Genomic DNA, 121378 nt, shown 5'->3' with positions numbered 1-121378 from the left:
ACAAGAACCTGGTTTGACGTTTGTTCCTTTTGGCCCTTTTGCTCCATTGCCGCTTTACGCATGCTCAAGTCCTATCGCTGGTCTCGCTGTAGCCTCGTCACCGTCCTAAGATAGCTTAGGCACTCTGCTTTGCAGAGGTCGATGCAAATTGGTGTTTTAAGGGGAGATGTGGCTTCCAGCAAAAATATTTTATTTTTTGATCTATTTACACAAAATTTTTTGAGTTAGAAATAAATTTATGACTACCCTTGCAAAATTTCTCTTTTATACCTGGAGATAATTGTTTCCTAATATGTATTTTCTTCTGCATCTTCTGAAAAGGCTGTAGAATAATAAAATGTGTGCAGAAGGCTGGTTCAACATTCACTGCGTTCCGTCTGGTGTGCTACAGGTCAAGACATTCTTAGAATTTCGGTTTTGAATTTTTGTGATGCAATGTTCATTTACAAATCCAGCATAAGGAAATTTTGCATGAGAAATTTGAAATTCACGAATTTGAAAGAATATTGTGACCTGCACTGTGGTCATAGGAGTGCATCGAAACAGAGTGAATGTAGTCAAAGCAGTAACGAAGAAGTCTGCTCTGCGAGGTGAGTACCTAGGCAGAAAACCATTACGGAGAAAAACGCCTATTGTTTGAGCGTTTCCCCGCAATGCACAGCCGCTGCTGTTCACCCAAGTCGATATCAGCAATGAAACTCAATTGGGATCACGTGATCCTGATGACGTCATCACGGAATTGACCAATCATTGAATTTCGTTACGGACAAGCCGGAAACATTTTTTTGTTACACGACACCCTAAATGCTTTCGCATTAAAAGTTTCCGCCCCGTATAACGGTATAACGGGCCCCATAATTTATGCCCAATGAAGACAGAGAGCAGTGTTGGTTGCATTTATTATATTTATTGACATTGCTTGTCGGAGGTGAACCATCCGCTTGGCGTACCACCGAAAAAAATAGCTTGGAGCGCACCACCCGCAAGCTGAGCCCGTGACTGGGGAGCCGGGAGTCGCGCAGCACTGCGTATGTTTCCTTTCCTTGAGCAGTCCTAAGCTGTCTACGGTCGAGGCTAGCGAGTCTGCGGTCCTCTACGAGGGAGGAAATAAACGAAAGACCACTGCGGCTACAGCTCTGCCCGGAGGCTGCTACGGCTGTCTACGAGCAAAGCGAGGGAGAAAACCATAAATGGCTCTGGGCCATTCTCAATTCTTTCTCAAAAATAGCAGCACCATGGAAGGATCTGCGAGTTCCTTCTTAGCCTTTCACGTCCCGTTTGCACTGCGGTCCTACACTCCCCGTTTCCTTCGTAGTCAGAAAAATACCGGAGACTGCAGCGTGTCAGTGGAGCTTGTGCTTGTTCTGGTCTATTGCGAAGCGCGGTGCTCTATACAAAAAGGAGTCTGCTTGCTGTGCGTTCTTCTCTCAGTCCCGAAGCAGCGGGTGGTCCTCTGTGGAACTTTGGCCTTTGCTCCATCGGTTTGTTCCTGGGGCGTCCCGTGGGATGTGGGGGATCCGCGCTACGGGGTGTCTGGGGATGTTGCTTGCAGGATTATACAGAGGATGTGGGTGGGTCCGCAGTGGTCGGCAGGAGTGTAAATGCGGTCAACCTTCATTTAATGCGTGTGAATTGTCGACTCTGAGGTTGTAACGAAAATTCGGTTGAGAATGGAGAGGGAAGAAACACGACACTGATGCTTGTGACCTTGGTATGCTGGCCTGTGCGCTGGGTTCCAGATTAACATATTACTTCGTTGCGTTAGACTGAGGGAATGTGAATGGATTCCCTTAATGCTTTACGCGAACCCTCAGGAAGATCTGTGCACCGGTTCACTGGTTTTATCGGCAACGTTTCTTGCGAAACGGGCAGTGTCCTGAGCGAGGAAACTGGTCACTGAGTCTACGGTTCCATTCTTTCATTCTAGGATCGGCCTTGAGGCAGCACAAACCTAGTCTGTCTGAGAAAAAAAGCTAGCACTGACCAGACATTAAACATGATGTGGTTGTCGGAAAAAAAAAATAAAACATACTCCGCAGGAAGCAGTCTTCTGCAGCGTCCGGATAGCAAAGATGATGTGATTCTGCCACCAGGTTTTCCAGGCTTTAAGAACAGCCTTAAATAAAAGGAGTTTAGCGGAGCGAAGGAACCACAAACACAGAGTCAACATATCACTTCGAAGAGTCCTCAGGGGTTCATCGTTGAACAGAAGCTTTGGTTTTACCCCAGTGACCAAGCTTCGAGCTTCGTTGTTAACTTGTGTCACTCATGAGCGGTGACTTTGAACTCGTGTTATACGGGACGTCCCGCTCTTCCGTTGAGGTATACGTGTATCCGGAAGTAAAAGCCAGTTTCGTAGCCTGCTCCGAAGTGTCCGCTCCCACCTGCGCGCACCTTCGTCAAAGGAACCTCGCCTCTGCAGCAGACTCTGGAACCTCGAATCGGTCAGCTCAAGCAGTCGCCGCTCTACTGCGAGCGGGCCTCATCGCTTGCGAGGAGTCGGGCGTCATCCGGCACAAATGAAGGCTGACTGCAATCCCCCCACCTCGCTGCTCTGCTCCCGCACGATTCGCGCCGCTGTTCCCGAGCGACCAGCGGCGCGGGCCGCAGGGTGGTGTAGGGGCTGTGAAGAGGAGGGGTTGGTGTTGGTAAGTGTAACAGTCTGTGGCGCCCTCTCTAGGCTGCCTCCTCGAGCTTGATGAGCTCCTGGATGCCGTCCTGCATCTCCCTGACGGCCTGGTACTCGGTGAGACCCATGCGCCGCTTGTTGGAGATGTCGTAGACGCCGCCCTCGCTCTCCGTGTGCTCGCCACGGGTGCCTAGACACAAAAGAGAGCGAGACGAAAATTAAGTCGAGGCCAGTACCGCGTGTCTTTCAGTGACAAGTTTGCCACTTGAGGAACAGTATAGCGAAGATAATTTGGAGCGCGGCGAAAAGCAGGGAGATGAGGCAAGACGCCGGTGCGGGTGTAAAAACTTGTACGATTTATTCAGGAAACCTGTGTTCCAAGAAAGAAAGCATAGACGCACGGTGAAAAGTTCGTAGCGCGACTCGTTTTCGAGCTGGACACGGCTTTGCTCACGGGTCATCCAGCCGTGGACTTTTTGGTAAACTTTATTGTAACCGCTGACGTACTCTTTCGATGTGTGTGTGCGAACGTCACGCTAATAACTATGCGCGTTTTAAAAGAATGGATGGCAGCACGTCACGTGCAGAACTGCCTTCCTTGATCCGTATGCTGTTGTTACAGATCTGATATGCATATCCTGCTGTACATCTATTCCTTAGCAGCCGAGCGAATAATCCGCGGAGAAGCAAACATCTGTGCACGCATCTTTTGTGGACAGGGGTTCTCTGGAACCAGCGTGTCCTGTTCGTATTGTTTCTCTGCTGTACGTTCACTTTGGCTTTCCTCCATGATGCAGAGGTATACCAGCTCGCCCAGTACGCAGTGCTATTGCCGTAATACAAGTTTTGATCGTGCACAAATAGGTGGTCAGTTTTCTGTGGTCTGGCATTACAATATGGCAGAGAACAAATTGACTCCAACCGTGCTTGAGTGACGTGAAGGAGCTTCGATAAACAAAACGTGATAGGCGATCTACTCTAAAGCATGCATTCCGAGCTGCTAGAGCGCGCTTCTATGACGGTATACACTCACTGCAACCACCAAGACAGGAAGAAGTCCAAGCCAGCCCAGGCTTACTAATCCCATTCCTCCGCACAGCCGCGTGCTTTATACACTGGCAGCGGTTGCCAGAAACGGAGGCCGAACGGCCGCTATGAATCTGAGATATCCATATATCCAATGAACATACAGATGAGGCGAACAGGCCGAGTACCAGCTGCCAACTATTCAGTTCTTGGCGCGTGGCTCCCAGATGTCGGAGCCAGCGCGCGTCGCGAGCAAGGCTGCGCAGCGAAAAATATGGCGATGGTGCACCGCTACACAGACGTTCTCCGCAGACACCCTCTCATAGAACTGAGAGGTATGCATCCCGTGCATCAAGGAGGTCTAGGTTTGCCACAAGAGTCGCTATCTACTCAAGGCCTCTCATTCGACTACTCACCTGCGTATTGACAGGGAGACAGACCTGGCCAAGACAACCGTCTCCATGACTTGAAAGCCCGTCCTCTAGCCGAAAAAACCGGCGCATCTGCGCCTTGGTCTCCTCTCCCTCCGTTTTGCCTAAAAATGCTGCCTTCCAAGTTTCACACACGTCATCATCATCATCAGCCCGGGTATGTCTACTGCGGGACAAGGGCCTCTACCACGGTGCTCCAATTAGCCCCGTCCTGCGCCAGATACGGCCTTCGTGCACTATTTCTGATGGCGTACTCCAAAGAAAGGAGCAGAGCCCTGAATCCGCGAAATAAGAGAAATTCCGTCTCGGCCAACAGGAGCTCAGCATTTAATTCCAAACCTGCCATTGAACCACACTTTTCGGTTCGCGGAGCAAGAACGGTTGGTCCGTATTAGAGTGTACTAGAAAGTTCCTTTCTAGTACACTCTAGTCTGTATCGCCGATTAAAATGCGCCATTTATCTCATCAACCTACCTGACTCTCAAACGCCCCGCACTACATTTGCCTTCTCTCAGAATCCCTTCCGTTCCCCTGAGCGGTAATCGGCTGTCTTCCATTCGCATTACATGCGCTGGTCATGCTCAAGAAGATTCTTCATTAAGTCCTGTTCACTTTCTGATCTGCGCTGCTCGCTCTGTGTCACTTAGCGTTACACTTATCGCTTTTTCCTCTCCATAGCTCGTTGTGCTGTCCTCAACCTGTTTTTCTACCCTTCTTGATATGGTTCATCTTTTTGCACCATATGTGACTACTGGCGAGATACAGCTATTTTATCCGGGGTTCGAACGACCAGCTTCAAAAATTCCTTAAAATAGGGCGGTCGAAATGAACAGAAAATATTTTGAGGAACGTTCAGTCGCGGCAGACGTCAGTAAATTTACAAATCACAACAATTATTTAGCCAATTAAATATCCCCGTTAATTAAATTTGAGCTCTCTGCGGTGGTTAGGGCCAATATGGTGAGTTAGCACCCGTGGAAAGTTCTAAAAACAAAGAAAAAGACGTTCTCTGAAACTTCGCACCGTGAGAATTGAGGTAACATTGCTTTTTGCAGCACTTATCCGAAACAACCGAAGAAAATGCCCCAACTAGCTGAGTAAGAAGTTTTACTTGAGAACCGAAACAACGCATGATGTGTGCTTGAATTTCTGCGCAAAAGCAATGTCGCCGGTGGCGGGCTGCAATGTCTGCAGCATCCACTTCGAATAGTCTGCGTTGTTGTGCCGTGACATATGCGCTTGATTTTGCTACTCACTTGGTACGAACAGAATAATAGGAATCGGGAACTACGTGGCTGTCGTTTTCGAAGTCGACGAAGCACATGAAGGTGCATGCCTCGGTACATAGCGCGTAAAGCTCAAAATGGGTGCCGTATGTATTTGTGTCGAAGCACCAGATGTTGATGATGATGATGATGTCCTCGGGCTTAATGGCACATATTTCCTCGCGCTGCGCGGTTTTAGAGAACTTCTTCATTTCAAAGACAGGTACGGCTTCGCCATATCCGTAGCTACAAACTCGGCGTAGGCTCGAATCATCGGTGTGCTAAAGATATAAAACAGTAATAAATTAGGATTAGTTAACTCTCATGGTTGTCAAAATTATCGACGTCCACAGCGGCTGACATTTTATTCCTGAAAATATTTTATTTTTCGACCGCACTATTTTTAAGAACTCAGTGCTTGATGAAACACCCGGTGTGGTACTTCCAGACGGACTCCCGTGTACTGTGAGATGCCAGGGCGCGTTATAGGGACCCAACACGGAATTAAGGATCGAAATTTTTCTTCGCCGCAACAGAAAGGTCAGTGACGATGGCTCGAACGAGTAATGCTACGCGCAATACGACGTGCGCCATGGACACAACTTGTGGCGCCATTCGCCGGCAGGGGATCTTCGGTACTGCCCATGCGCGGAAATACAAGAATACTCGCGAGTATAGATAAAAACACAATTAAAATCCACTTTTTCCTTTGTTGCTGTGGCTCAGTGGACCAGTACTGTGTTCTTGAACAATTTAAGACAGCGGTTCGCATCCGATTTTTACTGCTCTTTTTTCTTGCATCCTTTTAAGCACAAAAACACTGCGCACTTTATCGAGGTGTCACTAATGGCCTACTTTCACCGCGAGATGTCGCGTCAGTCCGTGTTATGCGATTTTCGATGCCTAATTAATATGTAAATCCTTCTCTATTCGATGTTACAGGGCTTGATTCTTACCATAAGAGACAGGATATTTTCCTTTCAACCTTAATCTCATGACAGGATCTGGTCAGTTGTCGATTCCCTTTAAAAATTTCAGGTGGTCGAAATTAATCTGAAGCTCCCGCTACGACGTTTCCCTAGCCAATGTGTATTTGGGGCGTTAAATATACCATACCATACCATACCATACCATACCATACCATACCATACCATACCATACCAAACCATACCAGCCGCCATGGTGGCTGAGTGGTTATGGCGCTCGGCTGCTGGCCCGAAAGACGCGGGTTCGATTTCATCACAAAACTTTTTATGCACCCCTCTTCTTGGCCGATCCCCGTGTGGGTATGCGCCATTCTACGAGGTGAACAACAACAACAACTGTCCTACGCGCTTCGCAAATGCTAGCACTAATCCACTGCGCCACGTGAGCAACTAGGTGTAACAGCGGTTTTTCATAGTTTTCTTACCCGTTCTGAAAAGTACTGCCACATATTCGCGCATGCTCTGAGCAACAGATCGCGTGCTTGCGACTGTCTGCTTCTCTCGCTTCGTGCAGCGCAGAATACGAAGCTGATATGCGTCGGAGACCTTGCAGTGCGCGCCGCCGCTGACGTAGCAAAGAGGATGCGGCGTGAAGGCCCTGGGACGCGCCCTGCCGGAGCGCGTGCCATACTACCATACTAGCAGAACGAAGTCAGAGACTTCTCGAAATATGCTTGGTACACAGGTATATTGCCTTTTCTTGTTCAAGCGGACATAGAAGCTTATACCGCACAACATATGGTCATCAAACATTGCAAAATCAGTTGCCGAGGTTATCGAATAAACTAAATAAAGAAAATGTACAATTACAAATATATCCATTTAAAGAAATCAGAAAATACTACATGTCCAAATGATCATGCCTGATTGCCCCTGACAATCCGCAATTACACTTCTTTTTCTGTTTCTTAATACTTGAGTTTGTTTCTACACCTATATCCTTTTCAACTGAATAATTTCTCCTTACACTGAGTGACCATGTTTACCTACCGGATTTTTATTTTTATTTTTATCGTATTGTATCCATGCTATTTGCTCCTGTCGAGTGAACTGTAATCTTGACTATCTTTTCTTGCCTACAACCGCCTGTGTATTTTGTTCTTATGAGTTCATAGAACTGATCTGTCATTGTTTCATGCCTTAAGCCACGGTAATTTTATGTTCTATCCATCATGTTGTATGTTCTATTCTATGTTCTTTCTATTAATTTATGCCGTATATCACAAAATTTTATGTTGTATTCTGTAAAGAAAATAGAATTTATTTATCAGGGTGTACAATGAGCTGTACTGTGTATAGCATCTTTTTTTTTTGCATATAAGCATTGCCACTGTACTGCTGCCAAGTGCATGGGGGCCTGCGGTTCTGTCAAGCTGTCGTTTCTGACAGCTTTTACTGCCGGCCTCCAGTGTCGACTGTGTACCCTACGACACAAATAAAGAGATTATTATTATTATTATTATTATAATAATCTGATCGGAATCTGATGTCACTGCAGATAGCACATCTGTAGCCCAAGAGCTAACAGCCCTGCGTCGGCAGCTGGAAAGCATTAACACTACCATAGTTGGCCTCTTGCCCTTGCAGGGAAAGGTGGATGCACTTCTGTCTCTCAAAGACAGGATCGATGAGGTCTTGAATTTGAAGCAGGTGGTTACTGACCTCCAAAATTCAGTGCAGTTCATGTCATCGGCTTATGACTCACTGGTCGCTCAGAACACAGCACAAGAGGCTGCAAAAAAAAGCCTCGAAGAGAAAGTTTCTACACTAACGGCCACGGTGACACACCAGTCGGAAAAGATTAGCCACCTTCGGGTTGAGCTGAATAATGCGGAGCAGTACAGCAGACTTTCAAATTTAGAATTGCATGGTCTTGCCGTCACCAGTGGCGAGAACTTGAAAGCTGTAATGGCCGACTTGGCCGCAAAAATGGAGCTCCAAGATTTTCACGAAGGTGACATAGTTGCGGCCCATCGTCTTGCTGCCAAAAAGGATAAGACACCACCTGTTCTCGTTCGCTTTGCGTCCCCATCCGTTCGTGATAAATGGCTTCTCGCTCGAGGGAAGCTTCGTTCACTGGCAGAAGAAAATGTCATCCCCTCCGTGATGTTATTGAACGAGAACTTGACACAGGCAAATAAGGAGCTGTTTTGGATGACTCGGATCAAGGCGAAACAAATGGAGTACAAATACGTGTGGACAAAGAATGGCAAAATCTTTGCCAGAAAGGAAGAGGGCAGCTCCTTAGTTAAGGTAGTAACCAAAGAGGATATCCAGAAACTGATCTAAGATGTCTGTGCGGTTTCATTCCATTCCCAATTGTACCGCTCTTAGCTCGGTATTTGAAAAAAACCTCGCGTCTTTTTCAGTTATACATGTAAACATATTATTATTATTATTATTATGTTTGCGGAATTTGTACAGCGTGATCGGCAATTATCAGTCTCTTTTTCAAGAACTTGAACTGTTCCGTGGTCACCGTTTCCTCCGAAGCATACATCCATTAGTTTTATTGCAAAGGCCAGGGCACTGGGAGGAATCCGAATACATAAGATATGTGGTTAATCAAGAAATGAATGCATGATGCCATAAATAATGCAAGCGTACTTACATGAGAAACTTATTTTAGGATTGCTAACTCTCGCAGTCATCATCATCAGCCTGACTACGCCCACTGCAGGGCAAAGGCTTCTCCCATGTCTCTCCAATTAACCCTGTCCTCTGCCAGCTGCGGCCACCGTATCCCCGCAAACTTCATTTCATCCGCCCACCTAACTTCCTGCCGCCCTCTGCCACGCCTTCTCTTGGAATCCACTCCGTTACCTTAATGACTAGCGGTTATCTTGCCTTCGCATTACATGCCCTGCCGAAGCCCATTTCTTCATTTCTCTAGGATGCCATAAACCGCGTTTATTCCCTCACCCACTCTGCCCGCTTCCGGTCTCTTAACGTTACACCTACTATTTTTTAATCCATAGCTCACTGCGTTGTCCTTAAACTGAACCCTCTTCGTTAGCCTTCTGCCCCATAGGTGGGTACCGGCCGGTAGGATACAGCTGTTGCATACTCGCACTCATCAAGCCTAAATGACATCTCCATAAGCGGCACAGGAGCAAGTAGGAAGGAACTAAGTGACCAGTGTAACTCCTGATGACGCACTCAACTGCACATCACCTTAACAGCTTGATTACGACCACTGCAGGGCAATGGAATCTGCCATATATCTCCGGTTAACGCTGTCGTGTGCCCGCAGCGGCTTCCTTATCCCGTAATTGTTTGGGGGCCTGCGGCTTTGTCAGGTTTTCATTAAGCTTGTTCTGCTGTGCTGCCTCATCCTATGTATGCATTTGGTGTAAATAAGCATTATTATTATTACCATTAATCTCATCCGCCTACCTAACTTCTGCCGCTCCCTGCTACGCTCGTTTTCTCTTGGAATTCACTCCGTTACCTTTCACGACGCCCAAGCCCAGTTTTTCTTCTGACTGCACCCGTCGAGTTCAATTCAGGGTGACTTGTAATGTTTAAGTTGCGGCTGACGTGCTCAAATAAAAAAAATAGAACCTTGAACATTTGTCGTGCAAACGTCAACTGGAATGTAATACGCCATTCTCTCCTGCATGCGTGGCTTTGAGCAACGAATCTAACTTGACCAACTCAACACGCAAAACCATTCGTCAAACATTTCGCCACTTGAACCGTTCCATACGCGGAGACCTTTTAATTACGTACTTTCGCGTAATTTCTCCAGCAGCCTCGTTAATTAATCTCGCGCCCACCGTCGTTTTCCCCGCAACCAGCTACAGGACTCAAGTCCGGCGTCGCCAAAACAATATTCAGGTGCGGCGCGATTCTTCGCGCTCCACAGTTGTGCTAGCTGTTTTCTAGCCGGGAGGGGCCCCTGGAGGCGCCGGCGGCGGTGGAGCTCCCTCCGCCGGAGGAGGCGGTGGAGCACCCTCAGGAGGCGGCGGCGGTGGCGCCCCCTCCGGAGGCGGCGCCGCCGGCGGCGGGGCTCCTTCGGGAGGAGGAGGTGGTGGAGCTGCGGCGGCGTCCGGCGGCGGCGGCGGTGGCGGTGCGGCAGCTTCGGGCGGCGGCGGTGAGGCTGCTTCGGGCGGCGGCGGTGGCGGTGCGGCAGCTTCAGGCGGCGGCGGCGGCGGCGGAGGAGGGGCAGCCGCTGCGGCAGCGGCTGCTTTCTCAGCCTCCTCCTTTTCGACGGCCGCCTTCTCGAGCTTAATGAGCTCTACCACGCCGTCTTGCATCTCCTTGACGGCCTTGAACTCGGTGAGGCCCAGGCGCCGTTTGTTGGATATGTCGTAGACGCCGCCTTCGCTGTCGGTGTGCTCTCCGCGGGTGCCTGGGGAGGCACGCGCGCGTACCGGTGTTCCGTTACTTTGTCCGTTACAACTCGTCGGCGCTGACGTTACACCGGAGGCGCCAAACTGTGCCTCTGTCGCGCGTGCCGCTGGCCTCAGCGCAGTCGGCGCTGGTGATAAGAGGCAACGCTATCGAGATCGGCTTATGAAGTATAGTGGTTGTGACGAGTGGTGTTGACAGAACGAGTTGGGCTGACGCGAAAATGCGACAAGCGTGCACACGTCGCCCAATGCGCGCAGTAAGACACGTGCGGTAAATGTAGAGCTTGCGCCTCGGCGGCGAGTTGGACTAGTGAAAAAAAAATGTTTGGAGGTTGGGGGTGGGGGGGGGGGGGGGGCTTTCTCTCCTTGACCTATTCATCACAATTCAGCACTGGAAGATTATGTAGCAGTTCATGCAACCGCTAAGTTTTTCGCTGCCTTTGCGTCATTTCAACGGCATGGTCTTTGACGCAATTCGCGCATAGGGCAACGCATTTCCTCACCAGAGCAGGATTTGGCCATCCTGGTGTAGTACTTGGCCGCAAACTTATATGAACAACCCAATTAACCCTCGGCCCTCAGTCCCCAGTGGCGGCGGAGCAGCTGGCCGGGGTGTCGGTCAGACCTGATGATGATGCGCATAGGGGGCGCATACTGGCCTGCGGGACTGATGCCCAGGAACGTGCTGTGCAGTTTCATAATTCATACAGCGGCAGCTGTTAGTGCCTCAATTCCCGATATGGGGGTCGTGTAGTTCGGTGTTGTGCTTTGCAGACAGGGATAGAAGGAAGTGGTGGAGGGATGATGCATATCAAGGCTCCTGGAGCGACGGGAGTGCGAAGACGAAAGCGAGTGCCGCTGCGGCCCCTGCGCGGCGGTCGGGTTAACCCGGTCGTACGAAAAATTCGGTTATGAGCCATGCATCTGGGAGTAGCGGAAGGGGGAAGGTTTGTCATCTGGCTGCAGTTCATATATTCTGGGAAAAAAGGTAGTGTACTGGACAAATCTTCAAGCCCCCCGCCCCTGCCGACGTTTATAAGGTGGTGTCCTACTCCTTCTCCACCAGCTTTGTTGACGCGAGGAGTCCACGTTGGGGTTCATTCTGCTCGAAGACCTGCCCCTCACTTTGAGCTTTTAGTTTCGACCCTCGCAGCAGCATGGCTCCTGCCAGGTTACAAGGTTGCCACGCTGCCGCCCGTCGAATCGGAGAGTGAATTGGGCCTAGAGATCTTCCCAATAAGGGCTCCGAGCGCGTCACCGTATTGCGTGCTGGCGGCTACTTGCGGCTCAGGCGTCGCGTGCCTGAATATGCACTAGGGATTCTGGGACTGGAAAAAATAACGAGAAAAAACGGCACCAAAAGAAATGACCCCGGAGAAAATGTCCCCGGCAAAATATGCCCTGGTGGAAAGTGCTGGTGGATCTGCCTATGAGGTATTGCCAAGCCCAATAAACCACGTAGGCCCTCTCCTCGGCATATGTCTCCAATTGAACTAAATCTGGTAAAAAATCGAAGGGAACGAATTATCCCCCTGAAAGTTGACAGTGTGGGCAGATAAGACGTCCTATCGCAGTGCAGAAACATCAACTTTGGTGTTTGGGCTCATGCCTTTACATAATAATCTGCACTAAGACGAACACAAGTGTTCCCCCTCCAGACTCTCTCCTGATGGGCGGCAGCTGTGTGCACCCACCTCGCACTTGCAGGTTATACTTGGCGGCGATTTCGTCCAGCTTGGCCTTGTCGGCGGCCAGCTTGGGCAGCTTGATGTGCACGCTGGCGCGGATGGTGGTGCCCAGGTTGGTGGGGCAGAAGGTGAGGAAGCCCAGCCTGTCGTCCCGCGAGAAAGGCAGCTTCTTCTCGATCTCCTTCACGCCGCTCACCATGCGGCTGAAAACCTGCGCCCGGAGAGAGCACCGTTAGGTCGTCTTCCGCTTTGCCATCGCATCTTACCATCGCAATGCCACTACAGTAGAACTGGGACAACAAGCGACGCTTCTAAATTCGCGCTTTGCTCGCGAATAATATCGCGGTAAGCCATGCGTAGTGGTTCTGGACAAGCAGTTAGGCCAGATTCCTTCCACTGCTTGCTGCTATTCTCCCTTAAATGTCCTTAAGATGGATGGTGTGCTCCTTTATGGCCCATTTGGCGTACTTTCTATCAATACGCAAACAAAATTAGACAGAGGAAGAAGTGCTTCCTCGCCATGCATCGGTACAGAAGGGCATTTTTGAAAGTATTGAGCAGTCAATGCCTTTTGTGGATTAGACAGGACCTACGTGCGACCATCGCCATAAACCAGGAATTTCTAAACACTCAGTGCAGCAAGAGTTGTGTAATTGCCACAAAAGGCGGGGCCGTTGAGTTGCACACAGGCCGCCACTGAGAAGTGCCGAGTGGAGAGGCTGTTCGGGATTTTGAAATGGCAATAAATGATCTTATGCAGAATATAAGGGGCGTGGGCCTAAGAAGACAACTGCTCGCGTGCATTACAAAGGGTCTGGCTGTGTCTTAAGGGCGGTCTTCGCCGGTGGCAGGGCGGACACCCACCTGCTTGAGGTCGCCTCCCTGCTGCATGGAGATGATGCGCAGGTGGTCCTCCTCGTTGCACCACACCAGGAAGGTCTTGTTGTCGTTGTGGTAGATGCCCCGACCGGTGGGCCAGTAGCGGCATGCGTTGGCAGCCTGCAGGAAGCGGTCGCCCTCCTTGAACAGGAAGTGGTCGTCGATGAGCTGCTGCTGCGTCTTCTTGTCCATGCCCGTGAGGGGGTAGTAGGTGCCCTTAAGCTCTCCGCTCATGGCCTTGAGCGCCGAGCTGACCTTCTCCTCCATCTCCTTGTACTGGGCCTCGGTCAAGCACGGGTTGAACGGGTAGCCCTGCAAAGGTCGGAAACAGGAGGCATATGTGTACGGGAAAGACGTCGCCGTGATTGCACGCAACTCATATTAAGGCGAAAGCCTTTAATGGCTCATTCTCCCGTCCGTCCGGCGTTACATCCACCGCCTGGGGTGACTCATCGACGAGCGCAGCTGCCACAAGGTGACGTCATCTTCGTCGACGTGGAGCTGTCGGCGCGGCGGCGTCGAGCGCTGCTCCGTCGTCAGTCGCTGCAGCTAGTGGAGGAGAATGGCTCCCAAGCGGTGCAGCCGTAACAAACATAGGCAGTCATTGGCAGTCGAAGTAGCGCGACAAAGGCTTTCGCCTAGCGAACTTTAGGCTGCCAAAGTGCCCCATAGTTTTTTTTTGAGCAATTGCGATGGTTCATGTTGAAGAACCTAATAGGAATACCATTAACTTTACCCAGCAGTACACAGAGCAGCGTCGTTGCAATGTCGTCGCGCCCAGGCAGGGCCGGAGCCAGAGAACTTTTTGCTCCCGGAGTGGTTGGTACTAAAGCAGAGTGTTAGGGTTGCTAATACAGTCTCTGAGAACTGAGGTCACATTGTCATATTAGTAGCATTATTTCTGCCATGTTTTTATTGAATAGAGCATCACATGGTGTCATGGTATCCTTGCAGCTTCCGGCTAAGCCTCGATGTGTCAGCATACGGCAGCAGTAATGCTCGCAAGCCAAACCGAAGCCCTGTAAGACGTATCTAAAAAGTTCACATTTCTGCGAACACGTGGATGATTTGAATAAAAAGCTTCACTCACTGTCGCGACGACATGACCGCTACGCCCTTCCTCCCTATTGCAAATTACACCACATTGCCGTCATTTCGGAGATAGCTTCCGATCTGCTGAAAAACTGAAACTGTCAACCAGAGACAACCGTTCAAAAGCACGAACGCGCTATGGAGTGATTTCCTTTGAAGGCAGCGGTTCTCGCAAAGCGACGAAATAATGTATCTTTTTTTCTTCTAGCAGATAACTCGTCTGTGCAAGCTGCTGCAGTTCGCACCAGCCAGACCTCCAGTTTGAACCTCCAGACCGCAGGAGGGATTGTGCACGCTGATTCTTCCGGTAAACGCACCGTTGCTGAACCTTCTGAACCTTTGTGCACTTGTAAGAAGAATTAGATATCCAGAGAAATACCTCCCGATAGGCTGGTGGCACTGTCTTGCTAAAAGACGGAGGCGATGAAATGCAGTGGATGATTGAGGATCGCTAGAGGCGAAATGCAATAGTTCGGATAGAGATGAGCATGAAGGAAACTAGCGTTTAGTAGTAACGAAAGATGCTTTACGGCATTTACTGGCGTACGAAAAGTAGTCAGCAAGTAGACCAAGTAGCCACGGAAGATCTAACCTGCGAGAGAGAAACTTGGCTGGTGGTGACGTGTTGCAGTACATTTAGGCGGTACTCTATCGTTATGAACACAAAATGGCCCATATCTTTAGTAGGAAGAACGTGGCCTGCTCTGTCGGCCTTTCAAGTTGTCGCTTTCTCCGCGAACGCAGTCATCGGTGCTCACCTGGAGAGAGCGTCCGCAGCGCACCCTGGTGGAGACGACGAACTTGTTCTGCGGGTCCAAGTCGACTAGGGTGTTCATGTCCCCGAAATCGGTGGGCGGGTGCTTGTCGGTGGACTTGAAGCCCCCGTGGTAGTCCTCGATCACAGGGTTGAACAGGTCGGCGAACAGGGTGTACGCCTCGGCATCCGGCGCATACAGGCCGACGCCGCTGTCGAGGTTCTCCACGCCTGCATCAATCAATCAATCAATCAATCAATCAATCAATCAATCAATCAATCAATCAATCAATCAATCAATCAATCAATCAATCAATCAATCAATCAATCAATCAATCAATCAATCAATCAATCAATCAATCAATCAATCAATCAATCAATCAATCAATCAATCAATCAATCTAATCGGTCCAAAGAATAAAAATAAATCATGTGAAGATTTATGCTTCAGCCAAGTCAAAGGTAAGCCAAGCCAGAGAAAGTATTTTACGTAGACATCAACGGTTGGCTTGGAGTCCGACATGAAGTAAACAAATGGATCGCAACGCACACAATGTCGACCCCTTCTCCCTTATACACATTATTGAACACCGGTGTGCTGATATTTAAGTGCATTGCATTCCAAGGTAAAGGCTTGTAACTATAATATACCTTTGACCAGTCCCTACTGCGCGTAAGCTGCGCCTTTAGTATTCCTAGTCTAAGCATTGGAATATTAGCCGTCTCGTATAGCTGCAATTTTGGTTCCATGCACTGGCGCCAGCTACGTCACTGTTGTAGGCCACTGTTGTGAAATTTCGCACAACGCCAGAGTGGCAAAGCCGTGTTATGGTGAGCACTGGCTTTCTCCTTGTCAAGAAGAGATACTTTCTATTGCGGGTGCACTTTAAATAGTACAGCCTCACTTCTGGTCCTTGGAAGTCGGCGCTATCAAGGCCTGGCTCTGGCTCCGTCAACACCTGACGTAATGGGGTGAGGGCGCCTTTGTTGTCGCAAAAAGTGCGCGAGTACAATAATGAAGTGACGTAAGGATCAATACCTTCATGCCCTTAAAAATCAAAGGGTGCATCAACCAGGATTATAAGAAAAATAAATCAAGGTTGTCAGGCGTGAATCCAAAGAGTGCAGCAAGTTCTTCCAACAGAGGCGTCTGGGCATCCGGATTTCAGAACGTGTGAAAACATTCGCGGTTTGATGGGGGATTTATATTTCAAAGGTGACAATTCAGGAGTTGTAACCAACCAGAACATGTTTCCTGGGAAAGTGAATTTTGGCATTATTAAATGAATTTTGGCCAATGCTCGCTATGAATTGGGGTATGCACGCTCACAACGACAGCCGTTACTGACAGCCTGCTTTCAGGGAGTCGTTTGCGGAAACAGAAGCGGTCGTGCTTATTTCGCCTTACTACTCACGAAAGGAGTTCATTCAAACAGATGTCAGTGTTCAGCGCATGTTACATACAATGCAATCATTTTACGCTTACCTTATTGCTTCTTTGAGTTTCGTTTTCCGTGCTCGTTGGATTGTTTGTGTTGTTAATTTTTATAGTCGCTTCTTGACTTCTTTTGCGCCATGCCAATTAGGTTACCTTTAAGCCTATTTCATTTGTCATGTACAGATTTATAATACAATCACTGTAATAACTGCTTCACGTTTGCAGGACACTAATCTTTCTCTGGCGTATGTTTGGGGTGCCGAGGGCCTTCAGTCAACTCAATCAACTTTCTGTGCATTAGCTCCACAGAAAGAAGCATGGGATTTGGTAGACGGAGGGCCCCCGTCGAAATTGATTTCTTGGCAGCTGATTGATCAATATAAGATAAAGTCACCAGAAATTGAAAAACATAACAGGATTTAATTCACGACGTTTCGGCTGGAGGACCAGCCTTTTTCGAGTGTATTACAGTATTCGAAACAAGCAGCTTTTATAGCATCCGCGAGGTACAGGAAAATGCGCAAAGTTCAAACAATAGTGATTGGGGGGGGGGGGGGGGGGATGAAAAAAAGGAATCGGTTACAACTTGAAAACTCGATCCCCTAATGTGGATGCAGGTGTTCCGAAGGAGAGAACGACAGAAAATAAAAGCGGGGGAAAGGAGGGGGAAAGGAAAATTTCTTTCCCCGCGACCTCATGGTTTTCTTCGAGGGGCAATTCCCTGTCTTTCTAAGAAAGCCATGGGGGAAAGAAATTTTCCTTTCCCCCGCTTTTATTTCCTGTCGTTATATTATATATATATATATATATATATATATATATATATATATATATATATACACTGGGCGAGCTCCGGCGGCCGCCTCGAGGTCATGTCTGCTTTTGTGAGAATTCGCATTCACAAAAAGCACGCTACTCCTAACGGTCCTTGAAACTCCGACGTCGAGCTGAGTGCACCGCGGGAAATCGGTAGCAGCGACTGCTTCTCTACGTACGAAACATTCGACACTTGCAAGCCGGTACGATCGAACTGGGCGCCAAGGCCAGGCCAAGTTTGCGCGGGGCTGGTCGTTTCGAAGCGCCCCATCGAGCGGAGGCTTCCGTGCAGAGAGCGGTCCACCAATGTGGGACAGAGATCGAAGCGGCCGCGGCGCCGAGTGCACCACGCGAGTCGCATGTCAAGGGCACCGTGCCAGGCTGGCGTGCGTGTGTGTGGACAGCGCGGTCTCAATTCGCGCGTCACGCACCATCATAGCCCTTTGCTGTCCCCGTGGCCGTACGGTGTCGGACCTATCATTGTGTCGACACTGAGCCGCACAGTCGCGACCACTACCGCATTATATTTTTCACGGGACGGAAAAGCTACAGCCGCGCACGCTGACGTTTACGATCTACCTTTCCTGAATGGCATCATCGTAAAGTGAAGGAATTCATGATGGCAGACTTTCGTTTACAGCGATAAATATATTGGTAAATTGGTTTTTGAGGAAAGGAAATGGCGCAGTATCTGTCTCACATATATCGGCGGACACCTGAACCGCGCCGTAAGGGAAGGGAGGAAGCTGGTAGTGAAAAAAGGTGGGTGAGAAAGAGGTGCCGTAGTGGAGGTCTCCGGAATAATTTCGACCACCTGGGGATCTTTAACGTGCGCTGACATCGCACAGCACACGGGCGCCTCTTGCGTTTCGCCTCCATCGAAACGCGGCCGCCGCGGTCGGGTTCGAACCCGGGCACTCCGGCTCGGTAGACGAGCGCCTTACCACTGAGCCACCGCGGCGGGTATATAGCACCGCGTTTTCCTTAGAGCACGGCTTTAAAGTTCGGACGTGGTCGTGACAGGGCATGTGTGTTCAAGTGGCGAACAGTATTGAATTCCGCGTGAGCATAAACTGGTAGCATGTTCTAGAATCATGAACATCACGACAACAGATGTTGAGTTTTTTGCTTTCTTTTTGCGAAAAACTGGCTTCAAGATTAACTAGCAGATCTGTCTTGTGCGAAACCGATAGTAGGGAGTATTGGTACGTCGACATGCTGAAGTTAAGCGCAACAAATCGGACGGGAAAGAGGAACTTCAGTAATGTCCTAACATCTCTGTATACAGCAGGGTACACACCAAACTTGAATACGCCTGTATGGCAGTAAAAAGGAGTAGAAGTCTTTTATTGCACTCTCTTTTATAAAAGATGAGTGTGCTAGAGGATATATTACTACCTTTTTTACGCCTGTCTGTTAAGAGTGTATGCACTGTGCGATGCTTCGTGGCGGAAAACTGACGGTTAATAAATGCCCACTAACGAAAGCGTACATTTTCTGCGCATCGTAGTTTACATTCAGGCCGCCTTCCTTCTCCGAACGTTTATGAAAGCTAAAAAAAAAAAGAAAAAATCCGGCGGTTTGCGAAGAGAGCTGACAGGTGGAAATTTACACGCGACATGCTATCTACGCCTCTGCCAAGTGAGAATAATTTACATATCGCGAACAAAACTCAAACCAAAACCCTAAACGCTTCCATTGAGTCCTAAACTAATGTCCACAAAAAAAACTCGCTACTTTTCAAGCACTGTTGTTTGAAGGACGTCTGCAGCTGCGATATAAACGACTGGCCCTCCAGCCCGTATAGGCACCATCAGGAGAGATTTTATACGCTTTCGAGATTACCCCGCGGGTTCAACGTTCTCATAAGACTTTTTATGAGCCCCGCTTCAGCCGCTGAATAGGCTGCGCGAGCGCATTAGAAAAAGGGCCTCTTTTCTTGGACAGCTAGGGGATAAGAAAGATGAGCGTATTTTGAAACCAGACGAGGTCACGGCCTCATTACAAGCAGATTCGTGGGACGCTGTCCAGCGTTGCGCAGTAACTGAGTTCGCTACGATTGGGAAATTCATAGCAGAGCTCTTATCTTGCGCAACATCTTGTGTGGGCAGAAAACGCACGCACGAAATTCGACTGAATCTTGTCGCTGAATGGATGGGGCGTCTGTGTGCTGGGTTGTTTCGTGTTACTTTCCAGAACTGGCGGGTGCAGACATGTTAGGGTGGGCCGTTGGCGCGGAGCGGAATACGGGGTGGAAAATATTACTACCCTGCTAAGCTTGTCGCTTTCATCGTGTTTAAGCCGGTGGATAGATTTTGGCTATGCGTGCTCCAGAGCACATAAATCGATGTAAATAGCAAGTGATATCAAGCCGGACAGAAGAGGAGTCCTTTCGAGATGCTGCGTTTCTACGCAATGCGTGTGTAAAAGCATTACCGAAGCGTTAAAAGGGGACCATTAAAGCAGCCTTACATTAGCCCTTCCCTTCAAATTTTCGCCATTGCAGCGCAGACCGGCGGAGAACGCTCATGTCCTGCCAAGCAATCACCCACTCATGCATGTCAGATTGCATGGCAGACTGGACGAAATTACGGAAATTCTAGACGCGGCCTCGGCAATCGGGCACTGCACGGAGAGCACAACTTTAGCGTACGCCTGGAACCCATGGTCGAGGATGCCCGGTACACGACAGCACACGAGTCCGCGAGATGCTGATTCATTTCGCAATTAGCTATCGCCAAGAAGCTACAGGTCAACCCGAGAGCACCCGAACAAAACCTACGGCTCAGCGGAGAAGCACGAACAGCGCTATCGCATTCATTCTCATTCAGCGGCAAAATGAGATATGTCCATCTTGGTTGCCGCTACCCTCAACCTTCTTCATCGTTAACTTTATTCCGCCCCACCGCGGTGGCTCAGTGGTTACGGCGCTCGGCTGCTGACCCGAAAGTCGTGGGTTCGATCCCGGCCACGGCGGCTGAATTTCTTGAAGGCGAAATTCTAGAGGCCCGTGTAGTGTGCGATGTCAGTGCACGTTAAAGAACCCCATGTGGCCGAAATTTCCGGAGCCCTTCACTACGGCGTCTCTCATAGCCTTAGTCGCTTTGGGACGTTAAACCCCAATAAACCAACCAAACCTTAACTTTATTCCCGTCTCGCTTATCGCAATGGAGAAAACAGGAACAGATTGCAGATATAGGCGTTTGAAATAGGAAAAATTTTTTATCTAAGGCTTTTCCGTTGTCCCCAGAAATTCCAGGTGGCCAGGAAGCTGCAGGTGGGCGCACCCGAAGCGGCGCTTGCAATGCTCGTAATGCACCCCTCATCCCTTTCCCCCAGTGCCGGGTAGCAAACTGGTTCCAGCTACAGGTTAACCACCCCGCCTTTCCTCCTCCCTCCTTTTACGGCGATACCATTAGAAGGCTCATCAAGGAAAAAATGTTGCGGATCACAAAAAATGCTGATTGGCTAGAGGGAAGGGACATCATGTCCGGTAAAGGCATAAACAGCTTCTTATGCTGTCGCGCCACCAACGCATAATGTAATTACCCCTCTCCGTGAAATTTTTAGAAGCTGCATATGCAAAAGGGTCCTGCTTTTCTCCCCCACCAGGAAGCCTTGTATGCTTACTTGCATTGATGCTACGAATGCATCGCTAATGTCATGAAAGATGGCGGTGATTGAAACACAGAGAAGAAAGACTGAGGGGTCCAAATTACTGTGAAAAGTAAAATTCTCTAACGCTGAAGGAACACGAATACACAGGAGACGATGGACAGGACGGGCGGTAAAAAAACGCTAAAAAGAATAGTCTTCCTGGAGAAACAAGGCTGTTCAGTATTTTTTCTGTGTTATTCATTCTGTAGTGTTGCTGGTAATAGCGAACGCTTATGGAAGGCCCTTACAAATAAAACCCATGCTAAGAACCTCCGATAATTTTGCACCAAAAATTTCCTCGTGAGTTTCGCTTCTTAGCTCTCCTGGCGCTGCAGCTGTTTCTGACGCTGCTGCTGCTCTCGTGTTCAAGGGGCAGCACAACAGGCAGAATCTCTGGCATTCGCGCAGTCTTTGCTGAATAACCGGCATTTGTTTTTTTTTTTACATCGCCCTAGTTTGCTTGTGTATGACAACGCTGACCTTCGACGGACCAGATTAGTTGAATGGAGCAGAGAGCGTAGTGCGGAGCATTGAGAACGAATGCGGGCGCTCTGATCCATCGGCTCGCTGAAAGCTCATCCCGTTCGGCCGCTGGCTCCGAAGTTGCCGTGCGTGTATTGTAAGTTTCGACACTGGCGGATATTTCAGGTTTAGTGCTGCTACCTTGCAGCATGCTACGAAAATAAAAGCAAAAATAAAGAAACTTCGTTTTCGCCGCACTGGCACAGAGAGAGAACTTCGAGAACGAGGCAGCGCATCTGGCGGTGACGGCTCCTCGGTTTAACTCTGAGCGCCGCGGGCGGAAGAGGGGGGGGGGGGGGGGGGTGCGGGAAGAAACAAATATGCAAGAAAAAGAACACGAAAGGGAAGGAGAGCACGACGAGGAGTAAAACAAATCGAATAAAGACGGAGCAAAGTTTGGACAGGAAATGCCCCTGCCACTGCGGATCTTCCGGGGTTCGGAGGAGTCGGTGCCGGGTGGTCGGAGCGGCGCTTATTTTGGTGAAGCCGCCGCCGGCAGAAGTCCTCGAAATAGCCGCGCGTGCTACTCCTGTGCCACTGCGGAGGGCTTGCCCGCTGGCGGGAGCGATATATAAAAGCGCCTGGCCGTTTTTGGCGTGCAACCGAATACCGCGAGTACGTGTGCGCGTGCCTTGGTGGCGAGCGGCGTCTTCTAGCTCCCGGAGAACGTCTTCGATCCCGCTCGTCGTGCACTCGCTCGGTCGTACCGTTTCGCGATGGGTTGTATAGCCAGTGTTTATTATCGATAGCGAAGTGAATTGGATATCAGCGAAAAAGAAATACTGGTGCACCGTACCTACGAAAGACGCTACGATACTTTATATAGCGTGCCACTATACGGCTGTGCCTTATTTCGACAGCCACCGGGGACGTTGAAATGCGAAAAAAAAACTTGATATGCGGGAGCATTTAAATATGAAGCCATCCAGCTACTCTCTAGTGGCATAGTGCTCATTTGAACAATAAAAAACCAAAAAGATATGCGCTGAGTACTCGCGCGCGAGTATGCTAGCATACTTATTTGGAAATACCTTTTCTTTTCTTGTCTGGTTTCACCACAGTGAATGCACGAGAGAGCTGAAGAATATTGCTGACCAGAGCTGCTTTCATAGACAGATAGCTTTCTTACGATGCCAAGCTGCTCACGTTTATTATTTTTTTCTCTCGCCATTTAGCGTTCAGCTGGCCCCAATATGTGCCCGGATGCGCGTACCTGAGCGCTTCCTAGTAACCTAGTTTTGGCATTAAGCAGAGCGTAGAAATATGAAGGAAAAAATTTGGTTTTATTACTTAAATATAGACTTTCTTCTCTTCTAAGTTTCACACTAAGTATTTAGGCATGTATATAGACCCATAAATTCTTGATTGTATCTACCATATTGATCTCTTAATCAGTATTACAAACAAAAGCTTCTCCTTAGGATGAAAGAACTAGAACTCTCTATTTCCCCAATTACATCTGCTTATGTAAAGATGTGTTGTTTGCAAACAGAATTTCTCTGAAATTATTTGTAGTCAGTCCAAAAACAATAGCTGGTCGTTGATCAGCAACTGAGTTGTCGTGTGCGGCTGGTTTAGCTTTATTAACGCAAAATAAAATGAAATTTTCCGCTCAGAATCTTATACGCACTAGCTGGAAGTAACTTTCATATTTATCGTAATCAGCTATTTTCTTTATCAAATACTAATGCTAGTAAACGTCACGATCTCAGTAATCTGTTTCTTTCGTGTAATTATTCGAGTTTCCTGGCAACAGCAGCTGAGCGGGGTTAAGCCTTCCATCAACAAAGTATTACAGTAGCTTTTCACATCATTGTCTGCAAACGTTAGTGCTCATTAAATGGCTACTGTTTTAATTAGTATTTTCTTTCCTGACGTCGTTCCCTTTTTTTTGGCCTTGTTCATGTACCTGACTGAACGCATTTTGAATTTTGGTTTGGCTTTCGCTTTTGATCAAGATAGTAGTAGTAAAAGACTTTTAATCGACCATAATTTACAGGCCGCGCATTTCGACCGCCTGGGCGACCAGAAGCCGCTGTTCTTCCCCTTCAGCGCCAAGCCAGTCGAGCCAGGTGGTGATGGATAGAGAGGGTGGCGGGAAGGAACCCGACTGCTGAGCAGCCGGGCAATAGAAGAGGCTATGGGCCAGGTCCGCATAGATACAGGGGCAGTTGGGACAGGAAGGATCCGATCGATGATCAAGATATAATATGTATTTGGACTCCTACTACTACATGCTTAGGCTGCAAAAATCATTTTTCATCAGTAAAAGGTAGTGCATGAAAAAAAAAGCAAATAACGAGAAAACAACGAGGCGAGGAAAAGTAACGAGCTGTTTCAAGCCTGGTCTTAGGCGCTATCTTTAGCTTCGTCACCGAGGCTAAGTATTCCAATTTGTCCAATTGTGTAAATTTGTCCAATTCCAATTGTGTTGAGATTACTTCTGCTAGGAAGAAACAACAGTCAACGGTTCTCTGAGTGATTTAACTTTGTACATTATTTGTTTAAGTCGCTTCTGCAGATGAAGGCAGCTCACTTTATATTTAAGTATCCACCACGCATGCCATGACGTCATTGTAGTAAGTGCTCAACCTCTGTAACATGATCCGCAGAAGCGGCCTGGATCGAATTCGAGACAACTGAATTGAAGTGATGAGTGTGTTCTTGCGGGTACTGCTAAGTTTTTTGCAGTCACAGTGAGATGAATTATAAAGACGTACAAACATGTTTCTTAATAAGTATACGGTAATTGTGTTTTAGGAACCACTTCGAAAATTTTTCGAACAACAAATAGTGACGTTCTAAAACTGAGCAAAATTCATCATTCATGAATCTAATAAATGGTCTGGCCGCCGCGGTGGCTCAGTGGTTACGGCACTCGGCTGCTGACCCGAAAGACGAGGGTTCGATCCCGACCGGGGCGGCCGAATTTCGATGAAGGCGAAATTCTAGAGGCCCGTGTACTGTGCGATGTCAGTGCACGTTAAAGAACGCCAAGTGGTCGAAATTTCCGGAGCCCTTCACTACGGCGTCTCTCATAGCCTGAGTTGCTTTGGGACGTTAAACCCCAATAAACCAATAAACCAAACTTAATAAATGGTCTGAGAAAACCTGACTGCTCAGCAACCAGCAAATATACGCGGGTGCGATGTCTCTTCAAGTGGATAATACGCTGGTTTCGCATACTGTTAACTTCCAGTTTTACCACTTTTTTCAACATCGATTTCTTTATATGCGATAATACTAACGCCTCGTCTCTCATTGGTCATTTGTAAAAAGCTAGAATGCAACCTGGGTAACAGAACAAATAAAGACGTCGCCGAATTAACCTTTTTTCTTTGCCAGAAGTCTGCGCATAAGAGCCGAAAAAAAAAAAACCAGCTAAAGTATCGCAAACACTGCGCGTGGTGGTCGTCTAGCTTGAGACATCCAGGCTTTTGAGTAGTTGTACAGCAAGTAGGAATCGGGTTTGTCATGAAAACAAACGGGAATCTGACTTGGGGTGCTGCCGTTTTCCATTTCTCTGTCGCACTTCGTGCCGTCTACTTTATTTTTTTTACTTTTTTGCATACAGCACAACCATTGTCCGTAACGAGTGGGTAGCGATAACAAAGCGCCGTATTCTGCCGACAAAGGCCATAGAAAAGGACTTGGAAGAAGGAAAGAGAGAAACAGGAGGAAGAATGCGAAGAATGCAAGCAGAGAAATGATACAATCTATAAGCGGAAAGAAGAAAGCGATGAAGGAACTGCGGAAGGGGCGAGGAGGAAAGAGACTGGAATGGATACTGACATCCAGGGGAATACCAGAGAGTGAAAAGAACATACGGTATGCAGATTGACGCTCGGGATCGGCAGGTTCCTTTACTCTGTCTGGGGTGAGCTTTCTTACAAAAACGGAGTGCTTGCAGCGAACCAAGCTTTACAGGAGGAAACATACTGGCCAGAATTTGCAGACTGACATTATTTGTCATGCCGTTTCTGACATCACGGAACTAAATAAACGAGTTTCTTTAGCCTAAAATATTATCACACGGGCTGTACGCTCTAGGTCCTGCATTTCGTACTGACCGCCATATAGAGATTTTTATGCAACCCAATTCAAGTAGAAAGACGCACGGTGACGTAACCAACGGTATATTTTTGGCAGCAATTACACGCAATTAAGAGCACCTTTATGATACGTTTTCACTATAATACTTCGATAAGAAGTAAAGCGTGTTCTGGAACACATGATTATGTGTTACCGGTAAGACATTTATATTCCGGGCCCCAAAGAGAGCACGCGATTTAAGCATAAAAGAAAATAGAACGACGCGAACTCCTAGCCGCATTTCTAATAGTGCTCTACCAAGCGTCTGGAAATGATATAAGACCAAATGCTGGCTGTGAACAAGCGACCACTTGTCTGCTCGACTGTTCGGATCAGTGACATCGCTGCGAAGAGGTAAGGCTTGCGTGACCGCGTTTGCTGCATCTGCGATAGTACGTCTGGCATCAGCGACTGCGTTCTGCTGAAGCCACACGCAGGGCTCGCTGTGCGTGACTGGAATGCTGTGGATATGCGGAGGTAAGGGAGAACTGTGAAGTAGGTGCGCATATATCCTTGTTGACAGCGCTATCACCTTGCGCCTGTAGTTTGAGCGCTCAGGATCGCTGGGAATAAGTCGCGCATTTGAAGACATTTAGAAATCAATCTCTAAATCCTTTTTTTTTGTTGGGAACAGCACAAGGCATGTCTCTTGCTCACAGACAATATGTGAGCTTCGTCAGTGTAAGACACGTGTGGGGCAAGACAATCCAGACGTGCAAGATTCAAATCAACAGTTCTTACTTTCTTATTGTAAAGCTTGGGTTTTTTATAGAATGGAAAAATTAACCCTTTTAAAGGTGACACTCTACCGGTGCTTTTGAAAGCACTTTTAAAAAAATTTGAATTCAGTGCAGTACTCAGAAGTGAATAATCAACGAATCACGCAACTTTAGGTAGACAACGCAGTGCGGCATACAAGCGTTCTGACGTGCCCCACAAGGCTGCCGACGACATGCATTTTACATAAGAGATTTAACCGAATTTAGTTTCTTTTTGTTCTTTTTTACAGCCAGCGCTCATCCTCAGCCGGTCTCTTTCTCATCGCGTTAGTCCGTTGCACGGGCTTTCTAATTTATTCAGCACTTTTTTTGCTGCTTACGTGCTGCACTTTGTATTCTCAGTGTTTACCGTGAAGGTTCTCCTTTCTCCAAGCTGCGCAATAACATTGTCTGCTCAGAGACTAACACCGTATCTGCGTGCTATCTCTGCAAGAGCTTTGGTTTGTTCTTCAGTGATTTTAAGTTATGCTTTGCGCTGCTTGAATTGCAGGCTTCCCACGGGGTTTAACGCTGGTATGTTCAAAGCTCGTTTGATTGTTGGTACACTCTACTATACTCCACGACTTTATCAAAACTGGCTGCACTGAACTCTTCAAAAGGCTTTGTTACAATCCGCTTGTATTGTTACGGAGAGTCACGGGGCTTTAGATTTACCTAAGCCTGGTGCTATCATGTACGTGGAACGACCCCTTACGGCTACGTGGATTATGACAGCGGTTTTTAAACCGCCTTCCGTTTTAGCGGCTGTTGTGGCCGTATGCACTGCCATTTACACCCAGTTGTTGGTGGTTCTGCCTCTCTACGCATAATATTTTGAAGATCGTTGACTGACAATACCTCATCTGTACTTTCGTGCGTATCGAGTTTCTCATCTCACAATTCTTTACCGGCGTTTTACCGGTTCGTGCGGTAACGGGCGGTAGATGAGAATCATAGGAGGGGACTCCCTGCAGCACATAACTAAATGTGTACTGCATGTCTGTCGTCTCCAAAATTCACGTCGCAGCAAGCGATGCTGCAGCTTGCACGCACGCATGATCCCAGCGCGCCGCGAGCTGTTTGCTGGACCAACATGGGATACCCTCGTAAACATCTGCGGTGAAATCACATGGCGTAGACGAACGTTTTTTTAGGCTCAGTAACGAAGGAAACGAATACTAACTAGCGAGCTTTTTCTTGACAGTTCTGCGAGATGCGTCTCCTGCATGGGGGGCCGAACGCTTGGTGTCCCTAGAAAGCTAAAATAATTTGGTAAATTATAGACGCGCCTAAATTTTCTCAGAACGTTGATTTTTGATTATTAAAAGCTGACTGTCTCGACAGCGTCTGTTTTTCTTGATTTGTCCAAACTTCCGAGTTTATTGGTAGGAATATGTGGCCGGTTGAATACAATGATTTCTATTTTAATGTCAATCTTTTTGGTTTATTTATTTTTCGCTCTCTGTGACTGGCTCATGCGCCGTCAAGCTATGAATTTCTTTTTCATGACTGCTTCAAGCCCAGCGAATGATGGGCTGCGGCGTTGCTTGACGAAATTGCAAAGCGCGAGCAATAGAAAAACAGTGAAGTCTAGAAGGGAACTGTTATAATAAAGTGGGCCAGGATTTGACCCCAAACGAGCTACCCGATTGTCCACAATAACGGGAAAAGAAACGCATGAGCGTGGAGCGGTTGATTGTTCCTCGCCAGCCAACTATTAATAAGCGATGTGGCGACCCGACTGTCACAAGAGAGCGCGAAACGGACGCCCTGCCTTGCCCATGGAAGACCGAATGGGCTAATAAAATAGCGGGTAACGCATCTGTGGTCGACCTTTGATGTTTTTTTGGGGAAAACGCCCTGTACATTTATTTTTGTTTGGTTTTCCTTCTCATTCGTTCGGAGTTTTTTTTTTTTCCTTATTGCGAGGCGTGATACTTCCACCTTTACCTTGGACCAACGTATAATTTCTGTTCGGCCGTAATTCGTGAGGACTTTGTGTTCAGCCTTGCTGCAAGCACCGCTAGCAAAACGGTACGGCCGACGTAACTAACTCCGCCATCTGAGGAGGACATTTGTAGGCCAGCTTTCATCAGTGATAAATGAGCCGATGGTAAGAAGGCTTGGTAGTTGCTTTTCACTGGCATTCATTTTTTCTCTTTCATTTTGCGCTGAAAGCAACGCAGTTCTAAGCGTAGTTTCAAGACAGAAAAACAAAACAAAATATTTTGGCCTGGATACAGGTGAAGAAAAATAACAGATATTTCTTGCTCGAAGAAGCTTTGTCTCATGATTACTTTGTTGAGTCCTTACATTACTTTATGTAATATCCTACACCATTATGTCTTCAACACTAGCGTTGGTTCACTTGCAGGCAGCACAAGTCATCTTCGAAGTAATATACGTCGAACGTTTGCTCTAGAGTGACTGATCTCTGATAGCAACGTCAGACTCATCGAGCGATTTGAAAGCTGCGCAGCATTCACAAATTATTCGTCCACGAGATCGGACTGACGCCCCTATGCTACTGTTCAATCACGATTAAGACCTACATAACAGTTTAGGCTCCAGCCAATAGTGGGTCGGTTGTAAGGGCGGACAGTTTTGCGAACTCAGCCGTTCATTGGTTGGCGGCATTTCTCAAGTGAGGCAGAAAAAAGGGCGAAAATTCCCCGGGTGTATTAGGCGCGGCGAGGGAAAGAGAGGACAGATTGCTCACCAGACTGGATGACGTCAAGGAGGGTGGCGCCCATGGCCGTCTTGCGGGTCTTGAGCTTGTCGAAGACCTCCTTGGTGAGGTACTTCTTGAGGAGGGACTTGCAGTCCTTGGCATCCTGCAGCTTCTTGAAGCCCGCCTCAAGCTTGTCGAGTGTTGCCTGTTCCACCATCTTGTCGGACTTGGATTCCTTCTCCTTCTCCTTGGATGCCTTCGCTTCTTGCTTGCTGTCCGAGGTGACCCTGCGCGAGAAGACGGAGAAGTCAGACCGACTGCTCTGCCTGTACACAAAACCTTACCCGCTTTTTCAGCCGTCTCAGGGGTAGACGTCTAAATGTGCAGATAGCTCTTCCATCACAGTATGATGCACCACACACGTGTTTGCAGTGCATGGACTACTTGAATTCCAAGGTTAAATGAAGATGCTAAACCGTCTGGCGATCTGTCTGCTGTGACGTAACCCGTCAGTGAGTATCTGTGATGACGAGGTGCAACTTATCTAGCACAGTAGGTGAAGAAGTCAAATTTGACGCAAGGAATACAGGAAGCCAAAAATTCTGAACGAAAGTAGTTTTGAGCAGAAAATGCTGATGAACGCAATTCTTTCATATAATGAAAGATTTCACTATAACAATCAATATATCAGCAGATCACCCGACGACAGTCTTGCATTTTTTTCTATTAAGTTTTTGCTATCTTTGTAGTCGTGCAATTATTAGATGCGCAATCGCCTCTGTTCGAACGGCCAAGACGTTGTAGGTCTCCGATTTTGATGTCTTTTGCATCGAAATAAGTATGCATGTCTACGTTTGCACTGCCCTCTCTGAGTTCGCTTCTATTTTTTTCAGCAGCTCTCGAGTCGCTGCTCAGCCGAGAAAAAACAAATTTTGTAAAAGCAACGGAAATTTTCGTAGTGCTTTGAGACAGTAATCTGACTTAACGAGGGCTCCTTTTGTCTTAACGCCATATCTTATCTCCACAGCAACAGTACTTTCTGTACCGCCGTGCAGTTTACTGCAGCCGGGACAAAACTGGCTCTGTGGCGAAGCTCGAAATATTTGCCATCTTTTAGGGGCTGCTTCTTCACTTCGACAGAATATTATAACAAGATTGAATTTTATGCCGTAATATTGAAGTCTCAGCTCTTCATAGAAGTGGAGCAGTGAAGCAGTGTCGACATGTGTTGTATTCGGTGAAACATCGTCTGAGACGTGTCGCGCTCAATGACGGCAGCTTCGAGCAAACCGGGATACACAGAGGAGCAGTGCACGCGGTCGCTGACTCAGTCTACTCGGCCCCAGCCAAGCCCTCCCACATACAAACACAGCATTCGTGACTTTGTGCATGGCCGGCGCTTGCAGAGGAGTTCTCCTGGCTGCGAACTGCACCGTGCCACCAATTGGCCGCGCGGCAGTTGCAACGCCGGCCTTCTCCAGTATTATTCCAGTCTTAATCGTTATGCCTCATCCCACCACCTCTCACGGAGTGAGTATTTGGTAGCAGCCCTCGATTCCACCTCTGACGTATCTTAATGAACAAGCTTATCTCGCGACATGCGGTTATCATAACTCAGGCATTTTTTTTTATTTTGCGAAGAGAGACCTCTACTTGCCTAAAGCGACGAAATGTGGTCTATCTTGGACATAGTTCCTGCTGGCTTCACTACAATGCTCGCTTTAGTCTTATCTAACGGCCTGGATAAACTCGGGAAGTATACTTCCGACGCCTACATACAAAAATTGCAATATCCGTCCAAGTTGCGTGACACAGAGCTGGACTCCTTTGATCGCGAATGCCGCCTCTGTGGCGATATCTGCAATCTACCTGGTGTTTCAGCGAACACTTTTAAAATTTTCAAAAATGGGCTTTTTGGGCTAAAAATAAGGCTTTTGTGGCATAGCCTTACTAGTGTTGGCGAACACCGGAAAGGCGGTGAATTCTCTTTAGTAGTAAGCTGGTTAACTAATTTTTGATAACGAATTTTCTTAACTATTAGAGTTAGGCGCCTAGTTGCAATTGCAGACTTGTAGTCGTTCGTCAGTAATAGCTATATCAGTTTTTAGAGTTTGGAAAGCGCAATTACCCCCGCCGCTGTGGCTCGACAAAATTTGGCTGCATCGGGCGAAAACTCATGAACTTTCGAAAAGCATGGAGGCAAAGCAACCTTGCCAGTGCACGTAACTAGTCGAAAAGGCAAAATTTTGTCTATCTACAGCACCAAGGGTAATAGCGTTTTCGAAATTATAAAAATTGATTTGGCTATTACCAACGACTAGCTACACATTAGCTAGGTTAGCAGCAGCCAGGTTAGCAGTTGGCTAGGTTAGCATTTTTGCAGCACAAGCATGAAGGAGCGCTCAAAGTAGTTGAACACCAATGCAGAACATGTTTTTAACGCTGCTAGGGTGAAATGCTACAAATAGTAAAACAGAACAAGATGAAGACAATTACGGGTGTGGAGAGACGGGACGGGGGCTGGGGCGACGTAGATCTCGTTTCGTCTTTCTGCTGTCCGAGATTGGTTTCGTTTAGTGCTGTTTTACTGGTCATAATATGTGTAACCGGCTAGCCTTAACTGGAAGTCCACTGAAGCAAGATGACATAACCGAGTGCACTGCTCTATAGCTAGCGAAGAACAAAGCGGTTACTTCCGGGAATGAAGAATACGTCCAATGCAACACTCTCCGCAGGATGTACAGCATCTAAACACAAAAAGGAGCCAAGACAAAGCACCACACTCTGATGCGAACAAAGAAAAGATGAAAGAGCAGTTTCTTTTTTTTTTATGCTTGGTATAAAATCAGGTCGATACTGAGAACAGAGTTTCAAGGTCGAGCTTGGAAATATAGGAGAAAGTGTCAAACGGCTCGTGCGCGATCAGGGGACAAGGTGGGCCCGCAGTACATTATCGACGTTTCTTAATGAAAAAGGGGGAGGGGGCGTTGGATAGGTCAATTTGTAGTGAGCTGCGCACGCATTTGCGTTTCAATTAAGGCAGCGTGCTCTTGTGGTTCCGTTGTTTGTACGATTGCGTTTTTGTTTGAGTGTGTGAATCACCGCGCGAGTCTTCCCTCAAAACGAAGCAAAACAACATTTACTGACAGATTCGACTGGTCTCGCTTCGCTGTTGTACGCTGTAGTACGTAGCTAAAGGATTGCATAACACACATCGCCGCAGCTGGACGACTATTAACCAGGTTACTGAAGTGTGTAGAACTTCTCAGCTGACTTACTTTTTTTTCGAAACCTTCTCTACGCGTGTTTAACCTACGTGCTTAGATACGCCAATAACCTGCACTGGTTAAAGAATTCACTCTAAAGCGTGTGTACTGACCACACAAGCTTATTTGTATATTATTTATTGCACTGAAAGCACGCAAGCTACAGGACCAAACCAATTTTTAATACCGTTTTACTGCACGATCAAGAATATCTTTGAAGAAGGCGTAATTCCAAAGGGCCTTCATAGGGCCTCGAAGACGCTGCCACCCTATCGCGCTCAGTATGGCTTAACAAAATAATTTATTGTGGTTAATTCTCTGTATTCGCTTTCTGAACAGTGACCTTTTTTATCGGCTTCGTCTTTTTTTTTCTGACCGGGATTGAGGTGTCCACTAAAAGTAAGGCGGATCCGACGCCTTTCCTTTTGTCGCAACTCTTCCCCGCCTTCCGTTCCCTTTCGCCGATTAAAAAAAAAAACAATTCTCCTCAATACGGTGAGGGCCAGTTCAAATTCGTCATTCTGACATTCGTGAAAGCGGTTATCGCTAATAACAGGTGGGGAGGGGAGTCTTTAACTGCATTATCTAGAAAGCACGAAAGCCCTGTCAAACGCAGGCCAAGGAATGAAGCTGGAATAAATATTTAAAAAAAATTTGCCTGCTATAAGGGAAGGAACAAAGGCGAATAAATACGAGCATTTCAACCGACCTGCTTACTATGCAACGAACGTACCAACTACACTGCACCGACCTCTCCGTTCCGAAAGATTGTACATTTCGGTTTTTTTCCTGGCAAAAACCTTGCTTCTTTAGTTCTTCGCTTCGCGTTCTTCAGTTCTCGTGCCACATTACGCAGTGTCTGCGATTATTTTGTTTCTGCTTTGTAACTTTCCATCACTAACCTACGCATCGTAGAGTAGTAAAGAACCTGTAGAAAAGTAGCTTCCCTTCAGTTTTCGATAAGCTGGGAGTAGAGCAGGGGAAATCGTTCGCATTAACCAAATTGACAGAAGTGGTCGGCGGAATCCCAAGGCCACGGTAACTAATTACGTTAGCTCCCACGGCACTGTGACGGTAAGGGGGAGAGAACGCGGGAAGTAAGCGTGGGCTGAATGAAACCTATTGGCTGCCTCCCCCTCCAGCATCGGGGAGAATGCCGCTGACCGGGCAGAACAGGCTTCTCCCGGACCAACGCAATACTGTATGCGCCGAGGATGAACAAGTAAAGGAAAGATCCTTTGACTGAATCCGACTTCCTGTAATAGCTTCGGCTTATTGGCAGTGCTTGGGTAGTTTGGAGCACTGCTCAGTTAGAATTAGAACTGGTGCTTGAGGTTAATCTGATCCTAATGTAGAGCATGATGGGAGCGGAATTATTCCATTATGAACCTACTGTCGCGGAAAAGAAGTTTCGCTAAGGAGTGTCTTGGCAGTTGTGAAGAAAGAGACAATAAGAAGAACCGGCAGGAAACTCCGGCTATTCAGAGAATGCTGACGATTTTTTTGCGGTGCCGTTGTAACCAGACTGATTTAGTTGCCACGGAGTTAATTACCATCCGGTAGAAGTAATTTGAGTGAATTGAGAGCAGCGAAAAAAGAAAAAGTTGAGTTAGCCATTTCTCGCCGTCTCAGAGTGAAACTGAATGGGCAAGATGAACACGCGATGCCGTTAACCTATACGGGGGTGCTTTACCAGCGTCATATGATGTGAGAGAAGCTTGTATTGCACGGCTACTGAGACCTATCTACCGCGCACTCTGCGAGCAAAGCGGTCGGAGAGCAAGGAGCTTGAAGTAGCGCGCTTAGTTGCAGATTTCGGCGGCAGTTTTAGCTAGCAGAGATAATGCGGCTATCCGGATATTTTTCGCATTTTTCAGTTGGACGAAGCCGTTTTGCAGTGCTAGCGCCATTTTGCAGTTCCGCGTCTCGGATATGAAAAACAAAAATACGCAAAAGCAAGAACAACAGTTACTTTAACAGTTGTCAGCGTCGGCCTACCTCTATGTTCTTCATTAACGCTCGTGGTTACGGCAGCTAGAATATTGGAAAGTGAGTCGTCTCGAAAAGCAAATGAACAGGCATCATCTCATTAGCACTGCTTATCCCTAGAATTGACTTCACCAAATATCTGCATACTTCAATGTGGAATGAAACAGAAGACAAAGCTCTTACGAGGCCGGAAAATGTCCGATAATCTACAAAATTTCAGCGGCAAGAATTTGAAGGCAAACTTTTAAAATACTTTGAGGAACGTGCGGCTACAGTTTATGAAAAGTTCGCCTTCGGTTTCACTTCGGCATGACATTGATGGAAGGTCATGTCCGTTGGGCGACACTTGGTGGTATTCTAGGCTTCGCAGTCGGTATACAAGGTCACACCCCCTGCCCTCGAGTATTTCTGTTCGGAGCAACAGTAGGCAGAGAAGGGTATCTGTAGAAAAACAAAAAGCTGAAAAAAAAAAAGAAACACACCGCCTTTACCCCTGATTCTAATGCTTCTTAAACCTTCTCATGAACGTAGGCTCTTCAACCGCTCCCAGCGCATCCGTCTTCAAACGAGTGTAACTCCCGCGCTCGCATCGATAGCGACGTCAAACACCACCGACGCTCAAAGTCATTTTCCGAGGTATACACCTCCGTGTCTCTGATTAAGGAGAATCAATAGTGTCTGAAAGCGTCGGTCGCCAACGGGGCGAAGTGCAGAAGGAAATGAAATTAAGGGGGGTAAACGAAGCGAGTTGATGAGGAGGACGGTTTGAGACTGACCTCTTCTTGGAGAGCGGATCGAGAAGCGGCTCCTGCGAGTGTGCTGTTTACCCGAACGGTGGGAAGACTGTGAAAGCGCCGGTATTGTCGCGGCTCTGGGGAGAGGAGCGGAGCCTGGGGCCGGGGGGGAGGGAAGCCATCTCGGAGGATCACGGGAAGACACTCTCCCCCTCTTTCGTGCCCTCACCACTCGTTGGTCCGTGCTCTGCAGCCGACACCAGGGAGCTTGGACCGGGGGCACGGCTTGGGTTTTCGCAGTCTGTGGGGAGAGGGAGTTTCGGAGGAGAGCCCGTGCGAGTTTGGGGGGGGGGCAGAGCGGAAGCGCGAGACTCGCCGGGCACTACACGGGGGCGCGAAGGAGCAGTGCTATGCACCGCAGTGGAACAATGGTGGCATACCGGCCGAACGATCCTGCAGTGCATAAAACAAGTTCGCGGGACGTGGCCGTCATTTCAACAGGGCTTCAACTGAGCCAAGCTGGAGACAGTGCTGGATAACGTTCGTGTAAGCGACGTATTCAAGAAATGCGAACAGCTCCACATTGTCCTTTTGGATGTAGGGAAAGGTGCAAAATTTTATTTCCTTCAGTACCTTAGATACGTTTTTTTTCCTTCATTTATCTGGTGGATTTCGGAGCTCGGCCGAGATCAGAAAAGCCGGCATCCAGTGTTTACAAATAACGCCAGATTCTCGCGATCTCCATCCCTACCCTTTCCTGTGAACGCGGCGATAAAAAGGTACCGTTTGTTGCTAGTATTGCGCGCCCAGAAAAGAGCCGGAAACAAACACATTTAAAATATAATGAGGCGCTAAAAAGAAAGGCGAAAGAAGTGCCACAGCAATGTACAGATAACCATTCGGTAGAGTGAGTTGTAATATAACAAAAATAGTGCCCTATCCTCGCCGCCTAAAGTATAGACAAACATACATTAGGTTGGGGCAACCCAAAAAGAAATAAAAATAATAAAGTATCGACAAGCAAAGGGAACAAGGGGCACTCGTCCACAATGTGACGAAAAAACGAAGGACGTGTAGTGCTCTGCTCCGCGCATCGGCCCCTCTTTGCGCCGTGTTGACATTCGCTAATAAAAGCTCGTCATCGGTGGAGAAGCGCTTGTTTTAAACTTGTCCTACACACTCGCCTACTCGAACGGCCCAGCAGGGGGACACCGGAGGAAAGAGCAGCGGGTGAACGAGGGGAGATAGGAAAAACCCCGTGGGCAGCGCGTCTTCACCGCGCCCGTGGCCCAACCGGCGTCAAGATGGCGCCGACAATCGATCCAGCCGTGTGTGTGTCGGCCGCGCTGCCTCAGCGCCGGTGCGGACCCCGGGCCACCCCTCCCGCGCAACGAAGTGGTCTCGCGTGAAACAACCACTTGGCGTCCAGCTTCCGCCGTTTTACACCACCCCTCGTATCGGCGACCGCGCGCAGACCGCCGCGTAGACGCGTCGCGCGTACGCACGGCTTGCCACGGAACGCACGAGCGGCGCGGGAGAAACGGCGAGAGCGCGTCAAACAGCGACGTTAACGACGTGCTAGACAGAAATAAAGAAAGCAAAAAAAAACAAAACAGAAACACGGGTCCGAGGATCACGGTCGCTCCTTGAAATGCGCCCGAAAAATCGATTCCCATGCAGGAGTTGTCCCTTCCCTCTCGGAAGATGCGGAATCTGATGCGGGGCGGATATCGAGCTGAGGGGAGGCGCGCGAAAGATTGTTTGACAACAATCGGGGAGAACGTAGGGAAGGGTGAAGGGGAGGGCGGGGGGGGGGGGGGGTAGAGAAGGGACCGTCTAATAAGGAGTCTATTTTTGGAGAGAAGCTTCGCGCCGATTGCTCCCTAAATTATGTCTGGCAGTGGAAGTAAGGCTGTTTTCTGATCCCCAGTGCTAACAAAAATAGTAACACCGAAATGAAGGTAGACTGGCGTGCAATTCGCCACCCATTTATATATCCAGCATGGAGATGCCATGTGCGGAGACCAGAGGAAAGGAAATAGGGTTCCTCTGCCCAACATGCACTCAAGGTCGCTTTTATATCGATCATGGATGCAGTCAATGTGAGATCGCGGAAGATAACGCAGCAATATTGTGTAGGTATTGATAAAGTACCGCCCATAGGTAGACGCAGATTTCGCGGTAGAGCTGTTCCCTCAAGCTCTTCTGCATGAAGCTGAATGAACGACACAAGCCCAGTTATAAATTCGTCGAAGCGGGAGTTGGTTGCAAGTCGTCGAAGAGTGCCCCAACGCCATCCGAGCACTCCTCGAAGGTCAGTCAGACGAGACAGAAGCCTTCGTCCGCTAGTCTCAGCAGATTCTGAGCTCCGTGCTATTTCCAACAACAATAAATGGAGCAGAAATAGACCGTGCAGAAAAAGGAGGGTGCCGTGCGGAGTGCTTGAAATGCGCACGCAGGCTCACCGGGCGAAGTGGCGGATCGCGGAGTCCAGACCCGCCGGGCGGCCGGCCAACCTCAAAGAGCACCGCCACAGGGCGCAGCGCACCGCAGCCATGCCCGGCGCGAGCCCAGCGTCGGGCGGAAGCGCTGCGTGCTATACTGCGGCAGCGGCGCTGTTCGAATCGCGGCTTCCAGGAGGCGGCGTCTTGCGTATAGCTGTCGACAGGGTTTCGGTCAGAGCTCATAGGCGCTACGTGCGCACTGACGTACTCAACGATCATTTCTTCACGTTGATCCATCGGGCATTCTTTACACGTGCCCTGCGCGGTGGCTCAATAGCCTCGGCACCATCAGGCGATGACAATAGTTTAATAATCTTGGGCTTGGATTTTTAACTAAAACGCCACTTCGAACGGGCTTTGAGAAAATAAAACATACACTTTGCTGGCAGGTTGCTGTCTACTAAAAAGAGCCTTTCATTGCTTCGACGCGATTGTAAGCTGAAATTTATCATATCATTGTCCCTCTTGTGGTTGCTCAACTGGTTTTCCTCGCATGTCCCTTCTCCTAAAGCACATGCATCAACCCAAGCCAGGGAGCTTGCTGATCTCAAGGTCGCGGGATCGAATCCCGGCCGCGCGGCCGCATTTCGATGGCGTCGAAATGCAAGAGCGTCCTCGTGTTGTGCAATGTCAACGCAGGTTAAGAACCCTCGGTGGTGTAAATTGACCCGAAGCTCTCCACTGCGGCGTCCGTCGTAGCCTATGTGTTACTTCGGGATGCTGAGCCTGGTATACCACATATTTGGCACACTGCGCTTCTACTGAATGCACTCCGCCCTGCGCGCAGTTACCGGGGAGGTGTTCGCCTTTTCCTTACAGTATTATCCACAGGCAGCACATGCCATGGTTAACGCGAAAGCTTTCAAAACCCTGTTACGCACAACATCCGGCTTTGGCGTCGTCTGCAATCCGAGCGATAAATAGGGTAGCGTAGGGTGGCCCAGGTAGCTGCTACCCCTGGAGAAGCAGCCTAGGTCACGTGTTCTAGTGGGGTCATCACAACCTGTTCACCGGATTGTGAGATAACCAACCACGCTGACAGGTGGCAGTTAAATTAATGGTGGATCGCGAGAGGTTGCTCGAGAAGAGCTACTACTTGGGTCGCACAAGACCCACAGGTGGCAGCACCTGCCATCTTAGAGCAGTGCCGCGTTCTTTAACCGTAGCACCACTGCGTAAGGAGTGATATGAGGACTCCCAGGGACATATGAATAAGAAGTTAAGAGTGACCAGTTCCGCATATATGGGCATTAAATAATTAACGCTATCGTGTCACATCTTTAAAGCGCAGCTTAAGTGTCCCCTCGAATTTTTATCCTGATTATAGTTTCTGGCAAACAATGAGGTTTTTTTTTTTACTCTAATTTACACTTTCACGCTCACGTTTATTTTTTTTTTCTGGCTGCCACAGGATCAACGTTGTGTACAACCATTACTCCACGTAATGTTTTCTGCATCAATGCCAACACTATCAGCAGTTTCGCGTCAATTTGATCCCGGCTTTCGTCCTATGTTCGTGACAGCCAGCGTAACGCTAGTGCCCGTAAGCTGTATATAACGCCTCCGTTGCTATCTAGTCTGCTCGAGACATTTTCTATCAATTCCAGGATGATGCATGACGCTGACTCTGACTTGTTTGGCCTCAAAGGATTAAGCAGCTGCAAGTCCCCTTGGAGGAGGAGGGGTCACACACTCTTTCTGCCACGCTAAGAAGGCGCTCAATTTCGAAACGCAACTGGAACGCCGACACGGTCGCAAATCGTATCAGAGCTCCTCACTCGAACGAGGTGGTAAAGAGGGAGCTTGCCAAGCATCGTGGCACGGGGTGCTTGAAAGCGGAATCGCACTAAAATGTTTATGAAGCTGGGACAGACAGTTCTCAGTGAGAGATTACAGGTGCACTGAAGAGGAATCTGAACTGGTATTTTTATCGCTGGAACTCCATCTACACGTTCCGAGTGCTCTTATAAACCTCGAATTATTGCCCTGTGTGGCCGAATTCCCCAATTTAAATTCGATTAAATGTTCTGGCTCCCGTCTTTTTTTTTTAATTCCCCGCAGACGGTGGGAGGAGTGTCAACCAGTCCCGTGGCGGCTTGCCGCTCTGCTATCGGCGGAGTGATACGTCGATAGCAAAGAGTTCACGCGTATTTGTATTTCCGTGGGCCTAATTTGCAGCTAGGTAGTCTCTGACTGGATCTATTTATTCACGGAAACCTAAACGAAACAAAATGAAAGCGAAAGCAAAGCCTCACGCGACTGCCTGAAAGGCACTGCATTTGTTGGTCGACTGCTCCCACAGTCTCTGAGGAATTAAAAAAAAAGAAGGCGGGAGCCCGACGTTAATCCGAATTAAATTACAGAAATCGGCCGCACAGGGCAATAATTCGGTGTTTCTAAGAATGCTGGGAACGTGTAGATCGAGTTCCCGCGGCAAAAATACGAGTTCAGATTCCTGCTCAGTGCACCTTTAACAATTCCGAGGCTTTGTCTTTCCGGTGCAAGTGTTGCGCAGCTCAGTTGTTCCTTCCATTCAAGAAAGCAGCCGTTACAATGACTTATTTTGTCCAGCACCACCTAGTCACGTTCGTGTGACGGCGTTTAATGCGCCTTTAGCTTAAATTCGACTAAGATCGAATATTCTGACTGCCATCTGTGGTCCTCTATGGACGAAAAAAACCCCAATTATTTTCAACCTGAAATCTCGAGTATCTACTGCAGGGAATCGTGCACATGTATATTACGAACGCCACGAACCGTGAACTAAAGGTACCAGAAAAGAAACTGCGCTCAGACAGTCGAGCCAGCAGCGTCGGAGAGAGATTAAAGTGGGCGCGCTCCAAGGATGCCTCCGACGATCAAAAGTACTCAAGGCGAAGCTTCTTTCGAATCGCAGGACGCTGTTCATCTCACGGAGATCACGCCGACAACCCTTAGAAGTTCATATCCACACTGCAAGGAGCGGGGGGGGGGGGGGGGGGGGGGGGGTCAGTTTTTCACTGCCTTCCGTCTAAGCACGGGTACGGGGGCAGCCTTTAGACTGGCAGTACTCGTCCACGTGATTGATGAATTAAGGCCATGTGCTCTGAATAACGCTGAGGTTTAATTCATTCTACATCTCAAGCGTCTTGTAATTAAGACAGCATGCCACATTTCTTCTTTTTTTCCTTCTCAGTTCTTGCGGTGAGCGAAGCCGAAACGCTTAACTGCGCCAGCCAGCTGCGACCATTGTCGCAAAGTGCTACATACATCGCGCGCCCGCGTTCGGCGGCGCATCGCGTTTCGGAGGTCGCTCTGGAGTCGGGGCGCCGTGCGGCTCGAGGGAGGCACGCGTGCGGAAGGAATCTTGGAACCTGGACACTCTCCCACAAACGCGGCACAGCGGAAGCCGCGGGAGAAGAACGCGAGACACGGCGGACGGAAAGGGAGAGGCAATGCACAGCGCATATTCCACCACCAACGACCACTGCGTTTGAAGCAATGCCCAGTCCTTGGGTTGCGGCTACTTTACATCGAACGATCCAAATGCGGTGCAGGTCACAGAAGCGGCCATTCGTTTTTGCAGTCACTTCCACGAGTAAACTCGCCAGACGGAGTCCAGAAGATCAGTCTGGGTCTGATCATACAACCGATATTACGGGCTAGCGAGACAGTTCCACAAAACGTACCCACGGTAATTTAGGCAAGTCTTATTCTCTATCAACAGAGAGATATACTCCACGAGATTTCTATTATAAAGAGTGTCGGTATGAGAGATGCCGTGCATCTGAAGGTGTTATCCTCCCCTCGTTTATATGTGCCATATCAGACCTTTGCTTCTAATCCAGTAATATGCGTTGTGGGGCTAGTTGGTTCATACTCAGATTTCTTTGATGCGCACAGAAGGACGACACAATAAGACAAGGTAGACAGGACGGAGCGCAAACTTTCAACTGTTTTATTCCGGAAAAAGTACATGAAATTTATACCAGAAAATTTCATGTACTTGGTATAAATTTCATGTACTTTTTCGGAATAAAACAGTTGAAAGTTTGCGCTCCGTCCTGTCTACCTTGTCTTATTGTGTCGTCTTTCTGTGCGCATCAAAAAAATCTGACTTTGCTTCTAATACACTTCCTTACGCCTTCCGCAGCCAGAACAACTTCCTTCTCATTCATCCCGAAGCACAGCCGAGGAATGCTACGAACACCCCTTTGTCACCAACGGCAATCATTACCAATGCCTTAGCCATTGTTTAAATCAAGCCGATTCTTCTCAAGGCGGGTATATCGGGTCCCAAAAGTATCATGGTCGCTAGGCCGAATAAATTAAAGTGACCTTCGCTGCCATTTGTCAACCGATCGCCGCACATTTTCTAACGATTACGGCTGACTGAAGATTATTAAGGAATTTATTTCAGAGGGAATCACTGCGCTGTCACGCCATAGAAAGCTCTGACGGTGTTACGCAATGGTTTCACGAAGGAAGAAAACTCTACTTCTGCAAACTGCCGCACATAAAGCGGCATCGCAGGTGCGTTAGTCAAGAGCCGCGTCGTTAGTTTTCCACAGCCCTTCTCGTTTGAACTACTGAGGGTCTTGGCGTGCTTGGGACAGCGTCTTGCATTTCTGCTGACCCGATGTCTGCCGCAGACTACGTGCATGCCTTCACCGAGCGCATTGGGCGTACACTACCTGAGAGCGAGGTCGCCTCGAGGAAAAAGTAAACATTTGCCTTCCTTTTGCTTGCATAGAGGAGACGTGAAAGGCAAATGCGTGATGTCACCTTCTGACGCACTGCGGACGAAGCGCAAAGCGATCTGCAGGCTGTCACGCATCCTCCTACAGTGTTATTACAAAAATCAAATGTACAGCCTTTGTCAAAAGTAACCAGGCTGCATGGTTTGCTTCTAGCTCGTACAACGGAGCCCTTACAGCTTCCCTGAAGCTGAAATGGTCGTTAAAGGTAAGGACTGGGGGTCTTCTTACCTTCCAACATCTTCTGATCTTTAGGAAAGCCACAAGGGCTCCACTATACAAGCTAGAAGCGAACCATGCAGCCTGGTTACTTTTGACAAAGACTGTACCCTAGCAGTCACAGAATTATAAACCTGTGAGTGGCCACCGATGAGGACTCAACTATGCAATTTTGTTGTTTTTCAGACTGGCTGTTCATATTATGTGTGCCATGAAAAAAGTCAATTTACTCGCTAGCGGGGTGAGGGGCGCCATTATCTGGAATTAGGGGAGAGTAGGGCAAGACGTGACGTTTTGTTGCTTAGCGTCGCTTAACATTGAAACTTACGAGCAAATGAATTTGATATTTAGCTGAAACGACCAGCCAACACATGCGCTGCAACTTTAGGCTGACGACTGCAGTTTTTTTCAAGCAGATAAAAAAAAATAAATTCGATGTGAGACTCGGTGAACGAGGAAGTAATAAAAAACACCGAAATTCTGCAGGGCACTTTTTTCTGTACTGTGCAGGGCGACCGAAAGAGCGTCCTAGATTTTAGTTAAGCTGTTAGTTACTAGAATTAGCCCTTCGTCTTCACTCAGGAGACGTTCAAAAGGGTTTGGCGGGAAATTGTTTTTACGGGAAATTATTTTTAGCGGCACCATATATGTGGGGCAAAGCGCAACGTTGCGGCTTTCTTCAGGGTCTAAACTGATGATAATTACTTTACTGTGTGCTCCGAGAACCTGCATTCGTTTTCTCGCACTCTAAGATGGCCTGCACGTACAAGAAGACAACAGTGACTGCCAGCAGGCGATAAGGAGACATGCAGAAACTCTAGACAGCATGATCAGCACCGGTGCCGTCAAGGGTTTATAGATGCCCGCCACAAAACTAAAAATAATGAAAATGCGAAGGGAAGAGACGATACAAACTTTCTTTAGAATGTACACTCCAAACACGGCTAAGCATATATGGGAATAAAAAGGTGTAAGGTGCCCTCTAGTACATTTTTTTTTGGGGGCAAGGTATTCTGCCTATGTTCGGAGCAGATTTCGACCACTAAATACACGGAATGCTTACTCTCGGCAACGGAGGCGTATTCCGCACATCGTTACTATGCTGCAAAACATAGTAAGGAGGCTTTTAAATGCGGCACCAGAGGTCGGGAGGCTAGCAGACAGAAGATTGAAAGCTGTGTTAAAATCTTCGCAACTGCTAGTACTTAGCATCCTTTGAAGAGGGAGTTTGTTTCCGGAAGTATTCCCTATTTTAGAGCGCAGCTCTTTGGCGTCCGTTCCTGGGTTTCGCGTCGGCGTCGGCGTCGGCGTCGGCCTCGTAACCAGCTCCGCCCCCAATGCCACGCTTTTCAATTGGTCGAAATGCTCGTGACGTCACAGTGCGCGAATTTCAAATGGGGCTAATTGTACTTTGGCTAGTAACCATGCAACCAATCAAAGGGATCGTATAGTGATGCTGCAACTAAGTTGGACTGAGTTTAGTTAATTGCTTAATTAATCAATTAGCCTAATTAATATAGAGGAGAATGAAGAGGCCAGAAGAAAAGAAAAGAAAGACGCGCGCCGCAGCGACAACAGCGTCCGCGGAAGGAGACGCTGCTGAAAAAAACAGATAAGTACGAAGCCGCGTTCCCTCCACCACCACGCACTTGCCCACTCAGTAAGACGTTGCTCGTTTCATATACGTTGTGTCGAACAACCTAGACAGCTCCAACAATTGAGAGGTTAATGACAGAACACATAGAAATACAATAATATAAATATGAAATAGCCTAATTAACCTTTCTAGTTAGACCGCATAAATCAATAAAACCGAGAACGAAATTGGTCGAGTTGGGGAATCGAACCAGGGTCTCCGGAGTGCGAAACGAGCACGCTAGCCACTCCGTAATGCCAGCTGAATGGTTTGGAATGAACAAAGGCGCGTCTAGCTAATACGGCGTCTTCGTTCACTCCCATCTTCCCCCTTTCCCTTACGGCGAGGTGCAGGTGTCCACCCAGATATGCGAGAGAGATACATTTCCTTTCCTCAAAAAATAAATTTACCGTCCAGCAAGGCGTACAGCCGAATTGGCGATGGCGTTCTGTGGACTCCCTGGCAGCGTTGCAAGACGCTGTCGCGTTCCACTCTTACAGGCGAAGCTTAACATGTTAACCACACATCAGTAACACACGCAGACAGCCAATGGACGCGTCATTCGCTGGCAGCACTTGATTCATCATTCACAACCACATTCTTAACGTACGCTCCCTTGCCGCACATGCCAAGGACGTACACCACGATCACTTTCTGCGCCATTCCTCTGTACTTTGCTTTGCTGAAACCTGGATGGATCCCGAAGAGCCTCTCGAAATCATAGATTTCCTATACTGCTGTGCTGCTCGCAGAGACCACAACAGAGCGGCGGGAGTCGCTATCTACTTGCGCACAGGTCTCTCTGCAATACCAGTCGAAATGTTTGGCACGTCACATGAAGTTGGCGAACTGTGCGCCGCAAAGTTGCCCAACGGCTTGCTGGTAGTAGCTGCCTACTTCGCCCCTACCGCACTCACGAAAGACGTCGTGCACTTCCTGCAACTCGCATTAACCGTCCATCGATCCACACCGATGTTAGTAGTGGGGGACTTTAATGTTGACATCAAGACACACAGCAATTTCCTAACACTTATGCGGGAGAACATCCCGTTCCTCTCGCTCGTAACGCGTCCCACGGCTGTGACAACCTCGCGAGGCACTTGTATAAATCTCGTCTTTGAGAATCAAGCATTGGTGTACTAAGTCGAACATATATCAGTCTATTTCTCCGACCACAAAGCTCCCTTCATGACGGTCAAGAACTGTTAGTGGAGTCTTTGTTAAAGGAATACGTGTGAAAAATAAAAAAAAATTTCTGTGATAGCGCATACATGTGTTGCTCGATTTCTTTGCCTCAATCTATCGAAAAGGTGAAACAGCTTATTTGCTGCGCTCAAATTTCGCATTAGGAAGTAACGTAATCGTCGGTAATTTTTTTTAGGGATGGGAATCTATCCCAGGGCTTGGCCGTCATATCTTGACCCTAAAAGGGTGTGCGCTAGGGGTGTACTCCCTTTTTACTCTTACACAAGCTAATACGTGTTTAGAGTGCACAGAAAAAGTCGCAAAGTTGGTGGGCTCGGAGAAGTCTCATTTTGCCCGACGGATGGGGTCAAAATGCGACATTTTTAAAATTTGAATATTTTGAAATTTGAAACTTATGGGGTCATCTTTCAGCAAGCCTTTTCATATTCACTGAGCCGGTCTCTGGACCGCAGAAAAAAATCCTGTAATATTTCCTTGTTGATATTTCATAAAAAAAATAAGCTGATGTTTTGCAAATTTGTGTCGCGTTTTACTCACTCTCTCCTACCGCCGGCAGGTCCTGATAAGTGCAAAGAGAAAGTGGCATTGTTAGATTACGTTTATCAGAGTAAAACGCGCAGTTTATTCACTTTTCACGCTATCTCAGATTTGTCAAGAGTGCACCTGCGCTGCAAAAAAAGCAAAAAAAAAAACAATATGCTGGGTTTTAAACTGTAGAACTTCCGCAGGTCCCTAGAGAGGGAGCTGATTGTCCCTGGGCGCATGTGAATCACATAGCGCGTACCATACTTTCCATACACGACCACAAAGACTCGAACACACCCACCAAAGTCTCGCACGAACGTCCCACCGCCATCGCACAGGCATGTTTGGTTTCTCAATCCCTGCAGAGGTTGCGAAGGGATCGCGTTGCCAGCGTATCTGGTCATCCCGTGTTTTGGTTCTCGCCCTCAGTTCTAACGTGGCTTTTGAGCGTCGCTCGTGTCAATAATCACAGTACAGCGGCGAGCAAAAAGAGTCGAAGCCCCGTGCGCAGCCTGAAGGTCGTAGTCAAGAGCTCGCTGCGTCGCATCCACCATATTCGGTCCCCGGAGACGCGGCGAACCGACCACCTGAACAGCGTGATGGGCGAGACGGCAGCCTTGAACAAGAGGTTGCCTGCTTGCGTTTCAGCCGAGCGTGCAATTCGAAGGTGCCCTCGTCGCTGACAGACACACATTACGCACAACGCAGGACGTTTACTTGCCTCGCCTTATGGCACGTTGCAAAAGAGCCTTTGAAGGGCAAATTGTTGCATCCAGAGTGCGGTAAAGTTGCGTGAAAAATTGTAGCTATACCTGCAGCACGTGCACATAACACGACCGCAAAGACTGACACAGCGCAGGTGCTGATTCCGTAAAACGGCGTGAATACGATTGTGAATACGAAGAGGGCGAAAGCAACATGTGGCGTTGCCGTAAATGTGATTGAGCGCGTTTTTAAATTAACCAGGCATCCGGATCAGATTGTGCCCGAAATGAATGAAGCGGCCTGGACCTCCCACTTTCAAGATGGCTATGTCAGCAGCTCTGATGTTTTAACCAGCGGTGAACAGCGGCTGCTGTGGATTCAGATCCACAGGTTCAGGTTTACGTTGTACTCTCACGCCTTTCGGTGTTTTCATTTCTTTTATTTTTTTTTGTTGTTCACTTTCTATGGCCGAGGGGTTTCAGAAGGGGGTTTCCGCCTTGTAAGCGAGTGTGCGTCTAGTAAAAAAATTGTTTGAACCTAGCGCTTGTGCTGTGTCAGCCTTTAGTAATACACGTTACGAGGCTAGTTGGTTATGCATTTTATTTTCTTCAAATTTAAACAGCGCTAACTTTTAAGACGAATACACAGAGGACATGACATGACGGACGCTCTCCTGTCATGTCCTCTGTTAGCGCTGCTTAAATTTGGAGAAAAGAAAATGTCAGCCTTTGTTGCAGTGTTTTATGCTTGTAGTGTAGAAATAGCTTTGCGGGACGTATTAACAAGCATCAACTCGATGATCACATCCGTGTTGGTACGTCGCTTCTCAACGACACAGTTAAGCAGTATTCGTTGCAGTGGCGGAGGAGTAATTTTTTAACTAAACATTGCTGCTGTGCATGCAATCTATGGCAGGCACTAAGCGGTGTAGTTACAAAGTGCTATTAACAGAAAGTGACGCAGAGAGCGTCCCTGCACACTACTTCTCGCCCCCTGAATGCGGCCGCAGTGAACGGAGGCCCTCGGCCATCGGCGCGCTCACCTCTGGATGACGGTGACGTAGCGCCGCATAGTGTCGGCTGGAACGAGCCTGTATCTGCGCGGGGGGGAAGAAAGAACGCGCGCTCGTTTCACACTGAAATACCGCAGGGCCCTTATGGCCAACGACAGATGAAACAAACTCAATTATAGATTATTCATTGAGCGCTGAAGACATCAACGTTGGGAAATATTCCAGGAAGGATTCGCCGTCCTCAATAATGTTACAAAACAGAATACACACACTTGAATTATTAATCGTCTTGTACTACTACATAACACTCTTTCTGGAAAAAAATAATATGACGCTACCAGCTTCCGTATGTCGGCCTTCTACGAGGAGAACACGACACAGTCATGAGTATTTGCTTGCACCGATCTTGGCGAAAACAAACGCTTACAAGTACAGTTTTTTCTCTCGAACGGTGAACGAGTGGAATTCACTTCCCATTAGTGTATTTCAGTCTAACGATTTCATGGCTGCATTGCAAAATCATTCTTCTGCAAGTTAGCGATGTTGACGTTCTCATTTGTGCTTCTTTTTGTGCATTATGTTCATTTCATGTTGCATGGTATACGCTTTTCTGTGCTTTCTTGTTTGTGATATGCCCCTCCTGCTTGGGCCAAAGTATTGGCCTGCAGTATTACTAAATAAATAATAAAAAATAATCCCTGTTCATTAACGTCCTGCGCGTTATTCCAAAGCAATAACACACTCCTAAAAATTTGGTGTCTCCACTCCTCTGAAGAGGCAGGACGCCTCGACATGGAGTGGTCTCATGCAGGGCCGTTACCAATGCCCAATCACGCAGATGCAGTGCCTTAGCAAGTTAATTTCTATGTAATTTCTATTCTGACTTGTGCTCCGCTGCGTTTTAAGCGTAAGATGAACCTTAATGGCCGAGTACTTTCACGTTTGTAGCTGTAGCCGGGAGGATGTCCAGCTTTTACATGTTCATTTTCCCGTAGCTGAGCCCTTAACGTTTTCGTTTGGCAGTGGATGCAGTATTCCTGCCATGAGGAAAATTTGACGTTTTTTTTTGGAGGGGGGGGGGGGGAGGGGATGGCATGACCCACAACGGGGGCCATTCACTCACAGATATGCGGTACAGTTTAATAGAAAACAAAAGTAACCGAATGAATTGGAGAGGATCTCTACAGCGCAGCCTTAGCAGCACACAAGGATGGCAAAATTAGGTCGAGAATTGAAGGAATTCTCAAGATCGAGGCCGTAGAAGTATAATCGAACACTGATTGCATTACACTACCCTGAAACATCAGCGCTTAAGATTGTTATTTACGCCAAGTTGCCCCATCCCGCCCCTAGTGTTTGCTGCGTCTCCTCGCTCTTATTTCTTCTTCAGCGCAAATGCATTAGGGGCTCAATGAGCTAAACAGAGCAGCTTTTCAGGCCACTCCAACGGCGTTTTTTTTCTTTAATTTTCTACGCGTACAGTGAGCGCATGTGTTTAAGGGACAGAGAAGAAAAATTGGGCCTGCATCGATGGATTCCCACATTAAAGAGACAAAGACGCTACTTTCACTGGAAATGGAGCGTTTATAAGCTAGAAAAAGAAAGAAAAAGACGAAATACAAATGTCGCCATTGCCGGTCCATTTCGCATGTAAACTGCGTGCGCCGACACAGTTTATTGGGTGCGGATCCCAGAGGTTATGCTAGGCCGCAATTCATTTGAGAATGGTGTCCATGGTGCAGACGTCACGAGTTTGAATAGAGCAGCGGCAAAATTTTAAATGTAATTTTCTCGGTAATGCGAGCATCCTTTGCTGCCGGACACAGCGCAGCCAGAAAGCGCCACAAGATAGCTGGTGCTAATTAGGAAGAAACATTGGACAAAGCTGTCCCCACTCTCACTTAAATTTAAGCGGGTCGTGAATCACCGCCCTTTCCCTGTCGTACCATCAGAATGCCGTGACCACTTAACAGTTAAACTAATTTGAATTATTTATGGACCAACCAGCTAAAGTTCGCGCTATATTCTAAAAATACGTCTAAATCTGCCGCACTTTCCCTAGAGTACAAAACGCACACTGACAAAGCTGGTCCAGACCCAGATGAATCTCGATTGAAGCGGTGGTCCCCGAATGATACAGATTCCCAAGTGGGTCAGGTCACCGAATGATGCAGGACCAATAATAATACAGGTGCACCGGTTGAAACAGATGCCCCGAATGATGCAGGTGCCCTGAGTAATATAGATTCCCCGAATAATACAGCTCCTGTTCCATAACCCCGGTTTCTGAACCGGTTCATACCTGCACCGATTTTTAGAGGGGTACCGATTTCGAGAAACACCTTGTTTCATGGAGACTGTAGGTCATCTGTTCTAGCGGTGTCGTCCCTAGATAATTGTGCCACTGGAGCGAAGAAACTAAATGAACATTTACCTTTCTACGTTTTCCTCAAACTGGAATTCTCTCCGGTTACTCTTAACTTGTTCATTCAGAAGCATCGCGCCGCTTACCAAGGCTGTGGCAGGAGTCGTTTCCCTTGGCAAAACCTTTGTGCGCTGGTGAGGGCAAGGGTGAGTTGGGGCGCAGGTGCACGCAGCACCGTCTGCTGTGTGCTACGTCTCGGTAACGCAGTAGAGTCGTAAGAGGGCAAGGAAACCTGACTTCTGCATTCCACATGCGAACGCTGTGCTCCACCTAGTGTTGTGTAAGTTGACAGAGATCTTCATGGCGCCTCTCTGGTCGATTAATGGGATAACTCGACAAGCTCAAGCGGGTGTTCAGGTTATTATCTTCGCGTGGGTTAGTCGGTCAATCACCAGGGAAAAATGGCAGCGCGATGGAAACGAGGACGACATCGAAGAGACATAGACCACAGGAAAAGCGCTGATGTCCTGCACTGAGCTGAGGGTGTTCAGGGCCCTTCAAGGTGAAACAAGACGACGTGACTGGCTGAGAGAGCGAGACTGAACTACACCAACGATGACATGAACGCATTAGCGACTGCACAAACAGAAGTAAGGCCACTATTCTTTATGCGCCCGCAATGCGATTCGCTCTTGAATTTCGTTATGTCGCGTACGCCCTGCGGAATCTAAAACCTTTCTGGCAATGAAGCAAGAGGCCAGTGAGCTTTGTTTAGTTGAAGTCACGAAGCAAGCTGGGAAAAAACAAAAAACGCGTTCGAAAGGGCGAAACATTCCTTTTCTCTCCAGGAGTGGAAAACGATTTATTCCTTCCTAAAGGCACCGCAGTCGGATGTTTTGGCATGTGTCTTGTCACCCGCCGGTGCTGACCCAGCTAGCCGTTGAAATGGGACTGATTACGTAGCTTGTGGGTCACCGTACCAACGTCCTTGTCTAGTGAATTGCAGAGAGGCTAGCGCCACTTTGAATGGCCGTGTGTGTTCCTGTTGTTCTTTTGCGCGTTTTAAGGAACTACGTCCTCGGGGCGCCATCACGAAAAGACTTGGCGACGCTTAACCTGCACCTTAGGGTACAATGCGATACCATTGAGATCCTTCCCTCACAAGTACTCCTTCGTAGCTTAATAGGTCGCTGGGAGTATTCGTACCACTCCTGGCGCAGTGGTGGAGCGGTTAAGGTATGCACCACTGCACCGCTGCTTCAGACACAGCCACCGGTTGGGCTTGCGAGACTCGATGCTTTTCCCGAGCTCCCCTAAGGCTCGTTGTTGCGCAGATGGTTCTTAGGGAGGCAATATCTCGACCAATGAGCTGATGAGCAGTGCCACAGTGGTTGGGTGGTAATCGCACTGGATTGATTTAAATTAATTTATTGCCCCCTGCCATGGTGGGCAGGTGGTGGCAGGTGGGTTGCCTGCTTTTACGTGACACGGAGGAAAGGAAGGACGGACGCTGACTTTTATCGAGTACGGGACCTCTAATGAGAACGGTAAACTGGGCTAGTTGGTAGGAATTCATACTGAAAACCTCTAATGATATCGAATTAAAACGCCGCATCTCCCTGGGGCTGTGCGCATGCGCCTTACGCCTCTCTCGGGAGGAACGTACTTCTGCTTCTTGAGACCCAGCCTGCTGGAGCCTTCCTCGTCGTCATCCTCGAAGTCCGGTCCCTCCTCGTCTTCGTCATCCTGCCGGCGGCCTCGCCTGGTGCGCTCGCTGCTCGCCTTGCGGATGGGACACGAGGTGTCGTGGCGAGCAGCCTCTGCTGGGGACACGGTCGGTCCGCCCTCGTCCTCGTCTTCGCCGTCGTCGCGGTCTTCGTCCTCGCGGCGCGGCGGCCGACGCCGTCCCCGCCGCCGTCGGGGCGGACCGTCGTCCCCGCGCCTCTCCCGGCTGCCGCCCCGCCGCGGAGGTCCCCTGTCCCCGTAGTCGTCGTCTTCGCGTCCGCGCCGTGGCTCCGGCCGCAGGTCGCGGTAGCTCCGCCGGAACCTCGCCGGCGGTGGAGGGGCCCTTCGAGATCAAGCTGCAGTTCGCTGTTGTCTCGCGGTGGCGTCTCTGTGAACGCGACAGCGGCACAACACGGCCGCACTAGCGGAACGACACGTCTCCGAAGTCGTAGGACGTCAGTAAATGCATCTGAGGGCTCAGTTTCTGCACGCCGACACCTTGCTCAGGCTCAAGATGTAATGTAATTATTGGCGAACATAGTTCTCATCTTAACGGCGGTGAATTGAACTATAAACATGTGTATTGATGCAAATGTGCATGAGCGTTGAAGACGCTTTGCACGTAATCACTGAAAGTCGGCAGGTGCGTCTATTCATGCCGAAGGCCATAGTTCATTTTTTTTTTACCGTGACTATATTCGTATTTGTGCTACACAGATGCTAGAATAGCTTATTCAGCGATAAGACGTTGTGAGTGTTTGTGAACTGCTGCTAGGAGAATGAACGCGAACGAAGGTGGAGTACGGACGGAAAAAAATCTTTGGGGGGATTTACGATTTCTGGAGTGAAACGAGAACCGTCGCTCATGCGTCTTCTTTACAGCGGTTTAAACTTGAACATGCGGAAGTTCCGAGAAGCAGCACGGTTCCTTCTCGATGTGAAGAAGGCACGCCCAGTAAGCGCTTCTACTTGGAAGCACAGCACACAAGATGGCGGTGCTTCCTAAAGTCGCTAAGTAATCACTTCAGCAGGCGTAGCTTGCTGAATCTGGTGGGTATTTGATGTCGGCGCATGGAAGCGTTGTTATAAAAATTAACATTTCACTTAATTGGCAAATTAAATTATTCTATATTTTTGCAAGGTATTCGGTCCTGAAATCTCTAGGATTGAAGATCATATCTGTCTCTGCATAAATTGCCTCCAGACTGGACTCGCATTGGACCTCTACATCCACAGTGGAAAATGGTGTGGTTTAGCTCTGGTTAAACCTGTTTGGTTGCGAAAGCAATAGAAGCAGTAGAGCAACTAGATTCAGATATAGACTCTTCGTCGGTGACTTCCATGGCGAGACTCCTCGAGGAGCGCGGCACGACAGGCTCCTCCTGGCTGCGGTGGAGAGAGCAAGCTGACGTCACGCGTCGCCATAGCAACGGAGAGGCTGACGTCACGCCATCTGTTAGGCGCGGCGGCGGCTCCTCGAGGAGCAGGGGGGTCCACGCACCACGCGACGAGCGGTTAGACCTGGCGTAGTGTTGCTTTCGCAATAAAAAGCGTCGCCCAAGCCCCGTGGCGTGGCCTGACCTGGCGTAGGGCATGAACGGTGGTGGCGCGAACGGCGGAGGGGGTCCGAAGGGTGGCGGCCCCCCGGCGTCGAACGGCGGCCCGTACTGGCCGGGTGGGGGTAGCGGCGGAGGCAGCCGGGGACCGAATGGCGTGGCCGGCGGAGGACCGTACATCATGGGCGGCGCACCGGCCATCATGAAGCCGCCCGGGGGAGGAGGCGCTCCGAACGTCGGCGGCGAAGACACCACCGACACCGTGCTCGTGTGGCTGGGCGTCTGGCGGACCCCTTGCGTGAACGTCTGGCTGTAGCCTTGCCTGAGCAGGGCACGCGCCGGCCAGCATGCTTCGACTCTCTCCCGCAGATATCCTCGGGGGTGCGTTATACAGGTTCAGGGTGCGAATCCCGGCAAAAAGCTTTTCGAGCAGAGGTCGAAGTTTAGAACTGGCGGACTTCGGTGCTCAGACGAGGTAATCAACCTTTTCCGTTTTGCGCTGGTGGCACGTATATAGAGAGCTCTAGAAATGATTGGCTGGGTTGTTAAAAAAAAAAACACTGCAGGATAGTTCAGTGGATTGCCGGGTTACTGTGTCTAACTATCAGATCATGGCTCGATATTTGACCTTTTGCACGGCTAATTTATTTGCTATGTGAACACGCTTTAGCAAATGCCACTGTTACTGGTTACTGTGTAGCCCTTTAGTACCTGTAGAGATCAATGAGAATATGAAACTGCTGTCCCGTTTAACTGAAACGTAAGTTTGCTGGAAATTTTAGCACAGTACATAAAAATTTCCGCCCTAAATTTACGTAGCGTGATATACTTCGTGCATTCTAAGTACAACACATTCTGATAATCAGTTTCTACGTAAAAAAAAAGGAGCTCGAACTCAGAGAATCAAGTATTTGAGGTGCCTGTCATATCATTCGCGGCTTAGAGTAGGCTTAAAGAATCGGAAGTACTGCATTAGCTGAAACTGTATTTGTCGCTGTTCTTTGTGTCTTTTAATAAATGGCGCCGAGTTGAAGGCTACTGCGGAGCACAGACCGATCTGAAGGACTGCGCGCCTGACCCTCCGTTTCCCATCTGTCACACACCTGGTCACTGTCAAACGGAAACCGCAGCTCTGCTACGTACTTTTTGTTACGTCATCCTTGAACATTTATCTGTATTCTCTGCATCACTCTTCATTCACTGGTCCAAGTTGAGCTATTATCTGTGTCTGCCGACTGCGTATAAAAGTATCGCACGTCCCCCGTAAGCCCCCCTCTTTGCGTCGATATTCATTGGTAGTCCTTCGATCAAAGTGAGTAGCCACAACTGAGCTAGACGCGCCCGGTGAAGACAGTTATGGCTACGAGCGAGAAATAATTTTCACCTTCGCGTAATTTCTTCGTTGATAATCATCAACGAGAGGAAGTTCTTTTTTTTGAAAAGGCACTGCTGCCTACGTTGAATGAAACTGTTAGGATGAATTTCCAAAAGGGACGGAGGTTAACGATTTTAAAAATGTAACTGAAGCCAGCCACTTGTTCTCTGTGTTCGGTTTTCGTCACAGGATGTAGTAAACAAGGGAATACTCTATTGAAATCCTTACCCGGGCGTGACGCTGACATTTGTCTGGGAGTTCACTTCCACGTGGAAGCTGCAAAAGGCGAACGGCACGTCGTATGACTGTGGAGGAAGCTGCGAGTTTATTCATGCACTTTAACACTCATTCTTAACGACATGAACATTAACAGCGGAAGAGACCACGCTTAAGGTAGCGCTTCTAAGTCTGAAATCAAGGACGCTTACCATGTCCTCATCTGCAGAGTTTAATTGTATTGTATGAACAGTAAATAGCAGACAATACTTCCTTCCACCCCTACACATCAATGCGGTCTTCTATAGTGAGGACCTTTCCAGAAATAGCTTAAAGATGGTGGACTAGATCAGCAACCTCAATTCGAAACTGTGCTGTACTTAGCCAATAAGGGCTGTCCAAGTTTGTTTATTGTTTTTCCTTTCGATTCAAAGACAAGTCAGCGGGTGGCTTGTGCGAAAAGCTCTGCCACCGTCGAGGCGACGTTTGATATTGCTTAGCGCGTCTTAATTGGGCCCTGAATTTTTTGTTGTCCCAGTCGTTTTACTATTAGCGAGTTTTAGACATGGCCGCCGCGGTGGCTCAGTGGCTATGGAGCTCGGCTGCTGACCCGAAAGACGCGGGTTCGATCCCGGCCGCGGCGGCTGGAATTTCTTTGGAGGAGAAATTCTAGAGGCCCGTGTACTGTGCGATGTCAGTGCACGTTAAAGAACCCCAGGTGGTCGAAATTTCCGGAGCCCTTCACTACGGCGTCTCTCATAGCCTCAGTCGCTTTGGGACGTTAAACCCCATAAACCAAACCAACCAAACCAAGGGTGACCCCATTGGTTAGGAATAGGGGAATAGCCGGCCGCCAACGCTCATGCGCTGAACGCACCCCCAAGGGTCTTTAGTGTTCTGCACGTGCACACTGGCGCCCTGATATTCCCCTATCTCCCTAAGCGATAGTGATACCATATTCTAACACCCGTTAGTGCCTGCATTGGAGGCATGTGTAAGGAACCTAGCTAACTAACTGCTTGCCTGCTTTTCTCGTCCAGCTGCTTTTACCGTAGCCCTAAGTTGCCTTCCGCAATACGCTTTTATTCTGTATTATATCCTCTTCAAGCCTTCCGAAGCCTTCCGCGGTTCTCTTCATATCCGATGAGAGGTGTCACTCACAGACCACTTCATCAAACTATGGATTCGACGGCAGTGCGCAGTGGTCGAAGAAAGCGATTTATTCAATACCATCTTACCGATAGAAAGTCCGAGCTTCTGGAATCTAAACATAAACCCCAGGTGGTCCAAATTATCCGGAGCCCTCCACTACGGCGTCCCTCATAGCCTGAGTCGCTTTGGTACGTTAAACCCCAATAAAACCTTAGCGAATATTTGGGACGAAATATCGTCAATGGGACGAACGCTATACACGACATTCAAATTTCAACGATCAGAGCACGACGACTCGAAGCAGGCGCACTGGCACTGAGTCGTGTTTTCCCTCAACTGCGGCTGTGCTTCCTAGCCAACCACAAAGTGTCAGCAGCAGCTATCCCTCTTCGCTTCTCTCTGTCGCTCGTGTTCAGCCTGCCGCTGGCTCTGCGCACTGTTTCCGTTGTGTCCCTGTAGCGAGCCAGCGCGGAAAGAGGGAAGCGAATGCGGCGAAGACTGCAGGCAATGCCTGCCAGCTCGCGCCTCCGATTGGCTGCCTGCCATCGCAGACTAAAACAGCCCGGTGCGGGCGATCCTACGGCATGTATTTACTTTAACCAAGGATATGGATGGCGGTAGCTGCGAGAGGTCGGTCAGGCGAGACCTTCACCGGCTGAACTTCGAAATAAAAGAAAGTGGCTATTTTGGCAACTTCGGCTCTGTGAAGAGCGTACGGGGGCAATAAACGACGACCGCTGACAGGTAATCCAAGGAGCGCAAAACATTTTAGGGGTCGAAAGAGCCGCAAAAGCGAGCGGTTCAGAAACTTCTGGAAAGCATCATGTTCCCCTGTGCAGTAGTCTCAACTGCTGCAGCTAAGACTGAACGAGGACCTGAGGAAACCCGCGGTTCGTTAAGGCTAGGACATCGGTGGAAAAAACAAAACACCATGCATACTTTACAGGACGTGCCGCCTGGCCAGGAGTGCCGTTGCGCGAGCGGATTGTACACTTGGTAGTTACGTCAAAGACAACACAGCTTTTTACGCTCCTAAAAGTGCCGTCGGTCTCACGAATTTTTCGGCAGTGATGAATCGTCAGGTTTAATATTTATGTGGTTTGTGTGACAACAAGCGCCGCGTATGCCATCATTCCACAATATGCATCCTGTCCAGAGAAAGGATATTTGATCTATGGTATGAGTGTTTTGTTTGCACTATAGTCGGAATCGAAAACAGCGACCAAACTTGCTGAAATTCTCAGAAATTTTATCGTCATATTACCGACAGGTATAAACAAGTGTTTTCTATTAAGTACGGCACAGTAGACGGTCTTCTCTGTAAACTTTCTTGGCGCTTATAGTACCATAGTAGACCTCTCCGCGATACCTAGAGTAGTTCAAAAGCAGCCAATCGATGTTAACTGCATCGCATTATGGTGGCGACGAAGTCTGCATCTGCAACTAGCGGAAGTGGAAACTTAGTTATTACTCTAGGCCGTGCACGGGCGACAGCGGCTGTGGGCGGCAGTTCAACCTGACCAACCCCCGGCAACTAGCCGAAAGCAGGATGGCTGGCGCTCACCTGTCCGAGTTATTCATGGTGGCTGCTTGTGCGGCATACGAGTGGGCTGGTCAGACAGCGTGCGGCACAGTCGCCCTCCGACCAGTCTTGGGCCGAACGCGGGGCCCGGCGGCTGCGACGCAGGGGCCGGCGGTGGTGGTGGCCGCGGCCGCGTCGTGTGCCGGGGCGCACCCGGCCAGCTAGCTGGACGGGACCTCGGAGTAACCCCGGCTCGCGCCCGGCGACAGAGAGCGTGCAGCCGCGGCTCTTCCACTTCTTTTTCCCCTCCCAGTATGGCTCACACCGACGGCTAGACACTGGCTACGGGGTACGCCTTGAAGTGCCCCTCTAGTGGGCTAGGGCTCGTACCCCGGAGATTGAGATTCCATGCTAATGTCATGTAAGTGCAAGGGCAGACATAGTAAACGGCGCAGGCTATTTCGTTCTGAGTGCAATCACGCCTTCTCTATCATAAATAAAGAAACATTGCCCGTCCGTGAGAAAGCGCCCTAGCGTCCACTACCAGCATGGGCATATGATAGCTGGAAATTTTAATTAGGCAACATGTGAAAAATGTTAGAAGCTAGTTGCGTGCTTTGTTTACTTTTGTACGCAAGTGAGCACCGTCGCACATACGTCTCTTAGAAGAAACATCTAGCCTCGGAGCCCCGATCGAAAATTCACTATAGAGATATATACATTCCCCACAGTAGTTAAACATGCTCCAGATGGCGCTGGTGCAATACTATATTCTTACACCGTGCGCTCGTGCGGTCTTAAGAATCAAAGGCAACAAAAAGAAAACTGATGGTTTCCTTGCAGAATGTATGAAAGTCGAAACAAGTCGGCACTCCCCTGTCCACCCGTTAAAAAAATTATAATGCCCAGTGTTATCTGTTATCTGAAATATCTGACTTTTCGCAGATACTTCTGGTCTTGTCGACGCGCCTCTTGTACGGTGCCTTCTTGCTCGGAAGAAGGACCCCTGACTGAAAAAAAAAAAAAATCAGCGCCCTTCAGAACCACAGCGTTTGATAGCACAACGTTTGAGTTCTCTTTAAAGGCAAACGTAATATTTGATAACGAAGACGTCGCTGCGGTCGGCAGCGATGCGCGGTGTAGGCAAAAAGGGTGCATGCCTACACTGCACCTAGCGACGCTCACATTCGCTCGTGCTTTAAAAAAAATTTGTTTATGCCTGCCTGGAGTGTGGTTCTGCGCTTTTTCAACCACTTCGGCAGACGGAATTGCCAAGCGGAGCGGTGCATCGGCTGGCTTCCGCGCAAATTTAGTTGACTGACAGCACGGCTACCGATGTCTGCTACATTGGCTGATTAGGCAGCAGAGACGCGCTGTGAACATTTTATTTGATTATTTAGATGACATTTGTCTTCTAGACAAATTATATTCCCTCCGTTCAGCACTCTCACTGCGCATTTTCTATGCAGTGATCTTTGTCCTCTAATTTCTTCCTACAGCGAATTAAAACACTGGCGAAATTCTCTCTTTTTTCTATTAAAGAGCTTCTCTCTCTGTCTTAGGTGAAACTGAGAAGGCTAGGTATGCGGAGCAACTATAGTCGTCTAAAGTTCTCAACTTCCGGGCGTATACAGCAGGACCTGTCACTAGTGTATAAAGCCAGATGACGTCAAGCGGCATTTCCCGAATTTTAACATGAGTAACCTTGAGATGTGCTTCCTGTTTCTTCGAGCCACTTCACTCCGGAGGGCGTGAAAAATTACTGTGCACTTGAGTGGAACCGCTACGTTGAATAGGGCAGATGGAAGCTCTGTATCCTTTAGAGCTTTGTGGAGAGCGCAGCGAATTTGACTTGCTTTATTTTCTGCCTGCTGAAACAGACGTTTGCGGGGGGGGGGGGGGGGGGGGGGGTCGTGGTATTGCTCTATTGGTAAAGTATTGCGGCCCGGAAGAATAATGCTTTGTTTGGTTTGGGAAGCTGCACAAACACATATAGATACATTTTCCTCCAGCTTCGAGAGGAAATTAAGTTCGCTTTGCTGACCTAAACATCGGATGTCATTCTGTTTCTTATTTTAAAGTTTTCTTTCCAGTACGCGTCTTCTGCGTGAGCGAGTGCCTTTTGTTGTGTATTTGCTCTGTGCGCCATTTTTTTAACTGCCTGCAAAGAAGAAATTCACGTAATCTGCCAGATAACACGGCATGATTATGGCGAGGCCATAGCGATGTTGCATCGCTTCATAGGAACGTCGTTCAAAATAAGCACGCGTTAAGCACGCTGAAGTGAAAATGGAGAAAAACTACGCGTCGTACTACTACCCGAGTTCGGCGCTGCTTCGGCAATGTCGCGCTCAGCGGCTGGCTGTGAACGCTGAAGGCGACTGGCAGCAGCTGTTCTGTTTTCTTTTTGTGTGACAAGATTCTCGCCCCTAGCCCGGGTGATTGGGGTCTGAAAACGTGCCCCCCTCCCCTTGCGTTCAACTTCGGATCACACGCACACGAAGTGTCGTGTCTGAACTTCTCATGTTCAGCGCGGAAGTGTTGTATGCGTAGATTCTTACAACGCGCTACTGAAGAGCTGCGAAGCGGGTTAGAAACAAACTAATCTGAGTTTTATGCAGAAATGCAATGCTAACCGCGAAGGCGTTCCATAGCCGAAAGATGTCACTTGTGCCGCTTAAAGGCGTCGCTTGCGTCCCTCTCTGAAAGAAACTTGTGTAAGCCTATGCCGCTTCTCATGTACCTTTCGGCGCAACCAACCCCGGCGCAACTTGTAGGCAATCGCGAATGATGTTCACAAGCACGAAAAAGTGGTTCACCGAATGCGGTCTGTCCCACCTTTTGCCTGCACAATAAAAGTCACTCCTGTAGCCAGCGCCGCAGCGTCCCTGTGACGTCACGGGCAGTATAACTCCTTGGAAATAAATCTCGTCATTTTACAAACCCTCGTCATTTTTCCCCCAACTGTCTGCATTTTCGCTAGTCATACAAAAATGAAGTTGGGCCAGCCTGATATAAATTTAAACGCGCTGATACCTTGTATGTAAAATACGGACCTGGACACTACCAAAGAGCGGGCAATACAAACTAAGGATAACGTAGTAGAATGGAAAGTTGGGCGAGTTGGTATACGTTCATTTTGGGTGGAAAAACAGCGCGAAAGGGACGGAAGACAAAGATGAAGGAAACCACACGGACGAGCGCTGACTCACAACTATTTTCTACTCAGAAAAAACCGACATTTATAGTTAAAAAAGTTAGAACGTTGTACTCTGGGAATGTGCGCGAATGACGTCAGGTCATGTGACTTTTTAAACTATAAATGTCTGTTTTTTCTGAATAAAAAATAGTTGTGAGTCAGCGCTCGTCCATGTGGTTTCCTTCATCTTTGTCTTCCGTCCCTTTCGCGCTGTTTTTCCACCCAAAATGAACTAAGAATAACGCCTGAAGTGCTTAAACGCCTTGTGGAATAGACATAATATAGAAGAGAGAGAGAGATAATACTTTATTTAACGACGAACAAAGTAGCATACATATTTCTTTACTACCATGGCCAGCTGGCCAAGGTTAAGACTGACCGACCAGGGAGGACGTGTGTGAAGTGAAGAGGAGCGAAGATTGCACCACCCTGCATCCACTCCGATTAAACAGACAATACTGAGTGGCGCGGAACGATCACATCCGTCTTTCCTGCTCGCAAAACGCGCCATCGTGACTACAGCCTGTGCCCTGTTGCTTCTACCGCTAACTTAGGCGGCAGCGGAGCATCTGCAGGCGCAACTCGTGCCTGTGGGCAACGTCCGCTCTTCAGGAAAGCGCGATCCTCGTCGGTCGTTGAAGGGCGTTTTCATTTCGGTTCGCTTCCTTGCACACTCGCAGACAAGTTTCACTCGAAATCACAGCGACGGCACAAAGCTGCCGTTTGTGTACTACTGCTACTGCTACTAGAATATGGGCTGGTAACGAGATAAGCATCGCCATTAAGCGAGATTAGGGCCATGCCTTCTGCCCTCTCTTCAATCAGAAATAATCAGCGTTTGACGTTAGTTATTTGTGATTACGATGCAACTAGAATTGTCTTCCACCAAAAGTGTTTGAAACTGACACTGTCTACGGGATTGCGTGCTTTTTATTTGCCAATTCCACACACAATAATCTCCTACTTTAGTCCTCACGAAGAGCGGTAACGAGGTTCTTATCTCTTTTTTTTTCCGAGCTCATCATTTGTAATGGATGCGCAATACGGCGCCGTTTTTTTTTTTTTTACTACCAAGCAATGTCAAGGAGTATCAGAAGGTCGAGTTTTTATCCCAGTCTGTGACTTCAATGTCAAGGAAAACCGCCTGACCATTCCCCTATATTCCGGCGAAAGAGGGCGAGAGATTTGGGTATGAAAAGTGCAAAAGAGATCAACGCACTGTGTAAGGTCAGCCCAGGAAGGCGCAAAAATAGTGTGGCTAACACACATATTGCAAATGACGCGGGCATGGGCACAACGCGCGAGCGCTCAATTCTACGGTGTGACAGCACACAAATGATTCTGTGCTGCAGACGTTGAGAACATTTGGCTGCTTTTGTTCGGTTGGCGATTCTTTAAGCTAGTTTCCTGACAAACACGGCAGATGCTCAGTCACCTCCTGAGATCTGTCGAGTGAACTGTCCTGGAACAAAATACAAGCTGAGAGAGAGGAGACAGCGGTCGCGCCAAACACACCAGGCTTTGAGCGCGTTCCTCAGCCGGGGTCGTTGGTCAGACGACAACCGGAGACGCGGCAGCGTGGCGCGCCCTTGCCGAGTCCTTGCGGGGCGCGCCCTCTCCGGGCCCACCGTTCACCTCGGAGCTCTATTCCCGGGGCTGCGTGAGCGTGCCGGGGGCCGAAAAAGAGGCACCGCCACTCGGACCACCACAACCACCGCTGCACCGACTGGCACTCTTCCAGCAGTGGCCGCGCCGGAGACTATCTTCGGAGCGCGTCTCTTCTAGCTGCGCCCGGTCCCCGCGGAGTTCTAAACAAAGAGCTCGGGATCCCACGGCGTCCGGACGGAACGGGCAGCGAGGAACAAGACGCCGAAAGGACCCTGTTCTCCGTCTGGAGAATCTGTCCCTCGCCTTCCACCGGCGCGCAGGGGAGGCGGTTGAGCGAAAGAAAACAGTGCACTCAGCGAGCTAATCTTATCTCGCCCCTGTCATTTCATTCAATGCACTTCTGCGTTGCAAAACTAATTTAGGGCTACGAGGTAACGCGTAGTGCGGGATCTGTGATTAAGTTCTCCAAACGGAGTCTTTATGACATGCGCAAAGGTGCCAAAAACTGAAGTTTTCTCGCATTCCGCCCCGATCAAAACGAGACCGCCTCGAGTGAATAGCGAGCCGGCGGCCCCCTTCACCGTACGGTGCCTTATCGGTGGAAGCATTGCCTTAAAATGGTCAGTGCCCTTCGGGTGCTAATAGCTTCATCAACGGCACGCCACTCCCGAAAGAGGTTCTTCAGAAAAGGTGTACTTTTTGCATATGTTCCGGCTGCACCCGCCGTGAATTCGAGGCGTTTACTACAACTACACCGTCCTGAAACCATCAAAAGCGCGTTCTCTCACCTTCTTCATTTTATTCGCTCGAACCTACACACCAAGAGCAGTGAAGTGAAGGGCTTGCGTTTGTTATACCTACTTCTGTCTTTTCGTACCACTGTCGTTTCATTACGGCATAACGTGGTGTTACAGAGTGCACGCGTTGCAGAATGACCTTTATAAGAGTCAAAAGCGCAGTGCATCACATGAGCTGCTAACTACAGCTGAGGTTATTGCCATCTTATAACGTTGCAAAGAAGCAGACAGACCACGGCGTATTGTATGTGCTTTGAGTCAGCTGCCTGGTCTTTCCAATTTGTATAGTTTATTTCCTTTCATCGCAGAAGGGATGCAACCAAATAACGCTTTTTTTTCCGGAAACAGTGTGGACGACGTGGGTCTGTCGTTTGAACTGTTTCTAGCTCTTGCTACCCCCATCGTTTTAAACAGTTCGAACGCTGAAGCAATATTTGCAAAATCTTGAAAATTTATATGCTCAGTTAGTTTGCACACTGTCAGTCACCACAATTAACCATTCCATGAGTTACGGTGTTGATCTCTTCATTAGTGCTTATTTGACCAAAAAGCACATTTCAGTGGCTTGTTTTTCTTGTCATTCTAATAGGAATGAGAACACATATTAGTAAGTAGGTTTTTCGTGTAATTGTTCGCGGAACTATCTGCCGCTCAAAACTCAAGCAGAACACGGCGATGTGGAAGATAAAAAGGCAGGGGCCGGAAGGGGGGGGGGGGGGGGAGGGAAGTGTAAGACGATAGCCTGCTCTTGTCCATAGTGACGTCACTAGTGTCGAGCCCATCCTATATTACGTGTTTTTAGCAGCACGAACAGATTTCGTTAAATTCGGGTTAAAACCAATTTCTGCCTGGAAACCCGCCTTCTGGAGCATCCAGTTTTCCAGTGCATAAAGGTGTATGCACCGCACACAAACTAGTGACCATTTTTTTGCATGTTTTAGAGAGAAATTTCTAACTAACTGACTTGAAATGTCTTTCAATGTTTGTTATTCAAGGCGTGGCTTAATATAAGGATAACTTACAACGGCGTATTACATGTGCAACGGAAAAACCACAGGTACTGTGAGCAGTCGACTTATTTGACGGTACCCACACTAACAACGTCCAGCTGGTAGGTTCTTGTGCGTTTGAGATGGTCGCTGTGATGACGAATGAATGTTTAATGGGATGAAATCAACAAGAAAAACAGACGAGGGATACAGGGATACGCATATGACATTCACGAGCGCTACTATAATCTGTTTATTGAGTTTGTCACACACAGCATGTGTAAAGGGGAATGCGAGCATGCGCGGAGAGGGTGGCACGAAACAAACAAATCAAGGAACCACGTTTATGTTAAATAAACGAATTAAAAAAGCAAATTCTGCAGAAGAAATATGTGCGGACGTGTCACGCAGTGATCAGACAACTTTCTTATATGAAAAAGGTTCAAGCAGAAAACCCCGCCTTTTCATTCCCGCTCCTGCCCATAATCTTAGTATTCTCAAATCTTGCCCTTACGTGCTGACACATGAAGGAAAATGCAGCCCAGGATTTGGATTTTTTTTTACTGTTTTCTACATTTTTAGCGTGCTCTCGTAGTAAGTTTCTGGGAAGAAGCTGGAATGAAAAGGTTCTGCTTCTGCTTGAAGCTTTTCATATAAAAAGTTGTCTGATTTTTGCGTGACACGTCTGCACATATTTATTCTGCCGAATTTGTTTTTCCTTTATTTCTTTTCTTAGCAAAGACGCGGTTGCCTGATACGTATGCTAGCATTCCCCTTTATGTATGCTGTGCATAACAGCCTGAATAAACAGTTGGTAGTAGCGCTCGTGAATGTCATATGTGTCTTCTTGCGTCCCTCGTGTGTTTTTTGCTCCGAATTCATCCCATTATGCAGCACTAACTGGCCCGGCAGCATGCACCCTAGAATGGATGAATGTCTTCGCAGTTTACGAAGGGAGGCAAGCATTTCATATACACAGAAGGGCTGCGCAGCAGCTGGTAAAGTGCGCGACGAAAGGATTTCAGTAAATAGAGAAAAAAAGAAGGAAGTACTTGATGTGATAGGGTTTTAGCGCAACCAGCCATTCTCACATTGTTTACGAAGCAACGATAAAAAGGAGCGATTTATGTACCGCACAAAAAACAAGCTTTCGCTTAACTTTCTTTCGGAGCAAAAAATCACTGGGAAAGTTTTGAATTATAGGACTTCTTGCTGAGTAACCCGATCTGTACTCGAATTTGAGCTAAAGAAATATGGCCCAATTTTTAACTCCGAATTCCGGAAAAATAAAACGACTAAACGAAGGGCCCCAAGAATGTGTCATCTTCAGCTAGCAGTGACATTGTCGGCAAAAATCTGCTGGTCTTATGATGAGCGGATGATACGAACCCAACCGATGTGCTACAACAAAAAGATTTGAGTGAGGAGTAGAGAGATGACGTAATAGGTTATATTTTAGGCTTCAGAGACATATGCCGGCAGGAAGAACCCAAGGAAAATAAAAGAAAACGCTATGAGCCCCTTTATTATCACGGTAGTTAGCGAACTGACGTCTTGACAGGAGAGGCGAGGTGAGCAGCGCCCTCCGTCTAGCGGAGAACCTGGCGAAGCCGACGCCAGCAGCGTGCAAGACAATACGGATTGGTCGAAAAGGTAGGGACGTCACATGTGTAGCCGCGGATTAAAGAAAGCGATTAAAACATGATGGAAATTGTGAATATAAAGGCGCAACATGACTCATTGTCATTATGACATCTAAGAATGTACACTAAATTAATTGCACTGAAAAGAAAATTGGGGTGCGATGGGTATAGAACCCGTGCCCCTTGGATCCCGAGACGGGCGCGCTAACCTTCGTTCGCCTTGGTTGAAGGAAGGCCTTGTGTTTACTCTCGGGCAGTGTCCGTGTCTGCGAAGTGGCGTACAAAGAGATCCCAGGCCGCTGAAGAGAGCAATTAGTGCTTTCGCTTCATACCTTTAAGGCGGAGCTTAAGTGTGTCGCCAATTTTTTTTTTTATACATGCCTTTGCTTCGGTAGTAATACCTGGCGCTCAATTAATGCATCACCAGCACCACTTATTCGGAATTTCCTCGCTGTTTGATTGGAAAACACAATTACGGCTGTTGGCGCCAGGGCATCATTGAAAATCGTAGTAGGAGTTAATGAAGAAATTGTCCACGTGGTAGCTGTGCTCACGCCGGGATCAGAAAGCGTGGAAGGAGAGATAATAGCCTAATGACATTTTGCTTGTCGAAAACATAGCTGGCGGTCAGCTACCACGATGGCTTTTTTCTAATCATCAGACGAATTTGATGAGACGAGAAGAGGTCCCTGTCCGTCCAGATGTCGGAGCCTTTAAGGAAACCTGTTGTGCGCCATAGCTGAAAGCCATCCGCTATAGACCTGCACCCAGCGTGGTCACGAGATAGCGTGAGTACGGCGCGGCACGTGTCTGGCAACACTGCACAACATAAGCAAAGATGGCCGTCCTAATCTGGTTAGCAGCGGCGTCTTCGCCTGGTGCTCTGCTTCGGTTTCTTGGTTGTGGTATGGAAACCCGCTCATTCGTCAAAGGCGAGCAGGTTTTAGCAGGTGACTCCTTCTTCGCAATCGGATTCGAGAACCACGCTGATGACCATGCCGAAATTGTCCCCCTGTGCAGCTCTGTGCGTAGAAACGTCAGGATCGCAGCCTGAGTCGCAGATCATACACAAGACAGACAGCCTCCTCAGTGCATCCGACGTGTTGGGAGGCCAGCGCACATGCACTACTGGCTTTTCTGAAAAGTGTAAATCCCTGTGTGCAGAACTTATTGACTGCCACAGGCAAGTCGCTTTGCGGTTTTCACCGACTAACTGCGCACAGATAAACGTGCACTTCCGACTTTTCTCTTTTCTCTGTCGCTTGATTGGTGCAGACGCTGGATATATATGCTGCCGGCTTCGGTTGCCTCATTAAAGCCTCATAAAATGGTGACATAATAAACGAGGAGTTCACCGCGCTTGCTGTAAATGTGCAGTTCCGTAAGCCACGCAGAGACCGGGAATTCCGAAACCACGTTTTGATACCTGTCGGGGCCGAGCCGCGTCGGCATTAAAGCGCAATGTATTCCGTGCGACAAGTGGCCCTCCTATAGATTTTTTTTCCTAAAACCTAGTGCCTTGCCTGGTACGACAAAATAAGGCAAACAACTGTTCACTGAGGAGAACGTGTGCACAAGTCTTGAGCTCAGACTGGTTTACACGGACCAATCTGCCTCGGCACACCTTCTGTGTCCGATGACCGAAAGATGCGTAGTGAGTGAGGCCTGTGAGCTCGAAGCAGCATCGGAACATGATGGGTGGGCAGTTTGCAACTTCCTTTTGCAGGTCCCAACCGAGAAAGGATTTGAAGCGAAGTGAATGGGAAGGTTGGGTTTTGAGAGAACACAACAAAGATAAACCCGGTGTATATGACCTAGTGATCCACAATCTACGTCGGCCCGTACAATCGTCTCATTGCCCACTTGTCCTCCATTATGTTGGCCCAGTTATGCGGGCACCGTCGCTTTGACATACGGCCGTAACGAGCGAGACTGTTAGCATCGTGACTTACTCGTCGAGAGCAAGCATCTATTAAATCAACGTAAAAACAGCTGTAACAACTACCGAAAGCTTCGGGACAAGTTTAGTTGTCAATGATGGCACGGCTACGAAACGAAACCGCGATCTCAACGCCAAATTGAATGAGTGATTACAAGGTAAGTTGATGACTACTGGCAAAGGAAGAAGTCCCAAGTGAAATGGTCTGAAAAAATGGCCACGGCCGCGGTTACTTTTTTTTTCCGGAGCGCGTTGTCTGGTTCCCTCTGGGAACGACAATATGACCCTATGGGGACTTTCCAGCGAGAAGGCACGCAAAATGGAACGCAGGAAAACTCTTTCGACGTTCGATTTTTCGTTTTTTTTTGTGCTTCCAGCGACGGCATCACGACGAGTGGAGGACACGGGTGCCATTTTACTGCGCAAGAGCAACGAAAAACTGAAGCGCGTTACTGTACTCTGGACTTGAATTGGTGGTTTCTCGCGCAGAACGCTAGGTGATGAGCAATGACTTAGAGCTGCGAATACCAAAATGAGGCCCAAGCAAATATCAAGTTAGTCATCATGAGCAAGAAGGAAAAGTCCACCTGCAGTAGCTTACCGCCGAAAAGTATAAAGAAAAATACCACGTCGAAAACGCACACAACACTGACATAAGACATTTGCGTCAACGTTTCTATGTTGCGCTGGTCTTTATTATGGCATATGATATCAAAGTACGCTATCATGCTATCTCCAGTATGTCATTTATGCATTATGCTACCTCCAGTAGCTTGATATAACCAAGAGCGGAAAGAGATGTCATGTGGGCTTTTCGAACAGATCAACTGAATTCCAGAAAATTCAGTTCAAGGAACCCGTCGCGGTGGCTCAGTAGTTAGGACTCTCATCTACCAAACCGGAATTCCCGGATTCGAACCCGAACGCGGTGGCCGTGTTTCTAGGCGAAGCGCAAAAGGCGCCCGTGTGCTGTGCAATGTCAGTGCGTGTTGGATATCGCCAGGTGGTCGAAAGTATTCCACAGACCTCCACTATGGCACCCCTTTTTTCCTTTCTTCTTGCACTCCCTCATTCATCCCCTCCCTTACGGCGTGGTTCGGATGTCCACCGAGATATGTGAGACAGATGCTGCGTCATTTCCTTCCCTTAAAAAAAACAACAACCAATGTTCCCTGTCCACGCATGTAGCGCGATAAGGCTGTGGCCGTGGCCGAATTTTTTGTGACCGCAGTACGAAGCTCCTCTTCTTTCGGCGGTGGTGGTTGAAATCCCGCTCGAGGATGGTATTTTTCTGCTGGATAGGTTTGGTTTGGTTTGGTTTATTGGGGTTTAATACCGTACTCATGGCGGCATAACGATGCTCTGGTTGACTTGTATCCGCCCATTATGGTAGGAATTGGAGCTGAATTCTGTATTTGCTGGACAATGGTGTATATGAAAGTTTTCTACCCATGGCTCTGCTACAGAGCTGGAGTTCGCGGATTGTCTAATTCCATAATGAAAAAAGAACACATGAGTGCTGCTTTGCGAATTCAATGAAGGCGAATATCAATACACTCCAGTGGTTGTCAAGTGTTTTTCTTGCAGGAAATATTAAGAATTCTCAGAGTCTTCAGCCAGGGTGAACACCACGCAGAGATGTGCGGAGTAGAACTCGCTTGCGAGTCTAAGAAATATTAAGTATATGCAGCTCACTTCCCCATCGTCGGACACAAAACACGGGCACCGTATAGAACCAAGAGGTTGTGGGCCCCTCGGAAGAGGTGCTGAGCGTTCTTGCCATAAACATCGCCTTAGAACGCACAATTTGCTGGATGGCAGAGAGGTCCCTGCTGAAAAAAAGTTATATGATGGAATAACCTCATAGATCATTCATCATAGAATCTGTATGATATATCATACGAATTGTATGATATATCATACAGATTGTATGATATTCTATGATGAATGATCTATTGTGTGATATATCATACAGATTGTATGATATTCTATGATGAATGATCTATGAGGTTATTGCATCATAGAACTTTTTTTCAGCAGGGGTCTGAACGGAATCGCAGTAATAAGACCAGCTGGCATACGTAATGAAACAGCAGCTATATCACCGACCGACACAACTTGACACGAATACAGAGAAGAAAGAGTTTGTAAACGCTGTGAACAGGCTTGAAAACTTTAAAAGGGCGTGTGTGTTTGCGCCCTTTTAAAGTTTTCAAATATGAACCAACTTGCCCAAAAAGAAGTGTTAATGTGAACAGGCTATCAGTAAATTCAAAATAATGTTCAGAGTTAGGTATACGCAGCACTATTGTAAGCTTCAGACATAACCGTAGGGCGCAGTAATTACGTAACGAGCAAATACACACACAAACGGCTGAATGCTGCGCTCACAACCGTCGTGAGTGCAGCGCCCATCCGTGTGGAAGTGTTGCCCCTGTGAACGCAGTTTGTTTGCGCTGCGGTCACGTCTGAAGTAAGGAGCCAACTTGTCGAATAGGTTCATCTTGGTGACTTGGCGCAAAAAAAAAAACGACGGTCAGGAAAGAATAGACGAGAGTTTAGGAAGGCGAAAGGGGACAGGCCTTTAGCACTGTTGCCGACTACTTAATTTTTGGAAACGTTGCGCCAGAGCCGCCCGTGCAGACGAGAGACAAAGTGGCGTCCTTGTACCTTGGCGCTACTGGTGCAGCCATGCGAGGGAAAAGAATTCGAACGCCTTCGAAACGGAAACGACACTCCGCGGGCACTCTACACCACCAGTGTTGTTTGCCCTTCAACTGATATGCCGAACCTGCCCGTGCATGGGAGGAATACGTTTCTAACAGCGCAGCAGCAGGGCGAAGACCCGCTTGCGCGCCTTCTGGTGGCTCCGAGACTCACCACGAGAGGTCTCCCTGCCAGCCCCAGTAGACGGCGAGCAGGAGAACCGCGACGGAGGCCAAGGTGGCGGAGGTTGTCAGGAGGGCAGCCATTCCGAGACTCGGTGCTTGGCTCCGCGAGTACCGGCAGGGGTTGCCAAGAAGCCTGCTTTCGTCGTCGCGACGCAGAACCAGCGATGCCCACGCCGGCGGCGGCTCTTGGCGGACGGTGCTGGAGAAGCACTTCCTGGGGTCCCGAGGAAGTTCCAGGGCAGTGGGCAGGGGTAGAGCGCACAGTTCGATTCTTTCAGAATGGAGTCACCGGGTTCAAGGACAGGCTTCACAACGGCGTGAAATACGTATGACGAGTGCCGAACGTGCTGCGACGCTAGCACGTGGTCTCGTGCAATGGCTCGCGAAGGGAGATCGGCACGTGGCTCGTGCGCACGTCTTTTAGCTGATCCAGGGAAGTGAATCTCCGAGCAAAATTCACTTTGCAGAGAACTGGTGTCCAGCGGGTGTGAGCATTTCGGTGGTGGGTAACTCATCGCTCCTTCCCGTCTGCCCGGAGTCCTGCGCCATTGCTGATTACCACATGCACCCTGAGCTGCCCAGACGACGCGGCGATTGTTGCAACGTTGTCTGGATGCTCTGCGGGCACCTTGGGTCTAGTGAAACACGGAACGTAATCTGTTATTTCCGCATGGTCGATCTGTACATGCGCACCTCTCCTTATACAGCTGTACTCGGTGAGAAGAGCCAGCTCTTAACGTGCATCCGCAGTTCATGTTAGCGAGAGACACGTACGGCAGATGGAGGCAGCTGTCAAGCGCAAATGTGTCACTCTGCAGGCGCAGTTTGCGTCTCGTCTCCCAGTTTCTGTTGTTTTTGAACGATAGCAGACGAATTTTCGCCACTCTCCAGATAGCGCCACATCTTGTGAAAAGGCAGACTCCATGCGGCAAGATGCACGCGCTGATGCATAGCCTTGCACGTTGCAGGACACAGCACCAGTAGCACAGGCACGATGCGCGTGGCAACTGCAAAACGCGGAATCGCTTGTCTCAAGGTATGCCAAAGAAAATGGCGTCCCAAAACCACTGCCGCTCCTGCAAGAAAAGCATTTTGCTCTGCTTGCTAGGCTGTGATTCACGGCGCTGTTGTCGAAACCGGGTTTCACTGAAGGGAGCACGTAGGGCTGTGAACAGTTTCCATTATATCGTTGCTCGTGAGACAAGAGCAAGTGACGCCATGCTGTGTTGACACACGGCTCTCTGTCGGAACTCTTTGAAGACAGTTCCTCTCAGTGGTTATAGTGCCTGAATGGCGTGGCCGCAAGATGGCGCCGCGCGAGAAAGTGCTTCTAGCGATCCAAATCCAGTAGCGTTAACCGTACGCAGAATCAGGACAAAGCCGATGCGGTGAGTTTAGCAGCGATCGTTTCGCAGTCTTCTCCTCCATTAAGTCGACGAATCGTCAGTGACATAACTTAAGTGGTCATTACCAAATATGGAAGGCCTTCCCCAAAGAACTCACGTGATTCGCAACCGTTGAGAAATGAAAGGAGCAGCCTCGTTTGTCCACTGCTTTTCTTGCCCTTTCTTCCGTGTGTCTCTTGTGCATTTCACAGATGCTCTCCAAGTCAGGGCTGATTTAGTCTGCGCACTTTGAAGATGAGGCTTTCATTACCGCAGCCATGGAAGTTCGCAGGATAAAGGAACGAGGCTTCGTTCTTTACTCGACTGGAGGAGGAAGACGCTTAATTCTTCCTGCGGCGCACGCGCACCGACGCGGTGTGCATACAAACGCACCAGCAACATGACGACGCTGGTAGCTGTTCGCCTCGTGACGTCCACCGGCCGCCGCACTGAACGGTCAAACGGCGGACTTCCGCGCGCTGTGAGCAGCGTCGGCCGCCGTTTGCACCGCTCTCACGAGGCGCGGAAACTCGTAAACGCCTGCGCTCCCAGGCTGGCGCTTGATTTACACCGGCATGGTTCGCACTCCGTGTGCATCACGCACAAGCCACACAGAAGCGGGGCGTGCGCGGAAGCCAAGCATCGTGCAGTCACATACGCGGAACTTTGCGTATGCTTTGATGCACAAACAGTTCCTGTCGAGGGATCGCCAGAGAGAAAATGAACCCTTTAGCAGCTCTCTAAAGCTGCGCACTTCTCCTAATGAATGAATGAATGAATGAATGAATGAATGAATGAATGAATGAATGAATGAATGAATGAATGAATAAGCTTTATTCAGGTTCTCCCGTGCAGAAATTATCTACATAGGCGAGGCGTCCTCGGAAAAAAAAAAAAAAGCTCTGGAAGTTCTAGACAGCTTGAATGGCCCTAGCTCCTCTATGATGGAAGATTTAAGGCCATAAAAAGGTAAGGGGAAAAAGAAAGAGCTGAAAAGCAGAGAGTGTAGAAGCACATGTATACATATCGCATGCATGAAAAAAAAAATTAAATCAGTAATGCAGCAGTGATGAGACCATTCATGATAGGGTATGTACAGTTGTCAGAATTCAAAGAGAGTTTTAAACGTGAAAGGGCATCACGTGATATAACAAAGTGGCGAGGGTTAAAACGAAATCTTCCTCGCTCTCCTTAAATCATCTTCGTAGTGGGGCCGAGCAGTCGATTTCTTTAGTTTCAGACCCTCGTTGTCCTGGTGTCCGCCATGCTTTCGTCCACCGCAGCAACACTGATCACTACGAATAAGGTCACGGGATCCTTTCCGGCTACTGCCGACGCTCTCTGATGGAGGCTAGATTAGAATGCGCCCGTGTACTCCTATTTAAGCGTATGTTTTGACAACCCCTTGTTGTCAGGACTAATCCACAGCCCTCTTCGTAGCCGTTCATTCAGCTTTATTAAGCTCTAAAATTCGCGTTTTTTTTTGGCAATGGCTTGCATGATACTTTTCTTCAACAGCCACTGCATCCACCTTCTTTCTTTGTGTATTATAATAAATCATTATTCCTCGACAATGTATATGTGTATTTTCACTCCTGAGAGTGCGACTTTACAAGATCGGATTGAATGTTCGGTTGGCAAAATACTTGGCACAAAATAGGCAAGGACGAACTAGGTCGCACTTCGATGATGTGTTACAAGGACAGCATTGCTTCTTTTTGTACGTCATTTTGATCAAGTAGTTTTCACTTAGAGTTTTCGTCTTCCAATGTACTGATATGTTTTGACGCGTGTAGAATCTGCTACGGGGATTGAAGACTTGCCAGAATATTTTGTTAAGAAGAGGTGCTATTCGTAGCTTGAGATGAAAGGCCCCGTTCATCATACGGCGCGAAATCGCTTGCAAGAAACGAAACCCAGGAAAATTCACTATCGGACTCCGTGGCCCAGGCAGCTTGCGTCAGAACCGCTATTACTCAAGCCCAGTGGGGGAGAGCATAAATTCGAGTAACATCACGACATTCGCGAATGCCGGTACCTTCCCTCCACTGTTTGAACTACGGCTCGTTGGCTACGACGTGTTTATGCACACGACATTCAATGGTGGGCCTTGCGTATCTAAAAAAGCGGGTCCCGCAGACTGACGTGGACACGAACGCATGGACGTGAATACGTTGACGCGAAGGCTGCCATTGCATGGGAGAACGGGTCACTGGTTAGCATGCGCAGGCAACCATTTAAGCTCTGGGCGGCCCCGTCAGGTTCGTTAGCACCGCCTTAGGCCGCCCGCGCCAGCGTTGACGGTGATGTCGGGCGTGTGTGCTCCGCGCACACGGCTGAACGCTGCACAATTTCGCCTTTCGCCGAGAGGCAGACGTGACTGACGGCAGCCGTTAATCCTGAAGGCAGTCACACTCGGGAAAGAGTGAACCCAGGCTTGGGTGCGGTTAACTGCGGTTGACTGCTCTTGCATGAAATGTCAGTACAGAATTAACTCAGAAACGGAAGCAGTGCCCGAAGGAAAACAAAAAATTGTGAGCTGATATGTAGGTGCCGCTAAATATCTAAAGGAAAACTAGAGTTTTTTCAGAGGCCGTTGAGCTTTTGCTAGTTTTCTTTATAGATTCTTCTGCCTGCCCCAACTGTTTAAGGGGACTTGCGATGCCATGCGACATTTTAGTGCTGCGTTGCCAATTTCACGGCCTCACTTGGAGTAATTTCTTCGGAGAGCCCAGTGTTTGCCATACCATAAACATTCGCACCTTATGACACCCGTCATAGGCAACTCTCGCACGAGCTTCTGAATGAGGTTTTCGGTAGGGCTCGCCTCTGGTGTATACGCCTGAGACATGAGCACAAATTTTGGCAGAGTCTCGTAATCTCTATTAAAGGAGCATATACACCTAACTTTGGTGATATATTTTCTTCTTTCCCACGATTCGTGAGATATTTCTGTACAAGGAATACTGCGTTGTATCGGCCTACGAACACTAAATAATTTGTAATCGAATTATTCTCTTCTTCGAATTATTATGCTTCTCCCATGAGGCATGGAAAATTGCAGTATAATCGTTGCTTATTCTTCCATTGTCATTCCGGCTCTTGAGGCAGCTATCTTTAGTGTGTAGTGAATTAAAGCGACTAAGTATCGAGTATATCGCAGCTTTCTTCATGCCTTGCTCGGCATTTAAGGACCTTTGCTGTTGCAGTCATTGTTCGACTGCCCAGACGAGAACTGGAACAGCAATAGAGAGAAATTCAATCATAAATTATTTTTTGGTCATAGGCAAATACCACGTGGTCATCTATGTATACTAATGCCTTACGCATCATCACAAAGAGGAAAACATGCAGCCGAAAGTTATGTGTCTATATATATACTCTATTAAGTCTGCTCGCCGGCTTCCCTATTTTGTTAGCCATCTAGCACTGCAGATTTTTGTTTTTATGTTTATTTATAGATTCGTACTGCCAGCGAATGCGGAGGCGAGAATTACGGTGATAAAAAATACAAAGAAACAATAAAAACAACATAAACCGACAATGCAGTTGTGCACACAAATTTTCACATGGCTAACCAGCACAACACATGCAATTTAGAATAACAAGAAACTATGTTTCAGAACACGATAAACTTAATTCACCTTGGTCAAAAATAAAAAGTTTGCGAACATCACCGTATTATTCAGATTGCTTGTTGAAGTAATTTAAAGCAAATATAAGCAGTGGAGTAACAATTGACAATGAGAAAATAAAAAAACAATACAATTGAAATAATAAATAAACGTAATTACAATAAATTACAAATATTTGATAGGATTACTTGAAGAAGATTGTATGTTCGAACACCCTAAGATATCTTTTCATAAGTTGTGCCACTCATCTATGCTTCTAACCAAAAATGATCGTTTCAAAGATTCTGTTCTAAATCTCAGTGGTGCTATGGGTTTCGAATGTCTTGTTCTGGTGGTCGCAGGGTTGCGACGTGTTATGTATCTTTCTAGGTCGACCTTATAACCACCGTCCAAAACATGAAAAACAATTGGAGCTTATTAATTTGCATTTTTGCTTTACCATCAAGAATCCATCTCTACATCTAATTTCGGTCACTGATTAGGTTCTTGCATATGGGGTGAAAATAAACCACAGGGCCTCATTATGTACCCGCTCACATTTCACCATATGTTGTTAAGTGTACGGCTTCCAAATATGGCTTGCGTAAATCGCAGTAAAAAAAAAAAACGGATATCAATAGTATCTGCTATACCTGCACTGCATTTGATTTTATTGTTACTTCCAGGTACGCTGGAGTTCTGCTACGTCATATATCTTTCGTATTTAAGTAGACCAATTTTATCACGTTCACTACGCATGCGCGAAGCTTGTGGGACGCCATGATGCCTCCAGACCTGACTGGCTTATCGCGGCCCTGAATCTTGAGGCGGCTTTGAGACAGGTAGCATATCTAGCTATGTTGTGACATATAAACGAGGGTTTCGCCCATCGGTGTTTTCACGGGCGCACTCAGTTGGCACCATTTTGTACGACTGCGACCGAACGATACAGATCTATAAATGCTTATTTCCGGCAGTGACATATAGTCTTTCTGACACGAAACAGGAATCCTCCATAGACCAACACTGTGTTTAAAAAAATAGGGTCGCTCGCGTAGCCCAGAGTGGGCTCGGGTGTTAAAGCTAAGTTTGAGGGCGAAAGGAATTCAGAAGTGAATAGGTTTGAGCAATTTGCTAATTCATTGTTGGAACGAAAACATAGTGCAGAGAGAGGAGAGGACGAGGCAAGGGACAGGGCAAGCGCTAACTTTCAAATAAGTTTTGATTGAGGATCCGGCATGCCAATATGCTCACATCTTGTCTAGAAAAGGAAAGAAGAATGTACAAAAAGGGATGAAAAGTTCCGTTCCTCGTTCCTTTTGTAGATTCAGATGTGTACGTATTGGTATGTTCCGGATTCACAATCAACGCTTAGTTGAACCTTAGCGCTTGCCCCGTCGCTCGTCTCGTCCTCTCGCGTTTCAGCGCTATGTTTTCCTTGTAACGATAACAATGCATGTATGTAAGCAATAGTTTTCAAAGCAGTTTTCAGACTTCGCAGTGCACCTATGACGACATTCCTTCGTAAAGTAGAGGTGCCGTACATCCTAGAACGGATTGTGAAAGTGTAAAACGTCATTTCAAAGGCGACGTATTTTTGATACACTGCGATACGTGCTCGTGGGAAGCACCCTTGGACGGGGCACAGGGCGAGATCGCGACCCTAAAAAATACATGGAAACAAAACTTCCCGCAATCATTTTCTCCTTTCAAAAGTACCAGAGAAGCTGCTGTTAACATTTGATGAGCACTTTGAGGAATAGTGTGACAAAGTATGGAACGTCATTTGGAAGTTATCTTTTAAAACTGCCGCGATAAATGAGCTTATCGAAGCCGGAAATACACCCAAAAGGCGCTCTATCTGCTAGATGTTTCACCGAATCGCGCGGGTTTTTCGTGGAGTCGGGCATGCTTCGGCATGCAATATATTTGGTCGATAATACAGTTGTGCAGAATAGACGGCCTAGACAGCTCTACATGGAAGGTAGCTCTCAAACGGCGCGATAAGCGCACGAAAGCGAACCGCACACCGTAGTAGTAGCAGACGACGGCCCAAACGATACTCCCGACCCCCTCCGGCGTCCGCGAGCGCCACCTAGGTTTGTTAACACAGTGTTGTCGTTTGTTACTCTGCGGAGTTCGTTTTCCGTGTTGCTTGAGGGCTGTCTTCAAAACAAGCCTATTTGAGGTGTATAGTCTGAATGGCAGCCTTTGCTAGGCAATATAGAGCACGCTGCAGCATGCTGGGCTCTGCGAGAAGCTTGTGTAGTTCGGAGTCACTCCCAGCGGACAGAGCGCCTGTTTGGTGTATGTTTGGCATCACAAAACATCTTTATAGTTACATTTTATATAGTTAGTTTCAAAATGGCGGTGAAAAATTTGCGACACACTTCTTGAAAGCAGTAGTCAACTGCTCACGAACGGACGTTTCCATCGGCACATTGTGAAAGGAGAAAATTATTTCCAAAGGTTTTCTTTGCATGCCTCGGCAGAATCACGAGTGGTCACCCAGTATCACACAGAAAAGTTTGGTCGACGGGCTCATTCACACTCACACGGGTTTGATCTCGGCCGCGGCGATCACATTTCGATGGAGACAAAATTCTAGAGTTGCGGGTACTATGCGATGTCAGTTCAGGTTAAAGAACCCCAGGTGGTCGAAATTATCCGGAGCCCTCCACTGCGGCGTCCCTCATAGCCTGACTCACTTTGGGACGTTAAACCCCCCAAACCAAACCAAACTATACCAAACTAAACCAAACCGAACCAAAGAAAACCAAACCAGACTAAACCAAACCAAACCATCTATGAACTTATGAATTCAAGCTCATTTAGACTCACAATTCACTATGCTGATTAAGACTCATGAGTCATCCGGAGTCAACCTGCCATAACGATTTACAACGCCCTTCGACACGCTACTCCTCCGGGCTCACTCACTCATTTCGACTCATGACTCATTTGGGCTCACTCAATTAATCTCTACTGAGTACTGAATTGTGCTCACTCAGTCATTTCGACTCATGTGAGCATGAGAATGGGCACGAGGCGTTTAAGAGACACAGTACAAGACACCACCGCCTCCCGCACAGACGGGATGAAACTTGCTGAAACCTTCCCACACATCCCCAGGCGCCTCATCACCGCCCCCGCGTAAACTAAAGGAACAAAACGCAGTCTTCCTCGTTTCTAAGGGATCCTCTTCGTCGGTCACCCACAGCCATCGAGAAGCCGCCTTGCCCTTGGCCGCACGCGGCAGTATCATTCCTACCCTCCCCTGTCAGAAAAGGAGAAAAAAAAACCCTAAGCCCACAACGTCCTCGCGAAAATACAGATGGTGATCTGAGCCTGAGCCTGGACTCATGGCTCAGATCATGACCTGAATGAGTTCGTACTCGCGACTCAAATCATGATCTGAATGTCAGTCCGGACTCGCTCACAACTCAGAATTTTCACCTCCTTTTCACCCTCAGTCGTCACAGCCGGCGTCAGCAGAGCCGCCGCATCTTGCTTACATCACAGATCGGTGTTAGTGCATGGTTGAAATTTTCTTTACAAATGTACGTACGCTTCTAAATTAATTGATTCGTTCCGGAAACCAGTTGTACCATTTCAAATTGTAATGGTTAGGCGGACTGCTTTGTTTTCGTTATTTCACGCAGTTGGATGACTCTTTTCCCAAGCATGGTAGCCATGCAACTCCGCCAAGAACTACAACTAGCGGCATCCTCTACAGCAGTGGTGGCGTAGTGAAACTACCTGCGAAATTGGTGTGCTGTGTTTCATTTCGTTTGCCTTCCTGTTTAGTAATTGTACTATCTTTTTCACCTGTATGAAAAGAAGTATCCGGCGCTATTATCACTGCCAAACAACGTCCTTTACATCTTGCAATAAAAATAACAATTACATACATTAATTTATTCTGAAAATCATGCGAGTAGTTCAGAATTCATTCTTAGTAAAAATAGTAATAATTACTGTTTAGCGTGTCCGGGAACAATCAGGTGTTCAGAATGCTGAAACACAGGCCAAATTAAGGTAAAATGAGTAACCGTGCAAATAAAGGGTGCTAAACAAACGACGAAGATATAAAAAAATAAAACTGATGCGTAGTGGTACTATAACAGATGTACAAATGAACGGCGAATATCAAAATAATGAATGCCGCCACATTCGAAAAAAGTGATCCAATGAGGGTTGTCCACAAAGCGTAGGGCGGAGTCATAACAAATATGGGCACAAATATGCACCACGGAAAGAAACAAACCGTGCTACAACAATGCACTTCATTTAGAATTGGCAAACACACACTCTTAGGAAAAAGCTAGTAGTACTTACTAACTTTGGGTACTAACTGGTTGTCATATATGTTACTACCCTGTTAGTAACTGCAGTTAGTTACGGGAAGGTTAGTAACAGTCACAAACCCATTGAGTAAGTAGCGGCTGCTACCAGCAGTTAGTAACGAGTAGTATTTACTAAGAAAATAAATAGAAACTAGCATGTGTTGCTAGGTTCTTTGTACGGTGTGCTGGCGTGGCTTGCCAAAGTTGTGTATACTGAGAACACAGAAAAAGCTGCGTAGTCAGTTTGACTAATTCCCGAAACCAGTCAGAGCTATCACAGCGTGCTGGCCGTAAATCACACACTTAGGTTTAGGTTTAGTGCGCATTATATGTACAAATTATGCGAGGTGGTGGCGCAAACAACCTTACTGGCCGCAGACAAACCAGAAAGAGTCACACACGCGCACTTTCTTTCTCAGTCTTATATACTCCGTAAATCTTACTCTGTTACGGGCTAGTGGCTCTTACCCGTAGCGCTAAGATAGCAGTGCTAATTATGAAGTTGTGACTGTGGACACAGCTTAGTCTACCAACCGCACGCGCCTGCAGAAATGTTTAATTACAAACTCAATTTATTGGCATGACCATCTGTGTCAGTTATATTACTTGACTTTATTTTAGGGTTAAAGGAACGGTTACTAACCAGATAGTAACTAGCGGTGATAGTTAGTAAAAGGTAGCAAGGGCTACTTTACTAACTGTACCTTGAAGAGGGTAGTAAATAGCTGATAAAAAGCAGTAAAACGAAGTCAGAGTTAGTAACTGCGGCACTTGCTACCTTTTTACTACCTTTTTTTTAATAGTGCAGGGAGAAGTTCAATGAAAGTAGGACTCTAGTAACGTGTTGGAGTAGGTTACGTTAGAATGCTTTTTAGGTCGTTGTAGAACGGGGACAGGGAACTTAGAAAAAATGTGAAGGTTGGAACAGCGCGTGTTATAGAAGCAATCGGGTTTACGCAACGGGGAATCCTAGTTCAACGAGGGCAGGAAATGTAAAGGTTGATACGCTGTAGTCGGGTTAGCGGAAACGCGGAAGTCAACATAATAAACGCCTATTGTTTGGTAATACATTGCATGTGATTGCACCGAGAATTTGTATTCCTCGAGACAGCTTGTATGACAGAATTGAGAATTATATTTTACGCTCGCTCTATGGAATCCCAAAGCTAAGAAAAGTTGGAACAGACATTGAATGTGCTTACACAGTATTAGTACAAAAACAAGCAAGCGAAAGTTCCTGATTAAATACTGGAACCTTCACGCCTGTATGTGGACTGTTTAGCGGTAGTAAATACGAACTAAAAAAAGAGAAACATGCTTAACAAAGCCATTGAGTCGATGCTGTGGCAAAAATAAAGATCACATGACCTACTCTAGACGGCGAAATATGCATGACCTTAAAACGCACATAACACAACTAATTAGTAGTTATATGATCATACTTTGAGTTAAATTAAATCTCTTTCACCATGGGTGCTGTTCCTCATTTTAATGCAGATTTAGCTGGTTATTAAAAGTGTGAAACAAGTAATATTCTATTAAGCACTTTTCGGTAAATACGTTTTGTTGATGCCATCAAGAAATTAGGTTCAGCACAGCACACAAAGCTCTACCTGAGTAGGGCGGCTGACGAAAGTCAGCGTTCAAGAAGTATTCGTGAATAACAAGGGCCAGAAGCAGAGCGTCGAAATTTCCTCGAAGGAAGAACAAATGTGAAAATAGGCTGTATGGCTGAGGGCACCAAAGAATGAAGGATCACTTTTTCGCCTGTGCTGGAGGAGCCGGTGAAAGGTGCAGGCGCAAGCAATACAAATATGCAGGTAAAATCAGTATGTTTGGTCCAAGTGAAAATCGAAGCGGATACACAAAGATTAAACGAAATGTGTATGCTTTTAAGCAAGACGAGTGCAGGATTAGTATATTGAAGAGCGAAGACAAACAGGTACGACGAATGAAAGGTCATTGCAAAGAATCCAAGGAAACCACTATTCTAGCGATGACCTTGAAATTGTCCTTACGTGCGTAACCTTCACGCGGGCGCTAATCAAGGTCACAACAGATTTTCGCAGCAAAATAAACGTAGGCAGACTAAAATTTACGAATAAAGGTCAATTATAAATTGACAATGACCCTTTCCGTTTACACGACCGTCCCAACGGCAATGAATGCATGCTGTTTGAAAACCGCTTCACGGGTTTCCACGTGGCTCCAAGTTGACATTGTGCCCAGCCAGAGGAAGTTGCCATTCTTGTTGCTATTCTGGCCCCGGACCCACGGTGCGGCCTTGCACTCCCAATGGCAAGGCCGAAGGTGGCGAGATTCTCCCCTCGCACCTCGAGAGGCCGCGAGACTGGGTCAGCAAGGCGGACGATGCTCTCCCCGGAAAGGGCGATCGAATGAGGGAGAGAGACAGAGACGGTAGAAGGCGAGACCACGTGTTCCTAGATTCGCACGCCACCCAGGGCCCTCACTAGCGGCGCCAGCAAACAGCGGCTCTCACTCACTCTTTGAGAAGCCAGTAGATCTCCCACAGGGCGAACATCACTCCGCAGCGGTGCGCTGTCCAGTCGCAGAAGACCAGCTGGCGGGGGGAGCGGCTTTCTGGTGGGAGGCGACTTTCCTAGAAGGGGCAGGAGCTACGCTGCCCTCTGCAAGGCACAGTCCGAAAGAACTCCTAAGTCTCCAAGAACTGCCTTCTGATGGTGGCCACAGTTCCACACCGCAGTTGAAAGATCACGTCACACGGCGGAAGCTTCCCGGCACACGAAAGGCTTTGCACGTAACCCCCTGCCTGCTGCTCCGCTTTATTCTCCTCAACCACTGCTTTCGCTTGGCGCCCACTTCCTCTCCGCAAGCTCTCTCTCTCTCTCTCTCCCGTTATATTTTCGCAGTTGTGCGTTTCTTTCTACCGCGCCGCGGTCGAGACCGCTCCGGGTTTGGACTCCCAAAGCGCATGCGTCCTTCGATTCGCGGCCCCACGCCGCGTATATAGCTCCCTCGTGGGCGTCGCCGTGCAGACGACGGCAGACAGGACACGTCGTCGTCTGCTTCGGGACCCGCGTGACTCGGTGACGACCTAGTGCGGAAGGTCGGGCCGCGGTCTTGGGTCCCTTTCGCCCCGTGGTCTCGCCTTTCATGCGCGTAGGCCAATCGATCGCCCTCGCATATTCTTAATCGATAGATTCCTTTCAGGCGGCGCCTCTCATTCAAGGTGACTTGAATGCATCTTTCAAGGTTAGGACAGTAGAGTGCCTGTGCGACGGCGAATAGCGGACTTCGCGAACGGAAGCCATGTTCTGATCCGACGACTAACGTAAGGCTGAGTATACACACGGTCTGGTTCTGGCGTGACCTACTTTCTCCTGCAGACGTCTAGGCACGCCCCAGCATATAGAAGGAGGATTTCCTTCGCGGTCTGTGTGTGACTCTTCGAAGAAGAAAATTGTCAGCACAGGGTGTGGCCGACATGGAAGTCTGTCTCTGAAATACTCCTTGCACGCGTCGGCCACTCCGAGCTCAGACTTTATTCGTCGTTCCCGTGTTCCACTGTGGCTTGTACAGGTCTTCCACTTTAATAAATACACACCGGTTTTGTATATGTAGGTTGTCCCACGTAAAGTCTTTTTTTTTTGCGCATGACAGCCTGTTAACCTGCAGTGGCGTGGGCAGACAAACGGCGAGAAATCGAATCTCCGCAAGAAACACTTGGCAATGCGAGCAGTGTAAACTTCATAGACCTCAGTTTGCCACAATACAAGCGCTGTATGTCGCTGAAGATGCAAGAAAAAACCAAGAAAGCGCAATGATCAAGGTTACTTCATTTTATTTCGCTGTATATTTCAAAATACTGTAGCCACATCATAGCTACAGCAGGTGTCGAAGATGTAAATAAACAACGCATAAAAATAAAATGCGAGGTAAACATGCGAGGTAAACAAATACAAGGCAATTATTTACGAGAAAAAAGTATATATATATATATATATATATATATATATATATTCGGGATAGCATTGTCAGCGGTGAAGTACATGACAATACAGCCAAGATGTGCTAACTAGCAGGTTGGTAACTGTATATTGAATAATTAACTTTATAACTATTACTGATAGCCTATTCAGAGGCGTGTAGCCCACCGTAAGTAGTATCCATATAAGTTTTTATAATTTCGAAAACGCAATTACCCTCGGCCCTGTGGCCAACAAATTTTACACACATCGCGCCAAAATACATGGGCTTGCGAGAAGCTTGCAGCAAAAGCTATCTCTCCAGTGCACGTAACTTGTCTAAATAGCCAGAATTTGTTGGGCTAGAGCGCCGAGCATAACCGCGTTTTCGAAGTTCGAAGAACTGGTATGGCTATTACTTGTGGTTGGTCACACGCCTCTCAATAATTAAGGAGCCTGTAAGTAATACTTCAAAAGTTAACTATTTAACATTAGCTAACCAACCTGCTAGCTGGCTCGTCTTAGCTATATTCTAATGTACTTCACCGCTGACAATGCTTTGCCAAAAAAGCACTCTTCTAACTCAACAAGCCTATTTTTAAAAATTGAGTAAAATCTTAGGTCAAACACTCTGTATATTCAGGGCGTTTAACCTAAGACTTTGCATAACTTTTAAAAATATGTTTTTCAGTTAGAATGCCGATTTTTTTTCGCATAGCGTTGTCAGTGGTTACTAAATCAGAATACAGCTAAGACGTGCGAACTAGCAGACTGGTTAACTAATATTTAATGGTTAACTTTTCAACCATTGCTGTTAAGTTCCTTAATATTTGACATGCGTGTAACTCACGGTACGTAATACCCACATCAGTTTTTAGCATTTCCAAAACGCGGTTACCCTCAACAAATTTTGTCTACCTCGCTCCAAAATACATGAGCTTTCGTTTCGTTTATTGCATCATTAGGGTTTAACGTCTCAAAGCGGCACAGGCTATGATGGACGCCGTAGTGATGGACTCCGGAAATTTCGACCACCTGGTGTTCTTCAACGTGCGGCCGGGATCGAACCCGCGTCTTTCGTTTCAGCAGCCGAGCGCCGTGACCACTGAGCCACCGCGGCTGGTGACATGCGCTTTCGAAAAGCTTGCAGTCAAAGCAACCTCTGCAGTGAATGCAACTCGTCGAAATAGCCAAAATTTGTTGGAGCACAGCGCCGAGGGTAAGCGCGTTTTAGAAATTGTAAAAACTGATATGGATATTACTTACAGCGGGCTACAGCTTTTCAATAGTTGAGGAGCCTAGCACTAATAGTTAAGGAGTTAGCTATTCAATTTTAGTTAACCAACCTGCTAGTTAACACACCTTGGCTGTATTCTGATGTGCTACACCAATGAAAATGCTATGCCGTAAAAAGAGCTATTCTAACTCAAAAAGCCTAATTTGAAAAATTGTATGAAGTTTTAGGTGAAACACCCTGCATATTACTTTTGCGGAGATAATCTCGCGAGAGTCCTAGAAGTGGCGCTTACCGTACAACGTACATCCCCTCAATAAAGCTTGAACCCTATTTGAACACAGGTCCTGCCAATATCAAGCGAACCACTACAGGGACACTGATCTAGGAAACAGGTGTACTAGCAGCAGAACTGAAGCTGATTGCCGAGAAAGGAATACGCAGGCAAATCGAAGTAATGTAGCGTTTGTTCTGCACACTTTACGTGGGACTGCGGAAGTAATTGGATTTAGTTCGATCCCAACAGCACGCAGGTATTGCACCAGAGAACGGGAGTTTCACTCTCTTCCTTCAATAAATAATGCAAGCCGCGCCCTGTTGTACTTGCCCATACTTGCTTGCGAGTAAGCCGCCGTGCATCAATTGGCTTCCTCCTGTCCAATCACGTTGCGCCATCTGGCGCCGCTTAGGAAAACGAGGGCAATTCAACTTAGCAACACCGGCGGTTAGCAGATTCGAGGCTCGCATTTTCTGCTGTGGTGTCCCGTTATCCCGCAAAAAAAAACGAACAAAAAGTGACTACAACGACCACTTGAGGTTGCGATCAGCTCTGGAGTCCTCATAAATTTGTTGCATGTGGCAATAAGCAAATTGTGGAGCTGGAACCTAGCTGAGTCCCTGTTCCAGCTAAGCCGCATAAAAAAGGTTCCAGCTAAAGTTCCAGGGTTTCAGCTAAGCCGCATAAAAAAGGTGGTGTTAAATATCAACAGCCTAATTTTTTTCCAGCTTTCGAAAATTTAGTCAGTTATTCAAAAATAGCGCGAAGTTCACTTCAACCTCGTACCGTAGTTTCCACTGCCGCGGTGGCTCAGTGGTTATGGAGCTCGGCGGCTGGCGCAAAAGACGCGAGTTCGAACCGGGCCACGGAGGTCGAGTTTCGATGGATTCAAAATTCTAGATGCCTGTGTACTGTGCGATGTCAGTGCACGTTGAAGAACCCCAGGTGGTAGAAATTTCTGGAGCCCTCCACTACGGCGTCCCTCATAGACCGAGTCACTTTGGATTCCAAGTCAGTTCCATAGCGAGGAAATGCGTTGCAATTTACATGAACGGATGAAAACGCAAGCTACTGTAAAGGCGGTTAGGTTGTCCAGTGTCGTTTTGTAGGACAGACAGCCAGTCCCACCATGACCCACCATTATTTTGAGCAAATCAAGAACGATTGGATTCTGTGGCCGTTGTGAGATTCCCAACTTAAATTGCGCATTTGAAACTGAAGGTGAGAATAAAGTATGATTCGTCATATTTTTATATTAAAAACGCAGTACTGCAGGGCTAACTTCTGCAACAGTGGCTTTCTATCGTTTTTGAAAATGACGACAGATCTCGTAATAAATGCAGAGCAATTAAGGACGCTTACAATAAAAGCGTTAGTGGTTCGGGACGAATCACATCAAGCCTTGCAACTATTTTGAAATATCAAAGTAGTAGTCTTGTAAACTATTTAAGTGTTTAAAATCAGTGGTATTTATACAGACAAACCTGTCTTATTATATTTCTAAAAAGCTTGCAAAATGGTTGGTATTGATAAGCCTATTGTTTACTTTATAGGGCGTGCTGCTGTTGCAAATGCACGAATTTAACCGATCCATGTTTAGGCATATATTATTACTGTGGGTTCTGTTTCGATTGGTACATGTGCTACGATTCTGACACTGGAAGTGTGTTTTAAGTATTTGCTTTTCTCTTTGTCCGCAACGCCCACCAGGCTTGGCATTACAGTAGGGTTAAGAGAGCACAAAAAGTGCGCAATGAACAATGGAGAACAATTTGAGGTAGGAAACAATAAAACATGAATATTACATAAAAGCAAAGCACATCTGCTCTGCACTTTCAACGAGATACCCCTTCTCGCTGATAAGTATGTAATCAGGTTGGAACGAATATCGGTTGCGGTCTATACGACTTTCCAGGATATTATATTATGCAAAAATTTCATTCCAAGCATGTGCCTGCGTCTCTGAGCTCTGGTCCCAAAGCGTCCCAACGTCCAAAAGCGACTCAGCCTATGGGGGACGCCGTAGGGAAGGGCTCCTGAAATTTCGACCACCTGGGGTTCTTTAACGTACACTGAAATCGCACAGAGCACGGGCCTATAGAATTTCAATTCCATCGGAATTCGACCGTTGCGGCCGGTATCGAGCCCGCGTCTGTCCCATCCTAGGAAAAAAGTATAAAACAGCTGTATCTTGCCGGTACTCACCTACGGGGCGGAAACATGGAGACTAACGAAAAGGGCTCAGCTTAAGTTAAGAACAACGCAGCAAGCTATGCAGAGAAAAATTATTGGTGTAACGTTAAGAGACCTGAAGCAGGCGGAGTGGGCAAGGGAACAAACGCTGACTAATGACATCGTGGTCGAAATCAAGAGGAAGAAATTGGCTTAGGCAGGGCGTGTAACGCGAAGGCAAGATAACCGCTGGTCCTTAAGGGTAACGGAGTGGATTCCAAGAGAAGGCAAGCGTAGCAGGGGCGGCAGAAAGTTAGGTGGACGGATGAGGTTAAGTTTTGCGGGGATACGATGGCCGCAGGCGGCAAAGCAGAGGGCTAATATGCGATGACTTTGCCCTGCAATGGGCGTAGTCAGAGTGACGATGATGATACGCTGGGGCAAGGCGTAGTTTGAACTAATGCGTTTCTACTGTTAGGACCACTGGTGACTAGGCTGAATCAGATGAAATATACATGCCAGAGCGCATCAATATATATGATATTCGCCAGAATGTAGCAATGTTTTATTGAAATTTTTTTATGGTGACACTGAGATTAATATATTTAAGAAATAGCCATGACCGCCGACTCTATGAAGCCTCTGGTTGTGACATCGTGACAAGCTCCCAAACAGCCTCGTGATGTGTCGTAGCACAGATGATAGACTACTCAAGTCTGTAGGTCAGATCGTGGCTCGGCACCATGCAGCAGTTCATTAGACCAGACGCAATATTTTGCTTCCGATCGATTCATGTAAGACATAGCATTAAGCAGTGGCCAACGGAAAATGTTTTGCTTTCGTTGGGTCGACCCGCTGTTGTAAGCGTGCTGCTTCGAGCTTCACATGCCCCGCTGCGGCCTAGGCGTCTTTCTCCAGCCTGATGAGTTCCAGGATGCCCTCCTCCATGGTCTTCACGGCGTCGTACTCGGTGAGGCCCAGGCGGCGCTTGTTGGAGATGTCGTAGACGCCGCCCTCGCTCTTCGTGTGCTCGCCACGGGTGCCTGCGGGACGGAAGGCACTTTTATACGGCACCAAGTATGCCCGGTTTGCTGTGTGCGTCATACGGCGGTTTGACGACGTCACGAAATTTTTTATGCCGACGCTGGAGATTTTCTCTACCATCTGCGAGTACAAACAATAACACACACACACTAACACGCTCTTCTCGCAATGGCACTAGTAATGCTCTCGCATTAAAATGAAATCATTTGGGCGCGCCTCAGCAAAGCGCACACGGCAACCGTGTTTCAGGTAGCAATGTAACCCCCAGTGCACCACGGCCGACAATAGTACGATGTGCTCACATGGTGGCACTAGCACACAGCACTCTGTTGCGGTCAAGATTCTCAGTGCAGAGTGCAAGCGCGACAACGCGAAGTAAGACGCCCTGTGCGTCGAGACTTAAAACGCGCCTACGGAGATTCTCTGGGTGAGCCACCTGTCCTTAGGAAGAGTCTGAGAGACAACTTGGCCATCCTCGAGGCTATAGAACTTCCAAGAAAATTGCAGCTTGCGCTGTTTGATCGTGGAGCTCTTGCCATATCTGACCGTCATTTTTTGTGCATAATTCCTTCGTTTACTACTCACCTCTGACTTGCAGGTCGTACTTCGCGGCGATGGCCTCCAGCTTTGACATATCGGCGGACAGCTTGGGCACCTTGATGTGCACACTGGCTCGGATGGTGGTTCCCAGGTTGGTGGGGCAGAAGGTGAGGAAGCCGAAGCGACTGTCTCGGGAGAAGGGCAGCTTCTTCTCGATAGTTTTGACGCCCTTCACTAGACGAGTGAATACCTGCCGGGTTGGAAAATAGCCAAGCGTAAGCGGGTTATAGTCATGAAAGTCGTCGCTTCTGATCGCAGCAATGACCGCGAAAACAACAACAAAAAAAAGCGAACTTGTAGCGCAGTAAGAATGAGCGTCTTTTTTTACAAAACTTCATCATATCAACTCGTCAATGGACTGCAGGATGAAGTTACCTCGCGCGAGTGCACGGACGTCGAATTTTGGAAGAAAATACAGCTCGAGCTGGATACCTAGTACGCACATAAGGCTTATTTTATTATTTTATGATAAGTAGTAAAGTTCGAAATCCTCTCAACGAGCTCGATTTTTCTTTTTGCGCAGCGATTATATTGCCACACTGCTGGCACTCTGCCGGCGCCTCCTGGTGGCCGAACCTTGGCTCGAGGCGCGTGGCCGCGCGTCGTCTTCGTTCTGCATGAGCTCCGCGGTTCGGCGGGCTTCGTCCTAGGAAACGCTGTGCTTCCCGCTTTTCTGCTGCGTTTGTCGGTGACATTTGGTGGAGGTGCTGGGTAACTCCATCTCTCCTTTGATATTGAGCCTTCACGTCAGCACCTACGAGCGAGGTACTTCGACTCAGTGGCACCAGCCATCGAAGGACTACAGCTTACCATCCGCAAACGAACGGACTGACTGAGCGGCTTAACAAGACAATTGCCGACATGATTTCCATTTATGTGGACGATGACCATGGGAACTGGGATCGGATACTGCCTTACATCACGTTCGCTTACAACACTGCTCTACACGAAACGACACGCTTCACTCTGTTCCATTTGGTGCACGGTCGCGAAGCCTTGACCATGCTGGACGCCATGCTTCTTCCGCATCCTGCTCCCTCTTCATTCGTAGCGAACCAATTTGCTCGTGACGCCGAAGCCGCTCGCCATGTTGCTCGACAGCGAATCCGGCACCAACAACAACGCGACACCGAGCGTTACAACCTCCGCCGCAGGGAAGTGATTTACACACCCGGTGACCAAGTCTGGGTGTGGAGCCCGATCCGCTTGCGGGGGCGCTCTGAGAAGCTTCTGCGCCGTTACTTCGGTCCCTACCAGGTGTTACGCCGCCTCAGCGCGGTGACCTACGAGGTGCTCCCACAAGGAACTGTCCGGTCCTCACGACAACCGACGCCCGAAGTAGTCCACGTGGCGCGACTGAAGCCATATTACTCCCGTTAGCCCCTTTTCACGCAGACACTCGCGCCGTTCACTTTCCGCCTTCCCTTCATTATTTTTTTTCCGCCCATGCGGCATCGGGTCGATGCCTCTTGAAAGAGGGGGGGGGGGGCAATGCCACACTGCTGGCACTCTGCCGGCGCCTCCTGGTGGCCGAACCTTGGCTCGAGGCGCGTGGCCGCGCGTCGTCTTCGTTCTGCATGAGCTCCGCGGTTCGGCGGGCTTCGTCCTAGGAAACGCTGTGCTTCCCGCTTTTCTGCTGCGTTTGTCGGTGACAATATAATGTTGTTGCAATAAAACTCTTGGTTATGCTCCGACGTCACTGCAGCGACCACGTCAGAGAAAGATGAGAGGGAAGAATGCGTCAGAATGGAAGTGAGAATAATGCGAGTACAACACGGAGGGCAAAAGCATTCTGGGGACTCCTAAGCTCCGCCTTAAGTGTACGACGCGATATCGTTAATGAATTCCTTTTGTGGTCGGAGTTCTTTTCAAATCATTTCGAACACATGGGCACTGTTATTTATTTTCTTCTACTTTTTTATTTTTCCATTTTAATTTTATTGTTATTTTCCACCTCTTTATTTAGCACAAGCCACACGAGGCCTTCCTTTAACCAAGACACACGAATGTTCCTTAGTGGGGGAGGGGCAGTGCGCCCTGCTCAAGACCCAAGGGTCAGCTGTTAGAGTCCCGGCTCGGCCATTTTTCTTTTCGCAACAATTGCTTTTCTTTCTTTAAAGGCAGTACATAACGGTGGTGGAAAGCCGTCTCGAAACTGCAGTCCAATAAACAGCTGTGCAGTCAAGTCATCACTGTTTTACTGTGTGATCGTTGTGGGGTGTGTGAATCAAACGCGGAAGGCCGCGTTGTCGTGACGCCTCGGCTTTCTCGACGAATCTCGATTTTCTCGACGCGCGGACGCCAACTATGGCTGTTTCTCCGCTGAGAAGGGCCCTTAACGCTACGGCGTTAAAAAACGAGGCACACAATACTCAGGTTGTGGACTTCCTTCATGGTGCATCCTGTTCGTGGCAGTTCTAGATTACGGTAGAAAAATGCTAGTGCACTTCAGGCCGAACACACAGTGTTGCCCGGGTAAGCCGGAGCCATGCACTCTGAACACGAATACGCCTATATGGGAGTGAAAAGGGGCACTCCCTTTTGTGAAATGGTGTGCACTAGAGGAGAGCTTACTTTTCCATTTTTACTACTTTCTGTTTAGAGTGTGGAAGAGGTGTCCGCCGAGGTGGGGTAATTCTAGAGAGCGTGCCAGCAGTGGCCAAGAGGTCAAGGCAAGCCTGACATTTAGCGAATTAATAGGGGAGGGCTAAGGTTTGGTGCTGCTAGTTTGTCTCCGCGTGGAGAAGAATAGCGATAATCTTATACCCTTCCCCAAACCCTCCAAAAGCTCTCACTTTCAATCCCACATGGAGAGAGGTGCTCATACCCAGAGTTTGGACGCGAGAGCCTACTTTCCGGTTCACATGTCTCGTATGGCTCCGATATGCTTGGATATTATCTCAGCTGTTTTCACCTGCACCTGTTGTCTGTTATCTTGTTATCTGTACGGCAATCACCGTGAAATACAACATAATCAGTGGGAAAGGAGCTATCTCTCTAATGTTGCATATGTGACGCGCTGTGCACGCGGCACACACGCCCTACCCAAAGGATGATGACTTCGCGACGTAGCTGCCGAAACGTTTGGTAGAATAGCACAAAACATGCTTCCACTAGCTCGGCTTTGGAGAACGGGAATTACTACATAGAAGGTAAAGTCATTTATCGCGGGCTGATGCATAGCACTGCGGCTCATATCCTTCTGATCACGTGTGCCATGACTGTCGCTTACCCCAACTTCGACCTGTATGCACGTTGATCAGACGGTAGAGAGCACAGATTTGTTTTGCAACACAACCCGAAGGGGAAAATTGTAGGCAGTGTAGCTCCGCCACATGCGCCTACAAGCGAAAAGAGGAAGTCCTGCCCACCTCCTTGATGTTGCCACCCTTCTGCATGGAGATGATTCGCAGGTGGTCCTCTTCGTTGACCCACACCAGGAAGGTCTTGGCATCGTTGTGGAAGATTCCTCGTCCAGTGGGCCAGAAACGACAAGAGTTGGCCGCCTGCAGGAATCGGTCGCCCTCCTTGAACAGGAAGTGGTCGTCGATCAGCTGCTGCTGAACTTTCTTGCTCATGCCGGTCAGGGGGTAGTAGGTGCCGCTGAGCTCGCCTTCCAGCGACTCGAGCACGGCCACCACCTTCTTCTCCATCTCCTTGTACTGGGACTCGGTCAGGCACGGGTTGAACGGGTAGCCCTGCAAAGCAAAGCGATCACCGGCCGCCTCGAAGAAACTTCGTTTTAGAGCATTTTCCTCTCGGGAAGCGTGCTGCACGGAGGACACACAGTGACTGCAACTGCTGGGACGGTGGCGGTGAACCTGGCATTTTGTGCTTAATAAGGAAGTAATTACTCATTGGCATCCACCCAAGCGCAGCCATACGGCTACAAAGGAAAGCTATACAGGCTGTATAGCTTTATAGCTGTATAGCTGTATAGCTGTATAGCTGTATACGGCTACAAAGGAAAGCTATACAGGCTGTATAGCTTTATAGCTGTATAGCTGTATAGCTGTATAGCTGTATAGCTTTCCTTTGTAGCCGTATGGCTGCGCTTGGGTGGATGCCAATGAGTAATTACTTCCTTATTAGAAATCTACTCCACCTTGGGGGATTCCCCTAAACATTTGACCATTTTGTGCTTAACTTTTTATTTACATTATATTGGTGGCAATAACAACAGCTGCTAAAGTTGCGCACGTTGATTCTCAACGCGGAACGCGTTTCAAGCAGCCTCAAGGAACAGCAGCAACTATTTTTTAAATCTGCTTTCTCCTTCCGGTGCTGTATCCATCTTACTAGATTTTCTCGAATGCATGTTGGAATTTTGTACACAACTGGGCTATCCCCTCATTGTCACAGGTGATTTCAACATTAATCTGCTTTCTCGAGAACGTGCCAGACAGATGTTTTTGGATGCATTCATTTCCTTTGGCTATGAAAATGTCATCAATGTTCCAACCAGAGTGACGAATGGTTCTGAGAGCCTACTTGACTTATGTTTCACGACGCGAACAACTGAATTAGAATCGGGTTCCTCACATCTGACGTAAGCGATCACATGCCGATATTCTTATTTTTCACACGTGAGACTAAAATACGACCGCAGCTCAGAAAGGACAGCAACTCAAAATACAGACTGATAAACAAGAACACGATTGCTGATTTTCATGCATTAGTAAGCAAAATCGAATGGTCCGAGATATACACATTGACGGATCCTGTTAAGGCGTACAGCCTTTTTGTTAGTAAAATCAAGGAACTTTATTACAAGGCATTTCCTCTTAGACAAGCAAAAAGAAACAAGAAATGTAGGAAACCTTGGGTTGATACCGCGCTTTTAAAACGAATTAAAGAACGAGATAGGCTTTTTACCACTTTCATAAAGACAAGGCAACCAAAATACCTATCGGAATTAAAAAAGGTCAGGAATAAGCTAAGCCGCGACAACAAGCTGGCGCGTGAGAGCTATTATGAGAATAAGTTTACTCATATTCTTAATGATCCAAAAAAAGTCTGGAAATCATTGAATAATCTGCTCCCGCACAGTGAACACAGCTCAGTTTCTGAGCTTATGGACAAAGGTGTATTCACCGGGACTGCGCTGGCAGATAAGTTTAATCAGCACTTCTTAAACTGTGGTGCGTGAAATGCTTTCGATTCTGACAGCCCGACTTATCAGTCATATATTCCATGCAGTATGAGAAAATCCCTCTTTCTTGCACCAACAGTTGAAGCTGAAATAAGTAGCTTATTCTCCAAGTTAAAAAAATTCCACAGCCTGTGGTGTGGATTGCATAAAGGCAGAACCAATAAAAGCTGTGGTGGCGCTTATTAGAAAGCCTATGGCACATACATGTAATTTAATAATGTGTACTGGTTCATTTCCCGATGAGTTAAGCACGAGTATCGGTAATTTTTAAAGGGGGAGACAGAAACGACATGAACAACTACAGGCCGATTTCAGTTCTACCAGTTTTTTCAAAAGTCATAGAGAAAGCTATTAATGACAGGATTTTAAATTTCTGCACCCGAAACAGCCTTTTAACAGACCAACAGTACGGTTTCCGGAAACACCAATGTACCGAAACGGCGCTGCTAAACATTAAAGAAAAAATAATAAGTAATTTTGAAGACAAGTTGTATACAATAGGAATATTTCTAGACTTTAAAAAAGCGTTTGATTCTATTAAGCATGATAACTTGTTTCAAAAGTTAAATGAGTATGGGATGAGAGGTACCGCTCTTAACTTAGTTAAAAACTACTTAACGAACCGACTGCAGTATACCGACATTCGTCATCACAAATCATCACTTGGTGAAATTAAATTCGGTGTTCCGCAGGGGTCCATTCTGGGGCCGCTTCTTTTTCTCTTATACATTAATGATATTACAAACGTGCCTCTAACACCTGACATAATCATATACGCTGATAACACTAATTTTTTTTTCTGGCGAAAACTTGTATGCTCTCCAACAAGAAACAAATATTTGGCTCGGTAATCTTTCAGAATGGCTTAGAGTAAATAAGTAGAACTAAACATTAAAAAGACAAAATACGTTGCCTTTCGCCCTCGTAACAAGTGCATTGATGACAACATAGTAATAAAATTCCGTGATGAAGTCGTCCAGCGCTCCACTTGGCATAGGTTCCTTGGTGTTACGTTTGAAGAAAACTTAAACTGGACCGCCCACGTCGACAGCGTAAAAACCAACATTGCACGTTCCATCGGCATTGTTAATAAACTAAAGGATCTCTTTCCTTCTCGATTAAAAAAAACAGTTGTACTATAGCCTAGTGCATTCACGCCTCCAATACTGTTTATCTGTCTGGGGTACCACGACGAAAACTAACATCAACAGCTTGCTAGCCTTACAGAAACGTATGATACGTGTCGTTGAAAATGCGCCCTATAGAAGTCATTCTGCGCCTCTTTTTAAGAAGAATAGTATATTAACAATACAAAATCTTATTAACAAAAAAACAGCTATTGTAATATTTCGATAGATCAGCCATAATGAAAGCGCCTTTTTCAAAACATACGTTCCAAAAGAGCAGACATATAATACAAAACACCCTACGTACAACACAGGCAAGATAAGGACAAACTACGGTATGCAAAAGCTATCTTTTATAATTCCAGATTTCCTAAATCATCATCCTACCATCCTCAGTATTGTAAACGAATCGTCATCTCTAGGAAACTTAAAAAAAAGTGAACTTGTACCTGTTATCTATTCAGATATGATTGTTTTCCTTGAAAGTGTAACAGGCTTTCACTGTTTCTATTGTTTATTGCATGTTACTTACCTTCCATTTTAAGTGTATGTATATACTTTATGTAGTTTTCTTACCCCGTGTTGCTCGAGTGTTTTGTGTTTTCAGAAAGGCGACTGACACTTAGTCAGGCATTCGTTGCCTTTTTGACAGCCTCCTCGACAGACTTTTTTTTTTTGTATTTCAGTCCAAATAAACATTCATTCATTCAAATGCGACCAGAGTAAAAGAGAATGGGCGTTTGATGAAAGGAGAGGCAATGCTAAGCAGACTGTGGTCCTACCCTCCACAGCATCCCTCCTAGAAATCTAACCGACACCATCTCAGCCCTCACTTCTTTATGCGAACAATTTTCTTCACCGAGAGGTGAGCGCATGATAGGATTGATTGCATGGATATCAGCGTACATGCAGTGCTCACGGCAGTGTGCCTAACATGCGAGCTTCGTTCAATTTCCACAACGGACCAATGAATGTGTATAGCGTGCAGTGCTGCTGGCTTCTTTGGTCAGTACAAAACGAAAGCACCCACCTGAAGGGAGCGGGCGCAACGGATCCGGGTGGACACGACAAAGTCGTTTGTGGGATCAACGTTCTTGAGCGAGGTCAGGTCACCGAAATTTGTGGGTGGGTGCCGATCGGTGGGCTTGAACCCCTTGTGGTAGTCCTCGATCACCGGGTTAAATAGGTCGGCGAACAGGGTGTAGGACTCGGCATCCGGAGCGTAGATGCCCACACCGCTGTCCAAATTTTCGACGCCTGCGACATAAGTGCTGAGCGTTAACGGGTATCTAGAATGGACGTGTTCAAAATGGGAAACCCTGAATGTGTTCAGGGCTAATGTCTACGAACTGGCATGGAGCTCTAGCGTAGCCGGCTCACTGAAACCAAATGCCAAGTTTCAAGGCTAAGCAACGACATGGTGTGCCATCGACTGTATTAGGCAAGTCAAAAGGGTGTCTTGGTCTGAAACTGTTGACGAGGCTATTGCGCGTACAAGCGGTTTCATACAGTATCTCTATTTGTTTCTTAACAAAGAACTAAAACTGCAAGAAAAATGTCAGTCGATTTCTGTAAATAGGTCAAATGCAGATATGTGCGCTAGCATGACGTCAATTGTCGGTTGGAGCTACGACCTACTAGGTGGTACCAGGCTGCCACCTAATAACCACCCCAGCCTCTTCCGTTTAGCTACTGTGCAAGAATGATTCGGATAACGTTCTAACCGCTGCTGCTCATTCCGCTTAGCTCGGTGCGCTTAGAGGCTGTGCCGACTAATTAGCGCCCCAGGTTCTCTCCTGGTTAGCACCGGCTACACCTTCGCATGTAAGCCACGCGGTGCGCAGTGGCGCAGAGGCACAAGGCAGGCGTTATGGTAGTTGTTGGTATCGGCGGGGCTTGGGTTGCGCCCCAGGTTGCTCTTCCCGAGCAGCCTCTCGCGATTAAATGGGCTGCCTCGTGACACGTGGACAGGTTGCCTAACACCCGGTGGGAAGATGAGTAGCATGCCACAAAACCAGCTCTAGACATACAGGCAGGCAGGCAGACAGACAGACAGACAGACAGACGGACGGGCGGACAGACGGAGAGACGGACGAACAGAGGGACAGACAGACAGACAGGCAGACAGACAGACAGACAGACAGACAGACAGACAGACAGACAGACAGACAGACAGACAGACAGACAGACGGGCGGACGGGCGGACAGACGGAGAGACGGACGGACAGAGGGACAGACAGACAGACAGACAGACAGACGGACGGGCGGACAGACGGAGAGACGGACGGACAGAGGGACAGACAGACAGACAGACGGACGGGCGGACAGACGGAGAGACGGACGGACAGAGGGACAGACAGACAGACAGACAGACAGACAGACAGACAGACAGACAGACAGACAGACAGACAGACAGACAGACAGACAGACGTCTAGACAGACAGACAGACAGACAGACAGACAGACAGACAGACAGACAGACAGACGGGCGGACGGGCGGACAGACGGAGAGACGGACGGACAGAGGGACAGACAGAGAGACAGACAGACAGAGACAGACAGACAGACAGACAGACAGACAGACAGACAGACAGACAGACAGACAGACAGACAGACAGACAGACAGACAGACAGACAGACGGGCGGACAGACGGAGAGACGGACGGACAGAGGGACAGACAGACAGACAGACAGACAGACGGACGGGCGGACAGACGGAGAGACGGACGGACAGAGGGACAGACATACAGACAGACAGACAGACAGACAGACAGACAGACAGACAGACAGACAGACAGACAGACAGACAGACAGACAGACAGAGACAGACAGACAGACAGACAGACAGACAGACAGACAGACGGACGGACGGACGGACGGACGGACGGACGGACAGACAGACAGACAGACAGACAGACGGGTGGACGGGCGGACGGACGGATGGATGGACGGACAGACAAACAGAGAGACGGACGGACGTACGGACACCGGACGGACGGACAGACAGACAGACAGACCGACAGACAGACAGAAAGACGGACGGACGTACGGACGTACGGACGGACGGACGGACAGAGAGAGAGGCAGAAGGACGGACAGACGGACGGACAGACAGACAGACAACTCCCAAATGCGGGAAATGGCCACTATAAGTGTATAGCGCACTAAAGCCACAAAAAATTCCGTAATCGTGATGCTGATTGGCTCGGATAGCTGATTTAAACTGCGCTTCTTAAAGGTGCAGTGAAGAGGAATCTGAACTCGTCTTTTTGCCGCGGGAACTCAATCTACACGTTCCGAGCATTCTTAGAAACTTCGATTTATTGCCCTGTAGGGTTGATTTCCCTAATTAAATCGGACTAATGTCCGGCTCCGGCCTTTTTTTTTTAATTCTCTCCGCACGGTGGGCGGAGTTGACCAACGGATGGAGTGCCTTTCACCCAGTCCCGTGGCGGCTTGCCGCTCTGCCATAGGCGGAGTAATACGTAGTAATCCGTAGTAGCAAATAGTCCGCGCGTAATTTTCTTTCTGTGGGCTCATTCTGCGGCTATATTTTCTGCGAATGAAACTATTTATTGACGGAAACCTAAAAAACAAAATAAAGCGAAAGCAAAGCCCGTCATCCATCTTATCCAGCTGGCGCTTTGTTTTCAGGCGTCACAAGGTGCCTTTGTCCCCAAGCTGCCTTATTGCTTTTCACCTCTGCCGCGTCAGTATCCGAGCACTTATTCCCTCTCCTCGCAGAAGCTTATTATTGGTACCCTTAGAAGCTGCCTCCCACTCACCCATTCGTACTTACTTCAACTCGCTTTGTAGTGTTCGAGAAAGGCACTCTTAATCACCGCTGCGCTCGTTCGCAGTGATATTGCCATGTTTCGCGTCTTGAGAGCCACATCGTAAGTTACCAGCGTACTTAAGAGTGGTTGGTTTATTGGGGTTTAATGTCCCGAAGCAACTCAGGCTATGAGGAACGCCGTAGTGAAGGGCTCCGGGAATTTCGACCGCCCGGGGTTCTTTAACGTGCACTGACATCGCACAGCACACAGGTCTCTAGAATTTCGCCTCCATCGAAATTCAGCCGCCGCGGCCGGGATCGAACCTGCGTCTTTCGGGCCAGCAGCCGAGCGCCGTAACAACCGAGCCACCGCGGCGGGTCGTACATTTCACAGGCAGCGAACCCTCAGAAATGCCGTTTAAAGAGAAAACTTTCTTGTTTAGGGCTAAATAGAAAGTTAGGATCAGCTTCTGCCTAATGTTCAGCTTACATAGCTCAGTGCTGTATTTCTACTGTCTATTACTGTGCACTATTGTGCGAAACGTCCACTAAGCTTTCCTAAATGAGAGAATGCTTTAGGCTGCATGTGCACATAAAAGCGAAAATTTGCATTACCATTTTGCGTTACTGGAAAATGACAAAAAGGTGGCAAGCAATGTGAAATAAATAATAGGTTGCGGTGAAAAAATTAGTGAGATTTAGTTAAAATAAATTATTCGTAATTATCACGTCTAAATTAAGAACTGCACACGAAATCTGTGCTACAAAAAGGGCGCGCAGATCGATATCCACAACCGATATTGATGGTAATTTCAGTAACGCAGGCATTGCGGTAACATCCTGAATGATTAATGGAGTACTTGCCTCGCTGAATAGATAGTTTTTGTTCAGTGGCGTTAATAACGATTTGTTTCGAACTATCCCAAACGGAGGCTGCACAAAGCATTTGCTTCGTAACAAGAGATTAATTTGAAGGCACTGCTGTTAAGAGCACACGCTGTGGAATGAGGGTGTCACCGACAGGAACATTGGCGGCAAGCGGCATTTGACTTTTGAGAAGCTGTCCTGCACCAATGGGCCTTGGACATTTTAATGTGATGTTCTACCCGAGACATGCACGCCGTTTTTTCCTATGTCAAGAACGGTACATTAATGGTCATGGGCAACTAATCGCTCAAGCAACTACCCTTATCGCTAAAGTAACATGCTAAGAATGGTGCAAGTTTTACTGAAAGCCATGGTATGTTTTCGTGAACAAAATTTTCTGTGATAAAATTGCTTTAGTTATTTGATTTCATAAAGCCTTTCCGTGGTTGACGGTGATGAAATTACGACTTTATGAACGACAAATGAAGTTGCATAATTTATTCCTCTACGCACTGCGTTCATTTGGAACCCGTGTTTTCTGTGTTGAAGAACTACACCGCTAATGCTTATCCCAGCAAATGTCAAGGGACTAGAGCACGCGCTAACGCACAGCCCATTCTTGAGATGACATGTTTTAACTAAAAACGCACTGAGAGGCTAAAGAGAGGGTGTCCTGATACTTAATATGGAAGGTCTACTTCTTTTTTTCTGATGCGCAGTTCAAGTCTCACCAGACTGGATGACGTCAAGGAGGGTGGCGCCCATGGCGGTCTTGCGAGTCTTGAGCTTGTCGAAGACCTCCTTGGTGAGGTACTTCTTGAGGAGGGACTTGCAGTCCTTGGCATCCTGCAGCTTCCTGAAGCCGGCCTCGAGCTTGTCCAAGGTCGCCTGGTCTACCTTGCCTCCTCCGCGTCCCCTGGCGTTTTCCGTGGATATTCTGGGAAGATTAATCGACAGGCGGTGCGTCAATGTGCTGCGAGGTACTACGTGCGAATGAAGGGCGCCTTTTGGAACGGTCTATAGAGAGGATAAGGATTTGAAAAGGAGAGCGTGATAGTTTTTAATGTAACCTGGATGCATGTTAAGCAATGCCAATTGCATTATGCAAAGCGAAGAGGCTTGTAAAGTTTACCTCTATGCGCATCCAGTGTACGTAAGTAGACGTCCGCATTAATCCATGTAAGAAGTAAACATAATCAATTTCTTCGAACAAAAGTTCTCTGACGTGAGATGTTTTAAAAGCTAAGAAGCTTACTGCACCCATATGTCATTGTTTTACAGCCGAATTGGCACGCTTGTAAGCCATGCCGTTGAATTTGTATTATCTGCGATGGCAGCCCGCTTAGATCAGGTAATTGTGTATTGTTCTATATGTTTGACGCTCGAGCCGGAATTGAACGCTTGCTTAAGAAACAGTGCTGGATAATACCAGAGACTTTCGATTATAATGCCCACTTACAGGATAAACGGATCGTGCTCTTTGTATTTTAAAGACGAGACTCAAGAGTGTGGCTGTGGGCAGTTTAATGGGATGAGCGGAATCGGCTATTGAGCCCAAGTACGTCGAATCATAACGAAGCTCATTGGTAGGACGTGTAAGTAACACTGGCTGAAATTAAACGTCATCGATCCGCTATCAGCACGATGTCCATGCATTAGCTTGGGTTTCAGACCTAAAAATTCGCACTGTTTATGAAGGCGCTCCTATTAAAAACGTAGCACGAATTAGGCTGCAGACGGTCGTAGTTCATTGCAAGAGAAAAGTCATTCTTGAAGTGTTCGGCCTTTAGAGTTCCGATCTTCAGTTTCCCATAAATTCACGCTTAAAAGGACACAAGACACTCCCGTTCAAGTGGGGGGATAACACGGGGATTAAATAACCGGAAAGGAAATGATATGTGGCGATAATAGTGACAAATCGAACATTTAAGACAAACCACATGAGGGCCCTGAAAAGGTCGATATGCGTGCAAGATTATGCCATCATTGTCGCCTTTGAAGAAGAGTGCATCAAAATGTGCATACTGTATGAAGAAACGGCAACCAAATGAGGAAGCTGTAAAGGAAAGGCAAAGGAGATTTTAACGTGGGTGGCTGGGTATACCAGATATGGTAATAACAGTGATCACAGTGGCCTACTGTGGTGCTGTAAATTCACAGCAGAATTTTGTGTCACTGTCTCATTAAAAAGGCAGCGAATCACTCTTGGCGACAGGTTGAACAAAACTGTTGCCATACGCATTGGAGTCTGACGTGTTTCAGGATGTGTGCGCCTCCTGACACTGATATATTTTATAAAGAAAAATCGCATCAAATTTATTAACGATCGAGATGTAACCAATTTCCATCAGCGAGGCTTAAAGATGCTACTGCAGCTTGACTGCTTATTCAGTACCGTAACATACCGGTGTAATTATATGGGAGTCAACGTACCATTGTACACGTCAATGGGTATGTGGTTTGAAGCCGCTCGAGACAGAGAGCTACGTGCGAATGAGTAAGGCCTTAAATCTTCACTCTTGAAAACGGAATTTACGTTTGTTTGCGTCTGAGATGCAAAGGCAGCATCCATTGAAGTTCAGCAACAGTGAATAAAACGATATAATCACGGCCTTTTATAGTTTGCTGAGTTCACACACAGGCGCTCGGTTGTTAAGAATAAAAACTGGATTAGACATGTGAAGCATGAGACTTGTGCAAGGCGTTTTTCGAGAACGTAGCTCGATGAACGTAACTCAAGTCCGAATGTCTTGTGCGTATTGCGTTATGCATCGGTCTCAAGATTTTCGAAATGCTGCCGATTCAGTGCGCGGCAGCAGGACCATCTGCGCATTTAAAACCTGCGTGGCATGCGGAGAACAACATTGTTTAAAAATAAGGAATTTTCGATGCCACAAATTACACCGCAGATTGCTGAGTGCGAGTTTAAAAAACGCATCGCTGAAGACTCGAGCGACGAACGTGCCTGTTATTGGCTGAATCCGGCGCATAGGAGCGGATGCACCTATGACAGGGGCAGCAGCTCAGAGCAAGTCCCAAGATATGCTGCATGGCAGAGGAGTTCGGACGGGCCGCGGCGCGGGGTTCGGCGCACTCAGGCCCCGCCAAGAGGAACAACCGCAGTCGGAGCGCCGAATTTCGGTGGCATGTCACAGTGGAGCTTCGGAGGGGACCGAAGCCTCCGCAGCCATCAAAACACTACTAAGGCTTCTTCTTCATTCATTTATGCGCGTAATGCACGAAAAATACAAACGTCTTCTTCCTCTGGATGGATGGAATGGATGGAAGATAGGAGCGTCCCCTTTGAAACCCTGTGGCGGCAGTTGCCACCATGCTCAGCTTTTTTTTTTTTTCATTTTTATGCTAATTCATTTTTGGACAATTACACCCCTTAGTGGGGCAAAACTATCACTGTAGCGCTATGCTGCCTTCCACGAGTAGAAAAATAACGAACATGATTACTTGTATTCTTTCTGGCCGCCTTTGCCTCATTGACTTCTGCTCATGGCAGAGGTGGCGGATTGTCTTCTTCTGAGCAGACGTACTACCGCTATGTGCTCTGGAAGACCGCCCCCCCCCCCCCCCCCCCTAAAAAACACAGAAAAACAGTCCTGTAATATTAGGCGATTATTAAGCGTAGAAAGTTGGGCTAGTTGGTTGGTAGTACTATTGTGAGACATTCGAGACGGGCGTTCGTCCTGTCTAGTCTACCTTCGTCCCTGTCTTTTTAGCCGCTGGAATGTCTCACAATATTAGGCGAGAGTGGCTGGCGCCAGCGGCCTTTGTGTTCGGTTGATGTGGTGACCGCATGCAGTTGCCCTCGCAGGGTGTCGCACGACACAGATTTGCAATTCGCGACTATTATTTTTTGAGCTTTTCTATCGTGCGTCCTGAAGGGAGTTCCGAAGCAGAACGAGACAAACTTTTCTATGCTGGGTTGGGTTTAAGCGCATGAAGCTAAATTTGGTGTTAACTCCATGACAGAGATCATTCTGAAGTTACAAAGAAAACTGTCTTGCCTCAGACACATTATCACAGCCACAACCCTTCTCAGTCGCATTGCCTCGTCAATTGATAGCTAGAAATTGTGTGTATTGTGCCAACTGTGACGGGTTCCGCTACCGCCACGCGCCGACACTACATTGCGCCTGATGACGACGAAGTTGCCCCGCTCTCTTGGTGCTGGCTACGCCTGTCTACGCTGCCAGATCCTACACCGTGGTTTGGTTTCTTGAGGACGCCTAATAAACGCACCCCTACATGTGTTTTATCACAGTTTTCTTACTTATTTTACTGCACTTCACGATGGGGAGGGGGGTGTTCTAAATTATTTTTAGGTGTCCCACGTATACTTTCGGTACTATAAGTTTAAAATGATGGCTAATAATTTATCGCTGATTTTTAGGTTCCTGCAGTGAGGAGAGAGAACATTTTAGTGCGCGACGCGGGTCGTGGAGGTTTTTTGAAAGGAGAACGGGACTTTGGTCCAGAGTTATTTGTGCTTAGAATGTTGCTGCAAGTTTGAATAGCGCCGAACATAAATCGCTAAATTGGTTAACATTTGCGCTGTCACCCGCAGTTATCTTGGATCTGCGTCTTCACAGAACATGCTTTTGTCGCGCCACTCACCGCAAATTATTCCCACGACTATTCTGGAGCGTGGAAGCACAAAGCCCTCACGGACACCTCAACTCCTCTGAGTAAACACTAATGCCGTACGTGCAGTCTACTCAGTAGCACTAGTGGCTGCATGCGGTTGTTCGTATGTGGGCTCAAAATGCGCAAGGCCCTTGAAAACTAGGGTTGAAGGCTTAAAAAAAATATTTGACGTCCATGACGGTGCGGTGACGTATTCCTGGAGCCAACTTTAAATGAAAAACATCAAAGGTGGCTCATGAGTCAGCAGTGCGGGTAATCCTCTTAATGCAAAGCTGCCATAGGACGGCAAAAAAGGTACTTACTTTTGAATAAGGGTAATGTAGCGTTTCCCCGTATCGGCAGGCATCATCGTGCGGCTTCGCATGAGGAAGGTGGCAATAAAAAAGGACGGAGGGAAGGATTAGTTAATAAGGATAAACGCGTGACAGGCTGCGACGCTATCAATCCTGCAAGTAGGATTGCTGTGTGGTAGATCTGGCTCAATTTCGCTTTCTGGTTGCAGACTGCTATGAAATATTACGTGCAAAAAATTGCTACGGGCGGACAAATTTAGGTGTACGGTAAGAAAAGTTGGAGATCCATGCAGTCCTCAAATTTCCTGACCTTTGCCAGTGTGAAGTTAACTGTGCGGCGACTGATCTTCTGGAACGAAGACTTGAAAAATAACTTCTACAATAGCACGCAACATATACTTTCAACTGATGCGACTTCGAAATTTTATCAGTATTCGAATTACTAATATCGAAAAGAAGGATGTCCTACGTACGCTACGAAAGTGTCATTTGCCACAAAAAAGAGTTTTTCATGACTCAGTTCTCACATAGCGTTAGCTCTGATGCAATGCATATGTCAGGCTTATTTTAGGCAGTCGGTTTGAAACCTGTTTCAGTTGTGCTCTACGACGTCCTGGAGTATGAAAACAATGTTCGATTTGAGGAGTACCGGTCCGTGTCAACACCGAGGAGCCTTTATTTACCGGAGACTATTTCATGGTACTAAAAAATTTTCTTGTATGTTCAACCCAGCAAACGCTGCATTTTTTAGCTGTTTTTTTTTCGTACGGCACACCTAACACCGAAAGATATGCATTTTAAGAACATTAAACCACTGAGGCACTTACTGAAACCCATTTTCAGTGCTTAAGTATTCGACCACAAACATATCTTATCATGGAGACCATACAATCTGTGCGGCCATACACGAGTGCAGACGACTTTCGTAGCGTAGCGTCGCCATATGCGAGATGCTCTGCTCACATTTCGCGAGCTTTTACGACACGAAAGAGCGTTATGCACTGCCAGGGCTGCGGCGGTGCTGAGACGGCTATAGCTGAGCTGCCTACGAAGCATGAGATGGCGTAATGACCATTATTTCGGGCTCTGTAGCGGCGCATGATTTCAGTTCCGGAAGTCAGTTCAGAAGACTATTTCCGTGTATCATCCTAAATAATTTTCAGTGCCTCTGCTTGAATCTGAGGGTATGCCAGAGGATCCAGCTTCTCAGTGACAGATTGTAATACGGAACATATGTAAAGAAGGGCTGCCTATCACCTTTGAAGACTCTTCTCTGAATGATGGGCGACTAACATTTCAGCTTTGTTTTTAAGAGTGTAGTTTGCCACATCATTTGTCGACATACGAAGCATTGCCTGGACGAGAATAATGATGACTTTCAATTTTTTGCAAGACTCTATTCCTTCGTCTGCTAGCAGTGTTTACAGACTCTTCAGGCCAAGTCGCAGACAAAGTAATCACGCACGTATCGTGGGTGCACTTCTTGGACTCGACAACAAGTCGCAGCCGCCTACTTCAGGTTCATTCCCTCGTGCTCACAACGGGAGAGGCCAAGAAAGAATAGCTGTGCCGAGACCTTTTGCCTTTAGGAAAGGGTTCGGAGGCAGAGAATGGAACTGCTGAATGAGAGGTGAAAAATAGCCTGAGAAGTTTGCTTTAAGCATACCACCACGTACGAGTAGAATCCGTAATAAACGTTACGGAAGTAATTTAACAGGCAGTTCAGGCACTTCAGGAAAGTCCAGTAAGCTTTGGTTCTGAAGTCTTTAATTAGCAGTTCGGCAGGCTGATATGTGTGTCTGCTATGTTGCTGTGGCGTATGCCATCTTTGTTCTACGTTGTCGCTAAAAGTTTTGTACGCCTTATCGTAGCCTAGCTTCCTAAGGCAGGTGGGTAAAAACGCATGATTGTTTTGAGACATTAAGGACCTCATATAGGTACGCTATCTCCTAGCGGACATCTGTCGACTGAACCTCTCAGAGGATCGCATAGGCACCACCTTCCACTGGTAGTCCTGCGTTCCATGTGCGAGCATAACTGCTCCTGCGTGGTAGGTACAACCCTGAGAGTAATAAAATGCGGCCGATCTTAGCGCAGAACATAGAAAGGGAAGGAAAGTTTGTCTGTATTCACTAAAACTTCCTTTCTCATCCTGAAGGGCAACCGAGCAAACTACTCAACAGGGCGCAGGAATTGAAGCATAAAGATGCTTCTTTGGTGCAGCTAAACAACAGTTTTCTCTGTGCCTGATTATTATAGCACTATTCGATTGCCGCGCGATGCCCTCTCATGCTTCGCAGCTAGATCGGTGTCACGAGTTAGACACCATTAGCATACCGTGTACCGTGTTGCCTTTATCGTCACCGAAGTCCTGGAGTACCAAGAGCCCACGGGCCGTAAGTGCACATGTGCAGATTGCCTTGAAGGCGCTAGATGGCGCCAGGTACCTGGCAGCTGCGCTGATCCTGCAATGTCGGACCCAATCTGCGCGTGCGCCTGGCGGTGGGCGGGCTCCTGGTGCTTCGGTACTTAGGTAACGGTAACGGCAACACCGTACACGTTGTACTGAAGGTGTCTAATTAATGCCGGTAGTAAGTGGTGCATGGAAGATGGTGCCCCGACGCACGGACCTTCCTTTTCCGCGGCTGGATTTCTTCCGTGCCGGCAGGTAATCGGACGGCTGGTCCGAGCCGCGTCTGTCCCGGCGTCCACCCCAATCGCGACTGTCTCGCCTGTCGAGGTACTCGCCGCCTTCGCTGTAGCTCGCCCCATAGTACGTCATGCCGGACGACCTTCACAAGATCGCCCGTGAGGCATTCAGTGCGCACGCGAAGCTAACGCTACGAAAGTCATCTGCACCGGCACAGGTACGTGCAAAGTTCTGGTAGCTCAAGTAGCCACAGCGCAGAGTACCGGAGCCAGATTCATAGAAATGTTTGTATGAATTCTTACGTACCTACATTGGGTATGAAAGCAAAGCGTGCTAGGAGTCTCGGGGAAACTTGCCCCGGAGCTCACGGCATTAAAGGAAAGATGTGCCCAAAACATGTGCGGTGAGTGTGTTTGGTCCCCGACAGGGAATTATTCTTCCAGCTCTCCTGTTATAGAATCCTTCAGGACAAACACGCACTGTGTGTCTGAGGCATTGCAGTGCAGTGACCCACGGTTTTGGTCGTTTCCGCAATTCGCGATTCATTATGTCATTTTGTACACAGCGGGAGTTTCAAATTTCTTGAAATTCTTACTTTACCCAAAATAGAGGAATGTGTAGGAAAATTCCACGAAACTATAAAGACCTGATACTGTAGTCAATTTTTCCTCTGCTCACTAACAAAGCGCTGCCAATGCGCTATCGGAATGAGGACGGCTACAAGAATGCAAAAAAGAACGGCAAACGAAAAATCATTTCTTGGTCTCTCATAATTTCGGCTTAAAACTGTGCGACTAGGCTTGCTTGCGTGCTTTTTTGCCGGCATTTTCGTAAGCATGAAAATAGAGCGAGTTTTGCATGCTTGGGCTCCACATGCAGAATAGCCTCTAAGACGAGCACACGTAAAATAGCGGTCGAAATGACGAGTAGCACTACAGCGTCACCCGAAACTAGCGTTCAGGCCGAAACGATGCGCTGTGAGAAAAAAGGCGCTCGCAAATTGGTGCCTCCAGCGCCCTGCATGTTCGGTCACGTGCAGGCAGCTCCCTGAGTTTAAGGCTCTAGTGCAGTGATCTCCGGTGATAAATTGCGCGTTGAAGGTCACCTTGAGCGCTGACTGCGTATTTAGCTGTTCAGCCGCCTTAGCTTATGATGCCCTGATTGCGTTTGCAGCGGCTGGTTGGAGCGTGCTCGACGGAGCCGGACTCGCGCCTACCTCCTGCTGGCGTACGCAGGTCCGGGACCTCCGTACATCATTGGAGGAGGTGGCGGCGGGCAGTACCCCATCTGCGGCTGCTGCGCGTACATCATGGGGTCTGGCTGCTGCATGAACTGCTGCGGCATCATCATGGGTTGCGGGGCCATCATAGGTTGCGGGGCCATCATGGGCTGCGGCGCCATCATAGGTTGCGGCATCATCATGGGCTGCGGCGCCATCATGGGCTGCGGTGCCATCATGGGCTGAGGTGCCATCATGGGCTGAGGTGCCATCATCATGGGCGGCGGTGACGGAGGCGGCGCGTACATCATTGGCGGAGGTGAGGGCGCTGTCGGCGGCTGGTACATCATGGGAGGACTGGCCGGACGCATTTCCGGCTGGCTGCCACTGCAAACAGCCCACGCGGTCAAAGTCGTATCCACTCCCGCCACCAGGCATGGCTACTTCCAAAGTCCTTTACTCATGCCGCTAACAGAACTCCTTGTGAAAGGGCAGCCATATACTACGCCTCCTTTCTGGAATCAACTACAAGGAGGCGCTGCATGTCAGCCACAGCATCAGCTATCAGCGGCGCTCAGTAACTTCAGAGCATTGATGCGCAGTTAAGTGGGTGCGACAAACTACACAGCTCAAAATGTTCGAAGTGCCGGAGTTCGGAACGTGACACCTATTGGAAGTCCGATGAACGGTTTGAACAAAGCGCTCTATCCTAGCTTTAGGTAAAGTTTGTCCAGTAGGAGGTTACGACGGGGTTTCAGAATTTTCCCAGTTAGGTGCACACTGGTGGCAGTGAAAAGTGTACACAGCTCTAACATCGGCTGCCTCATAAAGCGATGAATCTGCTACACCAGTTAGAAAATTATTTGGTGTTATTTGCATGAGAACTTAGAGAGCTTTTTTTAGAGAGATTAACGTGTTATATATAAATCCTTACAGTTACTGAACATATTTTAACCATTAAGCTAATCGAACTGACATACTATACCTGCTACAGCGTGCCAAAAGATCAGTATACAATTCTTGTTCCTTTATAAAAGGTAATGAATTCGCTGATACTTGCCTGCTTTTGCTTTTGCTGACATTGACTCGAGTCTGTGAGCTGATGTCGACGTGAACGCTGCAAATTGAACAGAACAGGGTGAATTTCATTCAAATACGCGTGGCCAGTGCTAAAGGGCGTGGTAGTTTACAGAGGTTTGAAGTTTTTCGCGGGTTAACTATGGAGGGCAATTTATCGTTGAAGAACTAAAGACGCCAAATTTTTTCTTGCTTATTTTCTTCCTTTAAATGACGCATTAGACATCAATATGCATTCATAATCGCGTGACATTCGCCTACGACCCGCTAAATAACTTATAATTGAATTTCTTCTTGAGGGAGTTTCGGTTTCATCAACCGAATTATGGTTGTAACGTGAAGTTGACCGTTAGGTCACGCGATTCAGGGATAATGTGCAATACAACTGCTTATACGTCGTTTGTTGTCATTCCATCTCTTGAAAGAGGCTAGTTTAAGCGGTGTGTTGAATTTAAACAACGTATCGGCGTTTATGTTTGCCACAAAATTCGGCGCACATACGGAAAGCCGGCGCGGCGGGGAAGCAATTTCGCCAGCGCGAGCCGTAGACAATTCTCGAATATTGGAGAAACGAACTGCGCAAAGCGCGTAACCTTGCGTGTGTTGGTGCCCTCTGCACTTCGCCAGCCGGCGCTGCACGAAAGGAAGGACGTCCGCGGGCACTGTCGATCGTTAGAGAAGTTTGGAGAAGATATTATACATTGTCGACAGAGAGTGCCTAGCCTCGGGCGTGCTGAGTGATGTGTTCTCCACTTCTCTCGCACGCAGGCGGCGGCGGTTCGGAAAGAAGAGACTGAAATTCTCAGGAAACCTGTCTCCGCACGTGACCAATGGGGACGCGCTTCAGGCGAGAGGATTAAAGTCAGGATGAGAGTGCAATGTATGGTTAATACTGTATGTATGTGCGTGCCTGCCTTGGCGCGAAGAAACGAATAGACGCGGTGCGCGCCCATATATGAAGGACGTTGACCGCGGTCTGTCAGCCCGAGCCGCCGTTTAAGCTTCGGAGCAGTGCGCCCGCTCGACTCCCGGGACAGCACCACTCGCCCAGCCATGGACCAGCGAGGCAGCGCGCGCCAGCCTTCGGGACGGCATCATCGTGGTCCTGCGGTCGTTGGACTGTCTCAGTGCCTGGTGAGCAAATTGTGTCCTTTTTAAGGCGAAAGCCTTTAATGGCTCGTGCTCCCGGTGTCCGTCCATGCTCGCGGTGTCCGTCCGTGCGCTGGAATCGTGCCAACTGTGGTCTCTCCGCGCAGCGGCGCAACCTCCTCCCCTCCTTAGCAACCGGCGCGCCGGTGGGCGGCGCAGCTGTGCATAGTGACCGTGACGTCACACAGTAGCGGTAGAACAAGCGCGCGAGCGTCGGTGGTGGCAGCTGCACCGCCGCTCCTTCGCCAGACGTCTCGTTGCAGTCGAGTGAGTGAGACGCATGGCTCCAAAGCAGCCCAGTGATTCCGTGCCAAGCGGTTCGGGGAAGCGGCAGTGGGTTGACCATAAGGCTTTCGCCAAGCACACTTTAGAATTTCCAAATTGTGTTCGGTAATTTCTGTGTGTATCTCTTGTATCAGTGCACTTTAGATGCAATACCTTTCTTGCATTATAACCTCTCTCTTGTGTTACAAAGCACATGCTGCATTGTTCTGTGGAATCACTTTGTACGTGCTATTATGAGTGATTAGAAATTCCTCTGTATCGTCTCATTGCTGTATAAGCATTGTTTTATTTGTGAACCTTTGGCTCCGACCCATTCTCTGGCTTGCGACCGGCGAAAGCTGGGCACCAAACGACATCCCCCTCTTTTCACTTGGTAGCTGGTTTCGGGCTGAGCTTGCCACGCTGAGTAGAGGGGTGGAGGGCATCTCCTTTAAGACCGCTACCCCCCCCCCCCCCCCCCCCCCGCTCTAAGGGTGAATTACAGTGCACTCGACAAGTGCGCGAAGGTGACAACGTTGCAGGTTTTTTCTAGTCTCACGTGATCTAAACGCCAACTACACGCCACAGACATAGTTCAGTTGCTGAAGCCGGAACTGCATGAGCGAAAATATTGAATTATTAATTATTTGGCAGTCACAGGCGAATGCCACACGGTGATCCATGTATTCTAATGGCATACGAGGTTTAACATCCCAAAGCGACTTAAGCTACGAAGGGCGCCATAGTGGAGGGCTCCAGAAAATTTCGACCACGTGGGGTTCTTTAACGTGCTCTGACATCACAAAGTACACGGGCCTGTAGCATTCCGCCTCCGTCGAAATGCGACCGCTGCGGCAGGGAACGAGCCCGCGTCTTTCGGGTCAGCAGCCGAGCACCATAACCACTGAGCTACGACGGCGGCTCCGTGTATTCTGATGTGTAACGAATAATTTGGAAGAAGAAAACACGCAACTGAAATTAGGTGTCTGTGGTGATTTAATGCCATCGCCAGCTTGAGTAGGCTACGAGATTACGTGACATTATGCCCCCAACAGTGTTCACGCATGTGAAGTTCCAGTGGGCAATCGGACGGCTGGATTTCACTGGCGGTGCCACAGTAAAGGCGCGTTCCGACGTAGCGCGCGCGCGGCACGGCGACGTCACGTCGCCCACCCAGAATGCACCGCGCACGCCTCCCACGTCACTCCTCCCCTCTACCCCCTCCGCCACTCGCCTCTTCTCCCAGCCGGTTTTCGAACGAAGAACGTTCTGCGCATGCGCTGCCTCGCGTCGGAGCGGCTGGACTGTAGAGCTCCCGAAATGCGCCTGGCGTAGCATCGCCGATCTGACGTACCCGACGACAACCGGCTCTCGCCCGCGCGCCGAGAACGTCGGAGTATAAACGCGCCTTAAGGGCCTGGTAACGTTCTGGGACTGTGCATGGATATGTTAACGGTGCCAGTAAGATCCGTAAAAATACAGCGCGGCACCTTTGCTTGAAGAAAGCGCAGAGTCAAGAAGGAGTTTCTTACAGCAGCATGCTACATCGTTCGAAAGATTGCATGGGTCAGCGGGTCCTTAGCACTCGATGACATCCCGCTTAAGTGGCGACTGGCGAAAGCGAATTTCCTCTATTTTGATGCTAGTTTGCTTTATTGGAAAAGAGAGCGCCGGGGGGATCTGCTACGTCGGTTAGCGCCTGGCCCTTATTGAGTTTCAAGACGTGTAAAACCCCGGTCGCCAAAAACTGTATCGCAAAGGAAGAAACGACAATAGACACCTTTAGCATACCGTGCACATTGTTACCGTTACCGGAATACCGGGAGCCCGCGCAGCGCCAGTGCGCATGTGCAAGTTGCGTTGAGGGTGTCAGGTACCCGACAGCCGCGCGTACGTCTGCCGCATTGGGGCTAATCAGTGCGAATGCACTGGTAGGTGGGAGGGCTCCTTTTACCTCGGCAATGGTAGCGGTAACACGGTACGCGGTGTGCTAAAGGTGTCTAATACGTGTTCGGCCAATGTCGCACTGCACATTAGATATCGCTCAGCTTGGCGTTACCGCGGCGCCCGCTAGGAATTAACTGCACATGCGCATGAGACACATGTGGAGCTAGTGCGTATGGTACTTGTAGCGGTAAACGATCTTAGTGAAATAACGTTAATTTGGGCGCCACCAATTTAAGACAAAGCAGAAAAACTCGGAAACGTCATAAAAGAGCCAACTAAAGTCAATTTTAATTTGGCACAGTGAACCCAGTGTTTCTGACCAGCAAGGACGGGATCCTGAAGCTCTGCGTAGGTTAGCACCAAATTACAAGCTGACAGCGAAATATACGTACTTATGTTGTGGACGCAAAAGTGACCTAATTCCAGTCTGGTCTTGAGTAAGTATGAAGAGTGGTTAGGCTAAAATTGAAATTGCGTAGGGCACTTACGTGCTTTGAATGCGGAGGCATTGTTTTCGTTTGTTTTCTTTTTATTTACTTTAATTAAAATTTTCTGCCCTTCTAATGACACGTCTACTCTTTAGCATACAGTCGTAAGGCAACGTACAGGGTCTGTTCTGAAAGTAGTAGGACTGATTTTTTTTCTAAATTTTATTCATGATAATAGTACGAATGATTAGCATTTTTCAAAGGAGCACCCTTCCGCATCTACACACTGCTGCCAATGAGTTTTCCAGTTTTCGTACACCTCCAGGAACGCCTGGACCGGAATGCTGTTTAGCTTCCTCGTCACGGCCTTTTGAACCACCTCTACCGATCCGTGATGCTTCTCCTTGACCGTCGACTTTATTCTCGGGAATAGAAAAAAGTCTGGCGGGGTCAAGTCGGGGCTCTAGGGGCGGGGGAGGGGGGGGGGGCGAGGCAGCGTTGCCGCCTTGTGCTGGGCAAGATACTTCATTACGTGGAACCCTGTGTGGCCCGGCGCGTTGTCGTGGTGCAGCCGCCATTTGTTGGCGATGGCTGGGCGGACACGAACAATGCGTTTTCGCAGTCTTCCGAGGACTTCCACGTAAAAAACTGCATTAACTGTTTGTCCGGGTGGTACGAACTCTTTGTGGGTGACTCCATGTCGATCAAAAAAGCAAATGAGCATGGACTTTTCCTTGGATTTGCTCTTTCGCACTTTCTTGGGGCTTGGGGAGGAAGGGGTGGGCCATTCTGAGCTCTGCCGCTTGCTCTCCTTGTCGTATTCAAACAACCACGTCGCGCCACAGGTCACTACATTATCCAAAAAATCGGGGTCCTCATTCACGTGATGAAGAAGATCCTGGCAAATCGCTTTCAGGCTGTCCTTTTGCTCCTCTGACAATACTACTCGCGGCACCAACTTCGCGCACACTTTCCTCATGGCTAAGTTTTCGGTCATGATCTCTAGAACTTGGGTTTGAGGAATGCTAAAATCATCAGCAATCATTTTGATACTCATCCTGCGATCAATGTTAAGTAAATTTTTCATCGCGACACATTTTCGTTGGTCTTGCTGGTCGATGAGCGTCCGGAGCGGTCGTCGTCTTCCACTCTTTCCCTACCTTCTTGGAACAGCTTGTGCCGCTCAAAAACACCTGATCTACCCATGGCAGCATCACCGTAGGCCTCCTTAATCATGTCGTGAGTCTCTTTTACCGTTTTACCAAGCTTTACATAAAATTTGATCGCATATCGCTGATCCAGTAAACACTCCATGATTCTGCGTGACGAGGCGTTTCGACAGGGGTCCACAATACAAGCGACTTGCTCTCTTCAACGACCGAGAGCAGACTGCCGATTTTCCCCAGCGTTCCCAATATCCCCCTTCACCGATCCTACGCGCGCAGACAACCTTTCGTCCTCCCGTTCACCCAGGAAAAAATCAGTCCTACTACTTTCAGAACAGACCCTGTATATGCTAGTTTCACCTTCATTCGCCAAGAAGCAAAGCGGTTTTGTTGTGTACGGGTTGCGCGCTTGCCTCGCAATTTGAATGTCCTCAATTTAATTCCCCGCAGCTTCGGATGAAATCTTTCTTGAATGCGAAATCATTATATGCCACATTATCTCAAAAGCCGGCGTCAGCCGTCCGCCGTCTATGGCACTAAATTCGGAGGATGTCAGAAAGTCTTTTTACGGGGCGCCGAATTTCATTTCAATGCCGCGTCATCATGGTCAACGCATCAGCGCATGACCACCATTGATTGTTTGGACATGTGTGACTCCCTGCGTGTGACCCCCATTCACTGTTTTCGTCCGCCAGCGTCCGACCCTTGACAGTGCCTACGTCATCATTATACGTCAGCATGCGCGCAGTACTCTCCACCGGGACTACAGGTGGCGACACAGAGGAATCAAGCCATAAATTGGCCTCACGCTGGCTTCGCGGTCACTGGGCACAGCAGTATCGGAAGCATGCGGAACACTAACTTGTGCATCTACCTCGTGCACTTATACGCATAATGCTTTTGGATTCTCACTCATAAGGTGTCTTAAGCGTCTGGGCCTGATTTTTTCTTTGCCGGACGCATGGGTTCAGGAAGTCGTTTTTCCTGGACATTGGGTTACGTTGTCGATGAGCCTTATAAAGCTTTCGAAAAACATCGCCAAAAGCAGACCGGGGGACGTTCCTACAGTGTCAGTGCCTGCCTAAGGATTGTTTTTTCAATACTTTCGGCCACCAGCAGCATCGAAAATGACAGCAGACTACGTATTCACTGTATGAAAAGGGTACATCTGCCTGATGCTTGGCGATGGCGAGGCTGTGTTGTCTTGAAAATTTGACCTGCATCTCGCGAGGTTATAAAAAAGTGCTAAAGGCAATTCAAAAGCTGCTGTAATACGTAAAAATATGCTTTATCACCAGTGAAGGAATTTAGTTTTTCAGCGTAGCTGCTATTCGATCATTCACCCTATATACGTCCGCATTAGCGTATTAGCCCGGTGAATCACGTGACCACCCTGAAGGTCAAGTGATGTTTAAGCAGGTGAGGGTGGTAACCATAGTTGCATGCATAGTTGCATAAGGGTATTTTTTTTCTTGGTGGGGTTCTGCAAGCCTTCAGAGTGGCCCGAATAAAAGAGCTGCCAAGGTAATTTTCTTCAGCCAAATGAGAGGAAATGTGTTGACCGGTTACAGAAGACCTGTGCCATCTACCAATGTTTGGAAAAACATTTGTGTCACCGAGCTACGCATATGCCTAACAGGGTATGAAGTCCACTTTACGCTGGGTGAACTGTAGAACTTTACAGCACTCTCCAGCGTTGGCACACTGTTACGAGGCCTGTATTTTATCAGGCTTGCAGGGGTGCAATTCTTGAATTCTATGGCTAAACATTTCAGAAGCGAAGACATGCTGCTAGACTGCAAGGGCTTCCTGCAGGCGGTGGTAGTCAGCCGCTTGTCATGACACCACGCAGAAGATTGCTCCCGTTAGGTTACTTTTCGGGAACACTATTCCAAACGGTATTTTCATTTTGTGGGCTCCAGTGCAAGTTGCGCATTGCACTGCAGCTGATTGTACTTTAAAGCGCTTTTACACTAGAGCGCTTTGACCAAAGCGATGCTGTCACTAGGCGCTACCGTGATCTGAACCAAGATGGCTAAACAGCTCTTTCGATTCTAACGCTTTCATATGGCCTTACGAGAAGATTTCGCCGGCTGCTCAGCGCTACTTCCTACTCCTCGCTCACCGTGAGCCGCTCATGGTTGCCGCCGCCGCGTGTGAGCTCCTCGGGGCACCGCTGGTCGCTCGAACCTGGCCGCCGCAGGCGCCGACTAGCGAGGTTTCCTCCCGGGGCCTTCACAAACGCGTGGCCGGCGCCGCCTTCTTCGTTGCAGCCACCGCCGCTCTCCCGTGGGCTGGCCCTCCTCGACGAAGCGCGAGTCGCGAGCGCCGGTGCTAATGGCGATGCGGCCATTTCCTTTTTTATCGGGGATGACAGGATACTAAACCGGGTCATGAAGGTGAAAAATTGTTTAGAAGGAAACTGCTGCTCGAGAATGAAAAGACCTTAGTTGTTCTCTGATGAATGCGGTGCTCCTGTCCACGGGTCCCTAAACGTTGAGGTTCCTGGTGGCGGGTTTTCCACGCTTGCTCAAAACGGTGCTTCGTCGTCTCCGCCATCCTCATAATCGCGTCTCTCAGCCTGAGTGCCATCGCGAGCACCACCAATGGAGTCACTGCCGACTCTCAGGGATCGTCCGAATTAGGAAGCATAGAACTGAATTTGACCGCATTGCGCCTTCTGTGGTGCAGTGGCTAACTTTCACCACATGATACCGGCATTGCAGAAGAATCCAAGTGTTCCAATAATCAATAAGACAACAACCGGAAGACCAGGTTTCTCGGTGAACCGGGCAAGAGAAGCGGCAAAAGCCCATGGGTTCCTGGAGTGAGGGCCCACCCAACTGCTATTTTCTCTATGAATTAAACATTTTGCTCTCTCTCTGTCGTCTCTCAGGGCAGTGTAGTCACGGCCACTTGCCGCAGGTCGAGGTGGTAGATAAATGTTTGAACGAAGAACGTCGTGTGAAGGCAGCACACAGAGAATGCGAGAACTGGACGGGCGCTTCACTAATGGCACGGGGACACATAACCAAGGATTCGCTAGCCTCCTCGGTCGCTGTGAACGTGGGGAACTAAATATCTAACTCTGATGCATATATGGCCCGAAATGATATCGTTTGTACCACACTCCCCCTTGCTCAGAAGTCTACTCTCTTTCAGGTTTTCATATACAGCTTCTTTGGTTGGTAATGCTGTCCTTCAAGCTGCAGTACTATGGCAGGGATGGCTTAGCACGTGCTTCGCTACGCCACTTGTAGGTTTATATTATGTTCACAGGCTCCCGCAATATCTACAAAGTTGACCTCCCTGGCGGCCATCGTCATCAGCGTGGCAGTGGCCTAGCTCTTTGACGATGATGGCCGCGAGCGAAGGTACAATCTCGGCCAAAGGTAACGAACCATCGGGGTTTGCTTCTTAGCCGTAGAGTGAAGCCCTTACGGCGCCCCTAAAGACCAAAAGCTGAAGGTGAGTTCTCCTTAAGGCTTAAGGCCTTAATGGTCTAATATGGGTAAGGGTCTAAATACACGGCTAAAACACAAACCGTCGCTGCTTGCTTACTTTCGGCAAAGATGGTATACATTAATTGAGAGCTTACACGCACAGTGGGGCGATAATTACGCCAGGATGTACTACTTACAGTGATCCAGTCGCCGGGATCTCCGAGAAAAGCGTGCTGAACTTTTGCAGCCATAGTGTACTCAGATGTGAACAAAGAAATGGTATTTATTTTGAAGTCTTTACTCATAAAAGTGATGGGGATCAGAACCGAAGTATTGATAAAAGGGCCGCCGTATATATATCAGCTCAACTTTTTGCGCTTTCCTAGTATTTATTCAGGCTGAAAACGCCGACATGGCGCATGACCGACATCAAGGACGCCATTTATTTCATTGCTTCCCATTTTGAGCACATGTCAGTCGCCGCCTGTGTCTTGGCCAATCCCCCGCAGTGGGTACACGCCATTATTTTGAGGACGACAACAACAACAACAACAACGAGATGTGCCTCATCTGCCACTTTAAAGCGCAGCTCTTAGGCCGCCGTTCCTGGATTCTGCGTCGTAGTCGTCGGCGTTGGCATTATCTGCATAACACGCCACCTAACTACCGTGGCAGGCAGTAGCATTGCGAAACGCCGCCTGCAAAGGCGAGACCGGAAGAATGAAGCGAGAGAATAAACTTTTATTGTATAAAAGCAGACGAGAGCGGATTGTGGGTGTGGCCCTCAGTCCAGGACTAGTAGCTTCCGCCGACGGTTTGGCGATGGCGACTAGCGCCTCCTGGTCTTCCGGGGGGTGCCGCTGGCCAGCGTCACCTCCCACGGCTCCAGCGTAACGTTGGGCGGCTTTAAATGGTTGGTTTAGCTCAGCAAGCCGATGCACTGTGTGGGAACGCAGGAGCGTCACCACACCAGGGACATGTATCTGCGCATAATGTTGGGTGAATGTGGTGCAGGTGGTGGAGATCGGGGAAAGTAAGTGCTTGGATGCGTCTTAAGTGGTAGGAGTCCGCCGGGGGAAGTTGCTTATGAGGGAGGTAGGGACGCCGATTTAGGCGTAGTGTCTCTAGGAGGCTTGAAAAATGGGTTGAGAGGGGGCAAAGGCTCCAGCTGGTGTGTTCCTCTCGGTAAGTACACTCTAGAGCTTGGACGTCGGCTCTATTATTGCCATCGAAACCTGCATGTCCTGGGATCCAGATGACGACGTGATCATGTAGTAGGTGGCCGCCCAGAACGCGGAGAGCCGTACGCGGGACACGGCCACTGGTGTAACTCTGTAGGCGGCTTGGGAGCCGGTAAAAGTAAGGAAGCCGTAGTGCTGGGTGTCACTAATTTTTGTGGTGGTGGCTATAGTGATGGCTTCTGCGGCCGCCGGGTCCCGTGCCGCGAAGGGCGCTCCAATAAATCGGGTGTTGGCGCGGCTGACAGCTGCGCAGGCACATCTATGGGGTTGTGTCGGTGGTTTCTGGGAGGTATCGCCTACGGAGGCTTCAAATAAGGGCCTGAGAACAATGGGCCTGGGACCCGTGGGCAATATGACGAGGGGAAGGGTCCGCGTAAAGGTCGGAGTGGATAGTGGTGGGGAGCATCCCTGTCAGGGATAGGGCTTTGGTGGCTTGCGGGTCGCCTATTCGTGAAAGGATGGCCCTACCCACCGAAGTGGTGAGGAAACGAGCTCGTTGGGAGTTGAAAACAGCATCCTGGATTTCCGAAAACGTGTTGTGAGCCGCAGCAGCAAGGAGGCGAATGGCAGATGTACCCACGGCGAGGCGATGACCTGATTTAAAAAGGGTACAAGTAAGGATTCGTTCCTACTCTACGAACGTACGATGAATATTATTTTCAGCATCATCATCAGCCTCAAAGAGGCAAAAGCCTTTCCCATGTCTCTCCTTAACCCTGTCCTTTGCCAGCTGCAGCCAACGTATCCCGCAAACTTCTAAATCTCATCCGCCCACCTAACTTTCTGGCGCCTCCGGCTCCGCTTGCTTTCTTTTGGAATCCATTCCGTTGCCAGCGGTTATCTTGCCTTCGCAATTACATGCCCTGCCCTTGCCCATTTCTTCCACTTGATTTCGACCAGGATGTCATTAATCCGCGTTTTTTTCCCTCACTCACTCTGCCTGCTTGCGGTCTCTTAACGTTACACTTATCACTTTGCTTTTCATAGCTTGCTGCGTTGTCCTTAACTTAAGCTGAACCCTTTTCGTTAGCCTCCACGTTTCTGCCCCGTAGGTGAGTACCAGTGAGATACAGCTGTTGAATACTTTTCGCTTGAGGGATATTGGTAAACTGCCAATCATGATCTGACAGAACCTGCCATATGCGCTCCACCCCATTCTTATTCTTCTAGTTATTTCCCGCTCATAATACGGATCAGCGGCCACTACCTGCCCTGAGCAGAAATAATTCCTTACCACTTCCAGCACCTCGCTACTCATTGTGAACTGCTGTTTCTTTGCAATTGATGAAGATTACTTTGTTTTCTGCATGTTTATATTGCAGACCTGCTGTTCTGCTCTGCCTGTCTAACTCATTGATCATTCTTTTCAGCTCATCTACTGAGTGACTTAGCAAGGCAATCTCATAAGCGAATCGCAGATTACTTAGGTATTCTTCATTAACTCTTATCCCCAACTGTTCCCATTCTAAGCATCGGAACACTTCCTGTAAACAGGCGGTGAATAGCATTGGCGAGAATGTGTCCCTCTGCCTGGCACCCTTTTTTTCGGAATTTTATTGCTGACTTTGTGAAGCACCATGGCAGCTGTGCAATCGTTGTAGATATCTTCCAGTATTTTCACATAAGAGTCTTCTACAGCCTGATTCCGCAATGCCTGCGTGGCTGCTGTGGTTTCTACTGAGTCAAATGCTTTCCCGTAATCAATGAACGCTATATATACGGGTTGGTTATATT

General features: G+C 48.1%; 2 protein-coding genes across 6 annotated transcripts; both read right to left on the bottom strand.

The window, feature by feature from the left end:
* Positions 1 to 887: 887 nt before the first annotated feature.
* On the bottom strand, positions 888 to 82718 carry LOC149369568 (arginine kinase-like). 5 transcript variants are annotated; one of them, XM_089558884.1, is made up of 10 exons: positions 57545 to 57576; positions 54841 to 54888; positions 53263 to 53559; positions 51623 to 52024; positions 47622 to 47675; positions 29108 to 29346; positions 15110 to 15336; positions 13245 to 13571; positions 12387 to 12591; positions 888 to 2819 (listed from the first exon to the last, which is right to left on the bottom strand). In XM_089558884.1, the coding sequence occupies exons 1-10, from the start codon at positions 57559 to 57561 to the stop codon at positions 2677 to 2679; spliced, it is 1959 nt and encodes a 652-aa protein (XP_089415010.1). In that variant the 5' UTR covers positions 57562 to 57576; the 3' UTR covers positions 888 to 2676. The 5 variants fall into 5 exon arrangements, with proteins under 5 accessions (XP_089415010.1, XP_089415022.1, XP_089415011.1 ...); XM_089558896.1 differs by lacking the exons at positions 47622 to 47675; positions 51623 to 52024; positions 53263 to 53559; positions 54841 to 54888; positions 57545 to 57576 and adding an exon at positions 82418 to 82718; XM_089558885.1 differs by lacking the exons at positions 47622 to 47675; positions 51623 to 52024; positions 53263 to 53559; positions 54841 to 54888; positions 57545 to 57576 and adding an exon at positions 70558 to 70670.
* Positions 82719 to 88443: 5725 nt separating this feature from the next.
* LOC149369567 (arginine kinase-like) lies at positions 88444 to 117099 on the bottom strand. Its single transcript, XM_089575070.1, has 10 exons — positions 117086 to 117099; positions 109990 to 110046; positions 108927 to 109316; positions 107691 to 107852; positions 105070 to 105123; positions 100840 to 101045; positions 96497 to 96723; positions 92559 to 92885; positions 89173 to 89377; positions 88444 to 88586 (listed from the first exon to the last, which is right to left on the bottom strand). The coding sequence occupies exons 1-10, from the start codon at positions 117097 to 117099 to the stop codon at positions 88444 to 88446; spliced, it is 1785 nt and encodes a 594-aa protein (XP_089431196.1).
* Between the last annotated feature and the right edge of the window lie 4279 nt (positions 117100 to 121378).

The sequence above is a fragment of the Amblyomma mixtum genome, chromosome 1, assembly GCF_055824585.1.
Source record: "Amblyomma mixtum isolate Tamu chromosome 1, ASM5582458v1, whole genome shotgun sequence".
Lineage (NCBI taxonomy): Eukaryota > Metazoa > Arthropoda > Arachnida > Ixodida > Ixodidae > Amblyomma > Amblyomma mixtum.
This window is presented reverse-complemented; position numbering and strand designations above follow the sequence as displayed.

What these genes read in the sequence shown, in the direction of transcription:
- LOC149369568 (XM_089558884.1), bottom strand. An exon ending in CCGTTCATGCCCTACGCCAG is followed by an intron (nt 52,025 to 53,262) that starts GTCAGGCCACGC and finishes TTGATCTCGAAG; the next exon opens with GGCCCCTCCACCGCCGGCGA. An exon ending in GCTGCGGACGCTCTCTCCAG is followed by an intron (nt 13,572 to 15,109) that starts GTGAGCACCGAT and finishes CGACCTTTGCAG; the next exon opens with GGCTACCCGTTCAACCCGTG.
- LOC149369567 (XM_089575070.1), bottom strand. An exon ending in CCTGCGTACGCCAGCAGGAG is followed by an intron (nt 107,853 to 108,926) that starts GTAGGCGCGAGT and finishes GATCTTGTGAAG; the next exon opens with GTCGTCCGGCATGACGTACT. An exon ending in GTACGACCTGCAAGTCAGAG is followed by an intron (nt 88,587 to 89,172) that starts GTGAGTAGTAAA and finishes TCCGTCCCGCAG; the next exon opens with GCACCCGTGGCGAGCACACG.